This window comes from Equus przewalskii, chromosome 9, assembly GCF_037783145.1.
Source record: "Equus przewalskii isolate Varuska chromosome 9, EquPr2, whole genome shotgun sequence".
NCBI classification, from domain to species: Eukaryota; Metazoa; Chordata; class Mammalia; order Perissodactyla; family Equidae; genus Equus; species Equus przewalskii.
This window is the reverse complement of record NC_091839.1, coordinates 54722407-54838093: the sequence shown is the minus strand read 5'-3', so window position 1 is coordinate 54838093 and position 115687 is coordinate 54722407. Positions and strand designations below refer to the sequence as shown.

The following is a 115687-nucleotide window of genomic DNA, read 5'->3' as shown; positions in this document are numbered from 1 at the left end:
ACAATTGTGCAAATCCCCAATCTGCTATGCAGGGGAGTGATAGAATTGCAGAAAGCTGCCCCCGTACAACTTTGGAGGGCAGCAGGAGGGGGCGTGGGGACACCCAGGAAGTCTCTCTGGAACTTCGGTGTACGTTCAGTCTTACTTCGTTGCTTTCAGCACACAGCGCCCTACCCCGGCGTCTGCGCTGCTGGGGCGCGGAGCCAAAGGCGCACCCAGCGTGGCTCCGCCCAGGGCGCGCGGCTCGGCCGCCTCGGAACTACAGTTCCCAGAAGGCCGTGCGAGTCCGGGAGGGAAGCGGTGGCGGCGGCAGGAAGGGCGCCAGCTGCGGCGGCAGCTTCGGCGGCGGCGGGTGTCTGCTCGGTGGTCCGTCCGGCAGTCCCCAGCCCCAGGACGGAGGACGTAGTCCCGAGCGGCCCCGCAGCCCCGGGCGCTGGCTGGGACGAGCCAGCGCCTCCGGCCGCAGGACGGGCCCGGGGCGGGATGTAGGGCGCTGGCGCGGAGGCCGCCGGCGCGGCGGGGACAGCGCGGAGGGCGCGCCGAGGATGGAGAGAGCGATGGAGCAGCTCAATCGCCTGACGCGCTCGCTGCGCCGCGCGCGCACCGTGGAGCTGCCGGACGGTGAGCGGGGCCGCGGCGCTGGGGGCGCCGGGGCGAGGGCGGGGCTTCCTCCGGCCGCGGTGAGGTCCGCTGGGAAAACGAACCGAAAGCTGAGCAAACGCCCACGTTGACTTTCCTTCCCCGGGGGGGGGGTGCGGGGGGCCGGGCGGGGAGCCCCGGCCACCCCTCGCTCGTCTCTCCCGACCGGGCAGGTGGGAATTTGCGGGAGGGGCCCGGGCAGTGCGGTTCTGCTGCGGGAAGAAGCAGGACAGACCGAAGTCTCTCCCGACTGTCCATCAAGGGTTTTTGGCGAAGGGGCAGAAATATCAGCCAGATGGCGGAACCCTGGATTCAGAAAACGTTCCAGTTGTGGGCCGTTTTACAAACGCTGCTTGCTGGGGCTAGAGAGGTGCTTCAAAAACAGTAGTGTTTGCTTTAAGCTGCAGGTGGGGATGGGGGAGGGGTGCGGGTTAAGCAGCTTTTGTTTTCGAAAATGTGGAGCACTATTGTATTTTGACAATAAACAAATAAAAGGATGTCAATGAAACCAACCTGTACTCTTAAAGTGCTGTGTGTATGCGTATATACACTTTAAAATGCATGCCTGCACTCTTCATTTATTCGTCAGACGTCAGTGGGGCTGGGGCTCTACAAAGAGGAATAAGGCGTGATCCCTGTGGTTCAGCAATTTTAGTTCAGTGTGCCAGGGTTCCTTCAGGACAGGTAAAACACTGGTAATAAAGAAGGTCAGAAAGAAAGCGTTTTCTTAGCAGCTTCATGAAATCAGACGTTTTAGTGACAGTGGGAGATCGCACGCTGCCCCTAAGAGGCTATTGGTTCTGTATGCCCAAGTGAGAGAAGGGCTAAGGGGCTTATGGCTGGTGAATTTTTGAAAAATACATGGTGTGTGTTTATCTTATTTCATTTTTTCCAAAACTTTCTTTGAATTTCTGCTAGAGAGGTGATTTGTCAGGGAAGGGAGGGGGACCTTGGGAGAGAGCTATCAAAGAAATGTGGGAATGGGGACTTTGGGGGTAATTCTCTTGGAGAAATTTTGCCTGGTCTCTACTTATGACTCAGAATAGGGATGGTTTGTGGTGACTGTTTCTCAAAAACATTTTTGTGCTTGGTACTTTGCTAGTATGAAGTAAACTGAAAATAATCCTGATTTTAATAACTAGATTTGCAGCTTCAGCTTTCTTTCTCTTTCCTTCCAACTTCCACCTTTGAATCCATTTCTTAAGTGAATCCATTTCACTTAAGAAATGGATTCATATTTCTGTGGTCATTTTCCACAGTCAAATTATTGGTATACGTTGATGAAGAAGACTGCTTGTATAGTTTCATTGACACAGCAATTTGTATTGCTTAGTTTAAATCTCATTTTTTTTAAATAAATGCTATTTAGAAGACTTTGATAATGTTTCCTGGTTTTGAAAGTAATATATTTTCATTGTAGAAAATTTTGAAAAGGAAAATAAAAAAATCTGTTATTCTGCCACCCAGAAATAAACAATGTTAGTATTTTCTTTATTTCCTTCTATTATTTCTTTCTGTACCAGATTAAGATCATACTAAATATAGTCTTTTATTTTGCTTTTAAAAACATGTCACGTTTTATATATCTTTAAATACGCATGACTTTGTAGGATTTCATAGGATACATGCAACAAATGTTCAGTGTAATTTTTGTTTTTGTAGTAGATTTTATGAGGAGCACGATTGTACTCTTTTAGGTCTCAGTCTGCCTTTATAAATATTTCCTCAGGATTAACACATGGGAGAATTATAGATCTAATTAGATCAGCATTTTTAAGGCTCTGAGTATCCACCTCTCAGCTTACTCTTTGGAAAGTTCCACCAACAGTCTGAGAGCCCCTGGAAACTAGAGTGATTGAAAATAAAACTTTTTCTCATATTACTAGGCCAAGTGGTGTCTTGCTTACATTTCTTTTTCTTTGATTATAATAAGTTTGCTCATCTTGTTCCTTTAATTTATCTCTGTCCTTAAGTTCTGGTGAATCTTTTTGAATTCTCTGATTGGCTCTTTCGAGTATGTACGTGTGTGTGTATAAATATATTATATTCTAATTATGAAAATCCAGATTGTTGTACTTGCGTTTTAAGGGCTAAGCAGAAGTTCTGAGATTTCTCTAAATTTAGGAAATAATCAGATATTTATTGTGCCTTAGAATTCAGCGGTTCATAGTGATCTAATTGAAAGAAATTATGAAGGTTGGGATGTTTTTAATGAGCTTTTACTCAAGTTCATTACTCTAAAATCAAGTTTGTTGCGTAGGATTAAACTGCAGATATTTGATGTACCGAGTGAGATACTGGGTGGTCACATTTATGTTTCCTTGGGATGATGAAAAGCTGAGTATTACCACGAAGTAATGAGTGCGGCCTGTTGACTCATCCTGGGCAGGGCTGACAGGGATATTCTTGGGAGGGAGGAAGGAGGGGAAAGAAATTACTTTAGGGAGATGCATTCTCGGTGGACTTTACAAAGTTGGTTTACATTGTTTACTTATGTGGAAAAAATACTCTCAAACTACTGCATTTACAATGAATGTAGTTTGTTTAATAGAATAATAGGATGTGAGCCCATTTTCGCATATATTTGAATCTTGATTTAGGATAATCATGAATGTTTCAAAAATCGCTTCCATGAGTCTGAGCTCCCTGTTTTTTAAGGTTTTCTTTGTAGTTGTTGAGTTCTGAAACTTTTGTCTATTAATAAAATTTTATTATCTATTAATAAAAATGGCCAACATATCTGATAAAGTGAGAGAGTAAACTTTTCTTATCACTCTAAAAACTTTAATTATATGCCTTCCTCAAGGTATCTTCATGAGTGTGGAGAAGGAAGCCCCTCACGACAAGTTTTATTCTGTTCCTTCTTAGTATAGCGTTTCCTGGATAGTCTTCTAGCACCGTAGCTGTGGCTGTATTTGTTTCTTCATACCTTTTAGTGTAGGTGAGCTATATTTTTATAAGGTTAGATGTGACTTAAAAAGTAAGATCCACATCTAATTTCATCTTAATAAACACCCCATATATAAAACCCAGGCAAACCTTATGATGCTCACTCATGCTCACTTAAAATTATGTACTGTCTTGATTTATAAGTTTACATTCACAAATAAAGGCATTTCTTGTTTATGACTTTATTTACTAAAAGGTGACTTAATTGAAATTGTCATGGTTTAGACGTTCGGATTTTTATTGGGGTGTGTATTATATGAGGGATAAAGAATGTTGCCGTGCCCAGGGAGGCTGAAAGCAGTGTTTTTCAATGCCTAGTGGTGACTCACTGGTGGTTAATGAGAACAGTTTAGTGGTTGCAGTCAGCATTTAAAAAAATGAAATAGAAGAGAATAAAACAAATTAGAGAGTATTGCACATATTAAATATTGTGGACCTTTTGATTACGCTATGTAATGTATACTGGATGCACTGTAGGATTTTTATTGTTGGGGCTCTGCAGTCAGTCAGGTTAGAATTCCACTTAGCCCCTTAATGCCACCACCACACAGCTTGTTGCTTAGTGCTTCAGTTTTCTCTGTTGTAAAATGGGGATAATAGTGCCTAGTTCATAAGATGGTTGTGAGGATAAAAGAAATGCTGTGTGTAAAGTGTTTAGAACAGTGCCTTTAAGATAACGATTTAAAACACGTTGGCTATTACTAATAGGATTCTTTGGTATTATTTTATTTTTCTATGTTATAGTGAAAGAATTTTGTTGCATCTGCATACTAAACTTGTGAATATTGACTAGGACTAAATTGCTTTTTGTGTATATACTCACAAATAGTGAAATAAGGAAAAAACGTGAAGAAATGGTAATAACTTGTTTCTTCTCTCCTCTAAATACTTCAGTGTATTTCTTTTATTTTTTTTTTTCTTGCTGAGAAAGAGTTGTGCTAAGCTAACATCTGTTGCCAGTCTTCCTCTTTTTTCGCTTGAGGAAGATTGGCCCTGAGCTAACATCTGTGCCAGTCTTCCTCACTTTTGCTTGTGGGTCACCGCCACAGCATGGCAAACAGGTGGTGTAGTTCTGCTCCCAGGATCTGAACCTGTGAACCTGGGCCTATAAAGCGGAGCATGCGGAACTCAACCACTATGTTGTGGGGCCATCCCCAATATTTCTAAATATATATTTTTTCAAACATAATCATAATACCACCATTAGAGCCAACACAACTAACAATAATTTTTTGTCATCAAATACCCAGTCCATATTCAGTTTTCCCCTCTCAAAAATAGCTTCTTACAGTTGGTTTGTTTGAATCAGTATCCAGACAAAGTCCACGTTATATTTAGTTGATTCATCTCTTAAAACTCTTTTAATGATAACAATTCTGCATCTTTTTCTTTTTTTTTTTTTACTTTTCTTTTTTAAGTAATTTTGGACTTGTAGAAAAGTTGCATAAATAGTACAGTGTTCCCATACACCCTTCTCCCAGCTTCTCCTAACGTTCATATCTTGTACAACCCTAGTGCAGTTATCAGAACTAAGGGATAAACATGGGTGTAATACTATTAACCACATTGCAGACTCTATTCGGATTTCATCAGTTTTCTCACTATGTCCCTTTTTTCCTCTAGGATCCAGTCCAGGATACCATATCTCATTTAGTTGTTGTGTTTTCTTAGCCTCCTCCAAATTGTGATAGTTCTTCAGTCTTTCCTTATCTTTAATGGCCTTGAGACTTTTTAAGAGGATTGATCAGCCGTTTTGTGGAATTCCCTGTAATTTGGATTTATCTGATGTTTTCTCATAATTAGACTAAAACTATGTATTTTTGGCAAGAATACTACAAAAGTGGTGTGCCCTTCTCAGTGGACCGTATCAGGGGGTACATGATATGGATATGTGTTATTTCTGGTGATGTTACCCTTTATCAGTTGATTAAGGTGGTGTCTGCTGGGTTCTTCACCGTAAATTTACCATTTTTCCTTTGTAACTAATCAAAATTTTGGGGAGATACTTTGATACTATGCAAATATCCTTTTTCTCCTCAAACTTTAACTCATTAATTTTAACATTGGTATTAACTTTCTGAGGGCTGAATGGGAGTTGTCAAGGTTACTTCTCTGTAAATAACTTATTAAAAATCATAAACCTCTAAAATGTATTGAATTGAGGAATGACCATTAGTAATATATAAAAATAAATTCAAACACGAGCTGAAATTTACATAAGTATATAATATGGCATCATAGATGTTGTTGACTATTTTTTTTTTTTGGAGGAAGATTAGCCCTGAGCTAACTGCTGCCAATCCTCCTCTTTTTGCTGAGGAAGAGGAGGGCCCTGAGCTAACATCCATGCCCATCCTCTACTTTATATGTGGGATGCCTACCACAGCATGGTGTCCCATGGTCTGCACCTGGGATCCGAGCTGGCGAACCCCGGGCTGCTGAAGCGGAACATGCACACTTAACCGCTGTGCCACTGGGCTGGCCCCAGATGTTGTTGACTTTTAATCTTTTTTTTTTGGACCAGGTTTCTGTGACTTTATTCTATAAAAGATATAAATGAAAGTGTTGATAGTGTAAAGTAATAAGTAAAAGTAAGACTTTAATGCTGTTTCATAAAAGCTTCTAAAATAATTTCTTTTATTATAGTATTGGTAGGGAGCAAGTATGGTGTGTATTTAATGTTTTAAAATTGTTTTAGCTCATATAACTTTAATATTCACATATTCTTAAAATTCCTGCAAACTAAATATAAGTATGATAAAACAAAGTCATTAAACACCTCTTTGAAAGCAAAAGAAATTTCAGCTGTTAAAGGTACAGAAAATATTAGGTTTGTAATTTCCCCCTCAAATCCAGAAGCTAAGTACTTTTGTGACAATGTACAGAGGACGAGCATTAGAAGGGATAAATTCTGCATTGTTGTAAATTTTGCAGTACGTCTGGTATTCTGTGCTATCCTTAACGTTCTTCCATGTCTTCTTCTTGCTTTTTATGTAGAGCTAATAAAACTCTAAAGTAGTCTTAAGTATCACCCTTTGGAAAAAGTAAGGAGATAATTCTGTTTCTGTTTTTTTTTTTTACTCAGATAATGAAACTGCTGTTTATACATTAATGCCAATGGTCATGGCTGATCAACACAGGTGAGTGCCTATTTCACAAATTTACACTTTTTGAGAAGTAGAAACTTTCCTGAATTTTGTGTGTACATCCACACACACACACACACACAATTTGTATGTAGATGTTGCCCTATTTAGCCTCTGTTAATACTTTTCTGCCTGTGAAATAAGAAATAAGATTTCCCGGGGGCTGGCCCGGTGGCCGAGTGGTTAAGTTCGCGTGCTCCGCTGCAGGCAGCCCAGTGTTTTGTTGGTTCGAATCCTGGGCACGGACATGGCACTGCTCATCAAACCACGCTGAGGCGGCATCCCACATGCCACAACTAGAAGGACCCACAACAAAGAATATACAACTATGTACCAGGGGGGCTTTGGGGAGAAAAAGGGGAAAAAATAAAAAATCTAAAAAAAAAAAAAAAAAAAGATTTCCCAAGATCTATATCAACCGTAACATTCTATGGTAAGAGATTTTCTAAATGAATAGGCAGATATTAAGTCAAATATTTGATTGGTCTCTGACAGTGAAAAAAACATTGTGATGATTTCTGCTGGAGGTCACTACTGATCTTTAGTAGCAAGAGGTTAGAGCTGAAGGACAACTGATTTCCGTAGTGTTCCATTCCATGGATGTTCTTTTTATTGATGTAGTGGTGATACTCTTTTTGCAGGGCACATGTGAGATACAGTTATCTGGCTATGTGATGAGACGTTTACCCCGCAGCAGACAGCTCTGCTGTGGTTAGCCATTGGGTAGTTTGCTATAATGAGAAGAAAGTGAAGAGAAACTATTTTGAAACAAGTTTAAAATATAAATGATTTTTTGCTTGAAACTTCCTGTCTGGTATAACTAAAACATGTTTTTGTCTGATTTTTCTTATTTGGCCAAAAGTAATATAGATAGGCTCAACTTCCTACAAGGGGAGCAGCCAGCCCTACTGTCTTTGTTTCTCAAGAATCTAGGGAGAGCTGAAGCCAACTTAGGTGTCCTGAGAGCAGGCCACACAGCCAGAGCGGCAGACCAGGAAACCTTCAGCCCTAGTTTATAGGTCAGGGCAGTCAGTTTTGGGATGATGCTGCGCTGGCTGCCATGCTACACTTAAGAGAATAGTGCCTTGATTTTAGGTTGACGTCTGACAGAACCTTCTTAATAATTGGTAAGAGTAATTAAAGAGCTTTTAACTTGAGTTATTTTGTTTGTTTGTTTGAGGAAGATTAGCCCTGAGCTGACATCTGCGGCCAATCCTCCTCTTTTTCCTGAGGGAGATTGGCCCTGAGCTAACATCCATGCCCATCTTCCTCTGCTTTGTGTGTGGGACGCCTGCCACAGCATGGCTTGATAAGTACTGCTTAGGTCCATGCCCAGGATCTGAACTGGTGAACCCTGGGCCACTGAAGTGGAGCATGCGAACTTAACCACTTTACTACCAGGCTGGCCCCGTGTTGTTTTTAAAAACCATCTCTTTAGTGTGATGACTTGTCTTTTAATTCTCTTGGTGTAGGTCTGTTTCTGAACTACTATCAAATTCAAAGTTTGATGTCAATTATGCATTTGGACGTGTGAAAAGAAGCTTGCTTCACATTGCAGCAAAGTAAGACTAAAGATATTTTGGATTAAAGTCTGGTCTAGAGTAATGATCAGGAAGCTTTGACTCAGTGTTGTCGCACAGTAGTTCTGGGGAGACATGAGAACAGACGCTTTATTCTGTTCAGGGCTTAGTGTGCTGTGCTTGCCTTCTTTCTCTAGATAGATTGTTAACCTTGAGATTGGACTCAAGTCACATATCTGCTGTCTTGGTGGATTCTAGATCGCATCAGAGGAGGTTAGGCATGGGGATTGTGTTTCCTGGATGTACTTAAGAGGGTACAGTCATTGAATTTTCTTTTGATCCTACCATTACGAGATTTTATGTACTAACTGCATGTGAAGTCATTGGGTTTATATTTTTTGCTTAGGTTTGAGAATGGTTTTTATCCACAATCTTCCAGGGTGTAATCAATGAATTAGTTGATATCTGGCCTCCTTTCAGGATTTAGGTAGATGTGTCAAAATTAATTTTTCATAGTAAATTTAACTTCTGGAAGGCCAAAAAGTTGAGACTGCTCTATGGTTTCTTTTATGTACTAATACTTGATTTCGCTTTATTTGAAGTTCTCACATACTTCATAGCTTTCATCGTAGAATGTGCCATTTTGAAAGTAAAGGATATTTACTGTTTGTGACAAGTTAAATCAAAGTGTAGTAAAATCAAAATGAACTTCAAAAACAATGTGTTTAATAGAAATTTTTGTTCTTTATTTAAGCTTTGTCAGCTGTGACTGTTTTCTGAATGTATCTGAACTGTTTTTCATATTGTTTAGCTGTGGATCGGTGGAATGCTTGGTTCTGCTGTTGAAGAAAGGAGCAAATCCAAACTATCAAGATATCTCAGGCTGTACGCCCCTGCATTTGGCAGCTAGAAATGGGTAAGTATTTTGTGTCCTTACATAGCTTAAGTTGTGTTATCAGATATGACTAACAGTATTCAAGGCACTCTACCTTGATTTGGTGATTTTTTTTTTGTCACCCAATATTTGCCTTGGGAAGAGGCTCTTGGGTTGTTATATACAACTTTTAAATAACTAGCATATTTAATTTATTAAATTGTTTGCTGGTATTTTTCTTCTTGAAAATATATTTGTCAAAGTTCAGTTTTACTTGTATTATAACGACATTGTATTTTCTGAAAAGTGTAATTTTCACTTCCTTGTTTTGGTGTTGTTTGTCTTGCTAATCTTTGGCCACATGTAACTCCATGGCTTATTTTTCCAAATTGTTTGTTGAGTTGATTTTATTAATGGAATTAAAGACAGAGCAAATGTAGTATGCTCAGCGTATGTGTAATGATTTGAGAACACGCTGTACTAGAGTGAACTTTCTAGATAAGGGCTGCTTACTCCTTTCCGTCTCAAACTATTTTTCATTTTAACTATAACAAAAAGTTTTCTAAATAAATAATGTGCTTTCTAGCCCTCCGTTAAAGTTTTTTTATTAAATAAGTTTTTTCCTGTTAGAAAAGCAGTATTTTCAAAATGGGCATATGTTTTTGCCTCTTCCTGATAACTCTGGTCATCATTATGAACATCATTATGTTTTTCTGTGCTATTTTAAACCCTACTATACTCTTCATGGGTTTTTCCTTTTTTGGTCAAGAATTTCAGATGTCACATCTCTGTGTCTGCCTCTACCACTGTTTTTTCATTTCTTAAAATTCTGTTGGAATGAGAAACCAGACCAAAGTGGTTGGAATTAGGTTTAAAATGAAAGTAAGTAGTTTTGATTTAGGGCTTGAGGAACATAATTTTTGAATGCTATAAAACTTCTCTATGAATGTATATTCTGTGTCTCTTCTTTTGATTACTCTTGAAAATACTTTTGTTTCCTGTTTTAAACTGGGATTCTAGGTAGTAGAGGTGGCAGCCTGAGAGAGATGGACATGGAGCTAAAATTGTCCATTGTGTCAATCTGAGGCCAAATTATTGCATTTAAGGATTAAAGTGGAACCGAAAAATGGAACACCGTAGTGACATCCAGGTTGCACAGGGGAAGACGTGGTCCTTTGACTGTCTGTGGTCTGCCCCACTTCCTGATTTACCACGTGACCCAGTTTAGTTGTCCACTGTTCTAATAGGTATCAGGTATGTTGTGGTGTGTCACACCCAAGGTCATAGAGTAAATGGTTCATTTCCTTGCTGAATTGATCTCAGGTCTAGCTACATTATCCCAAGTGTTGGTAGGGCAGTGACAAAGCTCTTTGAAAAAGTTACATAGAAAAATATCTCAGTATTCTGTCTCAGCAACTGTAAATGAAAGGACAGATGGTGCACAGCAGGGATAAAATATCTACTGCCATTTAGCAACAGACTTAGTCATTTAGGAGACATTAGAGTTTTTTTTTTTGAGGAAGATTAGCCCTGAGTTAACATCCGCCACCAGTCCTCCCCTTTGTGCCAAGGAAGATTGGCCCTGAGCTAACATCTGTGCCCATCTTCCTCGATCTTGCATGTGGGATGCCTGCCACAGCGTGGTTTGATAAGCGGTGTGTATGTCTGTGCCTGGGATCCAAACCACTGAATCCCAGGCCGCTCAAGTGAAGTGCGTGAACTTACCTGCCACACCACTGGGCCAGCCCCGATTACCTTTTTTTTCTGGCTCTCTTGAGGTATAATTGACAAATAAAATTGTAAGATATTTAAAGTGTATGGCTGATGATTTGATATCCATATACATTATGAAAAGTTTCCTCTCATCTAGTTAGAAACACATCTGTCACCATCATCTCATGTATTTATCTTTTTATATTTTGGTGAGATCATTTAGGTTGGAGGCAGTTACATCTTAAAGGTAAAGAAATATGACAGATATTACGTGATTCACGTGGCAAGTCAATGAAGAGAAAAGGAATAAGAGTAGTTCATAAGCCTCACATAACTTCTAATTTGGATGCCTTTCTGTTTCTGTAAATATTACTTTTGATACTCAATTCTTAACTATTTTGGTTTTTATTATTTATTAAATGGATGTTCTGTCCAACTTAGAGGTGCTCAGTAAATGTTTGCTGAGTGACTTGAGTACTTGTTACTTCTGTAGCCACTAATGTTTTCAGAAATAGCTTCTTACTGTAATTTCTCTATGCGTTCCAGTTTGTCTAGACTGGAGCAGAAGTCAGGGGAATTCTGCCCCTTTTGCTGTTCCATCTGTTTTTTGGGGGGTTAGTTTTTTGTTTTGTTCCCTCGCTATCATTGTCAGATGGGTAGTGTATTTCTCTTGGCCTGCTTTATCATTTCTCTCTTGACCCGTTAATGCTGGGAGCATTAGTACTGAATTGCCTTCCTTTCCAGTAGAAGACCCATTAAGCTGCCACAAAGCACTTGGATGACTGGTCCCTGTGTCATTTGGGTTACCGTAAGCTTCCTATAATTGTTGCGGTATCTGGGCAGGAAAATACTTGCTTCCTGTACGGGAGGATCCAGCATTGGTTACGATTGCATGAGAATGTTGAAAAGGGAAGACTTCAGAGTTACTGTGTATCCTTAGGTTGCATATTGGTCAGATTTGAAACCTGATTTTTTCGGCTAGATTGTGAGCTCATAAAGGGCAGAGCCCGTGTATTAGTTAATATTTTAGCTCCAATTCTTAGCAAAATAGGTGCTCACTTATTGGGTTGTTTTGATTTACTCAGGTTCTGGAAAATAGGAATAATGACTGTTAGGTAAGAAAAAGAGGATATATTTCTCTCATATTGTCCTGTACCATTTGCAGTTCATTTTGGGTGTGTGGGGCAACATTATGGATGCTGCTTTTCTTCAGCAGCTCTTACCCTAAACACTTCTTTGGGACTGTTTCTTTGGCTCATTCCCACCTAAGTGTTTATTTTGGTAATAGGCCAATGGTCCATGGCAGGCTTTTGAGTAGGTTTTAGAAATCCAGCAATATGGTTACAGACACACACACACAAACGTTTTAAACAACATGTTCATTTTAATAGGACGGTCTGGTCTGTTGTCTCAAGATTATTGAAGATTTATTTCCTAAGATTTTTATAACAATGTGTTAGATGAAGGAACTTTGTAAATGTTTGGACTTACAAGTTTGCTGAGAGCTTTAATTTCTTCGGTTATAATGCTGATTTTAAATGATATTTAACTTTATTTCTGATCCCAAAATCAAACCAAGAAAAGCAATTTGTTAGTTTTCTTTTCTTTTTTTGCTGAGGAAGATTCACTCTGAGCTAATATCCATGCCAATCTTCCTCTATTTTTTAGTATGTGGGCTGCCAGCACAACATGGTGGCTAACAGAGCAGTGTACGTCCATGCCTGGGAACCAAAATTGGCCCACTGAAGTGTAGCACGCTGAATTTAACCCCTAGGACACTGGGGCTGGGCCATAGTTCTCTTTTCTTTTGAAAGGCTTATTCAGTCAATGAAAACTTTAGCTATTGACTTATATGATTGATAATTTAATAATCAATAAAGTTTTGTTGAGTTTTACTGAGAGCACCTACCTATGCTTAGTACTGAGTTGGTTAAAGAAAAGTGATATAATTCATGGTGTGAAGAAATTTATGATCTAATTGAGTAAGGAGTAATATATACACATATATACTATACGTACTATGTACTCTATATCGTATACTATGTATGTAGTATACTTGTATATATTAATATTATATATACATACTATATTATATAACATATGCATAATATATTATTACATGTACACTATTTTATATTTTATATGTATAACTGTTTACTTAACTAGATCATAAACCTCTTCATGCTGTGGATTGTATTTCCTTAATTCAGTACTGAGCATAGTCCAGCATGTATTTTAAATGTGTATTGTGTGTGTATATCATTTGCAGTTTTCAAACTGTGAATTTTCATTTTATTATTTAATGAGGGGGAAATTGAGATGAATATTGAATAGTGACTAGGAATGGATCAAGCTAAGGGGAAACATTGTGAGCAAAATGAAATGGGTAGGCAATTTAAAAGGGGACAAAGGACTTGAATAGACATTTCTCCAAAGAAGAGATGAAAATGGCTAATAGGAACGTGAAAAGATGCTTAGTATCACTCATCTTTAGGGAAATGCAAATCAGAACTTCACTGAGATACCAACTCACACTTATTAGTATGGCTATCAAAAAAACAGAAAGAAATAAGTGATGATGAGGATGTGGAGAAATTGGAATCCTTGTGCTTTGTTGGTAGGAATGTAAAGTGGCACAGATGCTCTGAAAAACAGTTTGGGCAGTTCCTCAAGAAATTACAAATGGAGTAACCGTATGATCCAGCCGTCCCACTTCTGGGTATATACCCAATAAAGTGGAAAGCAGGGTCTTGAAAAATATTTGTACACCCATGTTCATAGCAGCCTTATTCACAGCAGCTAAAATGAAATCAACCTAACTGTCCAATGGCGATGAATGGGTATGCAAAATGTGGTATATACATACAATGAAATAGTATTCAGCCTTAAAAAGGAAGGAAATTCTGACGTATATGCGACAGTGTGGATGAACCTTGAGGACATTATGCCAGGTGAAAGAAGCTAGTTACAAACAAGACAAACACTGTATGATTCCACTTTTATGCGGTACTTAGATGAGGCCAAATTGTAGAGACAGAAAGTAGAATGGTGATTGCCAGGGGCTAAGGGGAGAGGGAATTGGGAATTACTGTTTAATGGGTATGGAGTTTCAGTTTTGCAAGATGAAGAGTTCGTGAGATAGGTGGTGGTGATGGTTGCACAACAGTATGAATATACTTAATATGACTAAACTGTACACATAAAATTGGTTAAGATGATAAATTTTATGTTATGTGTATTTTACCATAGTACAAATAATCGGAAAAAAATGAGTGGGGGGATGCATAGACATGAATTTTATTAATTTTGTGGTTATGTTTTTGTAACTCATCTTAGTATTAACTTTTAAATATTTTGCAATCTGGATGTAGGATACAACATTGAGGCATCGTTTTGCTATATCCATTCCCCTTCCATTGGACTTACATTGTCTTATATTTCTAGTGAAGATTGCTGTTCCAGATATTCAGTCAATGCTAGAAAGTTCTCAGAATTTTGAATGATGAATTTGTCCCAATGACATGGAAACCTCATTGTGCCTTTTCTTTATCCTATTATCTTTGAGTCGTAGAAACAATTTTGTATTCTATTTCAAATGTTATAGTGTTTATTTAAATATTGCAGATATACATTGATACTTGCCATCGACTAATGTTGAGTGTACTTAATATTTCAGTAAAATAATTGTCATTTGTTTATTTTTCTGGGACCAGTTATCCGTGACTGTCTCTTTTTCTTTTTCAGGCAGAAGAAATGCATGAGTAAATTATTAGAATACAGTGCTGATGTCAACATTTGTAATAATGAAGGCCTTACAGCAGTAAGTGCTAAGAATTTTATCTGAGATTTTTAAAATACGTTTTAGAAATTAGTATTGAAGGTGATAGTAATGTAAAGTGTAGTACAAGTGTTTCTGCAAGTTACTTCTTTGTGATAATTAAGAAGATGCAGAATGGTTTGAGATAGAGTTCTCAGCTCTATTTTATTAGGGGAAGTTACGGTTCACCACATTGCTCCTTTCTCCTTCTTTTTAAGTTTATGACCTTTCATTTATTTTGAAGTCTTATTCCCTTAGCTTTTGTCACTGACTTTCAAGGGACTTCTTAGGAGCATCTCTGCTAGGGTGTGTTACGAGTTCATTATAGGAGAGCTGTTTTTCATTATGTCCTTTTAAATGCTTTTCATGTGTACACTGAAGGAAAATTGGATGGCTAGGCAGAAAGGAAAAGAAAGGAATGAAGGGAGTGATGACTCACCTGTGTTTCTGCACTCAGAGATAATCACTGTTAATATTTTGGCCTGTATCCTTTCAGACTTGTTATATCTTACTCAAAACTAGTATTTTTATTCATTTTGCCATATGACTTTCTTTTCAAAAAAAGTTAATGTATTTTTGATCTACATAGATATTATAGGGAGGTAGTGTGGGATATTTCTGAACAGATTGTTGAAATCCAGAAACGTTAATCGAATTGTCATTATTTAGTGGAGCATTATTTATTACAAAAGTAGAGATAAAATAGAATTATGTGATTATTGAGAAATTATTTTGAAGTCATGACAGAAGACGTTAAATTTTATCTTCCTGTATGTGAGGTGATGGATGTATTAATTGACTGGATGATGGGAGTCCTTTTACAATGTATATCAAATCATCACATTGTACACTTTAAAAATCTTATAATTTTATTTGTCAGTTATACCTCAATAAAGCTGAAAAAATTTTTTTGCCTTCCTTTGGTAGTATTTGTAGATATTTAATCTTTTATTTTTTGACTAAAGAATATTGAGTATTTATGTGCCATGCCAGTTTTTGAGGCCTTTCTGATTAAATTCTTTTTGGTGAGGTAGGGGGCTGGGGCATTAAAAACAGCTTCCCTAACATTTGAATTATTTTGTGAATGACTTATTAAAGAAAAAGCTCAATCATGATTATTATGTGGAATCCACAATTTCTGTGATAATCCTGATTTTTCTTATATATTAGCAATATAGCACCATCTACTCTGTAAAGAAAAACTGTATTCTGAGTATCTCCAAGATGCTTAGTGATATTGTAGGTACCATAGAGGGTTATTAAACTATGAAATTGACAAAGCTTATCCTTAGGACATTATCTGGCATAGGCAAGATAAGATGTCTAATATTGAGGCTGGCCCCGTGGCTGAGTGGTTAAGTTCATGCACTATGCTGCAGCAGCCCAGGGTTTTGCTGGTTCGGATCTGGGGCGCGGACATGGCACGTTGAGGTGGCGTCCCACATGCCACAACTAGAAGTACCTGCAACTAAGATAGACAACTATGTACTGGGGGGATTTGGGGAGATAAAGCAGAAAAAAAAAATGTCCAATATTAACATAATATGTTTAATCACGTAAGTTTGTATCTGCTAATTTCTCCCCTTCACTCTTGAACTTTAAGGGAAGTGGAGTAGAAAATTTTTAAAAATCAAATTTTTATTTGAAAAATTATCCATGCATATATTTGAAGAGTGAAATTATTCTATAAGGCTTATTATAGAACAGTCTCTACACTCCTGCCTGGGACCGACCTTGATGTTCTCTCCTGGGGCTCTGAATGGTGTGATGTGCCTCCTCCTCTTGGAAACTGTTCTGGCCCCCAGATTTGTTTCTGCCTAGTCCCAGACCACCATAGTGGAAATGAATTCAACAGCCGGGCCCATTGACCCCATCAGCTGAAGCAAGATGAGATGGTGAAAATGTGTTGCTGCAGAATTGAACAGTTGCCACCAAATACGTGGGACAGTAAAGCCAGGGGCTTCTGAGATGGAAGAGACCTTCAATGGGGAGCCAAGAGTCCCAGGATTTTTCTCACAAAAGGAGAGAACGGTTGACTGCATGCTTTCTAGACTGGTCACCCTCACAAAGGACTCCTCATGTTTCTTCATTCATTTGTTCTTTCAACAGGAATTTCTTGAATACCTACTATGTGCTAGGCACTTCACTGGTGTGGTGATAGAGCAGTGAATATGGCTGATCTGATCCTTCTTGTCCCCAAACTTCCAAAGGAGACAGGAAAGTCTTCAGGCAGTGGTGACACAGTGTAATGAATGTCAACATAGGAGCCGGAGATGCTATCCAAGTCATAGGAGGGGACCCATCCTCACCTCGGGCATTGGAGGAGGCATCCTAGGGAAGCATCACATGGGCTGAGGCCAAAGGGTCAAATAGAAGTTAGACTGGTGGAAGTGGTGGTTGTAGGGTTGGCAGTGGGAGTTGGGAAGAGAGTTCTAGCTCTATGGAAGTGGTTGGCAAAGACTTAAAGCATGTAATTCTCTTCACCTTCAAAGTCACTCTTCCACTTTTTTCAATAAAGTATATTCTATGCTTACCCATCCTGAATGTTGCCAAGGTGCATTGTCAAGGATGAGGTGGGGATAGAGCCAAACAAAAGAATAATTCCAAATGTTGGTGTCTGCCAAGGCACCATCATTCAGCACCATAAACCATAAGCTCAGGGCTTTGTAGACTTTTCCCTGCCTTATTTATATTGCTGGTAGGGATGAGGTATTTAGACTTGAGTTGATTTGTTCTGAACTCAGAATTATCAAAGTGAGACAATAAGAGTGATGGAATATTTGTTAACGTGCCTATACCATCCCCCAACTACTGTCAAAGAATTCATTGCCTCTAACAGAGAGTTCTATGAGAACAAAGCAAAAGAACATCCATAAGAACTACTGAAGGCAGTGATGACTTACTTTACCCAGGTGGCAGAGTCAGGGTGAGATCTTTGCCTTATCTGTCTGGAAGAAATGGAGGAAATGGGCAGTGACTGCTAATGGGTGCAGGGTTTCTTTTTGGGGAAATGAAATGTTCTAAAATTGGTCGTGGTGATGATTGCACAAGTCTGTGAATATACTAAAAACCAGTAAGTTGTATACTTTAAATACAGCTTACTTTAAATGGATGAATTGTATGGCATGTAAATTATATGGCTTTATACCTCAAATAAATATACATCTACCTTATGATACCCTCCCCCTAAAAGAAAACATTCTCTTGACCTTCCTCCCCAGCCTCCAAACTTCTCACTCAGGAGTCACCTCCTCTCAACGGTTTTAATGGGTTTAAAAATTTTGTTTCCCTATATCTAAATAACATGCTAATATTGCTACCTTTTGATTTTTCAGTTTTAGGCATCACCTACTGACTTTCTGGAAGATAAGGTTATTGCTCTCTTTTTCAGCCACTCCCATTATCCATCCTGTACAAGAACATTTCCCTCACAGCCTTCAATCTAGTCATAATTTTAGTTAGATCATTTTTCAGTGTTTTCATTTTTTTTTTTTTTAAGATTTTATTTTTTTCCTTTTTCTCCCCGAAGCCCCCCGGTACATAGTTGTATATTCTTCATTGTGGGTCCTTCTAGTTGTGGCATGTGGGACGCTGCCTCAGTGTGGCTCAATGGGTGGTGCCATGTCCGGGCCCAGGATTTGAACCGACGAAACACTGGGCCGCCTGCAGTGGAGCTCACGAACTTAACCACTCGGCCACGGGGCTGGCCCCAGTGTTTTCATTTTTTGACTGTATAAAATTATTCGTAATTAGGCCAAGTAGTTTGCTGTAGTTACTTTCTTACACAGCATTTGCTTTTCATGTAGTTAATAATTGCGTTAAGAAAATTGAGATAACTGTAGATTCATATGCAGTTATAAGAAATAATACAGAGAAATCCTCTGTATATTTTGCCCGATTTCCCTTAGTGATAACCGTTTTCAAAGTTGTAGTATAATACCATGGCCAGGATATTGACGTTGATACAACCTATCTTAGTCAGTTTTCCCCAATTTTGTTTACTTGTATCCAGTTTTACCTGTGTGTGTATTAAGTTCTGTACAGTTTCATTACCCATGTGGATCCATCTGTCCACTATCACAGTCAAGATTCTGAACGTTTCTGCTTCCACAAAGATGTCTTGTGTTATTCTTTTATAGCCACAGCTTTCCTCCCCTTCACTCCCAGCCTAAGCCCAGGCAACCACTAATCTGTTCTCCATTTCTAAAATTTTGTCATTTCAAGAATGTTGTATAAGTGGAATCATACTGTATGGAACTTTCTGGTATTGGCTTTGTATGCTCGTTATATTTTCTGTGTAGACGATCATCTCATCTGCAAATAGAGATAGTTTTATCTTTTCCTTTCCAATCTATGTATCTTTTATTTCTCTTTCTTGCCATATTGCAGCTTTAAAATTTTTTTAAGTTTTATGAGTATTTATTATTAATTCATTACCAGATTTTCCCTGAGCTTTGTGAATATCCACATAGTATGTATTCAGTACCTTTCATCTTCCTGATTAGTTTTGAAGGAGTCTCTTATGCAGACTTCTGTTTTCTCGAAGCTGAATCGGTTGACTTCTAGGCCTGCTTCACAGCTGTTTGGAATGTCTCTTCACAATCTTCCTGGAGATTGCTTTTGCCTTTCTCTTGTTTTGTTTTTTTTGTTATATAGGTTCTGTGTCTGTCTTTCCTAATTACTATTCTGTCACTTTACTGGAGCACATTTTCTAGTAGTTAACTGAGAAAGGGTGCATGGGAGGTAAATTTGTTGACATTTTGCATGACTGAATATTGCTTGAGTCTTTGAGTCTGATTATGTAATTGGTAATTTAGATGACTAAAATTCTAGGCTGGGCATCATTTTCCCTTAGAATTTTGAAAGCATTGCTTTGTTGTCTTCTATGAAACTTGGTGCCATTTTGATTCTTGATGGCTTTTGTGAAACCTGGTTTTTTCCCTCTAGAAACTTACAGAATCTACTTTGTCCTTAGAGTTCTGAAATGTCGTGGTTATATGTCTTGGTTTGTATTAATTTTATCCATTTGGCTGGATAATACTGAGGCTCTGTCAACCTGGAAACTCTCATGAGAAATTTTCAGAAATTATTTCTTTGATGATTTCCACTCTTGTGTTTTCCCTATTCTCTCCATTTTGAATTCCTATTATTTGAATATTGGACCTCTTGGGCTAGCCTTTTAATTTTTTTTTGTCTTTTCTCTTGTTTCTCCTTTTCTTTGTCTTTTTGTGCTTTCTGGGGGACTTCCTTAATATTATCTTCTAAGTCTTCCTTTGAGTTTGCCTGACTATCATAGTATTAATTTCCAAGAGTTCTTCTTCCCGTTTTTTTTTTGCCCTGTCCCTTTGAAAAAATAGTATCCTGTTCTTGTTTCTTTTTTTCTTTTTTTTAAGATTTTATTTTTTCCTTTTTCTCCCCAAAGCCCCCCGGTACATAGTTGTATATTCTTTGTTGTGGGTCCTTCTAGTTGTGGCATGTGGGACGCTGCCTCAGCGTGATTTGATGAGTGGTGTCGTGTCCGCGCCCAGGATTCGAACCAACGAAACACTGGGCCGCCTGCAGTGGAGCGGGCGAACTTAATCGCTAGGCCACAGGGCCAGCCCCTCCTGTTCTTGTTTCGAGGATGTAGTCAGTATGTTTTCTCCCTGAGCGTATTAAATATAGTTTTTTCTTTTGCAGTTTTTTTCTTGAATATTCATGGTTCCTTTTCTTCTCTACTTTTTCTTTTTTGTTTGTTTTGTGTTTTGTCTTTCAAATTAGATGCATTTGTCAAATGTTTGGTGGAACAGGGAGAAGCTGTCTGAAAAGTCTGTCTGAATGTGTGAGGTCTTTTCACTGGGCTTCAGTGTAGAGTGATCTGCTTTGGGCGTTTGCCTTCAGGATCCTTCCTGATGGTAGTTTCTTTGGCATTTACTCCTGAGCTGGTCGGATTCCTCAGAGGAAGCTCTTCCAAGTGCGAGCAGCATGTTAGCTTTCTGGACCCTGGGTAGAGGGGAAGGCTTTGGGATTTCAGTATTCAGTGTGTAAACATGCACTTGGTCTCTCTCTTGCAGCGTTATGTTCTTGCTTCAGCGTCCCTGGTGTGTCTTATCTAGAGACTCTGAAGCCTCTTGTGCTCTGTCAGGTTGGGGAGGGGCAGGTATCAGCCTTGCAGAATAGGGGAGGGATGGGGACCTAAGGGGCTAAATGTTAATGTATGTACTTTCAAGTGCTGTGTTTTTAGTCCCACGTTCACCCCTGCATGAGGAGGGTTCTTACTACCGGTTCTTAAGCCTTTGGGGAGTTCTGTGATCTGAATCACCTCCTTCTTGGCTTTCTTGACTACTGGTTTAGGACTCAGCTTTTTGTTCTGACAAGTCAAAAGCTTCCAGCTTTCAAGATTTGTTGCTACTATATTCTCTCCTTTTCTTTATCTTAATGGGTCTGTTGTTTAAGAAAAAGTACTCTTCTGTCATTTCAGTGGTGTTTGGGGAAGAGTAGACTGATGCATGTGTTCACGCTGCCATTTTTTTTTTTTTTTTTTTTTTTTTTTTAAAAGATTTTATTTTTTCCTTTTTCTCCCCAAAGCCCCCCGGTACATAGTTGTGTATTCTTCGCTGTGAGTTCCTCTAGTTGTGGCATGTGGGACGCTGCCTCAGCGTGGTCTGACGAGCAGTGCCATGTCCGCGCCCAGGATTCGAACCGACGAAACACTGGGCCGCCTGCAGCGGAGCGCGCGAACTTAACCACTCGGCCACGGGGCCAGCCCCTCACGCTGCCATTTTAAAACAGAAGTTTGATGATAGATTTTTTAATGGAAAGAGGTCAAATAAAAAATACATGAATGTCATAGTCCACAGTTTTAACATTGATTATCTTTGAGTGATAGACTTATAGGTGTTTTATATTTTTTATCTTCCCTATATATTTTATTGTTTATGTATGATACACGCATTACTGGTCAAATACCAGAAGTAAAGAATATGACACCTACTGTGTTAATTACTTTTTAACTTGTTTGCTTCTCGGGAACGAAAAATATCCATTATCTTTTCTCTAGAGACAAACTGTGCATAGAGTCCAGGGTCATCAGAGAAGCAGAGTATTTGGTGATCCTAAGTGTAGTATACTTAACTACTTTGAACGATGAAGCACTTGGTTTTGAAATAGATGGTGGTGTAACCTACATCTTGATGCATATTTTTACCCCGTTAAAAAAATAGGAAAAAAGTATATGTGCTTAGATTTTAATATTTAATATGCATGTGCTCAAAGTTGAGAAATAATAGTGTTATTTATCTGCTGTTTTTATATGAAACACTCTTGCACAAATGTTAAGTAACTAAATGGCTGCACAGATACACTGGCTGGCTGTGAATGGGCGGACAGAACTACTCCATGACCTTGTACAGCACGTCAGTGACGTTGACGTTGAGGACGCCATGGGGCAGACGGCGCTGCATGTGGCCTGCCAGAATGGTCACAAGACGGTAAATTCAGCCATGAGGACTTTAAATTAAGTTGCATGTGTTTATTTTTGAAAACTTGGAATTCATGGAAAGTTTTTCTCTGCATTATTTTGGAACATGAAACGTCATAGCAAAATCTTGTAGCATTTTCTGCATCATATGGACTTCTGATTAATGTATTCTATGTGGATAAAAGGAATAGAAAATAATGCTTTTAAATCTGTTTAAAATATTTGTGATTTGGATTTCAGTTTTATTTCTGATTCATAGATTTTCATATGAATATACTAAAATTTTTCAATGTAGTATGTTCACATAATTTTAAGTTATGTTTATTCTGTTCTGTTTTATCAAATAACTTTTTCGTATTTTATTTTTTACCTTTAAACCTCAGTTATTGGCATTAGATAGTGAAGAAAGTGAGCACCAACATTGCCTGAATAGTTCAACTTGGATTATCATATTTTTCTGTTGTCTTGGAATATGATGCAAGTACTAGAGTGGTGACAGTTGTATTCTTTCTTACTTTAGATTTCTAAAATCATACATATGTTTTGTGGCAATCCTTTTCTGTTATTGCCATATATAAACATTTGGCTTTTGAAATTGCTAATAGTTTTCTATCTTGTTAGGAGACTTTGCTGCCTTATATGAAGATTGTTAGCTTAAGATTTTAGGTTAAATTTCTGCTTTGCTATAATTTCCTATCCTGGTTACTTTCAGGTTTTTTTCCCCCACATTTAACATTATTGATAATAGAATGTTATTTATTTACTTGCTAACCAGAACAATAACAACAACAAAAACCAACCGAAAACGTAAATCACCGCCAACAGCTACAAAGATGCAATGTTTGTTTGTTTGTATTGATTTTTTTGTACACACTCTCTATGAGTCTTTGTTGAGAGAATTTCTAAGTGGAATCTGGATTTCCATCTCTGCAAATTTTTTTTTCCTAATCTGGGTTCAGGATGTAGGATTCTACATGTTTAGATGCTGTAGGTATGACCTCAGTTCATGATTCTTTAAGATAGTGAGGCCAAGATTGACACTGTCTTATGTTTATTAAGAGTTGGAGAAAAGGAGGGATGTAGGATTGGTTTTTTCTTTCCTGGAATTTCTTCTGAACACCAATGTTCATTTTTATTTTTTTGTCTTTTGTCATCTGAAAACCAACCCAGTGTTTTCAAGGAGTATTCTTTCTCATCAGTTTGTACTTCCTCAGAGTCAACACTATTGAATTTAAAAAGTATTCTGTGTGGAAAAAAAAATTATCTGAAATGTCTTAATCTTGAATGGCCCAGGATTTTAAGCAACTGTTGCATATTAGGGAGTGAGTCCTGCTGGTAGCTCTCCTAGGACAGAAAAGCACCTACTTTAATGTAAACACTCTCTGCTATAACAGATGAGTGGAGTGTTGTTTACTAAGATTGCAAACCCTACCTGTTTCCCAGGAACTTTTGTAGGAAAAAAGTGGAATTCAGATTAGAAATGATCTACAAAAGCTAATTTTAGCTGCCTGAGTCAGTGAAGAAGCAAGAATTACAAAACATTTGTTCAAAGCATGGGCATTACAGACTGCATTAAAAATTTAGAATTGCTTTCTGAAGTTATTGAAGAGTAGTTAGTATAAGTATAATATATTCCATATGGTTTACAACCTAAAGCAGGTGTGGTAAAGTAAGGGAGAATTCCTCATAGTCAAATGCCTTTGAAGAATTGTATTCTCAGAAGATTTATAAGAGAGCCTGCCTTCACTGTGGTGATGAGTTTCACAGGGTGAGATTTTGCAGATATAGTAGAGGAGGAAAGGTACAAAAAGCCCTGGTGACTTGTGGTTGATTGTATTGGTGAGTGAGATCCCATCCCGTTACAGTTGGTCAATTATAGTTATCTGCAAGGATCAAGTAAAGAGAATGTTTAACACTATTTTCTGAATTATTTTATGCATCTTAACTCTTTCTTCAATTAGGGCAAGAAGGAATCTTGAAAAATTAGTCTATTTCCTAGCCTCCAGGCTGAATATACCTGTAAAAGTCTGTGTTGATAGTTGTGTTCATATTATCTCCATCTCATAATTACTCATGTATTTCTGGGACATGTTCAAATCTCAGTGGGTTAGCATATCCTTTTATCTTGAGTTGGATATGATTTACTGGGCTATGAGATATGATAAGTTATTACAGGGTAAGGGAGTATTGATTTTTTTTTAACCCTTTGTGTATCTTTCCATAAGTTGAACACTGAGTCTAAAATGCTTTGTCAGGTATCCTAGTGACTTATTTTAGCAGCAAGTGAAAATGGCCTTTTTCTTGTCTCAAAGTAGCCAGTTGTTGCATAAATTCATGAAAAGGTCTTCAGACTTGTGTCCATGTAGACATATACCCGTGCACATAGGTTTCAAGATTTTATTTTATTTTTAAGCTTAAAAGCTTGCTTATTGATTATATTTATTTTATTGAATAAAATATAAAACATAAAGAGGAAAGAAACTCCATTTTAAAATATTTTTAAAAGCATGTCTGTTCTTTTCAAATCAAAGAGGCAGATATGATAAATTCTTTACATTCTACCTTCTAATCTCATTTTAGGATAGATCTCAGGAGTGCATTGAAAAGATTTTGAGCAACTGGCTAAGAGTTCTAAAGCTTTGTAGAATTTATAATTGAGTACTATATTCTTGCATCTGATGACAAGAAATGCTTTTCAGATTTGTGTTACTTTTTTTAAAGATGAAAGATTTGGAAAAAAGATGATTTTATGTCATAAGTAAGAAATCGAGTAATCTTTGCCCTGGTTTCATAGAGATGCATCTGTTTTGTTGGAGGTAAACTGAAATAAAGGTCCCATCGTCCTCTTGTTGGAAGGAGGCGGTTTGGGCGGTTGAAGAATGCATTCCTACCGTTTTTGTCCTGCAACATAATAGCACTATGATTTTGAACTACTTCTATTTCTATTTAAAAATGATCAGATGAAAGAAATGGGTCATGACTCCTTAGTAATTTAATTTTTAACTTTCCTTACGTTAGCTGTTATTAGCTGTACAATACCAGAATTATGCTTTGTCTTTGGATATTGATTTAAAAAAATCATTTCAGAGTTTGGTTATTCAGCTGGCTTATTATACAGTCTTTGACGACTTTTTCTTCCCCTCACCTTATCTATCTCCTAAGGTATTTTCTGTCTACTGATTACATAATTCAGGAAAGTGCTGTGAACACTTTGGAAGACACGTAAGAGCCATAATAGTATTGGTACTATTACTGACGTTATTAATGTGGATGACGTGATTCTGCAAGAAAAGTACAGAGAGCATTATCTGGACCCTTAATTCATTTCCTTTTTTTCAATAAGCTAGGCCTAGAGTGTTGTTTAATTTTTAATCTCAGTTTTAGAAAGTGTAGTAAAACCTATTACTATTCTACACAGATATAATTGACTCCAATTTTTTGGGGCATAAACTGAACTTACTTTTTGGTAACTTTTTTCTTTGTCATTAGTTCTTTAAGATTTATTAATGTATTGAATTGCCACAAATGATTGATAACTGTTTTCCTGGAATAGCTTGGATTTATAAACCCTAGAGAACTATCAAATGGTTTAATCTCAATTTATGTAAGTTAGAGTACACAGCAGGATTAGTTTATGAATTCACTGAAAAAAGCAATTATCAGAATAAACTTTATATTGTTAAATTTGTATAGCTGAATATGAAGCTTCACAAACAGTCTAAAATGGTAGTTGAACCCTGCTTAGAGTAGATTTAAGCTCCTGAAATTTAAAAGCAGTTGTTTGACACTGGTGTTATAGACTATCTTTGCTAGAACTGTCTGGGTTTTTTACTGAAATTGTAGCCTTTTGAGGGAACAGTGCTCACCCACATTGTCAGCTTTCTTGATATCTTTAGCTAGCTCCCAAGCTTTTTATCCAGAGAATTACAGGACAACCATGCACACTTAATTGACAGCTTTTGCAAAAACATTAATTGCATTCAGCCTTGAGGCACAAAGGTAGACTGACTAACATTTCAGAATGTATTTTTAGAATTAAAGAATTTTGTTTATCCTAATGTTGGAATTCTCCCTTAATCACTTCTGGGAAATGTGAGCAAATAATGGTTCTCCTATTACTGTTATTTTTCTAACACAACTGGATAACATTGATTTTTGCTGGACATTACATAAGGGTTCAAAGTCTTGATAGGTTTAGGTGGATGGTTTCTAGAGAAGACCTGTATAAACCCGTGACTGATTAGTGAGTTGGCCATTATTCTTATTGCATAAGTTATTTTTGCATTGCTGTTAAGTCATGTCATCAGGATTATTTTTAATAAAAGATAAACAGAGATGCTTTTTTGTTGTTGTTTGGTCTTCTTTTAGCAAATAATAATACCACAACTCAGATTTTTACTTGTAGTTTTAATAGTGAATATCTATTCCATTTTACTTTGATCAGTGTTGTTTAGAGAGTTGACATTGATAAAGTAGAGCTGCCGTGGGTTTCTTGCTTTGTAATTTAGCAGTGTATTGGGCACAGGTGGTCTTGGTTAGTCACTGCCTTCAATTAAATGACTTTTGAGATTGACCCAAACATTAGCTTTGTGCATTAGTTTTCCACTCAGGATATTGTTTTATCACTTGAAAGGTCATGAAGTCTGTTGAAAATGTGTTATTTCTTCTTAAGGGTTTCTTGAAGGCTATAGGAAAATTCCCTTTCAATAGTGTTATTTCAAGGTTCCTCCCCTGCAGTTTCTTCTTCTGTGAAGAGGAAAGCCCCCATTGTAGATTATCTGGGAATAGGAGAATAGTTTTGTTTTTTGTTTTTTGGATTTTTTTTTAGGTAGGGAGGGTTGGACAGGGAATTGAAGTGATGAATTATTTTAAAAGCATATTTTGGTGATCGAAATTAGGCACGTAAAATGATTTCAGTTCAGTGTAGTTCTTGAAATTATGTGTGTTGTATTAACTTGAAAAATGTAGATAATGAGCCGTCAGTCACAGATACTTATGTTGGTGTACTTTTACACGTGTATATTTACTAAATTGTAAGCTGAGGAGCTGAATTTTTACAGGTAAACGAGAAGCCATAAAATTTTGAAAACAGAAAAACTTATGACCATCGTAAATCACAGTTATGCTTTTTTGGACCTGGTGGCCTACAGTCTGTTAAACAGACACAGTTTAGTTTTCACAGAAGTATTTGTAGGGCTTTAGGGGTGACAAATTTGCTAAAACATATTGAATCTAAATCTGTCAAAGAGAATCCTGTCAATTTTTCTGGCTAGAACTATCACCCTCTAGCACGCTACGTATTTTGTGTATTTCTTTTGTCTCTTGGTCTTTTCCACTGGAAGGTAAGCTTAATGAGGGCAGAGATTTTTGTCCATGTTGTTCATTGCTGTAACTCCACCACCTAGAGTATCCACAGCACGTAATAGACATTGAAATTTTTGTTGAGAGAGGACTAGGCAAATGCAATGTCAGTTTGCGTGGTTTTTTCCTGCTATTTTCTTTCCATTTCTGAATGTTTGTCACTTTTTTCTTTTGTACCTTTAAGTAGAGCATATATTGATAGTGCTGATTCTTATAAAACGTCATATCTGATTTGTTGGCATCTGTCACTGAAAATCTCTGCATTTGAGAATCCCTAGGGATTTCAGTAGTTGGCTGCAGAATTTATTCTTTTCAGTTATGTTTTTGCCTTATGCTTCTTTGTAATTTAAAATCCTCAAGTAGTATTGTTTCTTCAAGAGCTTTTATGTATTCATTTTAATTTAATACTTGCTCAGAGTTTTGTCTACCTGAGTTTTACCAGTTTCAAAGTTATTTTACCCTTTGTATACGTATAGTTTTACACAGACTGGAAATTTTTAAGAAAACCTGTGATTTAGGTTGTCTGTTGCTTTCTTGCTCCTCCTGTTATGCTGTTTAATCAGTAATTGGATTTTGCATTATCCTTTCTCCTCCTGTTTCAGAGCTTTTACAGAAAGAAATCTGCAGACTTTTTTTTTTTTTAAATCACAAAGATTGATGGCTTTTCACTGATTTCAGTGCTGCAAGGCAGTTTTTTATTCTTCACATTCAAATCCCTTTATATACTTTTTATCCTTACTCTGAGGGAAATGGATTTTTCTCCCTGTTTATCTCCAGGCAACGTTTTACCTATAATTGAAGCTATTGAAAGCTTTTTAGAAATGTGTGTTTCTAGAGCTGGCCCGGTGGCATAGTCGTTAAGTTCGTGAGTTCTGCTTTGGTGGCCCAGGATTCACAGATTTGGATGCCCAGCGTGGACCTACGTACCACTTGTCAGCCATGCTGTGGAGGCAACCCACATACAAAATAGAGAAAGGTTGGCACAGATGTTAGCTCAGGGACAGTCTTCCTCAAGCAAAAAAGGGGAAGATTGGCAACAGATGTTAGCTCAGGACCGGTCTTCCTCACACACACATACAAAATATGTGTTTCTTTTAATGGTTGCATAGTTTGAGGATCTTAATTAGGATAATTTTATTAGAAAATCAGAAAGATTTATGAATGGTAAAGAAAATACTTGGAGTGAGCTATTTCCGCTTTCTTAATCAATTGTTTTTCTCTCTTAAGAACAGAAAGAATTTTTAACGTCTTTGTAGGATATTTCCTATATGTAAGGATATGATAGGAACATGTGACAGTTCATATTGTAAATCATGCTTTTTTGCTATAATTTGCCTGAAGTTTGTCTCACCACTTTGTTGAACAGTAGAGGGATATGTTAGTCTCATGGCTAAATTGTTTTTATACTGCAAGCTCTACAGTATAAATAAAAATACAGAAGTACTTTAAAAAGTATATGGTTTTAGAAAGGGCGTTATTTTATAACTAGATGTAAATAGCTGACTAGGCCCTTGAGCCTGACTCACAAATCGTTGTTTAGTTAGGGGAATTAGTAGATCATCTAAGATTAATGTAGTGTATGAAGATATGCTGAATTAGCCATAATACTATTAAGTAATCTGAATTCAGAAAAAATAAGAATTCCTGTCTTTTGGTAAATAGCATAGTGGTTATGAACATGGTGGCTTAAGGTTTAATTCCTGCTTCCCCGTTTGTGTGTTGGGTGCACATTACTTGACCTATTTGAGACTCAGTTTCCTACTTGTAAAAGTGGAGAGAATATCAAATTCCTCACAGGATGCCTTCAAAGAAATGATAGATGCTTTTTAGCACAGTGTCCAGACAAATGGTAAGGTTCTTCACATTATAATATCATTATGTAGTTTTAACAGATAGATAATTTTTATGAATGCATTGTATGTTTTGTTAATAATCACTTGATTTCAGCTTCTCTCTGGATTGCTGGGTTTTAATTGCATGTTAATGTATATTTTCGATATATTTGCTTTCATCTCTCCTGAGCCTTTTGAGAGATGGCTTTCTGTCTATACTCTCTATAACAGTTAGTGAATGTTGTTGCTGCTGTCCATCTCACTCCTGTTTTGGGACCACACAGATGCAGCTTCTAGGTCAAAAATCAAAAAGGGGAGAGCCATAATCAAAAGGCTCCCAAAGGTCTTGTCTTAGAAAATAATGACCTAAATGCTTGTTTTTCTTATATTTGAAAGCTGTACTTGACCACTTTTCCTTGTGCATAAAGGAATTATGTAGCTAATAATTAAGTTCTATGTAACAATGTGTTTATTACGTAGATTTTAGAATTCCTTTTGGGATAGAAGTAAATTCAAGTAGCAATACATGAATATTATATTTTAAAATATTTTTTATCAAAATCTTTGTAATAAAACATGATAGTCCCTTAAACCACCCTTCTTCTTTGTCAAATGATGATCACCAGGCAAGTTTTTATTTTTTTTAGCTTTTCTTCTGGTATCTATTTCCAAAGAATGTGGTTCTATTGCTCTTTCTTAATTACTTCTTTTAGATACCACTGAGTCATTTCCTGTTACGGTAAGTGAGGGTTTAATTCCTTTACGTCTTCCCATGCCCTCTTTCTCCATTTCTAAAATTACCTATATCGTAAACTTCGGTTAGACAATATTAGTTTTATATATAGTCAGGTAAATATTGTTTTCTGCTGAGTCAAATAGTGAACTATAATAACATTTTCTATCTAGGGTGATTATTTTTATTAAAGTTAATAATTGGCTTTGCCCACTTTTCTTTTTATGAATCAGTAATTCCTCCTATGTGCTCCAACAAGATATCTCTCAGTATTGTATACTACACAGACAAATTCATTAGATAATGTCACTTCTATTTTTTTCCTCTAAACCTGAGAATTTCTTAGTTTCTCCTGTTTTTGATCTCCAATATTCTGGGTTCCACATCTTCTATTTTGGTGTATTCTCTTGTTTTGGAGGATAGTATCCTTCAGTAGCTTCTTGAGAAAAGGTGCACTGGAAGTGATTTTTTTGAAATCTTAATGTAGCTAAAGTATGTTTTTTATTTAAAACCATGTATTTGAATGATAATGTGGCTGGCTATAGAGTTCTACATGGAAGTTATCTACCTTACAGTTTTGGAAGACATTTCATCTTTTAGATTCCAGTGTTACTGTTAAGTTTAATGACTATGTAATTATTGTTTATCTCTGGAATCTTATATCTCCAGTATGATGAAATTTCACTGTGATATGCCTTGTTGAAGATCTTTTAATTTACTAGACTGGGCACTCGGTGAGCCTTTTCAATCTGGCAACTCCTGTTCTTCAGTTCTGGGAAATTTTTTGATATTATTTCTTGATTACTTCCCTTCGTTCTCTCACTTCTGTCATTTTCTGCATTCTTGTTTTCTATGCTATGTCTGCCTGGATTGATCTACAGTACTAATTTTCTCATTTTTCCTATTTTCTTTGTCTTTTTGTTTTACTTTTTTTCTTGTAAAGTTTTTCAACATTGTCTTTCCAAACTTCTATTAAATTTTTATTCCATCATATTTTTAATTTCTTATTCTCTGAATATTTTCCCCCCAGTATCGTGTTCTCATGGCTGTAATGTTTTTTTCTCTCTGAGGGTATTAGTTACTTTTCTAATTTTTGTTGTTTTCTTTGGTTCCCTTTATTGTGTTTGTTTTTCTGACTTTCTTTTCTGGTTTTAATTTTGTTTTTCGGGTTAGAGGCCTGCTTCGGTTGCCTCTTTAATGTTGTCTGTGCATTCCTATGTCGTGGTGAGGCACTAAAACATTGGCTGGAAGCGTTGTGTACATGGCTGGGTTTGTTGACTGTCCTCATAGTATGCCAAGGTTTCTCAATCTCGGCACTATTGAGATTTTGGGCTGGAAAATTCTTTGTTGTGGGGCCTGTCTGTAGGTTGTAGGATGTTTAGACATATCCCTGACCTCTACCCACTGGCTGCCGATTACACTCTTCCTACCCTAGTCATGAGAATAAAAAAAATCTTCCGGCATTGCTGAAGGTCCCCTAGGGGACAGCTGGGCTATTTGACAGGTGAATCTGTAACGCCATTATCTGTGGGACTGTTGTCTGGTGCCACTCTCCAGAGAGGAAACTTTCAGTCTCTTCCTGCTTCAGGCTTTAAGTCCGGCTGCTGGATTTCTGGGAGCCTAGTGGAATGTGGGGCTGGTTTTCACCTAATGAGTTATTTTCAGCATGGCTCCTCATCCCTGCTCTTACCTGTATTTCTTGCCTGCCAGTCCAGGACCTCCCTCTTCACCTTGTCCTGAGAATAAGCCTCCCTACCTCTGAGACGCTATTAGGAGGGATAGTGGCTAACTGTATGTGATGGGGAGGAAGGGTCTAGGGGAGGTTCCAACTGGTTTTTATAGGCTTTCAACTCCTTCTGCTGTTTTTAGCTGTATGTAACCGTTCCTATCTTCCAAGGTACCTGGTACTTCCACTTCCTGTGTTTTGTATGTGTGTGTGCTGTAGCAAGAATTTGCTGGTTTGTTGTTGGAATCCGCATTTGCAGGCTCTTAGACTTCAGCTTTCTTTGATCTGCTAAGTCACTTACTATTCCCCCACTGGCTTGCTATTTTCCCAAAGCTTACTGACTTATCTAGTTGCTGTTGTATTCTTTCCTGTTCTTCCTTGTGGATTTATCGTCTTATTTTACTGACATTGTACTAAGTTTCAGAGCAGCAATAAACATAAATGTGTTCAATCTAGAAGTAATATTTAAAAGTCTAATTCCAGAAACTTAAGCTTTTACTCATTTTCTTCCTTTCTGCAGGAGAAATTCAAATGAGGCTCATAGGAATAGAACCAGAAAAGACTTTCCTTGTTAAGGTTTTCAGGAGAGCTTCACCCTATCCCTAACCTTCAGATGTGCGTCTTTAGGATCTTATATTAGCTTACTGTCCCTTAGTATGAGTCAAATGATTGCGGAAATAGAGCTTAGGGGACAGAGAATATATGAATGACTATCAGAGAAACTGAGGCAGTATTGGCTACTGTTAATAGCAAAAGGACTTAGTTTTTTAACATTTTGTACTTTAATAATTATGCTCTCTGATTTTTAGAAAGTTAGAGCTCTGGTACTTTTGTTTTTAGAGGCAAAATTTTTGGTTTTTAAATTCAAATATCTGGAGCAGCACAGTCCAATTTACTGGCCACATGTGACTATTTAAACTTAATTATAATAAAATAAAATAAAAAATTAAGTTCCTCAGTTGTACTAGCCACTTTTCAAGTCCTTTGTAGCTACACGTGTCAGCGATATTCTGGAGCCTTAATCACAGTTTCTATTGCATTGATATTTCCACATATATCGTGTAGAGCCTGAGAGGCTCAGGGAGCTTACCAAGAAGTTGAATTGGTTCAGCCATCATAATTGTCATGTTCCTACTCGTTCTTCTTTAAAGCTTCAAGTTGTGGCAGGAACTTTCCTTATATGGATTAAAATTGTGGTAATTGTGTCTTTGTTTGACTTCTCTGGCTTTACTTTTGTTTCTTCTGCCCCCAGACAGTGCAGTGCTTGCTAGACAGTGGTGCCGATATTAACAGGCCAAATGTGTCAGGAGCCACTCCACTGTACTTTGCTTGCAGGTATGATATTTTATATTTCCAGATGCTTTCATTAAAGAATGTTGTATTTCTACTGTATTTCCAAATACAAATATTTCTGTATATTTTCTAAAGCTTTCTTGTTTTCCCACAAGTACTAAGCTCCCTTTTAAGATGTTTACCTTTATCGTTCTGTTACTTAATTGCATGAGGAAAAGTATTTTCTGTTGCCAGTGTTTTTGTATGTTATAGATGGGAGCCTTTGATTTGCTTGATTATTTAAACTTTAGACTGGAACAACAAAAGACCCCAAATAGCCAAAGGATTCCTGAGAGAAAAGAACAAAGATGGAGGTATTACACTCCCTGACTTCAAATTATACTACAAAGCCATAGTAACCAAAACAGCATGGTACTGGCACAAAAACTTACACAGATCAGTGGAACAGAATTGAGAGCCCAGAAGTAAACCCACACGTTTATGGACAGCTAATACTCCACAAGGGAGCCAACAGCATACGATGGAGAAAGGAGAGTCTCTTCAATAAATGGTGTTGGGAAAACTGGACAGCCACATGCAAAAGAATGAAAGTAGACCATTCCCTTATACCATGCACAAAAATCAGCTCAAAATGGATTAAAGACTTGAATGTAAGACCCGAAACCATGAGACTTCTAGAAGAAAACATAGGCAGTACACTCTTTGACGTTTGTCTGAGAAGCATATTTTCAAGTCCCCAGACCGGGCAAGGGAAACAAAAGAAAAAATGAACAAATGGGACTACATCAAACTAAAAAGCTTCCGTACAGCAAAGGAAACCATCAGCAAAATGAAAAGACAACGTAACAATTGGGAGAAGATATTTGCAAACCATATATCAGATAAGGGGTTAATATCCAAAATATACAAAGAACTCATACAGCTCAACAACAAAAAACCAACAATCCAATTAGAAAATGGGCAAAAGATCTGAACAGAGATTTCTCCAAAGAGGACACACGGATGGCCAACAGGCATATGAAAAGATGCTCAATATCATTAGCTATCAGGGAAATGCAAATCAAAACTACAATGAGGTATCACCTCACTCCTGTCAGAAAGGCTATAATTAACAAGACAGGAAACAACAAGTGTTGGAGAGGATGTGGAGAGAAGGGAACCCTCGTACACTGCTGGTGGGAGTGCAAAACTGGTGCAGCCACTATGGAAAGCAGTATGGAGTATCCTCAGAAAATTAAGAATAGATCTACCATATGATCCAGCTATTCCACTGCTGGGTATTTATCCAAAGAACTTGAAAACACAAAGGCATAAAGATGCTTGCACCCCAATGTTCATTGCAGCATTATACACAATAGCCAAGACATGGAAGCAACCTGGGATACAACCCTGTATCCCAAAACTTTTCAGTGCCTCTTTGTTGCCTTTCAAATAAAATCCAAACTGTGCCTCCACCTGTGAGACCTGTGTGGTCTGACCCCTGCTTAGCTCACTGTACTGCGGCCACACTGGTTCTCTTTGACTTCCCCAAATGCAGTGGATGCTTTCCAGCAGACTTTTCTATGTGCTGTTAGTTTGCCTGAAATGTTCTTCCCTAGGCTTTTTGTGTGGCTGACTTCTTCATGTCACTGTGTATCTGTTGCTTTTGAGTAAGGGGATTCCTGACTGGTCTAACTTGGCCTCTACTCAGATTTTCTTTCTTTTTTTTGGTGAGGAAGATTAGCCCTGAGCTAACATCTGTTGCCTCTTTTTCTTGAGGAAGATTGTCCCTGAGCTAGCATTCATACCAGTCTTCCTTTATTTTGTATGTGGGATGCCACCACAGCACGACTTGATGAGTGGTGTGTGGGTCCACGCCCAGGATCTGAAGCTACAAACCCCAGGCTGCCAAAGTGGAGTGAATGAACTTAACCACTATGCTGCTGGACTGGCCCCCTCAGATTTTCTTTCACAGCGTCATGATTGTTTCCTTCATGGCACTTCATGTTTTGCAATTGTTTATTTACTTGTTTAGAGTGTGTCTCCCCTACGAGACTGAAAGCTCAATGAAAGCAAGAATTTTATTTATTTTATTCACCACTTTATATTCAATGTATAGTACAGTGCTTTGCACTTAGATGCTTAGTAAATATTTTTGAATGAATGAATCACTACAACTGTGTGTTTTAAAAATATCTTATATGAAACAATGCCATGTATAATAGCAAAATATAGGTATGTTAGTGTTGTGCACAGGTGCGATATTTGTATAGTTAGTCTGAGCATAGGGATATGGTGAAAGAATTTCCTGGAAGTACTTTCTGCTAGGATTGTATTCTCAATAGGTTTTTTTTTTTAATTGAGGTCATGATAGTTTATAGCATTGTGAAGTTTCAGTTGTAGATTATTGTTTGTCAGTCACCATATAAATGTGGCCCTTCACCCCTTGTGCCCACCCCCAGCCCCCTTCCCCTCTGGTAACCAGTAAACTCCTCTCTCTGTCTGTCTGTTAGTTTATCTTCTACATATGAGTGAGATCACATATGAGTATTTGTCTTTCTCCATCTGGCTTATTTCGCTTAACATAATACCCTCAAGGTCCATCCATGTTGTTGTGAATGGGATGATTTTGTCTTTTTTTATGGCTGAGTAGTATTCCATTGTGTGTATATACCACATCATCTTTATCCAATCATCAGTTGATGGGCCCTTGGGTTACTTCACTTCTTGGCTATAGTGAATAATGCTGCAGTGAACATAGGGGTACCTAAGTCTCTCTGAATTGTTGATTTCAAGTTTTTTGGATAAATATCCAGTAGTGGGATAGCTGGGACCTATGGTATTTCTATTTTCAGTTTTTTGAGAAATCGCCATACTGTTTTCCATAGTGACTGCACCAGTTTGCATTCCCTCCAGCAGCATGTGAGGGTTCCCTTTTCTCTACAATCTCTCCAACGTTTGTTAATTTTTTTCTTGATGAGTACAGCCATTCTAATGAGTGTAAGGATATCTTAGTGTAGTTTTGATTTGCATTTCCCTGATGACTAGTGATGTTGAACATCTTTTCATTTGCCTATTGGCCATCTGTATGTCTTCTTTGGAAAACTGTTCATGTCCTCTGCCTGTTGTTTTTTTTTTTTGAGGAAGATTAGCCCTGAGCTAACATCCACCACCGATCCTCCTCTTTTTGCTGAGGAAGATTGGCCCTGAGCTAACATCCATGCCCATCTTCCTCCATTTTATACGTGGGCTGCCTGCCACAGCATGGCTTTACAAGTGGTGCATAGGTCCGTGCCTGGGATCTGAACTGGTGAACCCTGGGCTCCGGAAGCGAAATGTGCAAACCAAACCACTTTGCCATCTGGCTGGCCCCCTCTGTCTATTTTTTGATTGAGTTGTTTGTTTTTTTTTTTGTTCAGTTGTGTGAGTTCTTTATGTATTTTGGAGATTAATCCCTTGTCGGATATATGATTGGCAAATATTTTTCTCCCACTTGGTGGGTTTTTTTGTTTTGTTAGTGATTTCCTTTGTCTTGCAGCAACTCTTTAGTTGATAAATTCCCACTTGTTTATTTTTTCTTTTGTTTCCCTTGTCTGAGTATTTGAAAAGATCCTTCCAAGACTGATGTCAGAGGGTATTACCTATCTTTTCTCCCAGGAGTTTTATGGTTTCAGGTCTTAGCTTCAAGTCTTTGATCTATTTTGAGTTAATTTTTGCGTATGGTGAAAGCTAGTGGTCTACTTTGAGTCTTTGCATGTGGCTGTCCAGTTTTCACAACACCATTTTTATTGAAGAGACTTTCCTTTCCCCATTGTATGTTCTTAGCTCCCTTGTCGAAGATTAGCTGTCAGTAGATGTGTGGTTTTATTTCTGGGCTTTCACTTCTCCTTCATTGATCTGTGTACCTGTGTTTGTACCAGTGCCATGCTGTTTTGATTACTATAACTTTGTAGTATATTTTGAAGTTAGGGATTGTGATGCCTTCAGCTTTGATCTTTTTTCTCAGGATTGCGTTAGCTATTTGAGGTCTTTTGTTGCCTCATATGAATTTTAGGATTCTTTGTTCTGTGTCTGTGAAGAATATCATTGGGATTCTGATTTGGATTGCATTGAATCTGTAGATTGCTGTAGGTAGTGTGGACATTTATATATTCTTCCAATCCATGTGCATTGAGTATCTTTGCATTTCTTTATGTCATCATCAGTTTCTTTCAATAATGTCTTACAGTTTTCAGTGTATAGATCTTTCACCTCCTTGGTTAAATTTATTCCTAGATATTTTATTCTTTTTGTTGCAATTGTAAATGGGATTATATTCTTGAGTTCTCTATTAGTTCTTTATTAGAGTATAGAAATGCAACTGATTTTTTTAAGTCGATTTTGTACCCTGCAACTTGTCTTTCAGAATTTTGTATATATCATTCCACTCTCTCCTAGCCTGTAAGGTTTATTCTGAGAAATCCGCTGAAACCCTGATAGGGGTTCCTTTGTAAGTTATTTTCTTCTGCCCTTAATATTTTTTCTTTGTCATTGACTTTTGCCAGCTTTACTACTATGTGCCTTGGAGAAGGTCTTTTTACAGTGATATAATTAGGAGATCTATTAGTGTCTTTCACTTATATTTCTAGCTCCTTCCCCAGGTCTTGGAAGTTCTCAGCTCTTATTTCTTTGAACAAGCTTTCTGCTCCATTCTCCTCTTCTTCCTCTGGAATATCTATAATCCTTATGCTGTGTTTCCTAATTGAGTTGGATATTTCTTGGTGAATTTCTTTGTTTCTTTTTAATCTTAGTTCTCTCTCCTCCTCCATCTGAAGCATTTCTATATTTCCATCCTCTAGACTGTTGATTCTCTCCTCTATAATGTCAGATCTGTTATTCAGGGACTCCAGATGTTTCTTTATCTCATCCATTGTATTTTTCATCCCCCACATTTCTGATTGGTTTTTCTTTATAGTTTCAATCTCTTTTGTGAAGAAGTTCCTGATTTCATAGAACTATCTGTGTTTTCTTGTAACTCGTTGAGTTTTTTTATGATAGCTATTTTGAATTCTCTGTCATTTATATTAAATTTCTGTGCCTTCAGGATTGATTTCTGGGTGCTTGTCATTTTCCTTCTGGTTTGGAGTATTAACATATTTTTTCATACTGTTTGATGGCGTGGATTTGTGCCTCCACATAGTGAGAATATTTGGTCATAGCTTCCACCTGCCACCACTGGATGGTGTTGAAGAGCTGAGAATTCTGAGGCTGCTGCAACCCTAGCTCACTCTCTCACAGCTGCTGCTTTTTTATCTTATGTACAAGGTGCTCTGGCCAACCGCAGCTGGAGTGCCGGGTGTGGAAAAGGCGCTTTCTTTTACCTGTATGATCCTGGGTGCGTTCTTGCTCTGCCCTTGCTATCTGCTCTCCAGGGGTATTGGCTTGATGAAGACACCCCCGCAAGTGCTTAGCCACCTCTGTGTGGACCTTTCCATTGGGCTGTGTGGCAACTTGGAGAGCGAAGGTGGTCCTTCCAAGGGCTGCCCCTCCCTGTCTCCTCTCAGAGCCGCACACGGTCCCGTGCTCTGGGTCACTGCCATTGAGGAAGGGAGAGGAGATCCTGTTACCTCCTTCCACTTCCTCCTGGGGGTCCAGCACCTTCACCTTCAGATGTGTGGCTGTGTGGGTCTCTCACATGTCTTTTATGTTGTGTGAATGTCCTCCGTTGGTATATGAATGTCCTTTTTGTTGTATCTTAAGGGGGAGAGTCTAAGGGAAAAACTCACTGTGCCGTGATGCTCTCCGCATTATGTTTTAAGCTAGCAAACATTAGATCTCTTTGAACATAGATGGTTTAGCAAGTCTGGTTAAAATTGAAACTAGAAAATAATTTCATCATTGTAGCAGGATGATAGATATGGAACATGGTTCATTTGTAGGACAGACTTTTAATGGTACCTGTGATATCTAGATATAGGTATACATTAAAAATACAAATTATTTCCGGGGCTGGCCCTGTGGCCGAGTGGTTAAGTTTGCACACTCTGCTGCAGGCGGTCCAGTGTTTCGTCACTTTGAATCCTGGGTGTGGACATGGCACCACTCATCGACCCACGCTGAGGCAGTGTCCCACATGCCACAACTAGAAGGACCTGCAACTAAGAATATACAACTATGTATCAGGGGGCTTTGGAAGAAAAAGGAAAAAAATAAAATCTTTAAAAAAAATATATAAATTATTTTCAATGTATTATCTCTCATAAATGAAAGGGAAAGGAATGTGGGAAATGGAACAAATTGACCCTGCAGACAAATTCTAGGGGTCTAAGATAAAAGCTAAACTTAATGTAAGTTTTTATTGATTGAGAGGTATTACAAGATGTATCATCATATGTTTTATTCCAGGATCAGTTAACGAAAACTTTTTTTAAAATTTAGAATTAAATTCAGAAAGTATTGAGATACATAGGAGAAAGAGCCTAGGTTTTGGAGGCAGGGTTCACATCCCAGCTGTAAAGCTGTGCATCTTTAGTCAAGTTTCTTGACCTCTGAAGCTTTGTTTCGTTGTGAAGTGGAAATGCTGACGTCTGCCTTGTGGGACTCTAGTGAGAATTAAATGAGGTGGCTCATATAAAGCACCCTGCAGAGTAATTTGCCCTTAGCAGTTGGTAAGTGCTCACTAAGGTCTGACATATTTTTCCACTTCCCTGTAAGTACGAAGTTGTGTTGTCCTCATTCAGTTTCATTGCTGTACAGGATTTTCTTTCTAAGAAATATGATGCTTCTCCCACCATACAGACATTTTCTTTTTTTCTTTATATTACTTCTGTTCTAATTCTGAGCACTGTTTAATAAGGTAGTGCTTCTGTGAGCGAGTCATTGTCAGACTGATTGTCACGTGGAAGTGTGCTAGGAGCTCTTTCCCAGCCACTTTTCTTCTCTGGGTATTTAGCGCATTATTCGTTAGCTTTCTTTCCTGTGTCCTGTGGGCACACTTTGATCCCCCTCCCCCGCATCTTTGCTTTCAGGACTGTAATACAGTATCTTCAAATGCTTCAAGTTCTTAAATTATCAGATTGGTTTTATAATCAGTCGTAATACTTCCAATTCCCTTAACTGGGTTCTTCAAATAAAAGTTTGGATGTGTAATGATTTTCAAGTATTTTCTGTACCTGCAGATAACTTTTATTCTATTAGGAAAAATGCAGTTTAGCTGGGCTTCTATAGATGCGGGAAATCAGTGGGATGTTTATGGAATTTTAGAGATCTGTAATAGAGTGAGAAAGGGGTAAGATTCTGAACATGCATTTGTAGCTATTGCCAAACAACTACTTTAAATTAGTGAACTCAAAATCAAAATAGCCACATAAAACAGCCCATAGACCCAGGATTGTAACCCTTTAGAAAAGGAAAAGACCGTTAGAAAATATGGTCTCTTTCTTTCATAAGCAGTTCCAAAAAAATTGCAATGTATTTATTCTATGCACTTTAGCCTAGTTTTCACGTTATATTGCTGAAAGAGCCTAAACTTAGAAGACAGTGCTTGAGAAATCAGTCCTAAGTGCTTTAGAAGCCCCACAGGTTCCTTATTAGTTAAATCTTTGCCAACTTCTTAGTTTCCAGGAAATACATTGGCATTTCTTTGAGGGGAGTCTTGTCTCAATCAATATGAAAAAATAAGTTGAATCCTAAAGAATAATTATTCACTGAGCAAATTTTTGCAATTATTTGAACTGAAAAATCTTTTCTGTAACACTCTGAGCCATCTGTTAGGGGATAGTCTTCATCTCTCGCAGTATTACAGGCGAGGCACGTGAGGCCCTAATCGGGTTATGTGGATTTTGTATATTATTAGCTATTTTTTCTTGGTTTTAATTTATTCTTTAAATGAAATGTTACCTGATTATAGATGAGATTTTAATGTTTTAGAAATTGCTCCAGCTTTCTATAATGTCATAGTAGACATATTTCTTTTTCTTCATGCTAATTATCCTTTTTGCTATATATGGTACAAAATTAATTATTTTGAGACTTTTTTTTTTTTTTTAAGGATTGGCACCTAGGCTAACAACTGTTGCCAATCTTTCTTTTTTTTTTTCCCTGCTTTATCTCCCCGACCCCCACTGTACACAGTTGTATATCTTAGTTGCAGGTCCTTCTAGTTGTGGGATGTGGGACGCCGCCTCAACGTGGCCTGACGAGCGGTGCCATGTCTGCGCCCAGGATCTGAACCCTGGGCTGCCGCAGCGGAGTGCGCGAACTTAACCACTCGGCCATGGAGCCGGCCCCTTGAGACTTTTTTAAAATCACAGTATTGAAAAGTGTCCTGTTTGCACATGGTGATCTTGTCTGTTCATACTGTTTGATCTCCATCATATTGTTGTCATAGCATACATCCCCTTGGCACCTTATTCCATACTCTCATGAGTACTAAGTTGTTTACTCTTTGAGGTCATACTCTATGTTTATCTGTCTTGGTGGAACAGTATGATATAGATGAAGAATTTTGGAATTAGACTGATCTAGATTCAAATTCTGCTCTGTCTTGTAACTGTTGATCTTGAGCAATTCTATTACACTCTTGAGTTATAGTTTTCTTAATTAAAAAATGGAGTGAGGGGCCAGCCCAGGAGCGTAGTGGTTGGGTTTGTGTGCTCTGCCTTGGCAGCTTGGGGTTTGCCGGCTCAGATCCTGGGCACAGACCTACATACCAGTCATCATGCTATACTGTAGTGGCGTCCCACATAGAAAATAGAGGAAGATTGGTACTGATGTTAGCTCATTGACAATCTTCCTCAAGCAAAAAAGGAGAAGATTGGCAACAGATGTTAGCTCAGGGCCAGTCTTCCTCACCAAAAAAAAAAAAAAATCAAATAGTTATTTTATAACAGTATCAGGGTTAAGTCAGACTTTGTACAAAGAACTGAGCATTATGTATCTCATCTAGTGGATCCTAATTAAGTTATGATTCAGGTCTCTTTGTTATTTTCAGTAGTGCTGTACCTTATTTAATGCTTATTAGTCAAATGAATGCTGTCTAAAGTTAAAACCTATAATATAATTCAACAGATGTATTGAGTACGTATTATAAGACAGCTGCCATACTTGGTGCTGTGGAACAGGTTTGTTGTCAAGAAGTTTGCACTTTAATTGGAGAGATGGGACACATGGATATTAAATAACTGTAAAAGAAATGTGAGTAAAGTTGAACAGAATAGCTTTGTAAATCTGGGTTTCTCAGAATCTTGGATACTAGCCAGGACATCACTGTCTCCCTAAATAAATTAAGCTCAGGTTAGTTTCTTTTTACTTAGCCTGTATTTTTAAACATTATAAAGAGTAGAACAGTATTAATTGTAAAGTTACTACTATTAGCTGTAATGTATAATGTCCTGACCAGCTCAATGACAAATGATGCTTGATGACTTTTCTTGATGTACACTAGTAAAACTAGTCGCTGTTGCTCTTGGAGGGATTGCTGATTTACTTGGTTTCTTGATTTTTTGCTTTTTCTGGAGTAAATTAGATATTGTGCATAAGTTAGTTTTGGCCTATTGATATTCATATTAAGGAAGGTAATCAGTATTACAGTAAAGTATCGAGAGAGTGGTAGACCTATACTCTGCCACCAGATTCATAGTAGGATCCTATTTTTTTAAATTGTTTAATTATAATTGGTTATAAATTATACTTTTCCAGTGTAATTTTGTGGAAAAGAATGAATAGGGTTTTTTTTTGAAGTTTCTGAGAAATCTGCATAGTCTTTTTCTTTGTGAAGTGGTGTACCTTTTTAGGTAATGGCATTGGGGAAAGAGTATTGGTCTAGAAGACTAGAGATCTGAGTTCTAGTTTCACCTGTGCTTGAGTTAGTAGCTTTTCTTATTTACAAAATAAAGATTTTTCATCAGATTCTGTTTCAGAATGTATGACTTCCTTGGGCATTTCGTAAAATTAGCTGTAAAGTTTGATGTCCCTGGGTTGTAAAATTGTTTTTTATTGCTTTTATCTAGAATCACATTAGCTCATTGAATAACGAGACCTAGAGTCTAGTGGTTACTACCCTTAAAGTCGCTTCCTCCTAGCTGAGAGAGTGGCAGTTACTAATTTTCCTCCTACTAGAAAGAGAGCAGTTGGGGAATATGGGGCCTGTGGATAGGAGAGTTGCTCCTAGGTCAGATTGAATAGCTCTCAGCAGAAAGCAAACTGAGTGGGTTGATAAAATGAAGGTTGGAAGCTAGGTTGTATTTTTGACTAATTAATCCCTACCCTCCCACCATTATTTTACTTTGATATTTGTCTTTTCTCCTTCCTTACTTCCTTTTTATTTTTTTAATAAGTATTAAAGTGCCATAAAATGTACTCTTGTTTAGGGTAGTGAGGTTCTTTTGGAGTAGGAAGTCTAGAGACTTGGGTGTGTGTGGTAGGAAGAAGGTCAGGCTAGAGTTGAGAAGGAAGTGATTGGAAGAAAAAAGTAACGCATAAGCCTGAGTAGCAGCTCCTTATCCCAGAATATTGTGCTTTATTGTGGGTAACGTGTCCCAAGGCAGTTTTAAGATTTAATAGGTCAGTTTCTTATCTACATAGTGAAAGTATAGCTTAACACTGGGCAGTTTTCCTGATTGTTGAGGATGGAGTGCAGGTCTTCCCATCAGTTTTTTGAAATTGTTAATCCTCTATTGATACATAGTAACTGTTCATAATTCACGGGGAAGGACTTTAAATTAAAAATATTTACTTTTGACTTGGTTCTGTTTCTTACAGCCATGGTCAGAGAGACACAGCCCAGATTCTTCTATTACGAGGAGCCAAATATCTGCCAGATAAAAATGGAGTAACCCCTCTGGATTTGTGTGTACAGGTACATTGTTGATGTATAGTCTTAACACCTTACTTTATAATAGAAACTGAGACTGGTAAAATCACGTCATTCTCAAACGAGAGGGTGGGTGCAAAGATTTTTGTTCTGTGAAGAGTATGATCTTTGAAAGGAACTATGATACTATAAGAAATATATGTCAGTCTTCATCCAAGTTCCTCACACGACAGCTTTTAAGACCCTTGGAATCTCCAGAGTGATCAGAATGACTTTTTGTATATTATTGAAATGGCTATTGGCTGAAAGCCCCTACATAGCTTCCTGATGGGGACTGGTGGCCAGAGGAGCCAACCGTATGATTAGAGGGCAGCCTCCTCCCCCGCTCCCGGGGAGAAGAAGGGCTGGAGATGCTCAGTTACCAATGACCAGTAATTTAATAAATGATGCCTATGTAATGGAAAAAGCAGTGGGTTCTGAGAGAACTTCTGCATTGGTGAACACGTTGAAGGGGCTGGGATGGTGGCATGCCCAGAGAGGACATGGAAGCTCTGTGCCCCTTCCATGTACCCTGTACCTTCCATGTAAGGTGACATAGCTTACCCTATGCGTCTCTTCCGTTTGGCTGTTCCTGAGTTGTACCCTTAAAATAAACAGTTAATAGTAAGTAAAGTGTTTCCCTGAGTTCTGTGAGCTATTCTAGCAAATTCTCAAACCCGAGGAGGGGGTGGTGGGAACTCCTGACTTATAACTGGTTAGTCCGATGTATGGGTGGCCTGGATCGTGATTGGCTTCTGATGTCGGGGCACACTTGTGGGACTGAGCCCCTGACCTGTGGGGTCTGCGCTAACTCCAGGTAATTAGCGTCAGAATTGAATTAAATTGTAGGGCACCCAGTTGGTGTCCACAGAGAATTAGAGAATTGCTCGGTGTGGGAAACCCACAAATTTGGCGTCAGGCTTGTGGAGGAAACAGATATTCCTTTAGGAACTTTGTTTTTAAACTTAGATAATTTTAAATTTCGTTTTTAGGGTGGATATGGGGAGACGTGTGAAGTGTTAATTCAGTATCACCCTAGGCTTTTCCAGACAATTATTCAAATGACACAGAATGAAGATCTCCGAGAAAACATGGTAATGTAGTTGTGCTAAGTAGCTTGTAAATGAACAAGCCTTGTTCGTGCTTAGTGTATATGGCATTTTACAGTTTTGCTTAGTAATTTTATTATAAATATTTTAATAATTTGAATTTGCTTATCTGCATTATAGGATAAATATGAATTATATCAAAACTAATATTTGTGGTGATATTTGGCCCTTCTGTCCTCTGGGTCTTTGGTCTCTCCTTAAGATAATTAGAATATTCCCCATAGGTAGAGGAAAAGAATCTAAGGAGGAATCTCATGTTATGGTTGGTGATCACTAGTGTACTGAGCTCTGTATTTATAATTGATCTACTCTTTGAAAAATTGCAGTACTTAAAATTCTCTTAAATTTTAGAAGTTTAGAATTAAATTTCCATAAATACACTTGGTGACTTCTCTTCAATCTATTTATATTTTTTATGACTTTTTATTGGGTGATTTTGAATAAAGATTTTATGTCATCTAATCTCTATATTAGCTTTTGAATTTATGTAAGGCAAAATAAGCGTAAAGGACTTAATTTCAGCTGATTGGCTTTGGGATACTTACTAAACTAATAGGTACTTAATTTCTTGATAAAGTTTAATGGATTATTATATAATCACATTTTTAAATTTGTAATATATTTAGTTACGGCAAGTTCTGGAACATTTGTCTCAACAAAGTGAAAGCCAGTACCTGAAGATTCTAACAAGCCTTGCTGAAGTGGCCACAACAAATGGTCATAAACTGCTTAGGTAAGTATTTCAAAATGTAATCAATCAATGGATAGCAGTGTCTGTCAGCTTTGTCTCCTTTTAGGCTTTTCTGGGAATAGTTTATTTTGTTGGATGCCTTTTGTCAGTGGTAAGATGTTCTAAAAATTTGTTGACATATTGTTTGTTTTGTTTTAAAGGACCAGAGCAATCAGCTTATTACTGAGGAGACTTTAGTCTCTCTAGAGATTAAAAATAGAGACTGACTTAAGTGGATTTGGGCATATGTGTCTAAAATTTTATAAAATGATTGCTTAGACTAGTCACACATAAGTAAAATGTGCGTGAAGAAGAATCAAGAAAGTGGTTTAGGAATTTGATCACTAATTTATAAAACTGGTTATAGACTGTTGCTCAGCCTCCCAGTAAACCCTCATGATTCCTTATAAAATCTCCTCCTTGAACTGTCTCCTTCAGTTCAGTTCTTTATTTTTCCAAGAGTCTGTGGTTTAATGGCTTATTGCTAAGTCCATGAAATTGATGCCTTTATATTACTTGCATTTATACACAGTCATGTGTTGCTTAATGACAGGGACGCATTCTGAGAAATGTGTCGTTAAGCGATTTCGTCATTGTGCAAGCATCATAGAGTGTACTTACACAAACCTAGATGATACAGCCTACGACATACCTAGGCTGTATGGTGCTACACTTACATTTCACCATTTTACACCTAAGAAAATTGAAGTTCAATGAATTGTCAAGCTAGTATATAGAAGAACCAGGATTCATACCCTAACTAATAAAGAGCGAATCCTGGGTTCCAATCCAGCTCTTCAAAATGACAGGAAGATTAGTGGAACAGGAGCAACAAGGTAGGAAAAAGGGATCCATGGCCAGAATAAGTTTTAAAACTACTTTTCTAGGGGGGCCAGCCCTGTGGCCGAGTGATTAAATTCACATGCTCAGCTTCACTGGCCCTGGGTTTGCTGGTTTGGATCCTGGGCACGGACCTACACACTGCTCATCAAGCCATGCTGCGGTTGACATCCCACATAGAAGATCTAGAATGACCTACAACTAGGATATACAGCTATGTACTGGGGCTTTGAGGGGGGGCGTAAAAAAAAGAGGAACAAGGGCAACGGATGTTAGCTCAGGGCCAATCATAAAAAAACCAAAAAAACCCCTACTTTGCTAAACTGTACCACCTCACCACTTACAACGCTACCTTTAAAATGCTTTATAGAATCTGTTATTATGGTCATTTTTGACTTGTAAATAGCTCTTTGTTGGGATTGGTAGTGAGTATTGGTTGATAGTATTGTGTTAGAATTTATTGTATTGTTATTGTTTTGGGAAAACCCAGTCCCCCTCCTGTGTTTCTCCTTTACTTTCACCCTTCTCCCACACCCATAACATTTCTGACGCCAGATGTTTGTGGGTTTTTATTCCCTACCTTAAGCATTTCTTCGACACCAGCTGGGTCTCCTACCATTTAACTCAATTCTGACACTATCTAGCTGGAGATAAGGTCCGATCTCACAGTTAAGGGCTCATTCCCATGAGGCTGCCCCCCTCTTCAGATGCTATCGCAAGTAGTGGGTTCCCGGGTTACCCACAACTTCTCTCTGACTTGACTACAAATTGGAGGTTCCTCTGACCTCTTTCCCCTCAGATTCTGTTATTTTCTAGAACAGCTCACAGAATTCAGGTAAGAGCTTACTTATGTTTATTAAAGGGTTTGATAAAGGAAACAGGTAAACAGCCAGATGAAGAGATACGTAGGGCGAGGTCTTGGAGGGTCTCAAGTGTGGGAGCTTCCGTCCCTGTGGAGTTTGGGGTGTGTCACCTTCCTGGTATGTGGATGTGTTCACCAACCTGGAAGCTCTCTGAGCCCTGTATTTTTGAGCCTTTCTGGAGGCTTCATCATGTAGGCATGTTGACTATTAACTCCATTTCCAGCCCCTCTCACCTCTCTGGAGAATGGAGGTGGGGCTGCAAATTCCAAGCTTCTAATCATGGCTGGGTCTTGGGGGACCAGCCCCCATTCAGGGGCCCACCAAGAGTCACCTCAGTAGAACAAAGGACACTGCTGTCACCCAGGAAATTCCAAGGGGTTTATGAGTTGCGTGTCAGGAACCAGGGTCACAGACCAAATATTAGAACAAAAGATGCACCTAGTGCTCTTATCACTTAGGAAATTATAAGGGTTTTCGGAGCTTTGTGCTAGGAACTGGGGGCAGAAACCAATATATATATTTTCTACCATCTTCATAGCTACCAAGGTAGATTCTTAAGAACATCTCAGATACAAATCATTTCTCCCTGCCAATTTATGTTTAATGGTACTTTTGCATAATATCTCCCTTTTGTTCATTTATTTTTGAATCATTTATGTTTCTTTTTTTTTTTAAAGATTTTATTGATTTATTTTTCCCTTTTTCTCCCCAAAGCCCCCCAGTACATAGTTGTATATTCTTCGTTGTGGGTCCTTCTAGTTGTGGCATGTGGGATGCTGCCTCAGTGTGGTTTGATGAGCAGTGCCATGTCCGTGCCCAGGATTCGAACCAACGAAACACTGGGCCGCCTGCAGCGGAGCGCGCGAACTTAACCACTCGGCCACGGGGCCAGCCCCTCATTTATGTTTCTTAACTCACAGTGTGGTGTAATTTTAGCCACTTTAATAGAAGTTTTAATTAAGAAACTAACTGATTCAAATTTATGTTAATTAGTGATGATTGAGATGTTATTTAACACACTTTTGGAAAAATGGATAGCCTTTTCTCTAACTGATTCTAGGAATATTTGCTAAAGAGAATAAATATTTACTGAGGTCCCTTTTGCATGTCGTGTTGTGTTTGACTGTGTTATCCTGCTTTCTGTATATTTATGATTGAAGGTAAGGTAGTTATCAATGTGCAAATGAACAGAGAAAGCACAGTTATTTGCTAAGTAAGATACTGAAGGAAAGTGTACTCTTATGTAAACCGAAGTTAAGTACGTGGATAAGGCTTTGAATTAGGAAACTAACTTTTAAACTTTCATGTTGAGACCTGGTGGCTTGGAATGAAATTGTCATTTTGTGGATAACTGGAGAAGGATATGATAAAGTTTGGATTTTATGATCTTTTTGTATAATACAAAAGAGATGTTTGGTTGGAAATGAAAAATGACATTTTTTAGACCAGCAAATCAGCTTGCAAGAAGTTTAAACTCGATAAAGTATAAAATTAGTAGACTGTATTAATAATTGATAATGATATTCAGATTCCATTATGTAAGAAAATACTTCTTACCTTAAGATAGCTCATGAAATGTTCCCTCGATTGGGTACTTTAAACAAATATTTATATGTATGATAATTTTGCAGAGGAAAATCACACTCACACCTTTTTCATAGAAGAATTTGAGAGTCATTGTAGTTGACTTTTCCAAGAGCTGCGGCACAGTTGAAGGAAATAGTTTCAACCAAACTACATTTCTACTTTGTCAGTCTCAGCAATCTTAGGATATAAAATTAGAAACGTTTCGTAAACACAAATGTGTAAAAATCAATGCAAGCTACACTAATGATTCTATACACATTTGATTCAAAGTTATTAAAACAAAAAATTTTGCTAATGTGCTCTAGTGGTCCCAGTCAAATACAGTATGGGTAGTAATGGCTATTATATTATACTAACAGTTGTAAGTGAGAGCTAATTTTTATTGACTATTTTTAACCATTTAATAATAATTCTTAGAATGAGAAAACAACATGAATACTGAAGTGAAAATGTTGAGAAATTTTGGTTCACGTGTCACCAGGATAGAAGATACTCTGTAATTTGGCACTTATCAAACTGGAATATTTATAAGTAGGCATTTGCTATTTCCACATTACTAATCCTTATTTTTTTAAGATTAAAAGATACCTAAATATATCATAGAGGAAGATTTTAAAGGACCGGGTAAAATACACTTAGGGGAAGAGAGGGTAAGCTTTGATAATTAAATTTATTAAAAAACAGTCATACCAACAAAATCATTCCATTTGCAATAACATGGATGGACCTTGAGAGAATTATGTTAAGTGAAATAAGCCAGCAAGAGAAAGATAATCTGTGTATGACTCCACTCATATGAGGAATTTAAAACTATGGACCAAGAACAGTTTAGTGGATACCAGGGGAAAGGTGGGGTGGGGGGTGGGCACAAAGGGTGAAGTGGTGCACCTACAACATGACTGACAAACATTAATGTACAATTGAAATTTCACAAGATTGTAACCTATCAATAACTCAATAAAAAAAAAAAAACTGAAAAAAACCCCCCAAAAAAACAAAAAAAAAAACCAGTCATACCAATCGGCCCCCAAATTTATACAACTCTTTAGTCTGCTTTTGTGCAACTGTTGTAATACAAGAAAACTGATGTTAGAGATTTCAGAATGAAACCACCCCATGAACAGCAACAGCAAATTTTTTTTTAAGATCTCTCATTAGATTCCATACAAATGTAGCCTAATTCCTCCAGTTTCCCTGCATAAGAGTGATGATTGATGTTCATGATGATGGCCAATCCCTACGCACTATGGCATTCTAAAGGGCTGTTTGATTTGTCAGAGAAAGTTTAAATTATGTTTCATATGGTTTAATGTTAACTGGATCTGCGTCCTTTTTTCCCCCCATAGTGGGGTATATGTTTTATATTTATGTAGAGTCATAAGACAACTGATTATGTGGAGACTCACCCTAATGCAGATTGTCACTAACTTTAAGATTATTCAATTTGTGGCTGTTTTTACTTGAGCAATTGGTCACTGTTCTGGGGTGAGGAGGAGAAATGGGGTTATGGATAGAATAGTAGGGAGCTCAGCCTCTGCAGCTGAGTCGTGGGTCAGCCTAAGAATGTGACCAACATTTCTACCATCGCTTCTCTGTGAAATGTTCCTAGAGTTTTAAAGAATCAGTTTAATTTACAAATATACTTTTGGAAGTGAAAGTTGGAGAGTGCCTTGAAGTTGGTGCCTCAGGAAACCACCTATTCCATAGTGGTGATTTTTTTTCATATTTTATGTTTTGCTCATTGGTTATATTCTGGTTGCTTGAAAATTAATAATTCACTCATGTGCAATCCAAATAATGTATATTTGATAACTTCCTGTTAAATAAAATATTCCATCCTGTATCATGATAGGAAAAGAATTTTTTTTTTTTGGGTGAAGAAGATTGGCCCTGAGCTAACATCTGTTGCCAATCTTCCTCTTTTTGCTTGAGGATGATTGTTGCTGAGCTAACTTCTGTAACAGTCCTTCTCTACTTTATATATGGGTTGCTGCCACAGCATGGCTTGATGAGTGGTGTGTAGGTCCACTTCTGGGATCCAGACCCACAAACCCTTGGCCTCTAAAGCGGAGCACACGAACTTAACCAGTACATCACCAGGATGGCCCCTTTAGGAAAGGAATTTTGCTGGTTATATTATGAAACATGTTCGATGTGGTAAAAATGTTTAAAGTATGTATTTTAAGATGTAATGTTTTTATTCCATCTAATCTGTTCATATTTTAATTTTTACTTTCAGCCTATCTAGTAATTATGATGCCCAAATGAAGAGCCTTTTAAGGATTGTGAGGATATTTTGTCATGTCTTCCGAATTGGTCCATCCTCTCCCAGTAATGGAATCGATATGGGCTACAACGGGAATAAAACTCCAAGAAGCCAGGTGTTCAAGGTCAGAAAAGGATGTGACGTTCTTAGGGAGATAGACTTAAAAGAGATGAATTTGGCAAAGCATGCGTTCATTAATCAGAAACCTCGTCAACAGGACATAAATTTGGTTCATACGTGTGTCACTTTGTAGCTTAGGCACATCTTTCTCCTTTCATTTCTGTCTAATCAACAGCAAGTCTTAGTTGGTGAGCTTTCTGTATTTTCCTTACAAGTAAAATTTTAATTCGTTAGTGTTTTCTTCTAAGCGTGGAGGTATTTAATGTTTAAATCTAATTAAATCTACTTTTTTATTGGATTATATGTTTTTAATGTGGCAATATGCAGCCATCATGATTTAAAAAAAAATTTCTTATCCGGAAGGAAAGGAAATATCCAAGATTTTTTAGATTTTGTTATTGTGTGTGTTTGTGTATCTGTTTTTAAAGTAAGGTTACTTTCCTTTTCTGGGTTTACTAACAGTTCCTGAGATCACTTCAAGGAAGAATCGTGGCGATATTTTCTTAAAATATTTTGTTTTGCTTCAGCTGCCGCTTCTATACAATCATATTTATGGATGGAATTCTTGGAAGAACCATTCCATATAAAACCCAAGGCAATGTCGCTACCCGTGTTAAATTATAATTTTATGAAGTAAACAAAATGTACATGGCTGTAATTGCTATTGTTAATGTTTTTTTGTGTGTGGCATTAAATTTTCAAATAACTCAGATTTTGGACAAATGTGTACTTTAATAACTTTCCATGTTATTTTTTTAAAGGTAATTTATCTTGAGATTTTCGTAGTATAAAATTTGCTTTTGGAATCATGAAGACTTCTATTTCTTTAAACAGTCTTTTGAGTATAAATATAGGTTCTTTATCCAAAAAGTGATATAAACATTTTCATGTGCCACTTCCTTGCAAACTAGTGATGATTGAGAGCTTAACTGTCTGTAAAGCTCCAAGTTGAATTGATGATTTATGCTAAATGATTCTTCTCTTACGTGGAAAATTTTTGGCAGACACAAATAAATGGTTTGCAAGCATTTGAGGCTAGTAGATTCTTTAATACCTGGAATAGGTATAATATAGCCTTTTGGAAAGGTAGGTGCAAGTGTCTGCATGTTTGTCTGCTTCACTCTCTTTTAAGTCAGTGTAGGAGAGTTTTCATCTGTGTGCGTTTCTTCTTTTTTTCCCTCTTGTGCCACCTCCTGGAAGAAAGAAGTTATGCATCCTCTTGTAATTAAAATTTTGGCTCTTCGCCTGCCTCTTCTTTGAACACTAGTTAGGAGTGATGACTTGCTGTCTTTGTAAAATTTGAATCTAAATCGTTGATGCACTGTCTTGTCAATGCTGTTTTAAGTGAATTTCACTGCTCAAATATTGATATTACACCAAGTTGTTCGTAATGTATTCTGGCATGGCTCATGTTGTTAGAATCTACCCGATTTGATTCATACTCATCTATAATGACGAATAGAAAATTCAATCAGGTATAGATATGGTCACCATTATCCAAATTGGGCATAGATTATACTCACTATTGTCTGATTTTTCTTTTCTTAAAATTTGAATCTTTCATCCATTGCTAATGATACCAGAAAATAACTATGTGCTAGCCTTGTATAGGCATTTAATGCTTGATTTAAATGTTAGTTTTCTACCTAGCCGATCAGTACAGATATAACAGAATAGACAAGGATGTCACTGTGTTTCTTTTAGATTTTTTTTATGGAATTCAGCCTGTGTTTTGATTGTCGTTTGACGCATATAATATATAAAGTTCTATTTCATTTGTTAGTATTTTTATTTTTTTTTAAGATGATATTTTCTGCATCATTGACAACTGCTTTTGCCTCTGATCATTTGTTTTCTCTTAAATTTTGACCTTTCACTTTGGTAAAACATTTTTATTATAAAACTCAGCTAATTTTTTAAAACATAAAGTGTTATTCTTAAGGAATTTATTAGTTGCTTTCCATCTAATTTTATGAATTAAATGTGGACTCTTTGGAAGATGGCAGAATGTTCTGCCCTTCTACTTAATAAGGATAAAATAGAAACTACGTTGTCATCCATGTATATAAGGTCTTCCGTTCATTGTAGGGTGACTCAAGTTGTAAAAGTCTTAACTGTTTGCTGAGTTGCTGCAATGTTAGACTGGAAATACCATTTTAACTTTTACCACATTTTGTCTAAGGTAACAATTGGTCCCTACTTTGCATTTTGTTCACTAGGTACTCTAACATGTCACTTTATTGTTAGGATTAACTAATGGGTTTTCCATTAAGAATGAGTGGGTTTATAGGCCATGTGTTTTTAGTAGATAAAATTGTTTAACATCCTGTTGGTAGTTTTGTGATTTGTCTTAGAAATCCTTTAAGTTAATCTTAACACTTAACCATTTTTTCAGTGTCTTATCTAGTGCCTTGGGGCCAAGGGAGCTTCTGAAGGAGAAGGTAGCATGGTGTGAGCGTGGGGAAGACAGTTTAGGCTTCCTGATGCTTGATAGGCTCTTTTGTTGTGAATATTAAGAAGTCTTTCTCAACAGTTTCATAGAACTTAATGGGAAAATTTGGAAGCCAAGGAAGATTGAGAAACTTTTAACTTTGAGATCTTATCTTTCGAGTTGTGACATTTGACTTTATCAAGTTGAAAATAGTCAGACTAACTGGATTTCAAGATACTCTTATGAACTTAAGTTAGTAATGGTTTCCTGTTCAATTTGTATCTCACTTTGGCACATGGATCTTAAAATTTCTTTTGTTTGTCCAAGTTTGGGATTATATATTATAGCTTTGAAATATAACTTGAAATGTTTTGAAAAATCATGTATGATTTTCATATGCTTGTTACTTGATGTAGAATATGATTCTGTGGTAAAGATCACTCAATAATGTGAAATGAGGCAAGATTTTCACCGTGCCAAGAAGCCTACTGATATTTTCTGTACGACATTGACTCATATTTTAGTAACAATTCATATGTACAGTGCTTTGTATCTTATCTAATATTTTATCATTACTATTTATGGATATAGAAAGCATAATAGATATGGTTTTCTTTGGTTTATTTTTGATTTTTAAAATTTAGTCTTTTTTGTCTGTGGCTGCTACCACAGTTAGAAATTAAAGTTATTTTCACAGTATTCTTTTTGGTATTGAGGAATGAATTTTCTGAACAAACCTTCAAAGAGACAACTCTCTAGGTAAAAATATCTCAAGGTTGGGATTAAGTTTTAGTGCATGCATAAAAAGTGTGAAAAAGAGAAAAGTAAAGAAGGCCTAAGATGACTTACTACTTCTCTTCTTTTTTTCCCTCGTTCTATTCTAAGTCTTCGCTGTGTTCCTTTATTGAAGACTCTTTCTAGCTTTTTCGTATCTTTATCATCACTATCATTTTACACAGATCTGAGGTTTTATTATTTCTTTTTTTATTTTTTGAGAAAGATTAGCCCTGAGCTAATTACTGCCAATCTTCCTCTTTTTGCTGAGGAAGACTGGCCCTGAGCTAAGATCCATGCCCATCTTCCTCTACTTTATATGTGGGACACCTACCACAGCATGGCTTTTGCTAAGTGATGCCATGTTCGCACCCGGGATCCGAACTGGCAAACCCTGGGCCACTGAAGCAGAACGTGCGAACTTAACCACTGTGCTACTGGGCCGGCCCACAGATCTGAGGGTTTTTTTTGATATTATTTCTAGAGTATTCGCAATTCGACTTTAATTTTTGCGCACTGTTAGGACTTGAAAATAGGAGTGTTGTAGGTTCAGGCTCTGCTCTCATCTGCGTAAGCAGCAGGCGTCATTTCCTGCCCTAGACTTCATCTCCACCTAGGCTGTTGATTTTCTAGGTTTTAGCCCTACTTTTTTGGAGACCAATTATTCCTTTTTTCTTTTGTTTCAAGCATTTTTACATAACCACCTGTTCTTTCTGTTTTGGAAGTTCATTTTCTGAGGTAAAGCTAAATGGTTTTGCTGACAGAGAAAGTTCTTTTTTGGGGCCGGCCTGGTGGCGCAGTGGTTAAGTGCTCACCTTCTTCTTCAGTGGCCTGGGGTTCGCCGGTTCGGATCCCTGGTGTGGACATGGCACCGCTTGGCACGCGATGCTGTGGTAGGCGTCCCACATATAAAGTAGAGGAAGATGGGCATGGATCTTAGCTCAGAGCCAGTCCTCCTCAGCAAAAAGAGGAGGATTGGCAGCAGATGTTAGCTCAGGGCTAATCTTCCTCAAAAAAAAAAATTCTTTTTCATCCTTTATAGCAGGTTTACTGTTTTGCTCATGAAGAGAAACCATAGACTCAAACTTGGATCATGATTAGAATTAAGATGTAAAGGAGTCATTTCAGTATTTATGGAAGCTGGTGTTTCTTGCCTTTCCCCTGAGCAGCTCGGGGACCCTGAATCTTCCCACTGCTGTGCCTAACCATGGAAAAGCCCTCTTTGTGGGGAGAGCGGTGCTCATTCCAGCTCAGGGTGTAATTAGTTTCTTGCTAAAGTTTCAAATATGGTTGTGTAATCTCCTTCCATAGTGGTATTTGAAAGAAGATTATTTCTTTTAGTTGAAATATTGTAAGGATAGGTCTTTCTGAAGCGTATGGTCCAGTTTGTAGCATTCTGTGATCATATAAGAATCAAGATTAACTTCTACATTCATTTGCAGAATGACAATTTATCATTTTCAATAGGAATGTTTAATAAAATAGTGTAGCAATGAAGGACCGTTTTACCACTGTCCCTCTTAACTGTTAATCTTTATTTGGGATTAAAAATGTTCTAGCAGGTCTTTTTTCCCCCCACCTTTATTGAGATATAATTGACATGTAACATTGTGTAAGTTTAAGGTGTACAATGTGGTGATTTGATTCATATTTATATTGTGAAGTGTTTACTGCAGTAAGGTTAGTTAACACATCCTTTACCTCACATAATTACTATTTGTTATTGTTATAGTGAGAACATTAAAGCTTTACTCTCATAGCAACTTTCAAGTATATAGTACAATATTGATAACTATAGTCACAATGCTGTACATTAGATCCTGTTATCAGGTCTTTTAAAAGAGTTGGGCATTTATATTTCTGCTTGTGTTATAAACTATAATTATCAGAGATGATGTATATATTTCATCTTCTCTTGTACTTAGTCCTGTTGTAACATTTGTGATCCCATAATATTTAAAAAATAAAATTCTATTTGCTGTTAATTTACAAAAGACATTTATTCTCAAATGGTGGAATATTTTAAATAGTGTAGAAATAAGAAACAATTTACTCTCTCCCCTCCTTTTTCTTTTTTAAGCTGTTAATCTTGACCTGCAATTAAGAATTTGCTAGTCAGTATTTGATAGTTACCAGTCATTAGAGATGGATTTTGTATGTGTGTGGGTAAGTGTATATATATATGTGAGTGTGCGTGTATATATAAAATCATCATATTTTAAAATTTCTTATAAGTTTCCAGAGTTCTAGGAATTACGTGTAAAGAAAAGAGTCCAGTAAACCAAGCTGTTTATTAGGCTCTTTAGGAATTCTCATTTCTTTAATTGGAAAAAGCTGTAATTGAAAATTGTTGACACAACATTAATACCATAAAGGTTAGGGGGATGTATACGTAAAAGAGATGTATACTTTTAAAACTAAATATTTGAAAATTTCTAAAAGAAGAAAGATTGCTTATAAATTTTTTTGTTAGATTTTAGTTTTCCCAGTTTATTCCAAGGAATAAATAAATGCAAATTAAATTTTTGCTATAAATAAAGAAATTGTCATTTATATGACATTCATATGTTTTTGTTACTTACCTTTAGGCATTACTGTCCCATAAACTTGGGGAAAACAGAAGTATCTGGAGTACATCTTCTCTTTTATAATATTTATTTGGCTGTGTGGGTTTTTTATCCTGGAGTTTAAGAATGATGTTTGAAAAACACTTTTCTTTTTCTCTTAGCCTCTTGAATTGCTTTGGCACTCATTAGATGAGTGGCTAGTTTTAATAGCTACAGAATTGATGAAAAACAAAAAGGACTCGACGGATATCACTTCTATTTTACTGAAACAGAAAGGCCAAGATCAAGATGGTGCTTCCATTCCTCCATTTGAACCTCCAGGAGCCGGGAGCTATGAAAATCTATCCCCTGGCACAGGGGAATCTAAACCAGATGGTCTTGGAGGGAAGCAGGAAGCCAGTGCAGACTGTCAGGATGTGATTTCCATGACAGCCAACCGGCTAAGTGCTGTCATTCAAGCTTTTTACATGTGCTGTTCTTGTCAGATGCCTCCAGGGTAAGAAGGTTTCTGCTTATTATTTCCTTCTCTGATAGGTGAAGAAAAGCTATGATTTTTTTTGTAATTTTGGTCACAACAAATAATAATTTGTTGACTTTAGGTTCTGTTCTGATCTTGTTTTAGGATACTCGTTGTACTACTCTAGAATTAGTACAGAATAATTGAGTTTTAACCATTTTATAAGTTATTAACATACAGAATGGTGATTGTCAGTTTGTATAGGATCACTTAATTATGTATTTGAAATGTGTAGAGCAGAGATGCTTAAAATCTCAAGGTTTTTAAAAAGTCACTTGTTTATATCATCTGTTAATGAAAAGTTATGTATATTTTTACATGTTATAAATTGGCTAGACATGCCTCAGTTTCCTAAATTTATAAAGATGATCCAAACCCATGTTCTTTTTTTCCTCTGGAAGCCAGTCCAATTCAATACATAGTTATCAAATTGATAGATTGCCAACTTGTCTCTATATTTTCTGATTGTTTTTTACCCCCTACAGAATGACTTCACCCCGTTTCATTGAATTTGTCTGCAAACATGATGAAGTTTTAAAATGCTTTGTTAACAGGTAAGGCTTTTCTCTGACTCATGGACTGCACTTTTAGCCTTTTCTTTCTTCATTTATAGTTTTCGTGTCAACAGAAAAAATGTTACTTCTGTTGCTAATCAAAAATGTTCAATGACAAGAGAAAGTATAGTAGATGTGGATTAATATGTGTTTTTCTTCTGTTTCAGTGTCTGTATATCTGAATTTGCATTTCAATTAATGCTACTCATCCTTCCTGTACATTTAAACAAAATATATTTTTCTTTTAGAAATCCCAAAATTATATTTGACCACTTTCACTTTCTTCTTGAATGTCCTGAATTGATGTCAAGATTCATGCATATCATAAAAGCACAGGTAGAAATTTCTCTTAATGTTGTTTTTAGTCTGTCTGAAGAGAATTAATTTTCTTAATTTGAGTACTGTTTAGTGAAGTAATTATTATACTTGAGACCTCCTGCTATGGGAGTAGTGAAATCACCTTTTTTCTTTACTTTAGTATGTGGAAGCACATTAGTCTGTTACTTTACTATGAGGAGTAATCTTTGTTCTTGAAAAAGCGTGTATTGTGTGCCTACTATGTACAAGGCTTGTGCAAAGACAACAGAACATGTTGCCACATTTCCTGGAAGGAGTTTTATGGAATACTAGTCCTATAAGGCTGGTGGTCCATGGAAAGAGAATTTTGTCCCCAAATAGATTTGAGAAATGTGACATGTGTCCTGTTGGGAATTTATAAAGCATATCGACAGCTGGGTAAAGGCTTTGAGAAGCACCTTGATAAAAATAGTGATTTAACTTTGTTAATCCTCCAAACTTATTTGACCCAAGAAGCTTTCCCCCACCAGGGTTCATTCCACATATCTCATGTTTCGTGAAACATGCTGGGGAAAAGCTTGTTTTGCTCCTTACCAGTTCTGTCACTTTGGGCACATTTCCAACATCCTTGAGCCTTAGATTCTTCATCTATAAAATAGAGGTAATGACCCCAACCTCATAAAACTATGGTGAAGAATAAGTGTTAAGTAGTGACTGGTATATGTGTTCTACAATTGGGAGTCGTTTTGGAGATAGAAAGCATAAGTCCTTTCTCCAAGTGGATCTTAATTCAGTCTATCAGGAGAGATAATAAATGTACCTATACAATAGTGATTACAGTATTACCTGGTTCTTTAAGAGTTTAAGGGAGAAAGAACTTGCTTCTGGCTGCTGTAGTCAAGGGAAATTTCAAACAGGAGGTGGATTTTAAGCTGGACCTTTTAAAACATGCTAAATTTTGATGCGAGTAAATGGGGAAGGTGAGCATTCTAGCCTACGTTTGGGCCAGGGCACGTAGATGGAAAACTGTATAAAACTACAGTGGTTGAAGCACAAATTTTCTGTCGGTGAGGAATGAGAGATGATTCTGGAAAGGTAGGTTGCACTCATACTGTGTTGAGCCTTCCTCGACTGCCATATTGGAAAATCTTCTTTGTTTGCTAGGCTGTCAGGAGCCACTGACAGCTTTGCTTCAGGAGAATGACATGAGTGATCCCGGCAAAATTTTAGAAAGTAGTTTATCAGAAATGTAGGCTAGACTGGAGGCTATGGTTTGGTTAGTAGTCATAAGATAAATGTGATAGGTGTTTTAAAATGTCTTTAGGGACACCGACCCTTTCAGAATCTGAAGAAAGCTAAGAACTAATTCCTGTAAAATTATATACGTGTATATAGGTCTTTTTTGACATCTGTTTAATAATGATTTAAAAGAGAAGGTATTAATAATAACTTACATTTACTGAATGCTAACTTTAGGTCAGGTACTGTAGACTTGCTTTACATGGATTCTTTTATTTTCCTAACAGTCATGTGAGATGAGTACTCTTCTACTGAAGCTGAAGAGGTTAAGTAACTTGTTTAAGTCATTTAGCTACTAAGTAGGAGAACCAGAATTTAAAAGTTCGTCTGGTTCTTAAGTTCATTTTCTTCACCTGTGCTGTGTCACTCCATTCTAGGGCAAATGAGATTATAGATGAAAGAAACTTTTAGTTTTTGAAAGAAGTAGTTTGCTATTTTTGTTATTATCTCTGCTTTTCACTTCCTTTTCCCTCTTCCCTTCCTGAACAATTAAGTCAAAAAGCATCTGTGTTAGCTATCCACGTTTTTGACCCACAGAGGGGATTTTGTTGCCTGACCGGAGTGAGGAAGGTGTCGTGTATAGATGTGGCCCAGCATGGGGTTTTGGAGGTTGGGCGTGGTAAAAAGAGTGTCTGTGTAGAAGAGGGGCTCAGCATGGAGTGTGTGAGTTGCAGCGGCATGTGGAGGATGTCTGATGTGGAAGACAGTGACAATTGCGCAGACTAGTTTGACAGAGCCCGAGTGGGGGGCAGGGCATCCATGCAGTAAAGGTCCAGGTCGGTGACAGGAAATTAGTTATATACAGAGTGGGGTGGTTGATCAAATAAGAAAGTATAGTATAATGGATAGTATATAGTATATAGTATAGATAATGGCTGCCTAGTTTCTCACCGTTGGAGAAAGGACTTACAAAATGGAGGAGAATAGAATGAACCACTGCTATTGGAGAGGAATTGGAGAAATCAGTGTGAACTTACAGTTTTCAATGTAGGTAGATAGAGCAAACCTGTCACCCAGTTCTTGGTCTCTGAATACCATTCTCAACGAACCAGGGCTCTTTGGGGAAGTGGCTAATTTCAGGGCTGGGTCAGGGAAAGTACAAGATGAGCTTGGAACATCTTATTGTGCAAGAAAGTTCTTCAAAGATTGATGGGGTTATGTCAAAATGACTCAGAACTAGCTTGAATGGACTCTACTGGCCAAATCTGGATCAATTCGAACATAAACATAAATAATGTTGGAAAAATATTATAAAATCAGAACAGTACTGAAAAAATTAATGAATAAATGGAAAATTTGATGAGGGATGGGATATTTTTACAGTCTCAAAGTATCTCCCCACAGAACACTTACTAGTTACAAAGATTCAAAAGGAACTTTACGGTGGAGAAGCTGGGCAGTGTTCAAAGCAGACATATTGGTGTGCCAGCTGATAGGATGCACTGAGAAGAACATGGCGTCACTTCTTTGGTATTCCTGCCAAAGATGCACACCCTGAATTTAGTCATGAGAAAACATCAGACTAAGTCCAATTGAGGGACATTCTACAAAATAACTGACTTGCAATCTTTAAAAGTATCAAGATCATGAAAATTAGGAAAACAGTGAAGAACTGTGCCAGAGTGAAAGAGACAGGACAACTAAATGCAATTCATGAGTCATGTACTATAAAGGACGTTATTAGGAAACTGGCAGACTTGAAATGGATCTAAGGATTAGATGTAATACTGTATCATTGTTAATTCCCTGATTTTGATGGTGGTTATCTGGTTATGTAGGAGAATTCTTTTATTTGTAGGAAACACACACTGAAATATTTAGGGGTGACTGGACATCATGTTGGCAACTTACTCTCACATCAGGAAAAAAAACTTTGTATACTACTGTTCTTAGAAATTTTCTGTAACTTGGGGGCTGTATCATAAAAAAAAAAAAAACCCACCAAAACCACTAAAAACAAAAACTACCTCTGCTAAGGGATTGACTTCTTGTTCTGTTGGTTTTCAGGTAGGCTATAGTTAGAGGGAGAGACCTCTGTAATCAGTCCTGTTTTGTAAATTATTTTATGGAAATGCAGGTACTCAGAAAGGTTGCATACAACCATGTGCCCTTTGGCTTTGTAAGTGTATATATATTTGTGTGGGATGATCTTTTGTTTGTTTTTTTTTTGCCGGGAAAGATTAGCCCTGGCCTAACACCTCTTGCCTATCTTCCTCTTTTTTTGTTTGAGGAAGGTTATCCCTGAGGTAACATTTGTGTCAGTTTTCCTCCACTTTTATATGTGGGTTGCCGCCACAGTATGGCTGATGAATGGTGTGGGTCCATGTCCAGGATCCAAACCTGCGAACCTGGTCCACCAAAGTGGAGCATGTTGAACTTAACCACTACACCACCGGGCCAACCCCCTGTTATGTGTGTGGATGTTTTTATCTTATAGATATCTTAGTAGCTTTTGAAGGCTGGCATTTTGTACCTTTACTGTTCCATTTGAATTATTTTTAAAAAATTACCGTTTCCTTTTGTTTCTTGGTTCACATTTTATAGATAAAGGATATAGTTTAACATTTAATATCTTATAATGGCAAGTAAGTTTACTGTCATTTTAAACATTTAGTCCAATAATTTTAACGTTGTTATGAGTAATATAAGGACAGCACCTATTTATTGAGTGTTCTAGATGTTGAGTATTTTCACAAGTTACTTAACCTCTTGGTGCTGCCGTTTTCTCCTCTGTGAAATGGGGATAATAAGAGTCCCTTTTTCTTGTAGTGTTGTCAGGATTACATGTGAAAATGCACGTGAAGTGCTTAAAACAGTACCTGGCTTATAGGTGCATAAGCATTAGCTACTTTATGATTATAATTATCATTATTATGTTCTGTATTTGTATTGTTTCATTTAATCCTCACAATTAGCCCTTGAAGTGGGTATTATTTCTGTACTTTACAGGTGGGGAAAACTAAACTTCTGGGAGGATTAGTAATTTCCCTAAGGTCACAAACCTAGTAGCGACAGAAGCAGCATTTCAAACCATGTATATCAAACTTCAAAGCCCATTCTTAAATACTTCATTTCTGTGTAGTGTTATTTTCCCTCCTCTTTTACCAAAGTTTTAGAAATAATCAACATTAAAATTTCAAGTACTTTACATTCTAGTCTGTTTATTAAAAATGAAATATTCAATTTATATGCCCAGTACTGTATATAATAACAGCAGTGCTTTATTCCAAATGTGAAAGACTACTAGAAGTATGAACAACATTATACATTTGTTAAATTACTACAGTTAACTTTTAAAAAGGGAACATTTACTCTTTTCTTACTGAAAGAGCAGATGTTAAAAGGCAGAAGTTGAGCCAGTCCTGATTGCCTAGCGCTTAAAGTTTGGCGTGCTCTGCTTTGATGGCCCGGGTTTGCTTCCTGGGCTCAGAACCACACCACTCATCAGTCAGTAGCCGTGCTGTGGTGGTGGCTCACATAGAAGAACTGGAAGAAGATACAGTTATACACAACTATGTACTGGAGATCTGGGGGTCGGGGGAGAAAGAAGGAGGAAGATTGGCAACAGATGTTAGTTTAGAGTGAATGTTCCCCTGCCAAAAAAAAAAGTTAATTTCTCACCAGTTATCTTTATAAGAATAATATTTTTATTAAGAATTAATAAAAAGTGATGTTTAAGTCTCTAATACTTAGTTTAGCTCAGATGAAGAAATGTACTGGTGTCCTAAAAACTGCCTGAAAGATAACCTCTTTGTGATGTTGGATATTGATCATATTTCTCTCTTGAAACTCTTGGCTTTTGTGGTATTGCACCATTCTGGTTCTCCTTTGACTTTTCTAGCTTTGTGTATCATTTGCTAAGTAAATTCTCAATTCTGACCTGTGATCATACTTCTCCATTCTTGGGGGTGTTCCCTGTATCTTTAATCTCTTGAACCAGGAACCTTACCTTATCTCTAACTTCACCTTTTTTGTGACTATTTGCAGTGTCTCAACTGCAGCACATTCCAGTATTTATTTCTAGCCCTTAGTAGTTACATTCCAAATAATCTTAAATTCAGAATATATAAAACCTCATTCGTTATCTTTCCACCAGTGCCTTCTAGGAGTGTAGGGGTAGATTGTGAGGGGAGGATTTTCCTGTTAAGTTCTATCCCTAGAGATTCTCTTACTTTTCGTCTTTATTCAAAGTAGTAATGTCTTTCAGTTTTACTTTATTGTCCCTTTTTCCTACCAGACCTGGACCTTGTCACTCAATGCCTGTTATTTCAACTGCTGCCTAGATGGTCTCCCTTTATACTCATTTTAATTACTGCGTTTATCGTGTTATTCCTCTGACCAAATTTCCACAGTGGCCTCTGTATCTTTTACTTGATTCTCAGGATCCATAATTATGTCGTCAGTTTATTTATACAAACTTATTTCCTTCAGTATGTGTAGGAATAGGACTCTGGTTATGCCAGTGCCTTCACTTCATCCTCCAGAGAGACACAGTTTCTCCTGCTGTGCCTTTTTCCTTGTCTCCCTTAGCCTCGTGTGCTCTCTTTCCTCCCTGCTTGAGCAAGTCCTACCCATGTTTAAGTCCTGTACTCCACTCATCTGCACTCTCTCTAAATTCTTAGTGCACTGTAGTCTGCACCTCACTATTTAGAACTTGATATTATATATGTATTGTATTATTCTATGTTAATCTAATCTCTTTAACTGTATTAAACAGTTTTTGGCAACGAAATTGAGATTTCACAGCTCTTATGTACCTGCAGTGTTGGCACATACTAGGTGCTCAGTAATACTTACTGATTGATCATAAAAATTACAAATCACTTGCAGTTTGCGTATCTGGCAGATGGACAAAAGGTAGAGATTTTCTTTATCATTCAAGAGATCTTGTTCTTCAGTTTTAGGGTGGAGGAAGGGGAGAAAAAGGGAAACAAATTCCTTCTGGTTGCTGCATATATTCTGTTGTATCTCAGTGTCATCCTATCAGTAACCATTGTTGTGGATGGACCAGCCCTTCTGGTTCTTATTATGATTGCGGTTCTTATTATGATGCCCTGTAGCAGTAACCATCAGGAAACTTTGAAAAAATAAATGTTTATTACCTACAGGACCTGGAAATTACACAGCACACCTGGGGTCATATAGCAAGGTAGAGAGAGCAGGCCTGGGGTTCTGCTTTAATTGGGGTCAGGCATGAGGCCTCGGGTTTTGCGGGCTCACCCTTTATTGGTGAGTTTAAAACATGAGTGGGAATGTAAAGGTGGGAAGAGAAAAAAACAAGTGGCCAAAATGCTCAGTGATTGAAATCGACCAAAATCTCTGAAAAAAAGGAGCTTCAGTGTGAGGAGGTGGCCTGGCTCTTTAGTCAGTGGCTGACAATGTGTTATTTGAGATAGCAGTCTTTGAAGTGGGTGCCTCTTTGACTTGGATACATCTTTAAAGTGGATGCCTCAGCAAGTAAAGCTTAAGTCAGGCACTTGTGTTACAAAAAAAGAAAAAGAACAGCACCTGTTAGGGTTTACACTACAATCCATCCTGTGATACCAGCGCATCAGCCAGTGATGAGGACATTAACTGCCTACCTGATAAGCTGAAAGTCAGGGGTAGGGCATGTTGTAACCCAGAAAGTACACATCTAAATAGAATTATAGTAGCAAGTCCTATAATAATTATACAAGCAGTAGTCTGAAATCCAGTCTGTAGCCGTTGTCCCAAACTTGAAGCATCCAGCCATGAAAATAGGTCAGTTCAGTTAAACAGTTGTATTTCATTTCAGGAGGCAGTCCTGTAGTTGGGCTCCCAAAGTTAGGCCTATACTGTGTGAGAAATCAGGTATTTAATAAGAGGCATTTCAGTGGAAAAACAAAGGTTAATGGTTGAAGTGAATTGTAAACCCAATATAAGTCCTGAGGGCAGCCAGTTAAGACTTTTAGATGTTAGGCTCAAAGCATCTTTACAGTTTTAATGTGTCTGATCATGCCATTGGGTGTTCAAGTAAGCTTTTTGAGTGGCCCGCACAGCAACAGGCATGAAGAGTGTCAGTATATGAGCTGTTGTGGTGATTCCTCTAAAGTTTATATCAAGCTGTCCTATTTTAGCTTGTGTGACTTTGGGGAAAAGGCAGTTTTAGTTCTCAATGATGCCAAGTCAGAGGGTGGGAGAAAAATTGGAAATGTTGGTTTGGAAAGTTGTAGCCAAATGTTGGAGGAAACTAGAAGAATTTAGCATCCAGTCCACTTTACAGGTAGAAAACAGAACCTCAAAGACAATTAACAGCACTAGAATCTGATATCCACAAAGGTGTATTACTAAAATGTAATTTTTTCTCTCCATAATCACTCTCATTTCTATCAGAGATAATCAAAACAAGACTAATTTGTTTTCAAAATAAGTCTAGTCTCATTAAACTTGGCCTGGTTATTTACGTAAGAGCAGCAGGAATAGTAATTGACCATATAGACTCTTTTAAGTTTACTTTGCTGGGACTTTTCCTAAGGAATCTCAGATTGAACTTTTAAAAGCCTCTCAAGGCTAGGAAGTCAAGCCAAGGACTCGACATCAGACTTTGCCTGCAATACTTACAGATTTGAGTGAATTCCTCTTTTCTCGAGGTCCCCAAACTATCCGGAGATTCTTGGGCCTGCCAGGAACTGACCTTCCTTACTCACCTGATAAGGCTGCTGGGAACCCTGTAAGCAAGGTACCAAGCGGCTGTATTGGCTCCAGAAAGTCATCCTCAGTTCCTTAAAGTTACCTGGTTATATCTGACTCTCTCTCAAATGTGACGTTCCAGTTAAAGCTTTGGTAATATAACCAGGTTTCCAATTGTGTCCTATTACAAGAAGAATAGATTCTTATTGAACTTACGTAAGTAACCATATTGCCATGAAAATATAAGAATATTCACTGAGAGTTTCCAAATTCTGTAAGGATCAGGTAGGAAGAAAAAAGTAATTGCTTCATCTTTGTTCACAGAGGTATACTTTACCAAATTGCTGTAAGTCATAACTAGCTTAAGAGAAAAAACTTCCTTAACTCTGGAAAACGAAAGATTAAAGAACCAGCAATGGTTCAAACAAAAGTCATAAAAGATTATAATTATCCTCATCAGTTCATTAAATCCTATGTAATTAATTCTTGATCTTAACTTTGGTTAGCAGTTTTATGAATCCAGTTTTTCTGTAGAGTTCTATAAATTCTTAGGTTAGTGGTATGACCTGAAAGTTACCAGAAACCTGTACTTCTCAGAGTCCTTTCCATGAATCTCCTTAAAGGTGAAGCACTTTAGCAAAAGCATCAGTGTAAAACAGTAACTGTCTGTAAATGACAAAAGATTTAAAAATGCCCATGGTTAAGATCTGATGAGAGTTCATTATAATGCAGCTCACAAGGAAATTTGGTTATTTCTGTGGCACACAACATTTTAAGGTAGCTGGAATTAAGACTGATAACAATTTACATCAGATTTTTAGGAATTTCATATAATGTTTGGAACACTTATGTTAATAATACATATCCATACAGGGATATCCATAAAGAAGGTTTAACATTATTTCTTATTTGACAGTGCTCCTCATGTAACTTAACATATCATATAAGGTTAATAAATGTCTCTTTTTTTATAAGAAGAGAGAACAAATCTTTTGAGATGTTCTAGGAGGCCTTTGGAAAATCCCAGAGTTACTTCCAGGTCAAAAAGACTTCATTTGGAGCCAGCCCTGTTGGCCTAGTGGTTAAAGTTTGGCACGCCCCGCTTTGGTGGCCTGGGTTCAGTTCCCAGGTGCGGAACCACACCACTTGTCAGTCAGTAGTCATGCTGTGGAGCAGCTCACATAGAAGAACTAGAAGGGCATACAACTAGAATATACAACTATGTACTGGGGCTTTGGGGAGGAAAAAAATAAAGAGGAAGATTGGCAACAGCTGTTAGCTCAGGGCAAATCTTTCCCAGCAAAAAAAAGAAAAGACTTAGTTTGGAATTTGATTTTGGGAAGTTTGTCAAAACTGTTGAAAGGTTTTGGACACTTCACTTGACTAAATAGGATCACAGATCTTTATGAAACAATGCTTAATTATTTACTTAACCAAAGTGACAAAAGATTTTAAAGGCAAATATCAAGTTGTAAGCAAAACTTAGCTCTCTTAATATTAAGAAGACTCTGTTTTGTTAAGTAATCAAAGACCTGATTAAGACACCATGAAGCACAAGAAATTATTTTGATGAAACACAAAATCTTTGCTTTCTAGACAAATTACTTTGAAGGTAAAGAAAAGCTTTTCATAATCTCTTTTCAGAAGCAGATCAATACTCCAAGAAAACTTTGTCCTTTTATCAAATGAAAGAAAATTACTGTTCTTTTCTAAAAGAAAAGCATACTGTTGATATTAAAGCTTACCTCTTATAATAACAATTTGATTTTAGCCAACTTGACCATCCAAGGTAAAATTCTCTCTTTCTCTTTCTTCCCAACTTTCTATGCAGTTGTGTCCTTTATTTTCCTCTTTTCTGTTCTAAAAAAAACGAGTTTTATTTTGGGATAAATTTGTTTTCTTTTTACCTTTAACAAAAATGCATCTCCATACCTTATACCTTCTCTTAGCCAAAAATGCATCCTACTTTCCTTGCATACAGAGGTATTTCCATTATTATTTCTAGTAGCTTTAATTACATACATTAGTTAGAAGTTTTAACCCTTAGAAACCTGAATTTCTAGTGAAAAGTAAGAAGTAAGCAATTGTGAACCGTCTGTTAGACCAGCATTCTTTAGATTGGCAAATTTATGAATACATTTCATAATTTCTTGAAACATACATTTCGTTATAGAATGATTTTTCAGCGTGGCACAAGACATAGCTACTAATAGAGCCGAACATCTTTAGTTCCTCTGTCATAAGAGGGAAAAAGTAGATAGACTTGTTTAGCAATTAGTGTTTCAGTATTTTATCTTATTTGGAAATGATCTAGACATTCAATGGATTTTTATAATTTAATTTAACTTAGCAAAATTCAAAGGGTGGAAGTTACCAAAGATTTGGGAAACTATTTTAAGTAGACATACCGTAACATATAATTATTGCTGAAAAGTTCACCTGAGACCTCTTGTCCCACTTACGTCTTTCTAAATCACTTCCTCCCAACAATTATGTTTAGACTACCCATGAAAAACTTCATTAGACAGTAGAAAAAGTCAGCCATCATCACAAGCTACTTTTCTTGCTGATAAGTTTTGTGGTAGAGATAACATGAATTTGTTTGACTAGTAAACCCAGGTGGATTAAAAGTTGTTTATCTGCATTACATTTGATGATAACTCTGAAGACATACCTATTTTAATTAAACCAAACTTAAACTAGCTTTTATTTACCAAAGATTATCCCAAATTGTGTGAACTTGAAAAACATTTGGATTAGTTTCTGTATTTCTGAGTTTTAGAAATACTGAATTCATAACTGTTTATTTTTAAGCCAGTTAAACGGAGCTCTTTTACAAATTAATTTTGGGAATACCAAAATTACTGGAGGTAGAGAGAGAAAAAAGTCACATATATATAACATACATCCATAGACATACATAAACATCCAGATAGACACAGAGACCTTCTAGCTTTTGTTCCAAAATTTTAGCCACAAATCAGGTACAACAGTATAAGACTCACAAGTTTATAAATAATGGTTGAATTCACATTGGCAGATGTAACAAGTAAGGTTACTCGCTTCAGTGACTAAAGCTTTTTACTAATGTTTGTTGAGAAGACTTTTAAGATTTGTATTTCTCCTGACAAATAATCTTAAGGAGGCTGTGGACTAGATTTTGGGCAAGAGAGCTTTTATAGCATTTTGTATTTTAAAAGGCTTCTTTCCCCACCTTTTTTTCCTTCAGTCTCAGGTGATTGTGGACAGAATTTTAGTTACCTCCTGGGGTGTTTACATTTCAAAGACATGGTAAGATTTACACTTTCAAGGGGCGGAGAAAGAATGTAAGTTTTTTCCCAGAAGTTTTAGTATCTTTGGGATGGTTTTGGCAGTCTCAATAAAATGTTGTAGTGTTACCCTGTAATTAGGGGGAGTACCCTGTGGAAATAATTCTCTCTGGACTCCAGGTCCAATGGAGCCTCTTCAGGGTTGGAAATGAAATGGAGTCCTTGGGTTCCTGTGGTCATGGAAATGATAAACTCATTGGACCATGCCAGTTTTGTGCAGAAGGAGATGGGCGGCTTCATCTTAGTGTTTTCCATTCACTGTGAGCCTTAACAGTGATCACTGTGATGGAAGGATGGCCATGGCACTAGGCAATAAATATCCAAGTGAAGAGAAGAAGGGCCCCGGTGGGAGTATCAGTGGCTCTAGGGGCCTTTGCCTTTCCCTCTTCTCCTCGCTGGAGGCCTTGATAACTCTGTCATCTTTGCCCTTGGTAGCAGGGCCACCTTGGGAGGTGTGCTGCTGCTGCTTCTCTGTTCAGGGGAAAGCCAGGGGGATAGCTGGTATCTCAGGAAATGAGCATATCACTCGGATGGATGTTATGAGAGTCATGGATTTTAGAGTTTTTAGAGATACTGGTCAGTTGAGGTATTTTAGCAGCCGTGAGTAACAATTCAGAACCCATTTCAGACCAATACGAAAAAAAAATAGCCAATTAGTTCCCCTCTCTCCTTCCTGCTGCATAAAATCTTTAAGAATGGTTTGAATTCTATTTAAGGTATAGTTTTTTATCTCAGTTTCTACTTGTTGTTTTTATCCTATAGCCTTAGTTTTATGTGTTGTTACCAGAAAATTTTGAATGACTGTGAGCCCTCTTCATAGGTGGCCACTTTCCTTTCCAGGGTATCCCAGGAGACCTCTCTGGGTGTGGGGTCTGCCTCTGCTAGCCCAAAACACACACCTTCCAGGGCGTTTTGCATTTATCAAGGAACTGGTGTACCTCCTCAGGGTTCTTAGGAGGTGCTGACACCAGATGTTCAGGACATTTGTATTTGTCCAGTAACTCTTGAGCAACATCATGCCAGAGATTGGATACATATCTCATCAGGTCAGGGGATGAAGAATGACAGTAGTGGGTGAAGTGGTGACACAGGGACTGTAGGCCTCGCTTGTATTTCCCCTCTGGTGATGCCATTAGTTTCCGGTTGCAAGGCTATTTCGCTATTCTGGGTTGGGTTATTTTGGCAGCCATGACCTTTTGGGTTGGAGACTGCAGGCAACGCACAACAGAGGCAATGTGTGAAAGCACATAGCAGCGTGACTGACCTGCAGCAAGTGGTGCTTCTTTCCCAGGTGGTGTTACCCACCTGGGTTAGGTAGTTAGTAAGCAAGTTGCAGGCAGGTAAAGAGCATTCCCCTTAGTTAATTGCAAGGGCAGTCGTGCAGGCCCCCTGACTACGCCAGTTGTTGTGTGTCAGTCTCAACCTATCAATAACCAGCCCTGTGGTTCTTATTATGACTGTAAGACACCCTTCAGTAATAACCATCGGGAAACTTTGAAAAAATAAAAGTTTATTGCTTACCGGAGCTGGGAATTACACAGCTCACCTGGGGCCACGTAGGGAGGTCATAGAGAGAGAGCGCATGGGCCTGGGGTTCTGCTTTTGTTGGGGTTGAGGGTAGGGGCCTGGGGTTTTGCGGGTTCACTCTTTATTGGTGAATTTAAAACATGAGAGTAGGAATTTAAAGCATGAGAAGAGAGAAAACAAGTGGCCACAATGGTCAGTTATTGAAGTCAACCAAAATTTCTGAGAAAAAGGAGTGTCAGAGGTGGGAGGTGGCCTGGCTCTTTATCTAGTCATGTGGCTGGTAATGTGTTTATTCTAGGTAGTCGCCTTTGAAGTGCATGCCTCCTTGTGGTGGATGCCTCAGCAGTCAAAGCTTAAGTTAGGACTTGCATTACAAAAAGAAAAAAACTCAGGGTTTGTACTATGTATTCAAAGAATGGAAATAAGAATAAAGTTAGGTGTAAAAGATTATTTTCATGAAAAATGAAATAGAACATAATTTTTCTAGGTGTAGAAATTCATTCTTATAAGCCTTGTTGACTATAAAAGAAATTGAGAGTAATGTATTCAATTACATATGTGATATTAAATCCTAGATATAACCTAATTTATGAAGTCTTTTCTGTTGAAAATGTAGGGAATTTTTAAAAACACTCTCTAGGTAGTCAAGAGTATTTCCGCTAAGATCTGCCCTTTTGTGAATAGTTGTTGAAATGTCAGAACGTTGTCTAGAACTGTTTATTAAAAGATCTAAGAATAATTATTTGTAGAGAGGGCCTTGAGCATGTATTTAAGTAAATCTGATAGTTAGATGACTGAAATACTGCTAACATATTTCATTGTTATCTGCTGGGGTAGCCATTTAAAGATCGCTGCGAATGGTTCTATGAACATTTGCATTCAGGACACCCGGATTCAGACATGGTGCACAGGCCAGTGAATGAAAACGATATCCTGCTGGTTCACAGAGGTATGTTTAACAGAGAAATTGATGTGTGTGTGAGGCACAAAATACTAGCTATTGTAAATTTTAATATATAAAATTAACCAATGCTACATATTTAGATTCTATTTTTAGGAGTAGCTGTGAAGTTGTGTCAAAAGCCAACTGTGCAAAGCTAAAGCAAGGAATTGCTGTACGGTTCCATGGAGAAGAAGGCATGGTGGGTATAAAAATAAGTGCTATTAAGATAACTGTATCAAAGATTGAAATGGACTTGAAGAAATTTTAATATTTAATTGATAACGGAAGAGATTTAATATGATTTTAATTTTATTATTTGGAAAAAATTTCTCCCTATATTTCTGTTGATACTCAATTTTATTTTCTTGAACTCAGGGTCAAGGTGTTGTGCGTGAGTGGTTTGATATTCTGTCTAATGAAATAGTCAATCCCGATTATGCATTGTTTACCCAGTCAGCTGATGGTAAGTCGTACAGTCTAGATGACTTTTTCTGTGACTTGTCACATTTTCAGACTTCTTCGATGCATTTTATCCTTTGATTCCCATAGTAGCCCTGTGAGCTAGATGGGGTATTTCCATTTTATAGAAGAGAAAACAGAAATTCCGAGTTTTTGTCGATGTTAGTACAGTTAGTGATTGGTAGGATCATGAGTGGAACCTGGCTCGGTCTAACGTTCTTTCCTCTAATCAATTGCTTGTCTCAGGGACTAGTGCTGGCCCCAAGGAAGTTTTCATCAGTCCTTTGTAAAATAAAACTGAATTTAATCAATTTAAGCATTGTCCTTTAGTCTACTTTTTTGAGTTAAAATTTCCTTTTGTGAAATCCTGCTAGTAGATGGATTAAAAAAATTCAAGTCTTTGTTTGGAAAAATTAAAGTTTGCTAACCCTATTTGAATTTTCAAGTCTTAAAATGTATTGGTCATAAAAAAACAAAGTCTGGAAATCATGATGTTAAATCTTAACTTAGAATCTATTTATGTATAGTAACTTAGTTTTCAGTTCTTTTAAAACAACAAGACCTGGCAACTAAAAAGCTCTTATTTAACCATATAATACGGTTAAAGAACTCTGTTGAAATGGTGCTTGCAACCTACAGAACTGAAATGTGATATTGCAGGCTAAATGCGTGGTCATCACCTCATTCGTGCAAGGTGTAGTAGAGAGTTCTCTAACTTAATAGAGATGTATCCAAGTGAAGGTGGGATTTTCGTTTTTAAATGCTTTGCACAGTTGCTTTTATTTCCTGAAGGTCTTTTCTTTTCCAGTGTTTAAATTCTCTTTATAAGGAGAGAATGCTCATGAATGTAGCTTCTGACTGCATCCAACCAAACCAGCAGCAAATCTCCATTGAATAAGAAGGATGAGTCTAAGGGGGGCGGGGGCGATGCCAGGGAGCTGCCCGTCTCACCTGCGGGCTGGGCTCCTCAGACACACCTGGCGTATTCGAACTTATTTGGGAATGTGGGACTGCCTGCTTTAACTCTGTAAACTCTGATTATTTACTCTGAGGTGAATTTCGTGTGTTTGTGATTTTATGCCAAGTGTGATGAGACACTCAGTTTACTTATTTAGGACTAATCCTTGAAGCAAGATTTGGCAGTAGAGCGTTATGTTTTAGGTTTATTTCTTTTCTTTATAGTCCCATATTCTGACTCTATTTAGTTTCATACCTGAAAAACAGATTTGGTGTAGAATCGTTAGTTGACATACTTCTTCATACTACAAATTTATAGCAGCGGGGATGTTGAAGAACATAGACCGTAAAGACTGTGATTTGTCCTTTTGGTAAAATAAAATGAAGAACTCTTGAATGTGGGAAATGTTTAGATAGACCTAATGTCTACAATAATTTCTTTAAAGCTTGCTTTCTAATCAAATTAAGGTTGTTACTATAGAGAAGTGGTGTAGCATAGTGGCTAAGAGTTTGGCCTTTGGTGTTAGACTGGATGTGAGTCCTGGCTCTGCCCCTCTTTTTGCTGTGATCATGGGCCAGTAAATTTAACCTTTCCCTGTCTCAATTTTCTTGTTTGAAAATGGTGATAACCTATGTTTTGTAATGTAGTGAGAAATCAATTAGCTGGTGTGTAAAAATGCTTAGCCCAGTGCCTAGCACACAGAAAGCAGAAAGAAATATTAGGTGCTGTTGTTATTATTTTGTGAAGAGGGTATTTTCTTGTGCAATAGGATTTTTCTGAGGCAATGGGAGTGTCACAGTTACTTTTATTTTGAACTTAAAATATAACATAAAGTTTATATTCTCTTTTAACAAGTTTTCAAGATAAAAACTATTATTTCTTTCCTGAAGATTTTTCCCCCATTTGTTTCCTCTTTTTTCTTTTGATTTCTCCTTATCCTTTTTAATAACCCAGATTTCCCAGAAAGTACTTAGAGAAGGATTGTACATAGACCTAGGGAGGGAAGGTTCAGTCATCAGAAATCTTTGCTGGTTCATCAGTAACCCTAAGCACTCACTATTTTAATAGGTAAATAATATTTGTGATTATTCTCAGACTGTTAAATTTTTGGAATTATGGCTTTGTTTGTCTTTGAAGTCTGTCTTCATCTCACAAAACTTTGCTTTGACTTTTACTACCCAGTCTTACATCATGACTCGGAATGATTCTCAGAAGGTACTTAGCAGTGAATGACTAGCTTCATGTGGCCCTCTTAAGTCACTCAGCCATAAGCTTTCAAATTTGTACTTTTTATCTCTGTAAATTGGTCACAGCAATTTAGTCCAGGGCCAAGACTGATAAATCAAAGACCAGTGAAGCATAAAGTGAATTGTTGTCAAAATTTGTATATTAAATGACCAAACATTTCACTTTCCAATACTTTTCCACTTTTCCTTTATTTTTCTTTGATGCCATTTCATTAGATTTTTCCATTAGGTATTCTTTCTTTTAGCCCAGGTGCTTAGAAGAGTAGTAATAGCATGAGCTCCATAAATATTTGTTGAATGAATGAGAGAATTTGTAATCTGAGTTTGTGATGATCCCAGAAAAATAGGAAAGAGAGTTATTTAAAGTCGAGATCTTGCTATTAGGTTTTTCTATTGCACTAGGGTTTTTTTTGAGACTTTTTTTTATACTGGTAAAATATACGTAATGTAAAATTTACCATTTAACCATTTTAAAGTGTACAATTCATTGGCATTAAGTACATTCACAAAGTTGTGTAACCATCACCAGTATCTGTTTCTAGCCCTTTTTCATATAAGTGGAATGAGATTCCATTGCACTAGATTTTGACAGTAATGGATAACTATTGCCCTTGCCATTTTTACTTTTACTTCAGTGGTACTTATTTAAATTTGGTTATATGTTGTGAGAAAGACTTGGTTGACTTGTGGACTTAGGTGATTTTCTGATAATTGTTGAAAAGCATCAAGTTCGTTGACTAGATCTATCACTGAAGAACAGTTGTACATTTAAAATTTTTAGTTATTCTCTTGTAGTGCTCTGTTGCTTTGGAGCAAAAAGTAGTGAATACCTACTGCACTGGACATGTATAGATGAATGAGACAATATCTGCCTTAATCCACGGCTTAGTAATTATTTCCACACTGCCTGGGAAAACATGCGTGTGTGTGTGTGTGTGTGTGTACCGTCTTTTAACTATATTATTTCCAGGATCTCTCTGGCACATCTTCTAACTACTTTCAATTAAAAGTGTCGTAAAATTTTCTTTCTGGGCAAAGACTTACTCTGATAAGTCTGTGTGAGTTAATGATGGTCTTTTGTATTTCCAATTCCACTGCCTGTTATGTATTCCACAAAGAACTTTCCTGTTTATACATAATGTAATCTTAGCTTTGCTGGAATTATATGTGAGCTAATTTATCTGCTTTGAAGTGATCTCTCTTCTGCGAATAGATTATTAAAAATAAATTACATTGTATTTATTTTAATAGGAACAACTTTTCAGCCTAATAGCAACTCCTATGTCAATCCTGATCACTTGAACTATTTCCGGTTTGCTGGGCAGATCTTGGGATTAGCTTTGAACCATAGGCAGCTGGTCAACATTTACTTCACAAGGTCATTCTACAAGCACATTCTTGGTATGGCTCTATTGTTATTTCATAGGCATTTATTTAAAATGTTTTTTTTTAATAGTCTTTAGGAAAAACTAAGTAGATAAGTGGTGACAATTTAGATGAGAAAATTTTTATTTTGATTGGAGACTATCTGTGTATGTAAGGCATTGGGGGGCCTGAGGGAGAGGAAAAACAACCTACTTTTTGCTAAAAATTTTTTTTTCATTTTAATGTATATATGTTTATACTAAGAATGCATTTTAATATGAATATCCTTAAGAGAATTGAAGTTTATAATAATTTCCTGAATAGCTATTTCAAAGAAAGAGTACATTGCAAAAATGCGGAAGAAACATAAACTTAAATTCACAGACTTCCAGATTCAGGAATTAGCCTCCATTTAAATCATGCTGTGAATTGGATTATATTTTGCAGTTTTACAGAGTGTCTGCAGAGGGCAGTATTTTACCATTAAATAGGTAAGGAAAGACAGAAACGTTTAGAATATAACTGCTGTATGTTTGCATTTTTAGGTATTCCTGTAAATTACCAAGATGTGGCATCCATTGATCCAGAATATGCCAAAAATTTGCAGTGGATTTTAGATAATGATATCAGTGATCTGGGTCTAGAATTAACATTTTCTGTGGAGACTGATGTGTTTGGAGCAATGGAAGAGGTGCCTTTGAAACCTGGAGGTGGAAGTATTCTTGTGACACAAAATAACAAAGTGAGTATTCAGGTTTTTACATTAGCCATTTTTTAACATGGCCCTGATAGTTTGCTAATTACTCCAAATTCTCCTGCGCTAGCTAGGAAAACTTTTACTGTTAGAGTTTCGTAACATTTTATAATAGATAAAATATTTAAAGTAACTAAACTATCAAATATCAAACTGTGAATTAGAAAGGATGATTTCAATATTGTGTTAGATATGCTAAGGCCGTTTCTGAAACAGCCTAGATCACAGTTCAGTTGGTTGTATAAATTTCGATTAAAAAAAAAAGCTTATATCAAGATCGTATTTGTACTATTTCATGTTTTATAATAATCTCTATGTAAATTATCTATATAAGTAATCACTATTTCATGCTTTCACCAACCTTAAGATTTGGCACTCTCACCACTGCAGCCTGAGTTCGTTTCCAGGTCAGGGAACCACACCACCCGTCTGTCAGTCGTCATACTGTGGCATCTGCTGTTGCTGTGATGCTGAAAGCTATGCCACCGGTATTTCAAATACCAGCAGGGTCCCCCATGGTGGACAGGTTTCAGTGGAGCTTCCAGACTAAGGCAGACTAAGAAGAAGGACTGGCCATTCACTTCTGAAAAAATTGGCCATGAAAACCCTATGAATAGCAGCAGAGTCTTGTCTCATAGAACGCCGGAAGGTGAGAGGGAGGTCCAAAAAGATCGGGCAGAGTTCCGCTCTGCTGTGCTCGGGGTAACTAAGAGTCAGAAGTGCCTTGCCAGCACTAAAAAAGAAAACTTCATGTTTTAAAATTAAGAATTCCAATAGAGAAGAGAAGAAATCCCATTGTTTAAACTTTGTACACGCTTTTGGGATCCGGTAAATCTGTTAGACCTCTGAGCTTGATTTTTTTAATAACTTTTTCTGTTTGGTATTATATCTCCTGTTTGTACATATAAATATTTTTTTCCAATTTTACTAAGAAATAATTGACATCCGTCTGTACATATTTTTAACCCTCGGCATGTGTTTTAAATTTCACTGTTGAAAATCATCTTACTTTTATATATAATACAGTTTTATTTTATGTTTTGATACATTATATGGCAAATTGGGAGTCAGAAAATCTGGTTTTGGAATTCCAGTTCTGTCATTTACCTACAGTAGCAACTTCTGATTAAACAGGCTTTTTCCTTTCCTTTAGTTGGATTATAATTCCAAGACAACTTCCTAGTCAACTAACTATGAAAAATAATGTCCATTGAACCACTTTGTAGACTAGAGATTTAGTAAAATATAGCTTTTTTTCCTAAAAAAGGCTATAAGGCTTGGCCTCATTTTAACTTCTTTGAGCTTCAGTTTTGTATTCTGTAAAATTGGGATTAATAATGCCTCCCGTTCAGAATTGTGACCGGCATTTTATAAACTGAAAACAGCAACACAAAAGTTAGTTGGTATTGTTTGGAAAGTTTTCTATAGAAATAGCTTTAGTTTCAGATATATACAGGGAATTGGAGACCAAATTCAGCTGCATAATTTTACTTTTGGAGATTTAATACTGTATACATATTAAAAAAACATGAAGTTTAATTTTTGAAAATAAAATCAGGAGCTGAGTTTTTGTGCATTTCTACTTGCAAATTTTTTGATCTACCCTCTCATTTTACACATGAGAACCTGAAGCCTAAAGAAAAGCTGGGGCCAAAACCCACGTCTCCTAGTTTCAAGTCTAATGTTCTTCATACTCTTGGCAAAATTAATCACATTGAGGAAGATCTTTCTTGATTTTCTTTTAAAGATTTTATTTTTTTTCCTTTTTCTCCCCAAAGCCCCCCAGTACATAGTTGTATATTCTTTGTTGTGCGTCCTTTTAGTTGTGGCATGTGGGACGCTGCCCCAGCGTGGTTTGATGAGCAGTGCCATGTCCGTGCCCAGGATTCGAACCAACGAAACACTGGGCCACCTGCGGCGGAGCGCGCGAACTTAACCACTCGGCCACGGGGCCAGCCCCCTTTCTTGATTTTTAATATGAATCATGTTAAGCTCTAGAAGATTAAAATAGTAAAATGCTTTAAATTAATTTTTAAAATCTATATGAGCTTGCCAGTGAATGAAAATATTTTCAGGAATCTTCTAATTATTAGATCGTGTACCCTGTAGTGCATTTATTATTTTATTTTACACTAGAGACCTACTCTCAATTAAGGGTAATGAGTCTTTATTATAAGCAAGTGATTGCTTTTCACCAGAGAACCTCAAGCATGCTTCTTATCTGTGAATACTGTATCTGGTGAGTGGGTTTGTCACTCCCTCAGATATGTTTTGAATGACATTAACAATTGCGTGATAGCTAGCTATATTTATAATTGTATCTCTTACCAGCCTCCCTCCTAGTATGACATGATTTTTGTTTAGATTTTTTAAATACATATTTTATTCTTTTGCATTTGTCTTTTATTGAAACCTAGAAAGAAGGAAGACATTGAATAAATAAGAATAAGAATATACTCACATTGAGGATATATCTTTCATCGTGAGTCTGGTCTGAGGCTGGAATACTATTGCAATATTAAAGAGCTTGAAACTTGTTTCTTAAGTTTAATACATTTTTATTTAACTATATTAACTGATTGATTACAGGCTAACTTTTGTTTTCAATGATGAGCTGTGGAAATAGAGGTAAAAGCAGGATTTTAATTACTAATATGTTAATTCTACTTAGCTTTCACTTTTCTGATATAAACATTTCTCACAATAAAGTGAGCCTTTTCATTTTCTAATATTGCCAGGAAGAGTCAAGTATAATTGTATATCAAATTGTTGATGCTTAAACATTTAATGCTTTTTCAATAAACAACGTGATTATTTAAAAAATATTAAAAATCTTTAGAAACATACCTACATCTTAAATTGATCACTTGCTTTAAAAATTAATTTATAAATAAAATTTTCAAACCGGGTTTCTTAGAAATATTATTTTTTAACATACATTTCTTTCATGAACTTTTCTGTTATTTTAGGGTTAGCCATTTACTTACTTAATCTTTTTAGGCATAAAGTTATAATTGTCACATTTGGAGTTCAGCTTCAAAATTTGTGGGCATACTGCAACTTAAATGACTTCCCAAGCTTGTTAGTAAGAGAAAGTCTGTGTGAGCTGATCTCCACATGGGGGAGTCATTTATTCCTAAGTTTTATTGAAAGACTTTGATAATTATAGAGTGAAACCAAATAGATGAAAATACGTTTGTTTAAAAAGCAGTACCTTAAATAAATACAAGTAATGTAGACAGAAGAATATATATCATTTCCACATTTGAAATGTCATACTCTTTTAAATTTAATTTTGTGTTTACTCTTTTAAATATAATTTTGTTTTAAAATCTAAAGGGAAAAAACACCTTGGTTTCAGTTTTGAAAGTGGCTGAATTACCAGGAATGGAACATTTACATTTAAATAGTATTTTCATCTTTTAAAAAAGTTTTGCTTTTGCTTCTTCACTTTTTCTTCTTCCTTTTTTTTTTTTTAGTGAGGAAGATCAGCCCTGAGCTAACATCTGTTGCCAATTTTCTTCTTTTTGCTTGAGGAAGTTTGTCCCCCAGCTAACACCGGTGCCAGTCTTCCTCTATTTTTTATACGTGGGATGCCACCACAGCATGGCTTCATGAGCCCTGTTTGGGTCCATGCCTGGGATCCAAACCCATGAACCCTGGGCCACCGAAGTGGAGTGTGTAAACTCAACCACTGCGCCACTGGGCTGGCCCCTTCACTTTCACTTTTTTATTCTCGACCAAAAGCTGAAATTGTAGAACTATAAAATCTTGAGTTTGAAGTAACATTTTTTCCTTAGATCTTCAGCTCTTAGAACTGAAGAGTAAGCTACATGGGTTTTAAGTGTTAACACTTTTGCAGTACTAATCAAAAAGTTCATTTAGGCTGGGAGGGAAAAAAAATGGATGTGAGTTGGGGCAGGACATCAGGGAATGGAGGAGGTGGCATGGAAGTTGAATTATAGAGGAGAAGCATTAAGTGGTCACTTAGGAGTACAGGGGAGGAGGAAACGTTCTGGGCTTACAGGAGGGCACAGAGATGACAGAGCACGGTGTGTTTGGGGAACCATATGTAGATCAGAGCTGTCGATCGTAGGTTAGGTTGCAAAGTGAGTTGAAAAAGATGAGGTTGAGGAGGTAGACTGGGCCCAGTTTCTGAAGGACTGCATCCACAATTAGGATTTCGAAAATTATTCTGAAGGCTGTGGGGATGATTGCACGTGTTATTGAGGAGAGTGGCATGATCGGATTTCTGTTTTTTTTAAAAACGAAAACTCAATTGTGTGAAGAATGGATTGAAATGGGGTAATACTGGAGTCAGGGCCGCTGATAGGCATTTGTGACGTTGGCCCTGGGAGCATGCCCGAGGGATTTTAAACAGTGGCAGTGAGGATGGAGGAAACGAGGTAGCTTTTGAGGCTGTAGAATTTATAGAACTTGGTAATGAATTGTTGGAGGGGGTGAGAAAGAAGAAGGACTCAAGGGTGACTGCCACTTGTGTGGGGTGGACCCTGGAACAACTGGTGGTGTTGTCGTCCTCCTCTTCATCAGCCACGTTACCATCAGTTCTGTTTCCTGGTGATAATAATAGCTACTGCCTATTGAGTACTTTGTTTATATTGCGTGTATTTGAGATGTGTTCTTTGTCCAGTTCTCATTTACTCTAACAGCCTTTTTAGGTAGTTATTTCTACTTATTCACTGTGGAAACAGCTTTAATATTAAAAGCTGTTGACATTTATTTGGTACTTGTAATGTGCTAGGCACTGTTCAGAGTGCCTTATGTCTATTAACTCATACTTAAACAGTCATCTGAAGCGTGGCTGTCCCTTTCTCCGGGTGAGGAAGCTGAAGCGTAGCGGGGTTAGGTAGCTTTCCTCCAGATCACATGGCTCACAAGTGGTAGAGCTAGGATTTGAACCCAGGCCATCTATACATTTCAAGCCTGAGCTTGGAACTACGACTCTGTATTTCTTTAGGTGTTAAATAACTGCCTAAGGGCTCAAAGTTAGTAACTAGTGGCCCCTCAGTTTAAATTGAAGTCTGAATGATTGTGTAACTGCTAGGCCTCATTGACTAAGGCAATGAATATGAAGGAGGTGGCAGATCCAAATTTAGCACGTGTTCCCCCACTTCGTTTTTGTATGGTTAATACCTTATCTTCTATTGCTAGTTTCACTTGATTTATTTCACACACAAATGCATTTGATGCACATGCAAGCACAAAAGACAAGCTTGCGTATGTAGATTACTGATTTAATGTGGATTCTTATTCATATCTTTAGAAAAGTGAATGGTGAGAAATCTTTTTATTGCTCTGAAAGCTTTTAAAACAGTTTAGATCTGAGGCTCTCCATATTGAGTGTGTGTATGTATGTATTATTAGATTGCGTTTTAAATTATCTTTACCATCTTCCTGTCAGCAAGGAGGATATACTTTTCCCTGCATTTTAATTAGTATATTCTAAAAATTCACTTTGAAAATTACCAAATCTATGAAATGCTTACTTGAAGAATCACTATTTTCAATGAGTGAAATTATTCCAATGAAACTGAAGTAATAGGATTTTTACCAGACTGTCAATCTTTGTAACTAATTTGTGACCTTAAAAGTAAGAATATGCTGATAAAGAATAAATTGAAAAATGTTACATTGCAAAAATGTGCTTCTCCTTTTTCTTATATCTACTTATTCCTACAAAGGAAACCTGGTATTCTTTTGAGTTCTCAGTGGGGAAATTTTCAGTGAGAACTCTTATGTACCAGAGCAATAATAATTAAGTAGGTAAACCCAGGAAGGAAGCTTTTATTACCAAAGGGTTTCTATTGAAACAGTGAATTGGATTATGCCAATAAGAATGCCAATTAAACTATTAATTGCTAAAAAAAAATAACTATTCCAAACAGTTTTACAAATGTGGCCTAGTTTGTCACTCTACTTGGAGGGAAGAAAAAAGAGCATCTTGTTTTCATTATTAAAAATTGTTTATTATTTTAATAAATATGGTTTATTTAGATATCTTTAAAGAAATAGTGAAAAAAGTGGTTTTTTTTTTTGGTGAAGAAAATTGGCCTTGAGCTAACATCTGTTGCCAATCTTCTTCTTTTTGCTTGTCAAAAGAAGATTGTCACTGAGCTAACATCTGTGCCAGTCTTCCTCTACTTTGTATGTGGAATGCCACCACAGCTTGACTTGCCGAGCGCTGTGTAGGTCTGTGCCTACATGTGAACTGAACCACTACACCACTGGGCTGGTCTCAAAAAAAGATTTTCATGAAGAAAACTAGCTTCAAAAAAATATGTCAGTTTTTGACATCAGCACTGCCTCTGATAAGAAGACATAATTTAAGTTCAAAGCCTGAAAAAAGTTAAAAGTTTAAGGAAGATTTCTGAAGGGTGATATTATTCATTCCACACATTCAGAAGAGTAGGAGATTATTAAAACAAAATGTTTCTGTAACTAGACGTTTAATTTAACTGGAACATAATGTCTGAAAGTTGAATCTCCTTAATCTTAGTGTTTTTATTTTTTCCTGTTGTAATTATTTTGTGCTTACCTGTCTTATATCAGTTGTCAGGCTCAAGGCAGAGCTAGAAAAAAGTTGCTAAGGTTCTTTTTTGTTCTTGTTTTTGTCTCTATGCTGAGGCTTTCTAAGTTGAAAACTTTCTGTGTATTAACATAACTATTTCGCCAGTGCAAGTACTAACTCATTCTTTAATATGGTGAATTCTCCAATTTCATCCTATGGCATCTGGTGTTATGTCCTCTGAGAACTAACACCAATCCTCAGATAGGAGCAAATATGACTCCTAGAATATGCATATGTCGGGGATACAAGATCCCCACCCCGAAGTTATACCATCTCTTTTAATACCTTAGAACAAGGTGAGATTTTAGGTTTGGTTTATGTTTGTTGTTTAATTGTGCAGCTATTAATGCCAGCGTTTTGTGGTCTGATTGTCATCTATGTCCACTGTTTCCTTAAAGCGTGTATTTGACGTAGTTGATGTGGTTGCTGATTAATTTTTTTTAAGCTTTTTTTAAATTTTATTTTTATTGCAGTGACATTGGATTATAGCATTATATAACTTTCAGGTGTGTATTGTAATATATTTCGAATTCTGTGTAGATTACATCCTGTTCACCACCCAAAGACTAATTATAATCCATCACCACACACATGTGCCTAATCACCCCTTTTGGCCTCCTCCCTCCCACCTTCCCCTCTGGTAACCACCAATCCAAGCTCTGTTGCTGTGTGTGTGTTTGTTGTTGTTTGTATCTTCTACTTCTGAGTGAGATCATACGGTATTTGACTTTCTCACTCTGACTTATTTTACTTAGCATAATACCCTGAAGGTCCATGCGTGTTGTCACAAATGGCTGGATTTCATAATTTCTTATGGCTGAGTAGTAGTCCATTGTGTATATAAACCACATCTTCTTTATCCATTTGTCCCTTAATGGGCACCTGGGTTGCTTCCAAGTCTTGACTATTGTGAATAATGTTGTGATGAGCATAGAGGTGCATGTATCTTTATGCATTTGTATTTTCAAGTTCTTTGGATAAATACCCAGCAGAAGAATAGTTGGATCATGTGGTAGATCTGTTCTGAATTTTCTGAGGATACTCCATACTGCTTTCTGTAGTGGCTGCACCAGTTCGTGCTCCCACCAGCAGTGTGTGAGCGTTCCCTTCTCTCCACGCCCTCTCCAATACTTGTTTCCTGTCTTGTTAATTATAGCCGTTGTGACCGGAGTGAGGTGATACCTCATTGTAGTTTTGATTTGCATTTCCCTGATGGTTAATGATGTTGAACATCTTTTCATGTGCCTGTTGAGCATCTGTATATCTTCTTTGGAGAAATCTCTGTTCAGATCTTTTGCCCATTTTTAATTGGGTTGTTGGTTTTTTTGTTGTTGAGACATATGAGTACTTTGTATACTTTGAATATTAACCCTTTATCTGATAGATGGTTTGCAAATATCTTCTCCCAGTTGTTAGGTTGTCTTTTCATTTTGTTGGTGGCTTCCTTTGCTGTGCAGAAGCTTTTTAGGTTGAGGTAGTCCCATCTGTTTATTTTTTCTGTTGTTTCCCTTGCCTGGTCAGGTGTGATATTTGAAAAAATGCTGCTAAGACCAATGTCGAAGAGTGTACAGCTGTGTTTTCTTCAAGAAGTTTCATGGTTTCAGATGTTACATTCGAGTCTTTAATCCATCTTTAGTTGATTTTTGTGCATGTTGTAAGATAATGGTCTACTTTCATTCTTTTGCATGTGGCTGTCCAGTTTTCCCAGTACCATTTATCGAAGAGACTCTCCTTTCTCTGTTGTATGTTCTGGGCTCCCTTGTTGAATATTAGTTGTCCATGTATGTGTGGGTTTATTTCTGGGTTCTTGATTCTGTTCCATTGATCTGTGTGTCTGTTTTTGTGCCAGTACCATGCTGTTTTGATTACTATAGCTTTGTAGTATATTTTGAAATCAGGGAGTGTGATACCTCAAGCTTTGTTCTTTTTCCTCAGGATTCCTTTGGCTATTCAGGATCTTTTGTTCCTCCGTATAAATTTTAGGATTCTTTGTTCTATTTCTGTGGAAATGTTGGAACTTTGATAGGGATTGCATTGAAACTATAGATTGCTTTAGGAAATATGGACATTTTAACTATGTTAATTCTTCTAATCTAAGAGCACGGAATAACTTTCCATTTCTTCATGCCTTCTTCAGTTTCGTTCAACGTTTGATAGTTTTTGGTGCACAGATCTTTCACCTCTTTGGTTAAGTTTATTCCTAGGTATTTTATTCTTTTTGTTGCAATTGTAAAGGGGATTATATTCTTAATTTCTGTTTCTGCTATTTCATTGTTAGCATATAGAAATGCAGCTGATTTTTGTATGTTGATTTTGTATTCTGTGACTTGACTGTATTCATTTATTATTTTAAAAGTTTTTTAGTGGATTCTTTAGGGTTTTCTATTTATAAAATCATGTCATGTGCAAATAGTGACAGTTTCACTTCTTCCTTTCCAATTTGGATCCCTTTTATTTCTTTTTCTTGCCTGATTGCTCTGGCTAGGACTTCCAATACTATGTTAAATAAGAGTGGTGACAGTGGGCATCCTTGTCTGCTTCCTGTTCGTAAAAGGATGATTAATTCTTAAATAGTGGAGAAAAACTTGGTGTGGTAGGAGTAGGAGTCAATTGAATAGCAGAGATGGCAGCCTTCCCTGTGCCAGGTTGTACAGGGGTCTGTGTAGGGTTTGGGGAGAGCTGTGAGGAATCCCCTGTGACACTTCAGTAGCTCTGAGTTGTGTAGAGAATTCATAGCCAGTAGTCATGTGTAACTTGCTGGCTCAGTGCCTGTGAGTTTTTGTGGGAAATCAGATCATCAGATTTCTGCCAAAAGAAAGGAAAAAGAGAAAGGAGTCTAACACAGGCTTTCTCCCTCTGTGTTTACAGCATTTATTCCTGGGAGGGGAAAACTGTATACATTTTGCTTTTAACTCACGAAGTTTCACTTAGACATAATTTAAAATATTTAATGATAGGGGGCCAGCCTGGTGGTGTAGTGGTTCACATGCTCTGCTTTGGTGGTTTAGGATTCACCGGTTTGGATCCTGGGCGCAGACCTATACAGCACTCATCAAGCCATGCTGTGGCTGCATCCCACATGGAAGAAATAGAAGGACTTACAACTAGGATATACAGCTATGTACTGGGACTTTGGGGAGAAAAAAAAAATTAATGGTAACAATTGATAGAGTTTTTGTATATAGATAGATTTGATCATTTATTCTGGTCTGAGCTAAAATGTCTTTTTTTATTACCAGTTAAATTTTAAGGGACACTGTTTTCTATGATGACGATGATGTTTTTTAAAATAAAATGTGTCTATGGCCATACCACCTTGAATGCGCCCGATCTCGTCTAAAATAAAATGTGTGAAAGTAGTTTACCTTAAGTGAGAATCAAATTGGCTATTCTTGAATGAGCTGTTTGGTCAAGTTCTAAGTATGTATTAAATGAATTTGTTGAATGTATGCATTCATCACATATCTATTGACACAAAGTGGCAGCCACTTTTTTAGGAGCTGTGGTATATACTGGTAAACAAAACAGAGCCCTTGCCTATAGAAATATTACATTCTAATGAGACATTTCAGTGAGAGACACCAGGAAGCATAAAGACACTGCGGCCTGAACAAGCTTGTGTTTGGAGAATAGAGTGAGTGAGCAAGGGAGAGAGTGGAAGGCAGTGAGATGAGAGAGCTAGACAGAGGCTAGATCATTTAGGGTCTAACAGATGGGGAAAGGAATTTGGATTTTCCTCTTAAGTGGGAAGTCGTTGTAGGATTTTGAAGAGGAAAGTTATGTGATCTGTATTATATATAAAATACATATATATTTTTCAAATCACTCTGGTGTGGAGAAGCAGCAGAACGGGGGTAAGAATGGAAACAGGGACACCAGATGTTGCAGTAATCCAGGTGAGAGAGGATGATGGCTTGCACCAAGGCACAAGAAGTGGTGGTGGTGAGACAAGGTCAGGTTGAGAATAATTTCTGGAGGTAGATCTGATAGCACTCACTGAGAGATGTGTGAGAGAAATCGTGGGTGATTGATTCCTAGGATATTGGCTTAAACATTAGCTTAGTGAATGGTAGATTACCTGTTTGCTGAGATGTATGATGATTGTTGCTAAATTAATTCTAAACTTTTACCTATTAAATGAGAAATGATTGTATCAACATTATCTTAAATATGTGAAATTAAAACAAAATCATCACAAAAGCTTTTTTATTTTCCTAGGCGGAGTATGTCCAGCTTGTTACTGAACTTCGAATGACAAGAGCCATCCAGCCTCAGATCAATGCTTTTTTACAGGGCTTTCATATGTTCATTCCGCCGTCCCTCATACAACTCTTCGATGAATACGAGTTGGTAAGGAAAAACATCAGTTCTTCTGTTGTTACACAGGACACAAAACTCCAGTTGATGTAATTCAGAGATAATTTTGAAGTACTATGATGAATGGAATAATGTATAATAAGGCCTATGGTTTGATTTTGTGTTTAGAGATTTGTTATAAGGTTTGTGATTGTGCTTCTCTTAAACTTAATAACCAGATTAGCAGTTCCTTAATGTGAAATGGAGTGAGGTAGTGATAAACAAAAATGCAAAGTATTTCCAAAGTATTCTGCATGGGAGATGTTGAAGGCCAGTCCTCCCAAAAGCAGTCGTCACCTGATTCCTGAGTGTCTTCTTTGGCCATATGAGGTCAAGGATACTGATACTAACTGCTTATGCTTCCAAAAAGAAGAATTGATTAAGACGGTTTTTCTTGTTGTATTTGTGTTATCTTCTCCAGCTTCTTATTTTATCATATATATAATTTTATAATTTTCTATTTTAAACCAACGTGGAGTCCACTCTTGGCTAGTCTGTAATGAATGTTTTGTTTTGCTCCTTTAATTTACCTACCTTTAACTATGATCTAATGGGATTTCTAATTTTGTACGATTTATGTCTGCATTTTCCTGTTTCCTTTTTCTCTTCTATTTTTAGTAATAAATTATTTTCAAACTCTTTGAGTTGTCTAAATCCTTAGTAAAACACAATATTTTAAATAGAGTGTAGCTGCTTTCTTATTTAAAAAATCATAATTTGGAATAGTAAATTTTAGATCAATGGAAAAGTATCCCTTGATTTTTATTCTTTCTCTTGAAATTAGTTTACGCCTTTCGTTTTAATATATGAGTAAGTACACTAGTGTATACCTTTAATTTTACATATATACCAGTATTTTCAACTTATTATTCATAGTATATCTTAGTATAACAGTGGACAAAATTTGCTAATTAATTTTGAAGTCCATTGTGACTTAGTTTCAGTAAATAACAGTATTGAGGTTTTTCAGTTGTGTTTTTAAGTTTAAGATTAATGGTTTTGTTTAGCATAAACTCATCTAGTTTTTGGATAACCAAAAAAGTTACTATTTTTAGTATTTAAAAATGGAGGAGTACTTATGACTATTATTAGACGTGACTGAAATCTGACTTTTCCTATACTGCACTTAGATTAAATTAGCCTTGTGAAGTTCATGGGGTTAGCCCCATGGTGTAGTGGTTAAGTTTGGCACACTCCAGTTTGGTGACCTGGGTTTGCAGGTTTGGATCACAGGTGCAGAACTACGCCACTTGTCAAGCCATGCTGTGGTGGTGACCCACATACAAAATAGAGGAAGATTGGCACCGATGTTAGCTCAGGGCTAATCTTCCTCAAGCAAAAAGAGGAAGATTGGCAACAGATCTTAGCTCAGCACCAATCTTCCTCACTAAAAAATAAATAAATAAATAGCCTTGTGAAGTTCAAAAGAGAGAATTACATTATTTTCTGGACCTACATGTACAAAACACTTAACAACAGAAATAACTTATAAAAACTTTGCCTCATAATTTCCTGATACTGAATTACAATATACATAGAGCAAAATACATACATCTGTAAATGTATAGCTTTATGAATTTTCAAAAACTGAATATACCATAAAACCAGCACCTAGATCAAGAAACAGAAATCCTAGCACCTCAGATGTCCCTCTCATGTCCTTTTCCAGTCACTGTCCAGCCTTATGGGTAACCACTCTCCTGACTTCTAATATCATAGATTAGGTTGCCTGTTTTTGAACTTTATATAAATAGAATAATCACCTAGAATATATCTGACTTCTTTAGCTCAACTTTTTGTTGTGAGAATCATACATATTGTTGCATGCAGTTGTAATTTGTTCATTTTCATTGCTGTATCGTATTTCATTCTGTCAATCTGCTTTTTCTTTTCTTTTCTGCTCTTGATACACATTGGGTGGGTACTTCAGTTTCAGGCTATTTGAAATAGTGCTGCCACAAATGTTGTAGTACATGTTGCTGGGAGAACATTTGTATGCATGCTGTAGATTATATGCCTTGGAGTGGAATTGCTGGCATATAGGGTGTGCATATATTCCATTATAGTAGGTACTAGCAAATAGTTTTCCAAAGAGTGTGTCAGTTTACACTCCTGCTAACAGATACGAGAGTTGTGGGTGTTCCACATCCTCACCGGCATTTGATATTTTTTGTCTTTTTCTTTGTTACCATTCTAGTGGATCAGTAGTGTTATTTCATTGTGATTTTAACTTGCATTTTCCTCATGGCTAGTGAGGTTGAGTGTTTTTATGTGTTTATTGGCCATTTATGTACTCTGTTTTTGAAGGATTTGTTCAAGTAACTTGTTCATTTTTCCACTGTGTTTTCTGGGTTTTGTTTACTGATTTGTAGGATTCTTTATATTCTGTATAGGAATCTTGGTAGATATGTGTGTTGTGAATATCTTCTCTTACTTCAGTGTCTTTTAGTGAATAAAAGTTTTAGTTTAACACAGTTCAGTTCACTTGTTTTTTCTTTTCTTTTTTTAATGAGTGGAGCTTTTTGTGTTCTGTTTAGGAAACTGTTTCTTATTCCAAGGTCATGAAGATATTTCCCTATGTTTTCCTCTAAAAACTTTATTCCTTTATCTTTCACGTTTAGGTCTGCTACTGGTAAGTTTTCAATTGTGGTTCTTATATTGGAAGTGAGGTCAGGATTCCTAGTCCGTCTTAGCTTCTGGCTTTACAACGTTGAGCTGATTGATTGAGATGGTGGCATTATTTAGGAAGAGCAGTGTTGTAGACGTGGCTCTGATTTATGCAGTGATGATGATGATGATGATGATTAAACACTTAGTATTTGCCAGGCGCTTTATGTGTATTAACTTTGAAAATCTTCACAACAGAACTCTGAGGTAAGCGGTACCATTCCCATTTCACAAATGAGGAGAACTAGAACAAAGAAGGTACAGACCTTGCTCCTGTTCATCGAGTGTGTGTTAGACACAGCCCAGTCTCTCTTCCTCAGCATTGCCACACCACCTCTCAGTGGCATGAGTTATAAATGGGACTTGGTTTTAGAACCTGTCGTGGGACTTTATGTCCTTCGTAGGAAAGGGCTGTGCTACACTGGGATAGGAAACTTTTTTCAGAAGTTGACACAAACATCTAAATGTGCATCTGAGTTAAAGGCTACACGTTAGATTCTAGAGGTTTAGTGAGAAGAGGGTATCTAGTAGCGTCATTGTCCTAACCGGAGGTGTATTTGTCCATTGTGGACAGAATGCAGTTCCAAGTCAAGAGATGATTATCAGGTTCAAAAAGGGTGACAACATTGTTGTCATTAATACATATACAATGCTATTACAGTGGAGAGGTTCTTACCCAGTGTCAGAGGGACTGTCCTTCCATATTGCGCTGCTTATGAATTTATCCGTGATGGTACCAGAATATTAAAACTTTGAGCCATGTGAATACTAGGTGAGCTGATGGCTCTGAACACTTGCATGATTCAGTTTCTGACGTTAGAATGGGTTATATGTTATACCCAGTTCCAGTAGGTTAATTCAGTTTTGTCATATGTTAAAAAAATAAGAAATTATTGATTGGGACTTTGTGTTATATGTACTTTTCATTGTGGAATTCCCATTTCATCTACTTGTTTTCAGTCAGTTTAATAACGTTTTTTGCCCAGGTGTTCAACAGTTTAATAAAGATCGTTCATCCTCTTCACTAGAAGTCATAACAAATAATATGACATTTTATGAAATACCTCAAATTTCTTGAGAGAATAAAGTCACAGTCATTTTTATTCATAATTATTAACAATGCAAGCATACTCAGTATTATTAAAAGCTTATCTTCAGCCTAGAAGGGAAGAGGGTTAAACTCATGGATTGTAAGAAAAGTATAAAATTCATCCCCACCCCTTTTGGCAGATGTGTATCAGGGTCCTGCTAGGGAACAGAATTTCTCCTGCTAGTTCAAATAATGAAACTTGAACCAAGGGCCTATTACAGAGGTGTGGGCAGTGTTAAGAATAAACAGGATGTGATGAGGCATCCAGAGACTAGCTCCGGTGGAAAGCCTTTGTCACTCCTGGAATTGAAGAGGCAGGTGGAGGAGTTATTGTGGAGACATGGCTACTGCAAAGATGGGCTGAAGCAGGAGGGAGCAGAAAATACCCTCACCTCCAGACTCCTGCCTGTTTCTCAGTGACGGAACCCAACCTGAAGCCGACGGGCAAGAGAGCCAGTCTGTACGGAGTGGCCTCCTGGGGCACAGGGCAGTGCGAAAAAAGGTGGAGAGGGTGTTCGGGGGTGATAAATGGACATTAACCAGAACGTCTTCATCCAGGAAAAGTATCTTATAATACTATGGCAAGGAGGGCTAAAACGTACCCTAGACTAGAAGCTCTCAAACTTTGTGGTCTTAGGATCCCCTTTCAACAAGAGTTTTTGTTTATGTGGGTTATAATAATTGATAGTTACTGTATTTGAAGTTAAAACAGATGTGTAAAATATTTTATTCTTATAAAAATAACAATCCATTACATATTAATGTAAATAACATTTTAAAGATGAAAACTTCATTTTCCAGAATAAAACAAAAATAGTGGGAAGAGTGGCATTGTTTTACATTTCTGCACGTTTCTTTGATGTCTGACTTAATAGAAAACAACTGGGTTCTCACGTCAGCTTCTGCATATAATCTATTGTGACATGTTGTTTGGCTGAACTATATGGAGAAAATCCAGCCTCAGATAAGTTGGAAAAGGGAGAACCTTGCAGACTCCTTGAGTAGATATTAGAAACCCCCAAGACTTCTCAGACATCACCTTATGTTAACCATCGTTAACCTTCTTTAGAGCACAATCGGTACCAGTCAGATGTATGTTATGAGTAGTTGCTGCAGGAGTTGTGGTTTTTGAGCCACATTGTATCTATGTCTCGGTAATAGCAAACCCTGCCTTCTGGCCTGTCAGGGTTAAGAGTAGGCTAGTCAGTGCCTTACCTGAGTATGTAAACACATCCGACTGTGAGATATGGACTGATTCAGAGATGTGGACAAGCTCTTTTCATGTTCTCTTTTATTTTGGAAGACATAATGGGAAATTTTACCATTCTTAATTTCATTTTTAGTTATTTGGTTAATACTTTGTTTGTTTGATGTTCTTCCTGGCAAAAAGGTGGCTACCAAAAGTAATTAGGAAAATTGCATTTTTTTCTCATCTTGGGGAAACTTGACTTTAAAGGATATGAATTATTCCAGAATAGAGGCCTGAATCTGTTTTTTAAAAAAATAATAGCTATTTTTATTGTATTACCTCCTTTTTCCTAGTGATAGGGTTTCTTGATGATCTTTTTCTTTGCTCAACTCAGGCTTTATTCAGGTCTTTTTTGTCACTTTCATGTTGAAAGTCGGTCTCTATAGGATTTAACAAATTTGTAAAATAATGAATAAACATAAACCAAAGATAATGTTCATAAAGTTGTTGGTGCATCTGAACTGTTGTTGCATATGTGTTTATATATAAACGTAAACTATTGTCTCTTCTTATGTTTTAATTAAATTATATCAACGTGGACACATCTCCACATCTCACACTGTTGGAGCTTATCAGTGTCAAGTGTTCTTTCCCATGTCATGCTTGTTATTGATGACATGCAGAAACTGTGGCAAAAATAAATCAGTTTTATATGGGATTAGTTTCTAATTAAGGCAAATTTACTATTTAAATGTAATAGCTTCTTTTCCCCTGAAGAAGATTAATGAAATACTTTTCTTCTTCCCCAAAGGAGCTGCTGCTTTCTGGCATGCCAGAAATTGACGTGAGTGATTGGATGAAAAATACAGAATACACCAGTGGCTATGAAAGAGAAGATCCGGTTATTCAGGTACAATCTCTCTAGAGCTTAGAACGAAGTTAAGTTTTGCCATTTAATTTTGTAAGCTTTTCAGCACTATTGGATGGAAACCTACATTAATTAACAGAGTCAAGTTTTTCTCTGAATTCTTCTCTTGGGAATATTGCCTATGAAAACTTTTTATAAAGTCATTTTTGATAAATGAGTCTCATAGAATAGAATATGCTTTATGAATGTTGCATATTTCGGTGGTGTTAGGCAGTTTGCACTTGCCGTGAAACACGAGCTGAGTTTGTTGTTGTTGTTGTTAGTGGTTCTGGGAAGTGGTGGAAGACATTACTCCAGAGGAGCGAGTTCTTCTCCTGCAGTTTGTTACTGGCAGGTAAGAAGTTTTTTACAATAATATGGAAAGAATTTAATGTATTCCTTTTCTAATGGCTTAGAGATAAACAACCAAGTGAATTATTACTCTGAATTGTGAGTTTCTTCCTCCCTTTCCACTTTTTAAGGTATTAAACAGAGATTTATTCAGGCATTAAAGATAAAACACATACAGTATGCTCAGTTATGTTTGTTTAATGTTAAAAAATAAATGTTGTTTGCTAAAAAACAGATTGTTCCAGTCATAACTATTAGCATAGGTATTGTATTTTATAATTTGCTAATCCTTTTATTCAGTTTTTCTCCAGTTGTTATCAAACTTTTAAAGTCTCGAGATTCATGGCCTAAAAAATAATTTGTGATACCATACTTCTTTGAAAAGTCCAGTTTTGGAACCAATTAAATATTGTAGATATTAGAAAACTAGATGATTTAAACCTCTTAATTTATATATCTGAAAGATGTAAAGAAAGAGTTTGATCTTCATTCTCTTTTGGTTTTTTATGCGACTGAGGAAGATTGTCCGTGAGCTAACATCTCTGCCACTCTTCCTCTATTTTGTATGTGGGACGTTGCCACAGCATGGCTTGATGAGCAGTGTGTAGATGCATGCCTGGGATCCAAACCCACAAACCCCAGGCCACCAAAGTGGAGTGCGCAAGCTTAATCACTACACCACTGGGCCGGCCCCCTAATCTTCATTCTTGATAACTTAGAATTTCATCTGCATCCTTCTCTTTATGAAAATATAGTTCAGTTTTTCTGTTATAAGTGTGCATAGTTCTAGGAAAGTTAGGATACTCAGAAAATTAGAAGAAATAAGGAAAACCACTGTCTACCAGCAATAACCACTATTAACAATTTGATGCAATTATTTTTCTTAATTTTTCTTGCCTATTTTATTTTTTTACTTAAAAAAAATTTTTTTTTTTTTGAGGAAGATTAGCCCTGAGCTAACTACTGCCAATCCTTCTCTTTTTGCTGAGGAAGACTGGCCCTGAGCTAACATCCATACACATCTTCCTGTACTTTATACGTGGGATGCCTACCACAGCATGGCTTTTGCCAGGCAGTGCCATGTCTGCACCCGGCATCCAAACCAGCAAACCCCAGGCCGCCAAGAAGTGGAACGTGCGAACTTAACCTCTATGACACTGGGCTGGCCCCTTTCTTGCCTATTTTAAAAACATAATTGTGAGTGTATATCTGTATGAAATATATATGTGTAATTTCAAGTCAACTGTTTTCTTATTTTAAAAGTAGTTCATGACCATTATAGAAAATTTGGAAAATGGAAGATATAGATAGAAGAGAAGAAAGTGAAAATCCTTTTGACTAATTCCATTATCAGAAATAAGACTATTAACATTTTGCTTTATTCTTTTAATCTTTTAACTATATAACTAGAAAAATAGTTGGAGTCACACTATACATCTAATTTTAAAGCATAAATAAAGCATGGATATACACAGATTGTAGACTAAAGATATGAAAGAAAACCTTGTTGTTGGTTTTGTTTTGTTTTTTTAGGCTTCATAGTGCCAAGAAATACCAAGAGATTTGAGTAATTTAATAAAGAGAATTAAACAAAAATTATAATTTCTATGTAAGAAAGTTAGACAATTCAAATTAAAAAAGAGAAATCACCTCTGAGCTCAGTCTCTGAAGATAATTGCTGTTAACATTTTGGTTATTCTTCCAGAATTTTTCCCACATATATAAATTTTTACTTTTTAAAAACCTTGTTTCTGTTCTATAACTTGAATTTATCAATATATCATTAAAAATTGTTCCATTTGTAGATCTGATAGTTTTAATGGCTGCTTGCTCTTCAATTTATGGACCTCCGTTAATTCATATTGTCCTTTATTGTTAAATTTTCCTGTTTATGAGTAGTGTTGAACAAATAAGGAATTCTTGTGCTTATATACCTGTGGGCCACTTTGATTATTTATGTAGGATAAATTCTTAGAAGGGAAGTTTTTGGATACAGAAGTATATAAATTTCTGCACCTGTGATACGTGCTGTTCATTTACCCTCCAGAAGGTTCTCAGTATTCACATCAGCAGGGAATGAGAAGGCCTTTCCCTTATTCAGTCAATACAGGATGTAATCATTTTTATTTTCATATAATTTCTTATTTATGTAATTATTTTGTGTCATGTGAATTGCCTGTCTTTATTTTTTGTGCATTATCCTGTCATTAAAAAAATTCAATTTTTAAGTGTTCTTTATGTATTAGGGACATCAACTTTATAAATATTTGTCCAGTCTGTTTGCCTTTTAACTTTATTAAGTTAAATATACAAGTTTCATGTAATTTAAGTTATAAATTTAGTTTATAAAATGGGGGCCAGCCCAGTGGCACAGGAGTTAAGTTTGTGTGCTGTGCTTTGGCGCCTGGGGGTTCACTGGGTCGGATCCTGGGTGCAGACCTACGTACCACTTATCAAGCCATGCTGTGGTAGGTGTCCCCCGTATAAAGTAGAGGATGATGGGCATGGGTATTAGCTCAGGGCCAGTCTTCCTCAGCAAAAAGAGGAGGATTGGTGGCAGATGTTAGCTCAGGGCTAATCTTCCTCAAAAAAAAAAAATTATAAAATGAAAGTTTTAAGTTACGTTGCAAGTCAGTTATCAATACTTTTCTTTATGGTTTTTATAAATCCTTCCCTGCTGCCAAGATTTTATATATATATGTTTGTCAACATTTTTTTCTGTAACTTTTTTATGATTTCTGTTTTTACATTCCAATTTTTAAGCCATTTGGACTTTATTTTGGCTTATGTTGTGAGGTAGCGCTCTTTTATTATTTTTCTAAATGGTTTATATCTAAACACCATTTCATGAATTAGATTTTCCCCCGTGATTTGGTCAGTGTGAGTTTTAAATGCAGAAAACAATCATTCAAGTTTTTTGGTACTAAAAATGTCTATTAAATTACTTGCTCTTGCAGAATAAAAAAATACTTGAATTAGCAATGCAGAGTGCCCCTCCTGTGTCAGTAGTATAGTCTTTGTTAGCAGTGCTGAAAAGAGCTGCACTGTTTATTGTTTAACTGGTCATGAAGTGTAGCGCGTGAATCCATTTAAACTGAGGTGAAGGATGTGGGTGAAGATTCGACGCCAAGGGGAGACAGCACACAGCTAAGTTTCACCTTCAGCTTGAAGGAGCCACCTGTCAACACTTAGTCTATGTAGAGTCCTTGTTATGAATTCAAACTAAGTCATACGTTCTCTAAAACCTTAACTTTCCTTTTTATTAGACCCGTAGTCGTTAGTATAGGTATTGCATTTGCCATTCTAAACCTAAAGTGTGTATTTTTTTCCTTTTAACACTTTTTGGAAAATTCTGATTATCTATTTGTTTATATTTGCATACTAAACATGTCTTAATCCATGTCCAGAGTATAATTTAGTGCAACCTTACTGAAAATTCAAGTGTGTTCCAAGTGTAGAACCAAGAATCAGTACAGAAAGTAACTTTTATAGTAATGACAATATTTTGTTGGTCTATAAGACTGTCTTAAATGTCTTACTCTTTGGTTTCATTACCCTTATGAGTAATGAAAATCAGACTTGATGATTTCTTTGTGTATAAAATAGAATCATATCATTTTTATTAACGGTAATTTTACATTGTATAATCCAGCTGTCATGATATTCAACCAAAGACTATTTCATTTATTTTTCTCACGTATGCTTAAGCTTGATGAGCCGTGATCTTAGCATAAGATCCACTGATTATTCAAGTATGGGGCCCGGTCATATTTGGCTGTAGTTTAGAAGAGAATTGAGGTTTCAAGGATGGTTTGTGAATATCACCTTACAGAATAATTTCAATTTAGATGTTGAAAATTGGGAGATCTTGGGGGCCGGCCTGGTGGCGCCGTGGTTAAGTGTGCACGTTCCGCTTCAGTGGCCTGGGGTTCACTGGTTTGAATCCCGGGTGTGGACATGGCACCGCTTGGCAGGCCATGCTGTGGTAGGTGTCCCACATATTAAAAAAAGTAGAGGAAGATGGGCATGGATGTTAGCTCAGGGCCAGTCTTTCTCAGCAAAAAGAGGAGGATTGGCACCAGTTAGCTCAGGGCTAATCTTCCTCAAAAAAAAAAAAAAAGGAGATCTTCTGATTTTTTAAGCTTATGTTTCAAAATTTAGTTATATGAAAGACATTAGATTGATCATCCTGCTGTTGAAATATTGTGCTATAATTTGTGTAAGAATCAGTGTCAAGGCTTATTTTCTCATCTTGTCCTGATAAAGTAGTATATTTATTTCAAAATTCTGTCTCTATGGGAAATTGAGAACAACTTGGCCTTTTATCCTTTTTCATTTTTGTTGCTGTTGTTAATTTTTTAGGCATAGATTAATCTACATAGGTTAGCTAATGCTGAATTTTATTTTCAGGTTACAGACATATCCAGGTCTTCTTTAGATAGTCTCTTGCCCTAAGTGGGAATTGTTCAGGCATTAGTGTTTTATTAGCAAGATTTAAGCATACTTTTAATATTCACTTGGATTTCTAAGGTAAACTCAGGCATTTCATCAATAAAGCATTTAACAGTAACTAAACTGCTTTCCCGCTAGAAAAGAAAACTGCTCTTTTTAGGGATTCATCTATATTGAATTGTTAATTATTTTTCCCTGTGAATGTATATGTATCATCAGTGATTTCAAATAGAAAATTCTGGTCCATTTTTTTCATGTTCTTTTTTTAGTGTATGTGGTAAAAAATACATAACTTAAAATTTAACATTTTAACTACGCAGTTCTGTGACATTAAGTACATTGACTTTGTTGTGCCACTGTCACCACCATTTCTCTCCCCAACTTTCTCCTCCTGAGCTGAAACTGTACCCAGTAAACGCTGACTCCCCATTTGTTCTCCTCCCAGCTCTTGGCAACCACCATTCTATTTTCTGTCTCTCTGAATTTAACTATTCTGAGTACCTCATATAAGTGGAACTACGCATAATTTGTCTTTTTGTGACTGCCTTATTTCATTTAACATAACGTCCTCAAGGTATGTCCATATTGTAGCACATATCAGAATTTACTTCCTGTTTTAGGAATTTTATAGTTTTAGCTCTTACATTTAGGTCTTTGATTTATTTTGAGTTAATTTTTATATATTGTGTTAGGTAAGAGTCCAACTTAATTTTTTTGTAGTGGATATCCAGTTTTCCTAAGACAATTTGTTGAAAAGATGGTCCTTTCCTGTTGAATGTTTTTAGCAGTCCTGTTGAAAATCGTTTGGCCGTATATGTGAGGGTTTATTTTTGGGTTCTCTGTTCTATTTCACTGGTCTATATGTCTGTCCTTATGTCAGTGCCACACTGTTTTGTTGCTGTAGCTTTGTAGCTTAAATTTTGAAATCAGGAACTATGAGACCTCTGTCTTTGTTCTTCATTTTCAAGATTGTTTTGGATATTCGGGGTTCAACAGTTTTTTTAATGAACTGAATTATGCTTAGTACTGTGAATCATATGTTAGAAAACATTTTTAATACTAGTCAGATTTCTGCCTTTGAGTATGCATATAATACCTATACATTAAATGTTTCTTTGTCATTCTAATTTATCTAAGTCATTCTAATTTAGTGTAAAAAGCACTACAGATCTCATTTTAAAAACAGCGAAGTTTTGGGGCCGGCTCCGTGGCTGAGTGGTTAAGTTTGCGTGCTCCGCTGCGGCGGCCCAAGGTTCAGATCCTGGGCGCGGACATGGCACCGCTTGTCAGGCCACGTTGAGGCGGCGTCCCACATCCCACAACTAGAAGGACCTGCAACTAAGATATACAACTATGTAACCGGGGAGAGGGGTTTGGGAAATAAAGCAGAAAAAAAAAAAAGGAAGATTGGCAACCGTTGTTAGCCCAGGTGCCAATCTTTAAAAAAAAAAAAAAAAAGCGAAGGTTTTTCAATCAGTATGTTTAATCATGATACATACAAAGGCTAATTTGAAGTAATAATTTTCTTTCAAAGGAAACAGTAGAATTTAGGAAGTTGTAATTACATCATCTACAGCCGTGTACCCAAGATTAAATTTTCTAGTAGTGTTTATGCATTAAGTGTTAGCCTTCCTGTGAACTCGTAATGTTAGGTGACATTAAAAAAAAAATAGATCTGATATTCTGAATCCCTGGAAAGAGAAATGTGAAGAATTTTCTAGTTTTCCCACTGTGAAAAGTAAAAAACAAAAACCCTTTGGATGACCCTAGATATTTTTCACAAACAGGGAAATCATTTGGATTATGTGTGAGAGCTTCTGTTGCTTGAGTTAATCAGGCAAACATTCATTTACTCAGCAAATATTTAATGAATGTCTCCTAGATGCCATTTTGCTAATAACCCCAAGGATACAAATACAAATATGACATATTTGGGCCCTCAGATCATTTCCAGTTTAGTAGGGGGATACAAGAAAGAAAATAGATGTACATGCAGTATGCTAAATTCAATAGTAGGGGTCTGTGCTGTGGCCAATTCAAAGCGTGGTGTGGCTTATAGAGACACGCGGGGCGGGGGGCAGGGGGGAGTGTCTCCATGGAAGCCTCCTGACTGGCCAGAAAACAGCTTTTAGTAATGAGTTGGAGATTTGCGGATTCAAAAACGTTATCTTGTCAGTGTCCTAGAGTTGAATATATTCTTAACCTAATGTAGAATTTGAAATACAATTATCACCAAGATTTTCCTGTAATAATTATAACTTATTAAGATATGAACTCTTAGCTCCAGGGTCCCACACGGTGGATTTGCTAATATCATGGGTGGAAGTGGATTGCAAAACTTCACAATTGCTGCTGTGCCATATACTCCAAATCTCCTACCAACCTCAAGCACATGGTATGTGAAATTGGCTCATTTGCATGCATCGTGAATTGTTTTAATTAATGTTGAATGATCATAGGTCTAACTAATGTACTGCTGCATTGAGAGGAAAACCTCAACAGTGTGATCTCTATTCAGCATTTTGGAGTCACTGATAAATAAGTAGCTGCATAGTTCCTTACCGCCGCCTTTTTTGGTGGGGAAAATGTTTGGGGAAACTACCTATAATTTAATTGAATATAGTTCAAGTATCACTAAAGTTACGGTGTCATAAGTATCACTGAGTTATACCATCACTTCAAACTCAAATTGCTCTAATGCTTATTTATTTTAGGCTGAAAGGAACTTATTTTCTTCCACTACATTTGCATGCTAAAGGAAACTGCAATGCAGCAGTTTTTTTCTTTTTAAATACTACTTTAGGGTTTTCCAATTTGAATGCAAATTTGAGAGGGTGGTTTCATGTTAATTCTGAGTGGTGTTTCACTGCTAGACAAACAGTCAGAAATTTCATAGGTGTCCTATTTAATTGTGGTATATTTTTCTTTGAAAGCATCAACATGCTCAAGTTACCTGAATACCCAAGTAAAGAAATACTCAAAGACAGACTTCTTGTGGCACTACATTGCGGCAGCTATGGTTACACAATGGCGTAATGAAGTCTGGAAAACTCATCTGACTACTGATGCGCAATTCAGAGTGGCAGAAGTAATCTAGGAAACTGTCAGCAGAAAAGCAGCCCGAATGCAGCCCATAGGCAGGGCTGATGTTTAAAATTCAGAAAGGATCAGGTTTTCTTTTTCCCCTCCTCTCTTTTTCCTTTTATGTTTGCTCAGTTTGTAATACAATTAGAAATATAAAATCACAATAGTCTTTATTTTAAAAAATGCTAATTGAAAGTAGTAGAAATTGTTCTTTTTTCATATTTCTTTAATCTTATCCAAGATTGTGTTAAACCACAATCTTAATGTACATTCCACCTCTGCTATGTAACTGTCTTGTTAAAAGGGTGTTTTCTCTTTATTTTCCTATATATTAAATTATATTAGGACATCCAGCTGGTATGTTCTATTGCATGTAAAGTGCTGTTTATATTTTGGAAAACTATTGTATAGAATGGATTAATTTCGATTGTGTATAAAGCCACAAATATGTATTTTCCCATATTGAATCTATATTGCAATGATGTTTTTTAGCTTTTTAATATTTTAATATATAACAAAGTTTAGACTGATGTGACTAACACCTATGAAATGACATCTAATTTGTATAGTAAAGCTTATACTATATTGTATGAATTCTTTGCATCTTTCAGTGGTCAATTTTCCACATATATTGTAGTCTCAAAGTTTTTCTTCTGCCTTATTTAATTTATATTTTAGGTAAAATTAAAATGTGATATTTTACCGTATTTCTTTTCATTACTTTTGTGTGAGCTCTGATGACACATTTGAAGAAGTAATCCGATGTGCAGATTACAATTTAAATCTGTACACTTTTATTTCTTAAATTTGCTTTTTGTAATTAAAATGTTGAGTTCAAGTGATATATGCCTAATACACAGCACTGAGTTTTTTAATTTTAGGGTGGTCTAGTCAGTTTTCTTTTGGAAAGAGACACTTGAGTAGTTACAGCATACCTTTTAAGGAGAAGTCAGAACACTCACATATTCAGAAATACTGACAGAGGAATTTGTAATGTTTGGAACCTTGCCTCTAGGAACTGAAAATAGACTATCCAATGGCATCATTGTTGGTGGAATGGCTTTTATGTACAGATTTTCTCATATGAGCAGCAGTGTATTTATCACTGACAAATAACAGATAATGTATATGTCAGTATAAATACATATATATGTAATACATATATAGAAAGCTTTGCTAAGTTGTAAAACTTCTTTCGTACGTGTTTTTTGGTCCTCTTTTGTTATTGTGTGGGTTGAGATAATAAATATCTCAACAGATTACATTATAAACTAGGAATTTTTTACAAATTACTGTTAGCTCTGAAATTATGATTCAGATGCTTTATTTACAATAAATGAAGCTAATTTTCCAATTTTTATTTTCAAAATTTATTTGTAGAAGAGATCATTGCCTTCTGAGTTTTCAAATAGGTAACTGACTTTAATATTACATTGCTTCTAAATTTAATGTTTACAAGATTTATTTCTGTTTATAATTGTATGGTACATTGGCTTTGTCAGATTGGTCATTTTGCAAGTATTTATGTAGAAGAGATAAGACATTAGAAGTCTCATGGTATTTTATCCATGAATTTGAATATTTTTTGATATAGATCTAGCAGTTTCAGGGTTTATTCTTTTATATTGTCTTAATTTTTTTAACTATAAGAATGTAGTTAGTATAAAGAGATTTTATACAGATTAAAAATACTATTTAAGGGGCCGGCCCCATGGCCGAGTGGTTAAAGTTCCGTGCACTCTGCTTCAGTGGCTTGGGTTTGTGAGTTCGGATCCTGGGCACAGACCTACTCCACTCATCAGCCATGTGTGGAGGCATCCCACATACAAAGTAGAGGAAGACTGGCACAGATGTTTAGCTCAGGGCTAATCTTCCTCACCAAAAACAACAAAAACAGAAATCTATTTAAACTAGAGGAAGAAAGTCTTTTTAATTTATTCTCTTCCCACAATTTCTTTTGTAAGTAGATGGACATGTTGAATGCATGGGAATATAGAAAAATGATTAAAGATTTTCTTCTTTGGGTAAAAGAAGATTGCACTAATAGGAAAGGAACTCAACTCTTAAAACGTGGGAAATCCATATATGAAAGAAAAGAGAGAAACATAGCATTCTAAAGGAATAAAAATATAAGGCAAGGGAACATGTTTTAGAAAACTGATTAATGAAAACATCTGGGCAAGAAGTAGATTAAGTTATTCAAATAATTTGAAGGGATAGTGACCATGTAGTTAATAAAATCCATCTACTTTATCCCAAAGCAAAATGTGATATAGTCTAAGGAAATCCCAGCTTTAAAACAATATGCTGAACACATCCTACTGCCACGAGGATCGTTGTTGGATGTCATGGGGGGAAATGAAAGCTTTAAAGCGTAGGTCACGAGTTGGAGGCCCAAGAGATGATTCCCACTCACGCATGTGTTTTGTTTGTCATGCCAATTCTGAAATTTTGATGAGTTGTCAACATTAAAAAAAGTCTGGAGATTTCATGCAGAAGTCCAGATGTTTAGCTTTTGCGAAATCAGACAATCTAACAACATTGAGCATAGATTCCTAGGAAGGCATTATTAGTAGGCTGGAGTTGAGTGGAAGCCACTTCTTTCAAAGACTGAATGTGCTCCTGGTTTGCCGTTTTCTTACGCCAGCCTGCTTCACTCATTTATGTCACCTTCTGGGCCATTGGCAGCATTGGAGTTTGCTTTAAAGAATCTATGTTGACCAGAAATGTTACCCCGGAGTGTAAACTGGTACCGGTTCTTTGGATGGCAATTTGGCAATATCGGATTTTTAAAATGGACCCATACTCTGACTCATCAATTCTGTGAATTTATCTTATGGATATACTTGTTCGTGTACATAAATATATTTGTATAGGATTGTTCACTGAAGCTTTGTTTGTTATAGAGAAAAATGGGAAATAATTTAAATGTCTCTCAGTAAGGAGTTACTAATAAATTGTATTACATCCATACAATAGAATAGTAATTAGTATTTACAAAGAATGAAATGGATTTGTGCATACTCGTATGTAAATGTTTCTAAGGTATGTTCAATAAAATAAGGTAATATAGAAGAGTGGTTAAGGTGGAAATACAATATTCCTGGGCTTATATGCAAGACAAATTTCTGGGCTGGAGACAGTTGCTACATCTAGGAAAGTTGTAAGATGGGATGAAGACTTTTTCATTATATAGCTTTTTTTTCCTGTTTGTCTAAATCACATGCCTGTGTTATTTTCTATATCATACATACATTAAAAGAAACATCCAGTATCTTTAATTAAGAGAAGCAAGTATCAGTAGTAGGTTTTATTAGATCTATAAAATGCCATAGCAGTAGCCATAAGCAATATTTTCATAATCACATAACTTATTTTATAATGTGGTTAATTTAAAATGTCTTCTAATTAAACTCTTTTGCAAACAAAATCAAAGAAAGGAATGCTTCTTTGTCTACAAAGCTCTATTTCCACATTGCTAATAACTAGCTCTATTTATAGCTCTCTAAAATTCTACTGATTAAAGAGTTTTATTTGAATTCACACTTTTCTCCTCAATTTTTCTTTTCTTTTCTTTTTTTTTTTTGCTGGGGAAGATGCACCCTGAGCTAACAAGCTAACATCTGTTGCTGACCTTCCTCTTTTTTTTTTTTCATGTGAACCACTGCCACAGCACGGCCACCAACAGATGAGTAGTATGGTTGCACAACCAGGAACTGAACCCAGGCCCTGGAAGAGCATGCTGAACTTTTACCACCAGGCCATTGAGGCCAGCCCAGTTTTCCCTTTTTTTTAATAACAAAAGTGGTACTTTCTTGAAGTGGGGAAATCTGGAAAGCATGGATTCATGTACCAACTTGGAAAAAATAATAAATTATAGTTCTACTACTCAACAAGTTGTATTTGCTTCTAGTCTTTCTCAATGCATTTATTCCGTGGTTGAGTTCATAAAAAACATAGCATTTAGTATCTTTTTTTATTTATTCAGCATTGTATTTTAAACATTTCACATGTCATCACAACTTACTTGTAAACGTTTTTTAAATGGTGGCGTAATATTCTATTGTGTGGGTGTATCATAATTTACTTGACCATGTCTCTAAAGTTTTTAGCCCTTAGATTTCTGATATTTTTGCTTTTGTAAATAACAGGTGATCTTTTTCAACACCAGTTATAGTCGAGGAGTGGTAATGTTTACTGGGCTATTTGTTGAAATGGCTGTCAGTTGCTCCGTGGTTGTGGAATTACTGTTTGAAGGCTCGAGAATGGGCTGTTGGAACACTGAACCCTTTGGTAGGTCAGACCAGATGGGATTGTTCTACCAGCACAACTGGGGCTGTGTGCCCCACCCGAGTGTGAAAGTGTTAAAAAGAGAATCACAAAGGTGTGACCAAGGTACATTCATTTGAGTAATTGCTTGCTTCCGGTCTTCTTCCCAAGAATAGGGAAGGAAACTCATCTTCAAATGAACCAAGCCCCTTCCTCAGGACCCAGAACTTCAGCGTTTCCTAGTATGTTACATAGCTCAGCTACATCAGGAGTCATGCTCTTATGGGTTAAACTAGAAACCTAACCTCCATTGATAAAGTTTCCCAGAAATGGACTTACATGGTGTTGGACTGCAACCCTTTTGTCATTTGGAGAATTTATATATAACAGTTGTCTCTGTGAATGCGTTTTTAGCTGATAATAAAATTTTGGTTATTTTCACCACAATTTCGGTGTATGGCAGTATATCAGATTTTTTTTCATGTGAAACACTCTTCTTTCTTGTGCACTTCCACAGTTGTTAGGCAGCAAAACTCACTTTTAAGGTTAACAATAGTATCAGAAATCCCAATTTTATAGTGTGGTTTAAAGCTGTTTTAATGTGGACAGATTTCCTTAGAATGTCCTTTGTGAAATTCTTAGGTCCTGGGTTATGGTTACCTGCCTATAGGTCCAGTGCAAATTGGCACAAATTTATTTAATTTATAATCAGTCCTCATTATTTTACCAATGAGAAAATTGAAGAACAGAGAGGTGGTAACTTGCTTAAGGGTTTCAGGGCTATTTAACCAAACTAGAATTTAAACCTAGATTTTCTGATTCTTAGTCCACTAGGTTTTCTTTTACTCCATGCTGTCTCTTTATGACATAACTGCATAATAAAAAGACTCTTTTAGAAAAACACCTGCAGCCTATTAACAGTCATGTAAGACAAGCCTGTTGGGAAACTATAACTTAATAAGCTGATAGTTAAGAATGATTAATAGGACTATATTTCTTCTCTCCCACTGTGCCACAATAAGCTAGGGTGGGTATTTTACCATCTCAAGATGAAAAAGAACAGATGTATTGTCAGATCATAGATCATGGGTAGTCATTAACTTTTATTATCTTTATAAAAATGTTCAATTTCAAGCATACTTGGTACTTGGAAATACGTTGTGCATCTAATGTTGCAAAACCATTAAAACCATAAACGGAGACTGTAATGACTACTGCTGTATCCTTGTGTGAGTGAATCGAGTCTAGCTGAGTGAATGGAGGGGAAGTAGTCCTAGGTGGGTGCTGAATATACAGTTAGTGGAGAAAACTCTCCAAGTCAATTCAACAAATTCCCCTTAAATGTCTGCAACTCTGGTTTAGGGTCTGTGACCCAGTCCCTATCCTCAAAGGAAATAAAATTCATTTGGAAGGAATATTTGAGACAAGTTTTAAAACTGTGCAGTGCAGCACATAATTAAATGTAAAGATGAGCTACAGAAGTGTATTAGTGTAGGGGAGGAAGGGTTTAATATACACTGAGTGTCTAAGGCAGCTTCAAATATTTGGCCTCACTGAATTATTAAATTGCCCCCTAGATTTGGAGACAAATAATCAGCCTGTTGTTTGAACACATACCTGAAAAGGTTAAAAATGATAACAGCAAAATAAGGCCAATGCATACTAGTCATTGAGTTGTTCTCAGATCTTTAATTAGTGCATTATTAGCTTGCTTAGTTCTACGTTCTGGTCATTTGAGAATTCTGATCTCCTGGTGGTTTTCATGATTTGGAGACTGTTGTGTTCATGTACCAACCCTATTTGAAGATGGCTCTATATTTTCCTCAGAAGAGTGGCCATATCTGATTCTTTTTGAAAAGCTTATTGTAGGAGTGAGAAGGAATGCTTAAAGTGGCGTCTGCCCAGTATTCTCTTATATAGTATTCCTCTTGTCCTAATATCTAGAAATAGAGAAAAAGCAAAATTGATATTCTCATTCAGATTCCAAAATTCTGTATGCAGTGGTCTACTTGACGTCTTCACTTGTTTGTTTCTTAACGGGTGTTTGTTAAGAATCTCAAACCTTAAATATGTCCAGAGAGGACCTTGTTTCCCCATTGTCCTCCTGCCACCTGTCACTCCATTCCTGTCTCTTCTGTCTCAGCAAATGGGCACCACCATCTGCGTCATTGCTCTGAGCTGAAAACTGAGAAGTCATCCTTTATTTTTCTTCTTCTACATCCAATCCATCACCAACTCTTGTTGAGTTTACCTGTCCAGTATGTCTTAGTCAACTTCAGTTGCCCTGTGCAAGTCACCATCATCAGTTCCTTAGACGACTGTCATCTGACACAAAAGATGGCAGTAGAGGATCACGGTTAGGAGTACAGCCGTGGAGTTAGATTGCCTGGATTTGAATTCTGCCTTTTCCACCATTAGCTGTTGTCAGGAGATCAGCCAGACTGGGAGAGAGAGCTAAGCTGTCAGGTGTTGGAGTGGCCGATTAATGCAACACGCCAGAAATGAAAGAGTCAAGCCTTTACTCACGTACTGTGATGGTGTGAGAGTCTAAAACTGGAGAAGACATTGATTCCCCCCTTGCGTTGTCTGCATGGAATGGTGCACTGATCCAGGATCAGGTGCATCAGCGTAGACGTAGGGGTTGGCTCACTGTTGAGGGAGACCTGAACTAAAGGCTCCAGCAATTTTATGGACCCCACAGTTGTGGGGAGGGTGAAGGAGAAGGGCTGGGAATGGGAAAGTACTGGGAAAAGTCAGTGGGACAAAGTGTTTTCAAGGATTCCTCCTCCTCCCCTCCTAAGGAGGCCTCAGCAGCGGCACCTGAGGAAGACCTCTGCCCAAGGCCTTAGATAAAGAGACCTAGGAATGAAGGCACCAAGGCTAGGAATACAAATATGTGAAGAGCATGACCTGCTGGAATCGTTGACTGCGCTGCCTTCAGAGACTACAGTGCACTGGCTGTGCACCAAACCTGGTATGTTTCAGGGGGAGCAGCCTTCCCCCATGAGGCCTGCCAGGTAAAGTCTTTGTAATTGCCTGTGGTCAGATCTGAAAAGTCACACATAGGTTTTTAACCAGGAGCTAGAATCCTCAGCTGTGTGACCTTGGGCAAGTTACTTAACCTCTCTATACTACAATTTATAAAGGAGATGTAAAATTATGAGAATTACATAATGTGTTAGTTTCCTATTGCTGCTGTAACAAATTACCAAAAACTTAGTGGCTTAAAACCACACACATTTATTATCTTAACAGTACTGCAGATCAGAACATTATTTGAATAAGGGAGAAAAATATGATTACATCATTAAATGTAGAAATAAACACTTGACACAATTCAACCCCTATTAATAAAAACTGTCACAGAATTCAGAATTTAAAAGAATTTCCTTGATTTGATGAAGACAATATTCCAAAACTTCTCCAGCAAATATCATGTTAATGGAGAAACTTTCATTCTTACTAAGATCTGCCCCAAGACAAGAATACTCATGTCACTGTTAATGTTTGACATAGGACTGAAGATTTGGCCAATGCTATGATGTAAGAAATTATCAGCATTGGAAAGAAAGAAACGAAATTATTTGCAGATATTGCACTTATGTACATAAGAAGTAAGTGGAGTGAACAGAACGATTATTAGAACTGATGGGAGATAAGAATAATAGCATTCATCTTTATCAGCAATAACCAACCAGAAAATTTAATTGGAAATTAGATACTACCTACAGTAGCTGCTAAAACTATAAAATCTCTGAGAAATAACCTCTCAAAGAAAGCAAAAAAAATTTATAGATAAAACCTTAAAACTATTTAAAGGACTTATGGCCTGGGCGTGGGGAAAAATAATAAGACCTAAAAAGCATAAACTTGAAGGTGAAAAATTGCTTATTACAAAACTAAGAGGTTCTTTGATTTGATGGACAGCATGGAGAAAGCTAGCAGATGACAATTGGGAAAAGATATCCATAATGTCTAAGTCCAACAGGGGATTGACATAGAGACTATGCAAACAAATCCTGCATATGGACAGGAAAATGATAGGAAACCCAGTAGACAAATGGGCAAAGGACATGGTCAGGCAATTTACAGATGGAGAAGCCGGATGGGCTAAGAAGTGTATGAAAGATGCAAGTCAAAAAAGGCAAATTTAAAATAAAAATTAGGTCCCATATCAGAATAGCAAATATTAGAAAATAGAAAATAGCAAATTTTAGTGAGTGTATGAGAACTCTTGAGTCCTGCTATTCAGAGTGTTAACTGGTAGGGCCATTCTGAAAAGAATTCTGGAAAAATTTAGTAAAATTAAGTATGTGTACCTATGACCCCAATCATCTCATGCTTCATATTTCCCGGAGGAATTTCACACATGTCCATAGGTGAACATTATTATTTGTTTATTGTGGCCTTGTTTAGGGTAGACATTTGAATTGCTTCCAGTTTTTATTAAAACAATACTGCTATGAATATTCTTGTATGTCTGCATGTGTGCCAGAGTTTTTCCAGTGGATTTGCTGGATCATAGGGAATGCACTTATCCAACTTTAACAGATGATCCTAATTGTTTTCCAAAGTAGTAATACAAATTAATATTCTCTCTAGTGGTCTATAAGAGACGTGGTTACTCTAGATTCTTGCCAACACTTAAGATTGTCAGACTTTTAAAATCTGCCAGTACTGTTGGTGTGAAACAGTATCTCAGTGTGATTCTAATTTTCATTTTCCTTATTACTAAAAAGTTAAGCAATATTTTTAGAATTTATTGGCCATTTGTGCTTCATTCTTCTATGAAACACATTGTGGGAAAGAATATAATATTTATGGTACCAGTCATTTAAAATTAGTTATATCTTGTTTGGAATTACTTGTTTGGAATCAGTCGAATTGCTGCCTCTGCTTGAAATACTGCTCCACTCTTTGGGTAAAATGTTCCATATATACCCATTAGGTAAAGCCTGTTAACTGTATTGGTCAAATCTTCTATATCCTTACTGATACTTTCCTACTTGATTTTGTGAGCCATCAACCACTGAGGTGAGTTAGAATCTTCAGCTCTACTGGTGTGTTTATGGAGTCCTTCTTGTAGTTCTTTTCAGTTTGCTTTATATAATTTCAAGCTATATTATTTAGAACTTAGTTTGGAATTTTTATATCTGACTGGTGAATCAACTTTTTCTCATTATGTAGTTAGTTTCAATGCCTTTTGCCTTGAAAGTACATTTTGTCTAATATTAGTATAGTAACATCAGCTTTATTTTGGTTATTTGTACTGTATATATTTTCATCCTTCTAATTTCAACTATTTGTTATCCTTATGTCACAAGCTTCTTTTTAAAATACCTTATAAGTGGATTTTATTTACTTTTATCCAATCTGATAGCCTTTACTTCTAAACGAGTTTATTTTTCCATTTAAATTTATATAATTATTCATATTTTATTTCCACATATTAATGTTTATTAAAACATTAATTTATGTTTTTTATTCAGCTTTTCTATGTTTTTTGGCTTTTGCAATTGAGGACTTTCTGAATCTGAAGATTTTAATCATGCAATCTGGAAAACTCAGCCATTATTTCTTTGAATATTGTCTCCCCCCACCTTTCCCCGTTCTCTCCTTCTGGAATTCTAATTTGACTTTTGTAGCTATTTCCCCTCTACCGTCTCTTTCAGATTGTCCATATGCTTATGTCTCTGTTCTGTGTTATGCAAAATATTCTGATTTCTCTTCCAGTTTGTTCTTTTATGCTATGTCTATTCTTTTGTTTAACCATCCTTTGAATTTTACATTAAAATTATTTTACTTTTCATTTCTAGAAGTTCTATTTGGTTCTTTTTCCATATCTTCCTTTTCATGGTTTAGTCTTTTGTTCCTTATTTGTATTCTAAATTCTCAGGCAAGTAGTTTATTATTGGAAGTGAACCCAGGGAACAGGAGTGGGAGATTGCAGAGTCAAACAAGGAAAGAGAAAAAGCCAATGTAAGAGAGCCCTGTGGATTTATCTCCACTGTGGACAACAAGGACTCAATCTCATCAGGACCTTTTGAAGAGCTGGCATCTCAGAATTGTCCACCCAAAGAGTGAAAGAAGGGAGCATTTATCCATTAGCTTCTGAATCCCATTGGTCAAAGGTTGACCCAGGGATGGCAACATCCCTGTACTTCCAGATACGCATGTATGAGGCCTGGTTGATTTCTGAAGACATCCTAACTGACATCAGAGAAGCCCAGGGACAGAAAGCAAGAAATAAGTGGTACAGCTGAAGCAAAGCACCACCAGGTTACACCTGTCATTCTCTGTTGCATCATTGTGCTATCTGGTGTCTTTTGGGGTCTGATTCTTATGACGATGGTTTCTACTGGCTCTACACTCATGGTGCTTTATTTGTGTGTTTTGTGATATTTTGGTCTGAGCTTCTATTCTTTGGTAGTTTACCTGTGGGAATCCTTTGAGAATTGACTTTGAGTCTGGCTCCTTTAGAAAGGGTTTGCTTTTGATTCTGGCAGGCATCTCAGCGCACTACCAACCTAGAGCTGTTTTAAACCATATTCTTAACCTGCAGTTTCTTTGGTGCCACTCTAGTAGTGTGAATTTAGACTAGAAACCCAGATGAATGTCCGTTTTCTGGTTATGAATTCTTAGGAGAGAATTTTTTCCTCCTCTGCTAGCAGTATGGACTGGGTCGTCAGTTTTTCTTGTTGTCTCTAACATAGGAAAGTGGCTCTGTGGGTCCAGCTTTCCACTGAGGTCCCCTGTTAGACTCCTCACCTCGGTCAGGCCCTGGACTTTAACTTGTGTCTTCATGCTCCATGCCCTATGAAAAGCAAAGATCAAGGTCATCACGATAGTGAATATCATCACAGTGAAAACTGACTTCAGGGTTCAGCTTGCCTCCCTGGGTCCACCTTTTCATATAATTTTAGGCATCTCAGTATTTCTTATTTTCTGGCCAGCTTATTAGCATGTTTTAAAAAGTTTTTTCTTTTTAATTTTATGCATCAATTTTGAGTGTTTCTAATGGGATGGTCAGTCAGACTGTTGAGGCTGTAATCCTGCTTGAAATGGAGATATTCATTATTGCTTTTAAGTCAGAAAAACAAATGAAATTTCTCATAATTCGGAAAGTCTTCCCAAATTCATCATTATTACCACAATATAATCAGAGCACAAGTTTGCCCAGGTTGGAATCTTGGTTCTAACATTTACTAGCTGTGGGGTCACAGGTAAGTTAATCAACTCCTGTTCCCTCAGTTCTCATCAGAATAACAGTACCTATTTCAAAGGGTGGTGATGAGAATTTAATAAATTAATATACACAAAACACTTAGAATAGTGGAAAATATCAAGTGCTAAATATACGTTAGCTATTATTATTACTATATTATTCTTTCAAGTTTACCCTGTAGCCAGTCTTCTGTTTTATTGCCCTTTGATTGAATTGAATGTGTGTCCCAATTTCTCTTAAAGCTTTCCTCCAACTGTTAATAAGTAGAGGTCATTCTCAAAGAACACTTATCCCATCACTTAGGGAGAATTTTCAGCCCTGCCCTCCTCCAGACCCCACTCATTCTTGCTGCCTTCCCAGCTGCTGTTTCCTTGTCTAAAGTTTGGTGGGTTTCTCTGTAGGGAGCAGAGGGACCCTGACAGCATGCCCCACCCAGGGACAGGATTCTCAACACTGCTCACCCACCCGAGTAATCCTAGCACTGGAACAAAAGCTCCAATAACAAGCTTTACAGCATCAGGAAGACCTCAAAACCTGAAACCATCAGATGTAGGTGAGAGTCCAAGGTCTGCGACTAACTAACGAAGTAAATGATGTTACCCTCTCTACTGACCTCTCAGTGCTGTCTGATAATTAAACAAGATAAAGTACTTAAAGATCTTGGTAAGTAAAGCCCTAAATTGGTAGGGACATTAAGAGGGTGGGACCCTTGTTTAAAACATATGAGACGATTAAAAACGACAACAACAACGACAAACCTTTATTTACAGTGAGGAATTGAGCACACTGTTGATAAATGCTTGTGAGGACCGTGGATGATGCGACATGAAGTCTAGTTGATGTAACATCATTAAACATGAGTTGACATCACCACACACAACAGTATACTCCTCCACCAGACCAAATGCAGCAATCATTAACTTATGCACGAGAGGCGAGAGTTTGTGTGTCAACACAGAGTTCAGCTGTATGTCCTTATTCCTCTAAGTACTTGTGACACACCGTGTCAAGAGTTCAGCGGCTGAGTTTCACATAGGGCAGTGTGATTCATCAGGATTATTAGGATCCTCCTGGAATAACTTCCCTGAGTTGATTGCCTTTGACAGATCAGTTTGCTTAGATTAAAAAGCAATTGCTGCTGTCTAGTCAGATTTAAACACTTTGGCTAGAAGAAGCTGAACTCTAACTCTGTCCAGTCTATAGAAATACCTTGATGTGAAAATTACATCGAATGGAGTGAAGAGAAAACTGAGTTAGCAATACTCCGGGGTATGGTTTTGTAATAATGTGAAGGAGCGTAAATGCCAAACAAAAGTGACCCCAGGCATCTATGAGGGAGGGAAGAGGACACTGCTTTTAACAGCAACTTTATCTGTGCCCCGTGAACTGCTAAGTCAGCGACAATGTTGGAGGTACCAGTGTGCTTCACATTCCTACAACGCCGACCACCATCAGAACTGGAGAAGAGAGGATTCATCATCTGGGCTGAACAACAGAAAGTATTTTGGGATCTCCCGCTTCCCCCTTTCTGAATGGAGCCAGGAATTTAACAGAAGAAAAAAATAGCATCAAGGGGACTGAAACAGCAGTATGCTAAAGTTTAAATCTTAAAAAAAAAAAAAAAATGAAGGGAATATCTGATTGAAGTGAAATGTAAGCCGAAAGCCTGAAATTACATTGCCAGCCTGCATGAGCTGTAGATAAGATGGAGGCTGAGATGACAGTAAACTGACATCCAACCTATCTGGCAGATCAGCAAATAGTGTTGAAACTAGGCTGAGTAAGAGGAAAGTCTCATACACACCATCCCTTTCATCACAGCGTCCCTTTGTATTTAGGCTCCTTGACCTCTTTGAATATGGAGGCTGACTGGGACGTTTAAAGTGGAGATGAGAAGGCTGGCTTAATGGACTCCTCTCTTCTTTCTTAGGAGTATAAGTCCTCTAAGAGTATCATCCTTACATGGACCTAGGCTACAGAAAGCATTGGTTATACAGAATTCTAATTTTAGTGAATTTTTCTTAACAAAGAGCATTGTTACCATGTCCATCTATTAGTATATTTGTGGAGTTGAGCAACCATCATGTCATCTCAGTTTAGACCATTTTCATCACCCAGAAGAAACCCAGGTACCCATCAGCAGTCTGTGGAGCAGAACACTGTTCACCTGTGTGTAATTAACACCAGAGGAGGACTCTAAATACATGGAGGACAGCAAAGATCAACACAGTGCCAGCCGCCAGGAACAGAAGTCCAAACACTTCTGCCCATTGCATCTTGGTATGGGAGTCACCAAGGAAAGCACAACATAGTTGAGTACTGGATGAAGCAACGCCTTCACTCAGAGAAGAAACAGAGCAAGATGAGCTCTTCCAGTATACGTTGTCACTCGTGGCTAGCAGGTGCCCCCGAGAGCTGACACAGGGCAATTGGCCTACACACACCCCTC

General features: G+C 36.9%; 1 protein-coding gene across 2 annotated transcripts; it reads left to right on the top strand.

Annotated features, from left to right (window-relative positions):
* Positions 1 to 269: 269 nt before the first annotated feature.
* HACE1 (HECT domain and ankyrin repeat containing E3 ubiquitin protein ligase 1) lies at positions 270 to 106460 on the top strand. 2 transcript variants are annotated; one of them, XM_070556755.1, is made up of 24 exons: positions 270 to 621; positions 6674 to 6728; positions 8207 to 8296; positions 9066 to 9170; positions 14586 to 14661; positions 21996 to 22127; positions 33022 to 33104; positions 43782 to 43878; positions 44865 to 44966; positions 45608 to 45714; positions 51241 to 51391; positions 57321 to 57655; positions 58162 to 58230; positions 58479 to 58566; positions 72171 to 72282; positions 72378 to 72475; positions 72652 to 72739; positions 76192 to 76341; positions 76851 to 77047; positions 87867 to 87998; positions 93762 to 93860; positions 94142 to 94212; positions 100942 to 101055; positions 101594 to 106460. In XM_070556755.1, exons 1-24 carry the CDS (start codon positions 546 to 548, stop codon positions 101694 to 101696), a joined length of 2730 nt encoding a protein of 909 aa, XP_070412856.1. In that variant the 5' UTR covers positions 270 to 545; the 3' UTR covers positions 101697 to 106460. The 2 variants fall into 2 exon arrangements, with proteins under 2 accessions (XP_070412856.1, XP_070412857.1); XM_070556756.1 differs by lacking the exon at positions 21996 to 22127 and having other exon boundaries at positions 289 to 621.
* Positions 106461 to 115687: the final 9227 nt, after the last annotated feature.

Bases quoted from the DNA above. Each gene is read 5' to 3' on its own strand.
- HACE1 (XM_070556755.1), top strand. From the start codon at position 546: ATGGAGAGAGCGATGGAGCAGCTCAATCGCCTGACGCGCTCGCTGCGC. The intron at 44,967-45,607 runs GTAATGTAGTTG...TAATATATTTAG, and splicing joins AAGATCTCCGAGAAAACATG to TTACGGCAAGTTCTGGAACA. The intron at 72,740-76,191 runs GTAAGTCGTACA...TTATTTTAATAG, and splicing joins GTTTACCCAGTCAGCTGATG to GAACAACTTTTCAGCCTAAT.